The sequence below is a fragment of the Canis lupus genome, chromosome 38 (assembly GCF_003254725.2).
Source record: "Canis lupus dingo isolate Sandy chromosome 38, ASM325472v2, whole genome shotgun sequence".
NCBI classification, from domain to species: Eukaryota; Metazoa; Chordata; class Mammalia; order Carnivora; family Canidae; genus Canis; species Canis lupus.
The window spans coordinates 6,017,903-6,142,998 of NC_064280.1; the positions used below are offsets into that span (position 1 = coordinate 6,017,903).

The 125,096-nt window shown below is 36.9% G+C and overlaps 1 long non-coding RNA gene across 2 annotated transcripts; it reads right to left on the reverse strand.

Annotated features, from left to right (window-relative positions):
• Positions 1-33,922: 33,922 nt before the first annotated feature.
• On the reverse strand, positions 33,923-120,601 carry LOC112642909 (uncharacterized). 2 transcript variants are annotated; one of them, XR_007409219.1, is made up of 6 exons: positions 120,529-120,601; positions 100,759-100,801; positions 99,153-99,249; positions 75,384-75,560; positions 73,872-73,998; positions 33,923-34,228 (listed from the first exon to the last, which is right to left on the reverse strand). It is a non-coding gene; the product is annotated as an uncharacterized LOC112642909 (long non-coding RNA). The 2 variants fall into 2 exon arrangements; XR_007409218.1 differs by having other exon boundaries at positions 120,469-120,560.
• Between the last annotated feature and the right edge of the window lie 4,495 nt (positions 120,602-125,096).

Genomic DNA, 125,096 nt, shown 5'->3' on the forward strand with positions numbered 1-125,096 from the left:
ATCATGCTTTTAACTCGAAATGCAAAGAAATAAAGATTATAGCCCAGTTTTTGACGCGTTCTTAATGTTTTCAGTACTTCTGATGGAAAAAAAAAAAATTGAAAGCCACTTCTCATTTATTCCCTTTTCTCAAAGAGCAAAAAAGAAAAGGAAAAATTTAATTTTGAGCATCTTCCTCTCTCCTCCCCCCTAACACTTAAGTCCCACTTTCACGGTTTCTTCGCAGAGGTAGCAATTCTGGGCTTTCAGCAAAGATTTTTATATATAGATCTGTAACTTCTTTAAAGCTGGTAATGAGAAACAAATATGAAAAGAAATGTCTCTTGGGCTCAAACTCCCTATCCGCTCGCATCAGCAGCCCCTGGGTACAGAACATTCCTCTCTCCTCGTGATGCCCCAAGCCAGATGAAGAGCCTTGCCATCAGCCCCTGGGGCACAGCTCTCCCTGGGCAGTGGCAGTAGGAGAGCGCCAAACGTTTGAGGCAACCGCCTGTGTCACCCAAGCTAAACTCCACCTCTGGAAAATACACGAAAACATTCCCTTAGAGAAATATTAGATCTGCTTCACCACTCCTTCTGGCATATCTGATCCTACTTTGCCCTCCTCTTTCCCTAAATGCCATGCTCAAAAACCTCTTCTCTCAGCAGGAAAGCATGCAAGTCACATGCTATCATGATCACTTTGTGTTTCCCTGCAGAGGGAAGGGAGGAAACTCTTGCATGTGAAAAACTCATCTGTTCCTAATGGAATGGAGTAACTTTCAAAGATCACAGGAAGCATGCAGTTAGAGGTAATGGGGCCCCCAGCAAAACCATGCAAGAGCATGAGCCTGTGCCAGAGCTTTGCTTTGGGCTGGTCCACTTCCATATTTTCAAGGTTATGCAGAGGGCACACCCGTGCTCTCTGCTGCTGAGCCTGGCCCCTGGTGTTCTAGAAGCCAGCTATCTCCAAGACCTCCCTTATCCACAAACAACATCATTTCCAATAGTTTGGAGTGTTTTTCTTTCTTTCCTTAAAAACCCAATGATTAAAAAGGTATTTAGTCTGAAGTAAAGCACTGATGAGACCAACAGAAATGTAATTCGTCTATTGAAATATTTGCCTCCAGTCACCAACATCTCTGGCCAACCTTCTGAAATGTGGTCTTCTAAAAGGGGCCATATTGTGGTACTTTTCCTCAACAGCTCCGTTAGGAAAAGAAAATGATATTTTTACAGTCTCAGTGATGAAAACCGAGGTGAAAAACTTCAGAACATTTTGGCAGTTTTTCACATTTACTTCACAGCAGAGAAATAAATCCACACTAGATCTCTATCAGCAAGAAAGAAGTATTATTTGAAAAATTATGTGTTAGTACTGGGAACATGAAATTTCTATTTTCGAACTAATAATGTTTATTAGGCATGTTTCCCACTGCTCTGTATTATTAATTTATACTTCATTATTTCTTGGGTTACTATGCTTATTGTTTTCCTTTATGGATTTTTAAAGAGCTGATTATATAGTTTTTCAGTTAATTAGGTCACTTTGTAATTCTAGAATATAAAAAGCATTTTGAAAACAATAAAAGAAAACATTTCCTATGTATGATGACAATCACGTAAGTCATATAATAATCTGCTATGTTGGAAAGAATGCAAAGCCTTATCAGTAACTTCTCGTATTTGGACAGGTTGCTAAATATAGAAATAAATGTGTAACATCCATCTATTCATGTGCTGAGAGGAGAAATTAGGATTTCAATTATTCCAATAAGACCATATCATTTAGCTAAAATTTTACTAAACACATTCTGGGATATCTGCTTAAACCATGGTCCCTACTCCAGAATCTGCCCCCCACTGATAGGCTTCACCCAAAGTGGAAACTTGGATATTCAAGTATCACAGGACCCCTGTTCTTGTGGCCACAACAGAGTGAACCAGGTCTGGAACTCTGGCACAAGGAGGTCACAGCCACAAGCTGAACTGAGGCCATTCTCACAAAAATTCAAATAAAGTTAAGACACACAGAGGGGGGATACTTACAGCAGAGACATGCATACTGAAGAATCAAATAGTATTCTGGGTCATGTGGCTTCTGATGAGTAAGCACAGAAAGCCAACAAACAAGGAAATAAGGAAGAATAGTACTGGTATCAATAGAAAAGCAGACACTGGAAAAATCTAACCTTTGAAAAAAGGAGCAAGATTGGAAGAACAGCTTCCCAATTCCAAGGATGTGAGGTATAAATTAAATCTACAAGTGTCATTTATGCCTGCATTCCCATGTCCCACATCACCGTGTGTTCTGGAACATAGATATTCTTGAATTTCTTGGTTTATCCTTTTTTAAAAAAAAAATCTCCCTTCATTAAAGCTAGAAAGAGCAAATTTGTCTTGCATAAAAATGAACAATCCCTGGTTTAAAAAGCACAGAAACACACAAATCCCTGCATATTAGGAAAAAACTTCTGCCTTAATAAAGCTATTTTTTTTAAATCCATGGCATATAAAGAAAAATTCAAGTTACATCCAAATTGGTACTTGTAAGCTACAACACTGCCATAAACATAGTAAAGAATTTGAGTCAATTTTTTTTTTGCCTTCTTTTATTGCTTGTAAGAGTTACACATTGATTTATAGAACAATGCAAGGATGGATGCAATAGTATGAATATAAACCAGCCTCATTTTCATAAAGTATTTATACCCGATGTATAGCATTTAATGATTTCTGTAATGTAAATATTCCCGCTGTGTCCAATTTCAAACTACCAGTAAACATCATTAGCTCTCATAAGCCTGTGGAAGCCACTAGATTGATTCAAGTAAAGAATACTGCAAGTCTAAGTAACTAAGCAAAATATTATCAGTTGATTCAATATGCCTTCTTAGAGAATTTGAATAATTAGCCGATGGTCATAGTAAGTGGCAGAGCTGGATTCCCATCCTAGTTGCCTGATTTATATAACTGAATATGAATACCAAATATACCCAACTAATTAGTAAGTCTTCATGGCAATATCTACATGGAAGCCCCACACCCCAAACTTGCAAACCAGGACGAAATGAAATAAACAAAGCACATGTACTATCCAATTGTCCATAGATCTTTATTTTTGTAGGGTCCTAGATCAAAGTCCAAAAACACTTAAGTCTACTGGTTTCAGGGAAATCAAGAAACTAAATCTAAATATATGGTAACTTATCAATTGCTAGCTAATTTAAAATTTTAATTCATACCCATAGCCCTACTACTCCCATCCATTTCAGTAATCTCATTTCCTTCTATACATCTATCACAAAGAATTATTTGGCATTCCTGAATATATCATGCTCCTTTTAAAAAAAACATACTCTTTTGGAAACGATTCCCACACTACTTCTGACTAAATTTTACTCATTTTTTTTAATTTAACCAAATGTCAACTCGTCCATGAATCTTACTCGAACTCCTCAGACTGAGTCATTCAATATACTACTCAGTTTAAACAGCCCCTTCACAGGTCTATTATGGCTATTAACAACATAGGGCATAGTCATTTCATATTTACCCATGTGACTTACCATTGAAATTTTAAATTTCAGTGTCTAACATGTGCCTGACAGAATGGATATTACACAGTTGTTGAAGGAATGAATCTTTTAATTAAATAATATTTGATGCTCTTTCTCCAAGCAAAAAAAGTATTTTTCAAGCATAAATGCAGAGTTGGGAGAGATCATTGTAAATAAAAAAATAAAAAAAAAAAGTTGCTTTCCTATTCCAACTAAGTAAATTTATAAAACAAGCTGGAAGAACATTTAGTACAAGAATTATATTTTCAGAATCGATTGCGCTCACCACAGAGCTTGCATTTACATAGTCACCACCAACAGAGCTTTTCTAATGGGGAGAAAAAGTTGTCTGGTGGTCTTAACATTAAGATTAAATGCACTTGATGCCTTAAAATGACACTCAACCAAAGACATCACCATTTAGTAGCAGCTATTTCACAATTATACCAACTATTCTTCCTAATGATATCTTATAAAGGGTTATGTGTGGGCTCCTGGGTGGCTCAGTCAGTTAAGCGTCTGCCTCCAGCTCAAATCATGACCTCAGGGTCTTGGGATTGAGTCCTGCATCAGCTCCCTGCTCAGCAGAGAACCTACCTCTCCCTCTTCTCCTGCTTGTGCTTGAACTCTCTGTCAAATAAAATCTTTAAAAAGGGGGCACCTGGGTGGCTCAGTCATTTAAGCATCTGCCTTTGGATCCGGTCATTATCCCAGAGCAGAGAGCTCCACATCCTCGGACTCTGCTCAGTGGGGAGTCTGCTTCTCTCTCTCCCTCTACCTCTCTCCCTACTTGTGCTCTCTCTCTCCAAATAAATACATAAAATCCTTTTTAAAAATCTTAAAAAAAATAAAAATAAAAAAAACAAAAGCCTATTATGTGTTTATATGTGTATGTACAAGAGGTGTGTTGGGGAAAGGGAGAAGTAAACAAAATGACAAAAAAACTTAACAGGAAATTATTGTATTACCATGTTTTACAGACAGGAAAAAGAAGTGAACTTCAGAGAAACTAAACACTTGCTTAAGCAAGACCCCCTGAAGCTAGACCCTCTCTCAACCTCGTAGTCAACATCTTTACATACAGTAGGACCTGAGTGCCTCCTGGTTACTCCTCTTTCACTGTTACCCTTAAGACAAGCCCAAGTCCTACAAAATGCAGTTATGAGAAAGGAGTAGAAGATGTGATGACAGACATACTGCCATCCTGAAAGGAACTGCTTATTTTATTCTAGTTACTCAAATTCATTCCTGACCTTGAGAAAGTCAATTTACCATGGGTATCAAATGACCTAACTTAAAACAAGAATTGTTATTCAAACACCTTTAGTAAAGGGTTTGATTAAAATAAAGGAGCACAATGTGTCAGAAGTTGTTTTGTCTTTTCAGGCCAAAATGGTTGCCAGGAACTAGAAGTCCTTATTAGACTTTTTAATTAGCGTATAATCTCATCAACTGAATATGTAATCAGGGATCAGTGACTGTCAGATACAAATACATTTTTTATTGCATGCATATAACCAAATGTATGTATCAAAACAAACTGAACTCATTTCTAACGTCCTTAATTTATTGAATGTGGAGCTCTACTAGTTCCTATTTCCGTGATCTGAGCAAAAAACAGCCATGTCTCAGAAGTGAGAAACGTGTTCTGTGAAAAAGCAGATATGAAATGTTTTCATTTTTATAAATGACTTGCCAGTACAGTTCTCTATTATATATTAAATGGCTCCTCTGATTTGAAGAACTTCCAAGCTGAACCTACAAGCCTGCAGTATTGCCCAATATAAACAGTCATTTGACAGGATGAAAAAAGTCATTCCATCTTCTCTTTAATCTTTATGCTTCCTTCTCTGCCCCCTTTCCATTTACAACACAGAATGGACTTCAGACTACCAGTCTTAGCTCTTCTACAATACAGCACTTCTTCTAAGAAAATTCTGTGCATTATAAACTGAAAGGAAATGAAAATGTGCACCAACAGCTGATTACGCGCCTATCGATATATTTAAATCAGCTTAATTTTTCTCACAAAACTCAGAAATATTGAAAATGCCCTCAAGTGAGTTGCTAACCTGAATCCCATAAGGGAGGCAGGAGAAACGCCTTCCTATCAATCCTTCCAAATTTGTAAGGCAAAGCCACCCCCCACTTCAAGCTAATAAAAACAGTGCAAGTATGTGGGAAGCAAGGCTAGAAAACTCAGTCAAGCAAATTTGATTTTTAAAGCTGCAGAAAATCTGAAGAATTCAGTGGCCTAATAAAATATCTGCCATCAGGACTGATGTGTTTATGTTCTTAAAAATGTGTTTTGTGAGGACACAGATAGTTTCTGTACTTGAGTATCTATGCTTTCACCTAGTTTTGTTAAGCAATTTTTTTTTTTTTTATTCCCAAACACTGCTTGGATCAATAGCAGCTCAATATCACTCATGATTAGTACTGAAGTGTTCCTTCACCTTTCTGGACTCTAAAGCATATATAGATATAGGTATAAGTAGAGATAGAGATAGAGATAGAAAGAATATATATATATATATATATATATATATATATATTATATATATTCTTATATATATAAGGTTGACTGTAACCCTATTTATACATAAAGGGATTCAAACAAAATTTTACACTGCAAGATCAGTCTGTCCAATTGCAGCCGTACTGTCACTGCTCACATTCCTCCCTCCTTCACTGTTTCTCTACTGAGATTCTATGTTCCAGAATTTGTCCATTTCTCCCTCCTGTTAGCTCATCTTAATGTGGCATCTTAAAGTGTTTCAACAATCCATCTCACATTTCATCTATGTCAAAATAAAAACATTTCTATATATTTGATTTTTTTTCCTTTTACCTTAAAAGAACTTTTCCTTCTTCATGGAATTAAATCTAGTCTGAGCCTTGTCCTTTGCATCTTTTTCAGAATCTCGCTTCATCAAGTTACTCCTCTCAATCTCTGTATTTCTAACCTCACATTTCCTTTTTCTTCTTAACTAGATCTATGCCCAATTCCCAAGCCCTCAAATCCTCTCCATCTCAAATTTATTTAAAGTCACTGATCTCCCTCCGAGTTCTTTTCTCACATCCATTCGCATTTTATTACAAAAGTAGTAACCACTTTGACTTAAACATTGCAAAATTACAAGTTAAAAAAGAAAATTAGATTATCTTACCACTCAGTAATAACTAAGATTATTTAAAGGTATTAACAAACATGTATTTTTAGTAAAAATTGATCATATACTATAAATATTTCACTGACAAATATTCATGACAAATGACATTCCATGCCAATTAAAGGAAACCTATCACCATTAAAAATGCTTGTTTTGGGATCCCTGGGTGGTGCAGCGGTTTAGCGCCTGCCTTTGGCCCAGAGCGCGATCCTGGAGACCTGGGATCGAATCCCACGTCGGGCTCCCATTGCATGGAGCCTGCTTCTCCCTCTGCCTATGTCTCTGCCTCTCTCTCTCTCCCTCTGTGTGACTATCATAAATAAATAAAAATTAAAAAAAAAAAAGCTTGTTTTATTTGACGGTAGAAGTATTTACCCAAGTCACTGGTATTGGTTACTTAAGCTAGGTATCCAGTTGTCCTCTGCTGTAAACAATGCTACAATGAAGATTTTTCTCCCTGTTTCTTTGCACAATTTGCGATTATAACCTTAAAACTTTGAGGAAAAATCCCATGAAACATTTTAATTTTTTTTGAAACATTTTAAAAGCACTGCCAAATACACATGGGTGAATTCTATTTGTCTATCAACTTGGATCTTCAATGTAATAGCAATTTGGTTACCACCACTCTAATGAAGTTACTCTGTGACATTAATTATCAAAAACAGTTTTCATCCTAGCTATTATTCTAGATGTCCACACATGATCTGATCATTCCTTTCCTCTTCAAATGCTCTTCCCCTAATAATTTTTGTGGCAATACTATCTCAACTTTGCCTGTCATTTTTGTTTCTTCCTTCTTCCACGTAAATTTAAGTCTCTACTTTTCTCCTCACATTTTATCACTTTATCCTCCCTAAATTGAGAGTGTTGCCCAATCAGTTATAGCTGTCACTATTTTTCCCAAGATCTGTAAGATCAATATAGCCTCTCCAAGAATTTCCTGCTTCCTCACAGATGTATTTACCCTTATATCCCATGGAGAACAAGAAATTAAGAGGTTTAATTTTCTCCTCTTTCTGGTTTTTTATTATTGCTAAGATCTCAATTTCATAAGTTAGAAACTTGAGCTTGAGTTTAAAATTTCCCCACCTCTCTTCCAAAAAAACAATCACCAAGCATTACTGGCTGTGCCTCTGGGACTCCCCCTTCTCTGTACTCACCCCATCCCTTAATTTTCCCCAACCTGGTGAAAGAGCATGACTGTCGCCCAAAAAGATTATGAGAAATCTGAGACCTCAAGATCCTCTGAGTTCTCAGCTCCCAGATCAGGAAAAGAGGAAGGATGCTAACAAGGCTATGTGAACCCCCAGGGAGCAATTATGTTCTAGTTTGGTTTCCATTTTGATTTTGATTTGTGTCTTTCTGTTGACATTTTTAAAAAATCTTTTTTAAAGGTGAGACATCCCCCTGTCTGAGGAGAGAATGGCATTGGCAACCTCACTACTGAAGGCAGCTGGCATTAGGAAATGCTGTGACAGCAGTGGTAGGAATGGTTGTGCTGGCACAGGTTGGCAATTGTGTTGGCAAAGCAGCAGCATCTATGTGCAGGAGGCTGTGGAGATACTGGCAGAGGCCTTGGCAAAGGCAGAGGTGGTGGTGGAGGGCAGTATAATGAAACTCTATGCAATAACAAGGTCTGTAGTGGACCACATAGTCCCACAACACTGGAATCATAGATTCTTACGTGTAACAGTTCACCCATTTTGAGAGCTCCCCAAGACTCTCTGAGCAGCCAAGAGAGCACACAAGAACAGCAAACAAGATGACAAAAGCCAAATTGAGTTTCAGAACATTAGCACTGGCACAGGATTTCCACAGCATATTGTGAAATTTCTTCAAAAGGAGAAGTCAATTAAGATGTTTAAATGAAAAGCAGCATTTAACATGAGCTTGACATGTCATGCTCTCGCTAAAGGGCAGACACTGGATTTGACTGTTTGAATCTATAAGGCAGGTTTGTGATGGGCCAATGCATATTCCTCCTCCCACTCGACTGACTGGAGGTAAAAATATTCAATAGGCTCCAGTTTTCTGAAAATAGCTTATTCTTTACAAATCCTTCAATAAATATTCAGGAGATGGAGTTCATTGACAATCCCCCCTAGATGTGGAGCTAATTAGCTGCTGATACCTAAGCTTAGCATTTAGCTCTCCAGTACCAAAAAGGATTCTTTTAAAGGTGTTTATTTTGAATGTAAAAGATAAACTGGAAAGAAGTATGGATTAAGACCTCAAAATTGTCCTCTCAAAGGGTTCCCTTCTTTTTTATCAAAATACAAAGGAGATAAATAGGAAAATCAAACTATTTGAGGGGTGATGGAAGGAGTCTTTGAGGAATCAAGTGTTTCTTGCTGTTTTTTTAATGCTGTCAGCATTTTAAGCTGCTAATTTTCCCCCCATAGATTTTAAATAAGCTCATCAAAAACCTAGGAGTCTGAAAACTTTAATAAGTTAAAGATTACTTTTCTGAAAGAAGGATTTCATCCTCTTCACTCAGCTTTATTTCCCTATTGTGTATTATTTCAACACAAAATATGGTCTCTTTGGGCACTAGACTATGGCTTAAGGTTTGCATTGCTGTTGCACTTAATCCCCAAATAAACTTTAGAAATTTTGGTAGAACATCCAGATTGTATTGCAGTGGGGGGGGGGGGGGGAACAGCCATTCATGTAAGGCACAATTTGTTTCATAATCATCCTACATTTAAAATAAGATGATTGTGTTCATCAACTGTCACAGGGCCTGTTTCACTCCTCTCTGTCAGGGAACAACTGAGATCTAGAACAGTCAGGCTCCCTCTTATTTGTACACGTGACTTCCTTTTATTGCAGAATTAAATTTGGGATGCAATTAGTCTGTTTCCATCTTAGACTACTCATTTGAGCAGAGTTTTTACTAAAAGCCCTGCACTGAACACCACACAGATTAAAAATCCTCTGGAAGTTTAATTGAGGAGGTCTGTGCTTAAGGTAACAGAGGTACCAGGACCTCTCCAGCAGGCTCGAAGTCAGTAAGAGCGTCTATATGGCCAAAGCCTAGCCTGGGAATTTTCTTTATATAAGGAAACCCATTAGTTCCCACTCTTGTGATGCTATACATTCCATGATACACAATGAGTATTTTGTACAAGAACTTTGGTTAACAACTCTAATCAATGCAACTAGATAAAGGCTCAGGAAAAAACAAATCAGAGCTCTTTGGTCTACAGAAAATAACCAGTTAAATTATTTTCCTTCCCTCCACCAATCACTTAGTGTCATATAACAATAGCCTTGGCAAGCTCATCAGTCCCCATAGAAACAAACAGAAATTCACATACACACACACACACCCTCAAACACTCCTTTGTCATCCCAACTCGAAGTGTGTATTTGTCTTACCTCAAGGGAGTAAGGCTTTAATAGGGCAGTTGCTTCAATGTGCATTCAGCTGCAGAATAGCACTGGAAACCCACACATCTTCAGGAAGCAACCAGAATCTTCTCCCACCAGCGAGGACTTTCTAGAAGTCCATGAAAACAGATTTTTAAGAACTTTACTTTGGCCAAATATCTTTTGCTTCCTCTCTTTATATAATTGAGAACCAGGTATCTTACCAGCAAATTTATGTACTCCCATTAAATGTAAAAGAAAACGAAGTATATCTCCTACTATCATTAAAGTCCATCCTCTGTAATTCTTTTGTTTAATTTATAGGAGTTTTTGGTCCTGTGTGATTTACTGCAACACAGATCTATCAAAATAAATTTTAGAATTTTCACAGTGCACTTGGTAGGAGGTAAAGATTTTTATTCTCCTACCTCGAACTGGCATCAAGAATTAATGGTGCACAATTTGTTGGATGATTTACATTCTCACTAGTTTTTAGTGTTCGTTTAATAAAGGTGCTGCAGCTGTGTCTGTTCTCTTAAATACAACCCTGTCTTCCTGAATGCTGTAGGGGATGTCACACCTGGAGATAAAGTCACTCACACACACACACACACACACACACACACACACACACACCAGGGGCAAAAAAGGACAGAAGACAAAATGCAGAAGGAAAAGACCTAGGACTGAACAAAAGACAAAACACAGAACGGATGTTAGAATGATGACAACCTCAGGGAAATTCATGGCTTTTATTATGATCATAATTCACAGATTTTTAAATAATTTAAATTACTCTCTTCTCCCTGTTTGGCCTCATTCCATTGGAGCCCTACATTACCAGAGACTCCAAATCACACTTCCTTAGATTTGGATGTTGGTACAACTATATAAAAAAAAAAAAAAAGATGAATGATAAAACATAAAATTGTTATGTTTCTTTACATACATCCAAATGGTTGTTTACTTCTTTAAATTGGTCATCTGGGGGGAGATACTAGGTTTATTTCAACAATGCAATCCATACACAAAATTCTTGAAAATTGCCCTTTGGCACTACCTTCAAAATATACAGCATATTCTATTTAATATCCTCAGTGGGAGCAAATTTTCATCTTTTGAAGTTATCCTGTGAATAAATTTGAAGATCCTGTTGGATGATATTGGGAGTCTTCTTTAAGATTCACTTTAGATATATGTAAGAAATTACATATTTAGCTATTTTTGGAGCACATACGATGTGGAAGGCTGGATATACAAAAATTAATAATAGAAAGTCCTTGTGTCAGAACAGCAGGTTGTGTGCAGGGAGAGAAAGACATACAAGTTGATCATTTCAATATTATGCATGCAGTGCTGCGTGCTCCTGGAACACACAGGCTACTTAGCTCAGTGTGAAGTCCAGAGCCTCCAGGTGAAGGTTTCATAGGGATGGAGATACTGCAACAGACTAAAGAAATGAATAGAAATTAGATAAAAAAGGGACAGGAAGGACATTCTCAGTAGAAAACACTATATGATTAAAGGCAGCTTGATAGAGGGTGAAAACCACTTTAAGAGCACTACAGCATGAAATGCAAAGGTTGGTGAAGACAGGACAAACAGAAAAGACCAGAGAAATAAGCAGAGATGAGTCGTGATGAGTGTGTGCTTTTTAATATGCCCTCTCAGAAGGTGTTCTAAGGGTAAGCCAGGGAATGAGAAGGGCAGAACTGTATTTTGAAGAGCTTACTCTGAAATGACCATTTCCTGGCATCTGGGTTCTGGAAAGAATAACATTGAGAACAATGATAGGGAGAACAAATAGCAGTGAATAAATTAAAAAGTACTTGAGATGTGAAATTACCAAGACATAGTCACTTATTTGGTGGTGAAGAGGAAAGAGAAGAACTTTTAGGTTTATGTAGTAGCAACTAACTGAGAGCCAAGCACACCTGGTAGGTAATTGGCAGAATAAGAAGAGAGTTCAGGGAGGCAGACTGAAGCACTCCAAGCAAAAAGAAACTACTCCATCGCTACCATCAACACCATCACCACCATCCAGAAAGAGGTATAAGCCACCCAGGAAAAACAGAGCCACCATTTAGCAGAGTACCTACTTAGAAAGAAAGAACACTATTGTGTTCCTATTTAGTTTTAGCCATCATAGTGGAGAACTAAGAAATATCTGGTATTAAACAGCCATATTCTGAACTAGAGCAGAAGCTGAAACAGAATGAGGATAAAAGAGAATATGGACCAGCAGAAGCTGATACAGAATGAGGATAAAAGAGAATATGGACCAGAATAACGTGATCTCCCTGAGACATATTTGCCAAAAGTAACACCAATTCTCTAGTGAATAAATATTAAAAATGCCAGAAACATGTTAGACATCATTTTAGGTTTGCCGATTTCACGTGTGCATGTGTGTGGGTGTGTGCCATTCAGTGAAGTATGAAGTATATGATAACATTCTCAAGTCATGTTTTGTTGTCTTTACACAGTTACCAAGTAAGTGATTTTCATACTAGTATATTTAGATATATGAACGCAATGAAACAGAATTACATGATTCTGGTGGTAAAAAAAAAAAAAAAAAAAAAAAATAGGCAGACTAGATAAGTCTCCTCACTGTTAAGAGTATCTGCCTACATTGTAATACAGTCCAGAACACTGGGTCAGCAAGCATCACATCTACTCAAGAGGCCTACAGTTTGCAACAGTATTTCTGTCAAATGTCTGAAGAATAAGGATGAGTACAGAAACAGCAATTTAGCTGTTATAACATCTCAATTACAAGCAGTTATTCCTGTTCATTATTGGTTGTTGTTAGCTTTTATTGATTTTGGTTTAGCCATTATTTAATCATTAACAGGACTTTTGCACAAAAACTCATCCAAAGAACTTTATTTTAAAATCTTAGCTCCTAAGTATTGAAAAACCAAAATAGCTTCTCTCTAAATTTTTTTAAAACCTACATGTTTTGAAATTACTTCCTATTTTCTTACATGCTATGATAGATTATTATACCACTTCAGACATTACCTCAGTGTGGATTTTATCATTTGATTATAAGCAAAATGCTCTCAAGAAATTAAGGAGGGAAAAGTGCAATAGTGACACATTTTAGATTGAGAAATGTTTAATGTGAAGGTTTTTCTAGAAGTCCATGTCAATTTATCTATTATTCATTTAAGGAAATTGCATATAAAAAAAGAGAGAACCTGGCAAGAAGAAAATGCGCATGTGTGCACACACACTAGAAGCTTAGAACCAAATTTTCGGTTTAACAGAGAAAACAAAATATTATCAAGAAACAAGGAGGCTACGAGGGGCAAAAGCAGCATAATTCAGTACACTGCCCTGAAAAATTTCTTTACCAAAAGACTCTCTAAAACATCTGTCACAGGAAGGAGGAGGGCACATAACAAACTTTATACATCGGGTCAGAGGTGGAATAAGGAATGAAGAGAAAGGACACAGTAAATGTGTGGATAAATCTACATGACAAAATTGTCTGAGAAACACAATAGTAGCAATGCTTAATGAGTGGGGTTAAAAGTAAAACAAAATAGAAATAAAATGGACCAAAGCAGTATGTATATATGTATGTATGTGTATATTTATTTATTTATTTACCTATTTAATTACTTTCATTCAGAGATCTGAATGAAAGTGTCATATAGGCCTTTCATTTGGAGATAAACATAAACATACAGATTTAAGTTTGACTTTAATAATTAAGAGCAGTGATTTCTAAGGTAAATATTTTGAGAACAGGAAAAGAGCAAATAAATACTACTGACTGGGGAGAAATGGAATGAGGAAAAATAATCAAAACATGGTAAAAAAATAAAAAGGAAAGAAAACATTGGAAAGTGAAGGACAAATAGAATAAGCTGCTAGAATGGAAAAAGACTAGAAATGTAAACCAAGTAAGCTGATGTAGCTGAGTAAATACCAAATACACTTAAAATAAACATTACTAGATGCCAAAGATGCATGTATAATGATAATTGCTCAAATAATCAGAAAGCTACAATTCCAAATATATGCATACCTAATAACATAGCATGAGATATAGAAAGCAAAGTTGACAGAATCAGAACAAAAAAATAGATAAATTACCCTATATAATGGGAGATTTAAACACATGCCACTCAACAATGATAAATCAAAGATAGGAAAAACACATGACCAACTTAATTTATAAGCTTGATGAAATTTTAAACCATACGTGTATATATACATGTACATAAGACTATGTATGTATTTTGGAGTTGGAAGCCTTTGGGAAATAAATTTAGATGAAGTCATGAGGGTGGGGCCATTCCTAGAAGGGACCTCAGAGAACTTGCTTGTTCTCTCTCTGCCAGGTGAAAATAGAGTGAGAAAGCAGCCCTCTGCAAATAGGAGGGCAGCCCTCACCAGAAACCAACCATGCTAAACACCTTTATCTCAGACTTCCAGCCTCCAGAACTGTGACAAAATTTCTGTTAAGTCACCAGTCTATAATACTTTTTTATGGCAGCCCAACTTGACTAAGACAGATATTTAGAAAACAATGTAAAGCAGAATGACAAAATTCTACATATCAAAATGTTTGGGATGCAAATAAGGCAGTATTCAAGGAAATTAAAAATCTTAACTGTTTATATCCTATAAAAGGCCGATTTAATGAGCTAATCACTCAAATCAAGAATAAGGTTCATAGAATCTTTTAGAAAAAAAGTACAAATAAACAATATCAGAAATAAAAGGGGGACATTAGAAAGATTAGAAAGATGCTAAAAGATTACAGAAAAAATGATACTATAAATATTTGCCAAAAATTTGGAAATACAGGAAAAAAAAGGTATATTCCTAGAAACAATAACTTACTATCAGGAGACAAGAGGGGAAGAGAGATATCTGTGTATTTGTTTCCCCCACCACCATCACCCTCTCTCCTCCTTGCCAGGTACTGGTCACTGTGGCCACCCTTCTCTCCTATGACCACAGCTGCTGTCTGGTGGTCATCTCCTATAACTTTTACCAAGGGATTTTAGAATCCCACCTAGAGATACTAGCTAAAATATTACATTCAAATAGCTTATCTTGAAAGAAAAGTATGGAAATTATCAGGTAGAAAAACGAAAGCTGAGAATAGAAAGATAGATGTTCCAAAGTTCTACAGTGGGTTGAACCAAAAAATAGACCTTATGGACTGGGAAGCCGGGACTTTTTTTTAAGATTTTATTTATTCATTTGAGAGAGAGAAGGGGAAAGGGCAGAGGCAGAGGGAGAAGCAGACTCCCCACTGAGCAGAGAACTCTTTTTTTTTTTAAGATTTTATTTATTTATTCATGAGAGACACAGGGGGAGGGAGGGAGGGAGGGAGAGAGAAGGAGGCAGAGACACAGGCAGAGGGAGAAGCAGGCTCCCCATGGGGAGCCTGACACAGGACTCAATCCCAGAACCCCGGGATCATGATCTGAGCCAAAGGCAGATGCTCAATCACTGAGCCACCCAGGTGCCCCTCGTTTTATGTTTTTATCAAACTCTCTCCAAGTGTTTATAAAGAAAAATCTCAACTATTTGGCTTCCATCATCTTAAAAATGTCATCTGGCATGAACTAAGACAACATTTAGGAATCACTTAAAACACTGCACAACAAACACTGCTGTTCTTCTCGATCCTCACTTCCCATCAAAGGGATTCACTTAATAGAGGCTAATTAGAAACCATGTAATTTATCAAGTCTTCTAAAGTCATTCAACACTGATGCTGAGTCCTCCATCACTAACAAAACAATGAAAATGATTATTAACATGTATTGTTTGTTACTATAGATCCACCATTTAGGGATTAAACAGATATCAGTTTGAATTTTGATAAGACAATACACATAGCCAACACTCAAATCATAAGGTAAAAGGAGGCTCTAAAACCCACCAAAGGAATGGAATGGTACCAGAGGGGATACATCAAGATTTATACATCAAAGCATTTGCTGTCATTTTTTAATCAGAAAATTATAATTGAGAACCTCTGAAAATTGGTGAAAAATGTCCGTGGCTGGTACCTAAGAAGAAAAATAACCTGGACACTATGAAAAGGTATAAAAAGCATGAAATTTCTAAAAAGGAAAAAATGATGAATAGAGTCTCTTCAGAGGCTGAGTGAAGGGAGTATAAAGGAAAAAACATGAAAAGTTTCATACACTATAAAATGTGGAGAGCACTTTGTCAGTGCTATAGGGATGGAAGTATGCAACACATGAGTATCAGGTCATCTTCCTGGACCTGGAGGATAACCTTTTATAAAATTTCCACTACAGTGTTTCTACATATATGAAATCAGGGAAAGATTTTTTTTTTTTTTAGGGAAAGAATATGTCTAATGCTATTACTTATTCAAATTCTCACATAAAAAGTCAAGTTTCAAATTTAATAACTCAACTCCTTTCTTCCATGTCTAATTAAGATAAGATCTTGGAGGGTCCATGAGCTTTACTAGATGAAAATTCCAAAAGAGATTTACAAGTTCTTATGCTACAGTGATGCTAATTTAGGGCAAGAGGAAAAATGGAACAAAAAGAAAATGGAAGAATTCTAAAAAATCCATCCTAGGAAGCAGAAAGTTTACCAAACAGTAGCTAATAAAGTATAAAAGGGAGAATTCATTTTAACATTTTGGTGAAAGTCTGTCAAAGAGCAAAAAAACATGCCCTTGAAGAGTATATGGATAAGCTGCACCTTCACTTCCATTTTACACAGAGTACACAGAAGTGCAAAAGGGGTAAATGGCTAGTAAAACCACGTGACTCTTAATGTTAAGAGAACAAACTGAGGGTTGATGGAGGGAGGTGGGTGGAGGATGGGCTAGCTGGGTCATGGTATTAAAGAGGGCACTTGTGAAGTGATAAATTATTGAATTATTCTCCAAAAACCAATATTGCACTGTATGTTAGCTAACAAAATTTAAATTAAAAAAAGAAAAAAAACACATGGCAATTAATTGTCACAATTGGTCAAACTTTTCAAATGTCCCAATTTCAACCTACCAAGTTACTTGTAAAATGATACCAGGCAGTTAGAGGATAGACAGGTAATAGAGACATTAGATGAAAATAGGAGTCAACAAGGGATAACTCAAGATACAGAAAAGCAAGAATCACTCAAGAACAGAGAATTATAGAACAGCAAAGTTGAAAATAGTCTGTGTGCAACAGAGAAACTAGGAACAACCCCAGGGAGTAGGTTCTGCTAAGACTGGCCTAGAAGACTAAAAAGGCTTTTTTTTTTTTTTTTTTTTTTTACAGTTGGTAATAGGAGAAAGAGAAAGGAATTGCACTCCAGGTAGAGAGAACAATGAGAGAAGACACAGTAGTAGATAACCAGAATGTTCAGAACACAGAAAGGAGGACAGACTGATACAACAGAAAAGCATCACATGGAAAAGGCTGAAATCAAATGATGGCAGCCTTCCATGCCATACTGGGGTGGATGCATTGAATTAAAGCCATGGGAAACTTTAAGAACATTAACTTGGCAGCTGTACACAAGGCAGACTGGACTGGGAAGAGAAGGAAATATGGAGAGACTGATCTTCTAGTCATACAGGAATAACAATGAAGTGAGAAAGGCCAAGTACCAGTTTTCAACTAAGCTTGGTTAGGAATTGAGTAAAATGGTAATGCATAAAGTAAATGCATTAGTAAAATGCATTTAAAAATTCAAAAAGAAGATTCAGTATTTCAATAATCCTTTTAGAAAAGAATGAAAGCACACCTGTTGTTGCAATACCCCAAGACTACCTACTAATTATAAAACCTTGGAAGCTAGAAGGAGAATTGCAGTCGTAAGCTGACTCTAATGCATGCTCTACGGTATAACGACATGACTCCAAATACACACTCGAACCTCACACCTAGGTTTGGTATTATATCTTTTACCCACAAATACTGATTTTTCAGACAACCAGAGAATTTTACTCCATTATACTTCACTTAAAATTCATAGCTATACCCTTGAGAAATCAGTAAATCAGAAAGTATTAGGTACTAACCATGGTCTGATGCATCCTAGGTTGAACTGTTTCTAATATACAAAGACCCCACACAGGAAGAAAATATATATTGCAAACTGTAGCTTTCAGCGCACTGAATTGGTAACTATCAGAAAAAGACAATAAGAAGCAAAGATCTCTACATCCAACAAAGATGCAATCATTGGATACCTGTGACACTGGCATAGGACTTAGGACTCAACATATTAAACTACTCTTGAGGTAGATATGGGATGTCAAAGGTCCAGCTTTTTTTTAAGATTTTATTTACTTATTACTGAAAGACACAGAGAGAGAGAGGGAGAAGCAGGATCCCCGCAGGGAGCCCAATGCCGGACTCAATCCCTGGACCAGGAATCACGCCCTGAGCCAAAGGTGGACGCTCCACCGCTGAGCCATTCAGGCATCCCAAAGGTCCAACTTTTTAACTAAAAGGTTCATAAATGAGGTTTCTGACCAGGACAAACTTATACAATGTATATGGGAGTGTTCGTATTATCTAGGACCTTATATTATGCTACTGTGCTGACTTGTAGTCTTACTGGCTAGTAACAAAAAGGCCAAAAAAGTGCCAGAAATTATTTTAAGAACATAACACAGGAAAGAAATAAGTATACACACACAAGAATTAGACCCTTTAAAAAAATGATTATGAAAAAGCAATGTCACTCAAGTAGCAATTTAAGACAAAAATACACAGAAAATTAAAAGTCAAAGTCAAAGCTATATCAGGTGGAGCAATAAAGAGTATGTCAATATCTATATCAGAAAGAGTCAAATCCAAGGCAAAGATAGCATATGTCATAAAGAGGGTTGTTTTATATTAATAAAAATGAAATCTTTAGAAATGATATATCCTGAGTGGCTATTTATCAGATACCACAATAGTAAAATACTTTAAAAAATGCTTTTAAAAAGCTGACAAAGAACAATAATAGAAGACATACCATCTTCAAGCAAAGACCAAGTGGTCAGAAAAAATCAGGATACAGAGAATTAGCAAACTACAACTAATAAGGATGATTTAACAGACACTAAACTTTAAGATTTTGAACCTACAAATGCTGAATGCACTTCTTTTTAAGGGTCTATAAACATTTTCAAAATACTATTTATGAGTGTGATAAAAATACTAGCCTAAGAGATAAACCAATAAAATAAAGAGCCAAATAAGATCCCAGTAAATAACAAATTATCACAGGACATTTTGGTATGAAACTAGCATAGTAAATTAATAAATTCACAATTATTTAATCATGTGAAATGAAAAAGCAATCTTCATTTAAGACTATATATAACAAAAACAGTTGAGTAATGATTAAAAAAATAAAACACTAGTAATAAAAATTGGCAACTATTTACATCACAGTGGATAAGTGTCTTCTTCTATATAAGATTACCAAGAGGGAGCACCTGAGTGATACAGTCAGTTAAGATGACTCTTGGTTTTGGCTTGGGGCATGATCTCAGGGTTGTGGGATTGAGCCCCACATTGTGCTTCATGCTCTGCACAGAATCTGCTTGAGATTCTCTGCCTTTGCTCCCCACCACCACACACTCAGTCTCTCTCTAAATAAAATCTTGGGGAGGTGAGTAGGGGGATGGGGTAATTTGATGATGGGCATTAAGGAGGGCATATGAGCACTGGGTGTTATATGCAACTGATAAATTACTGAACATTACATCTGCAGCTGAGTATATACTATATGTCAGCTAATTGAATTTAAATTTAAAAAAAAAAATCTTAAAAAAAAGAACTACCAAGGAAGAATCTTTAAAAACAAGACTGACATGTTTGCCTACATAAGATTACAAAGCTTCACTTTCAAAAAAAAAAAATAATTATAAAATTGAAAGGTAAAACACAAACATAAAATAATGTTAATATACTTAGTATGTAAAGGACTATAATAAATCAATAAGCTGCCAACTATCCCAACATAAAATGGACAGTTCACAAAAAAAAAAAAAAATGGAAAGGTCAAACCTTACTAATATTTATAGAAAGTTCAGAAGATGGCCAAGTAGGAGGACCCTAACTTCATTCTGTCCCACATGTCTAACACTCATGTCAGTATAAATAGCCAAGAAAACTACTGGAAGACTGGCAGAAAAAATTCCGCAATTAAATGTAGAGAGAGCACAAGAAGAAGGTGAGAAGGGCAGAGACATGGTGAGGAGTTAAACAGGTCTATCTATCCACAGGAATGCTAGGAGGGGAAAGAAACAGACTCATACCAGTGAGCCCACACAGAAAAGATGAATTCCCATAACACTTGGCTTTGAAAACTTTAAAAATTAACAGGTTTAGCTCTGGGAGAGCCAGGAGGGTGAGAGGAAACTGAGTCCAGACCCTTAACGAAAGTAACAGCTCATTAAGATACATGATTGACATGGCAGTCTGAAAAACGACCTGGGCCACAGAGGGAAGGAGTAGTTTACTCATCTCGGAATCCATCTGGAGAGATAAAAATCAATATAAGACTCCTCCAAGAACAAAAGAGCTCGCAAGTGCCATCTCTCTCCCCTATCTGACCACATAAACACAAGGTCACCTGTTCAGACCAGCACAGGGCTGACACTCACTATCTGACTTGCTTACACCAAGCCACATCCTCCTAGGCTTCCGTGCATCTGCCCTTTCTACCGGCACTTTCTTCAGTCCTAGCACTGAAGATTCCTCCCCCATAAGACCAAACAAACCTTTCCAACACTGTGTCTCTAAACAAATACACTTTGCAGGGCCTCAGTCCTGGTGGTGGCAGGCCCCCTGTTATTGAAGACCTGCCCACACTTTGTTAAAACTGCATGCCTGGGATGGCTCAGTGCCATGGCCTCTCGGACATGCAAACTTTGTGAGCAACACATGCCCCACCCCCTCCAATACACTCCTGGCCAGAGACCATTCAAAACCAGCACCCACAGGGGCTAGCACAACTCCAAAGTGACTCCTGCCCTGGTGAGAGGGGAAGATAAACACACACCATTCAGACTGCAGCCCCAGCAGGAGGCTGGAGGCAGACAGATGATCTAATTGCAGGCTCATCTCACCAACAAAGTTTTTCAGGGAACAACACGGAAAAAATGCCTTGCAGTTTAGTGCTGCTGAATCTTTGGCAAATACCTGTTCTGACTAAACCTAAGCCCAAGGTGGCCTTATACTGGTCCACTAATGCCACAGGGACAAAATACTGCCTGTAACTGGCAAAAAGAGTCACTGCAGATGACTGGATTGAGGAAAGAGTGGCCAAAACACAACAGCAGGGCTCAGAGAACATCCCTGAAGTGCCAAGTTCTGATGAACAGGAGATACAGCACTGTAAGGCACTATAGGACCTCTTCTGCATAAAGTTATTACTTTCACAAGGAGAGACATAACTGTTTTTCCTAACACAGAGAAATAAACATGAGGAGTTAAATAAAATGAGGAGACAGAGGAACATGTCCCAAATTAAAGAACAGGACAAAACCACAGCAAGAGATGTAGGCAAAATTGAAGTACGTAAAATGCTTGATACAGAATTTAAAGTAATGATCATAAAGATAGTCATCGGACTTGAGAAAAAAGTGGAGGACATCAGTGAGACCCTGAAGATAGAGATAAAAAGGATCCAATCAGAGATAAAGAACACAGTAAATGAAACAAAATACACTAGATAAAATAAATAGGTGAGAAAAAAACAGAGAAAGAAATTAGCAATCTGGAGACAGAGTAATTGAAAGTAATTAAGCTGAGAAGGGGAGAGGAAAAGAAATTATGAAAAGTGAGAATAGACCAGGGCAACTCAGTTACTCCATCAAACATAGTAACATTCACATTATAGGGAACCCAGAAGAAGAGAGAGAAAAAAGGGGAAATTTTATTTGAATAAGTAGCTGGAAACTTTTCTAATCCAGGTGAAGAAACAGCCAGATCCAGAAGGCACAGAGAGCCCCCAAACAAAATCAACCAAAGGAGGTCCACACCAAGACACATGGAAATTAAAATGGCAAAAAGTAGTTACAAAGGCGATTTTAAAATCAGCAAGGGAAAAGACAGTTATATGCAAGAGGAAAACCATATGATGATCATTTGATTTTTCAGCAGAAATTCTTCAAGCCAGAGGGAGTGGAATGATACAGTCTAAGTGCTAAAAAGGAAAAATCTACAGACAAGAACACTCTCCAGGCAAGGTTACCATTAAGAATAGAAAGGAAGATAGAGCTTCTCAAATAAAAGTTAAAGAACTTTATGACCACTAAAGTAGCCCTATAAGAAATGTTAAAGGGGACTTTGAATGGAAGGGAAAGACTACGAAATCAGATTAAGAAAAGTAGGAAAGGGACGCCTGGGTGGCTCAGCAGTTTAGTGCCTGCCTTCGGCAGAGGGTGTGATCCTGGAGTCCTGGGATTGAGTCCCATGTCGGGCTCCCTGAATGGAGCCTGCTTCTCCCTCTGCCTGTGTCTCTGACTCTCTCTCTCTCTCTCTCTCTGCCTTTCATGAATAAATAAATACAATCTTAAAAAAATAAAAAAAAAGAAAAGTAGGAAATACAAAAGCAGTAAAAATAAATATATTTGTAAAAACCAGGCAAGAGACTCCCCCCAAAATAAAAAGATTTAGTATGACACCATATACCTAAAACACGGGGAGAGAGGAGTAAAGAATAGGCTTAAACGTAAGCAACCATCAACCTAATATAGACTGCTATATGCCGAAGATGTTATATACAAACCTAATAGTAACCACAAACCAAAACCAGTAACAGATATGCAAAAAATAGAAAGGAACCCAAGTATATCACTAATGAAAGCCAGCAAACCATAAAAGAGGAAGAGAAGATCAAAGAACTACAAAAACCTTGATAAAGAAAAAAACTTCAGGCATCACAATTCCAGACTTCAAGTTAGATTATGAAGCTTTAATAATAAAAACAGTATGCTACTGGCACAAGAGACATATAGATCAGTAGAACAGAAAGCCAGAAACAAACCCATAATTACATGATCAAGTAATCTCCGACCAAAGAAAAGACTATGTGATGGAAAAAAGATAATCTCTTCCACAAATGGTATTGGGAAAACTGGACAGCAACATGCAAAAGAATAAAAGTAGACTATAGTCTTTGTACAAAATATACAAAATAAACTTATGAATGAAAAAACCTAGATGTGAGACCTAAAACCATAAAATCCTAGAAGACAGCAAAGGCAGCGATTTCTCTGACCATGATCATAGCGATATCCTTCTGGATAGGACTCTTGAGACACAGAAAATAAAAGCAAAAATAAACTACTGGGACTACATAAAAATAAACAGCTTCTGCACAGCAAAGGAAACAATCAACAAAACTAAAAGGCAACCCACTAAATGGAAAATATTAGCAAATGACATATGTGGTAAAGGGTTAGTATCTAAAATATATAAAGAACTTCTACAACTCAATACCAAAACCCCCCCCAAATAATCCAATTAAAAAATGTGCCAAAGTCATGAACAAAATATTTCTCCAAAGGCGACACTCATATGGCCAATGGACATATGTAATGATGCTCATCTCATCAACGGGAAAATGAAAACTAAAACCACAATGAGATATCATCTGACACTTGTCAGAATGACTAAAATAAAAAATTCAGGAGACAAGTAGTGGTGAGAATGTGGAGAAAAATGAACCCTTGGACACTCTTGGTGGGAATGCAAACTGGTACAGCCTCTGTGGAAGACAGTATAAAGGTTCCTCAAAAAGAAAAATAGAACTACCCTAAAATCCAGTAATTGCACTAGTGGGTATTTATCCAAGGAATACAAAATCACTAATTTGAGGAGATACATGCACTCCTGTGTTTACTACAGCATTATTTAAAATAGCCAAACTAAAACCAGCCCAAGTGTCCATGGACAGATGAAGACATAAAGAAGTAGTATTCAGGGACACCTGGGTGGCTCGTTTGTTTAAATGTCCAACTCTTGGTTTCCGCTCAGGTCATGATCTCAGGGTCATGAGATCAAGCCCCATATCAGCTCCAAATTAAGTGGGGAGTCTGCTTTGAGATTCTCTTCCTCTCTCTCTCTGCTCCTCCTCCACCCTTGCTCATATACACTGTAGACAAATCCTTAAAACATTTTTTAAAGTGGTATGTGTATACACACAATGGGATATTATTCAGCCATAAAATGGAATGAAATCTTGCCATTTGCAACAACAGAGAAAGATCTAGAGGGTATAATGCTCAGCGAAATAATCCAGTGAGAAAAAGACAAATACCAGAAGATTTCACCATATGTGATCTTTAAGGAACAAAGGAAGAAATCCAAAACAGTCTCTTAAATAGAAAACTGGTGGTCACAGAAGTGAGGTAGTTGGGGGGATGGGTGAAATAGGTGAAGGGAATTCAGAGCACACTGATGATCATGAGCACTGAATAATGTATAGAATTCTTGAATCACTATACTGTACACTTAAAACTAATATAACCATTATACCAGAAATAAAGTCAATATTTGTTAAAAGATAGGAAAAAAGTTTATTACAGAGAATGTTTAATAATATGGAAAATACTTATGAAGTGTTTAATACCAGGTGAAACCATACATATACTATAAAAACAATTTATAAAAAAATATATGCATAAACATTTCAAAAAACCAGATAGGTATACATAAATACATTAACAGCGAGTATATCTGGATAAAAAGGTTTTACAATTGCAGGGTATCTTCTTTTGTTTGGTAATATATTCAACAATGAAGATTAATCTGGTAGTTAATCTTCTCAAGAGAAAAGGATTTTATGAAAGTTATTTTAAAAATACCCTAATTGTTTAGTAAGGCTAAGAGAAAATAATCTTAAAATCTTCAAAAGCTAGTTCTATTGAGCCTTGTTCAGATAAAAATTATACTTTTAACCTTAAAAAGAAAACCCTTTATTAAATGACATTTAATGTGAAACAAATTTAAAAATGAGTGACATTTTACTAGTATAAGTGCTTTTTAGGTTCTATCTTAAAATATTATAACAATGAAAATAATGGTAAATTTACTGTTTTGATCACATATTACTTTCCCATTGCTGCTATAACAATTACTATAAACCTAGTGGCTGGTTTGTTATATTATAATTCTGAAGATCAGCAGTCCAAAATGGATCTTGGCTAAAATGAAGGTCTCAGCAGAACCACAAATCTTTCTGGAGGCTCCATATTCTTGCCTTTTCCAGCTTCTAGAGGCTGCCTGCATTCCATTGCTTGTGGCCTGTTTCCATTTTCAAAATCAGCAATAACTCTCTTCTTACTTTCTCACATCCCACTAAGACTGACTCTTCCACTTCCCTAGTTCACATTTAAGGAAACTTCTGATTATATGGGAACCATCTGGGTAATCCAGCAACATTTTCCTATTTTAAGGTCAACTGATTAGCATGCAAGCTTAATTCCATCTGCCACTTAAATTTCTTTTTGCCAGGTTAAGGTAACATTCTCAGGTTCCAGGATTTAGGAGGTAGATGTTGTTAGGGGACCATTATTCTATCTACCACAGATAACTACAAATATTTGCAGTTAATGGTTATTTGTTTCACTAATCCAACAAATATGTATGGAAGGAAACCTTGGTTAGGGATGGAACCTATTCTATGTACCAGGGATAACTAACAAAGCTAACAAAATAGAAATACTTCTTCATGGAGCTATTACAGACCTCATTCTCCATTTATTTCAAATGTCTGCTTCGTACACATGATACAGAGATAAATCCTGATTCTTAAACATTAGTTACAAACGACCTCAAAATTTAGTCACTCACTCAAAAAGTATTGAATACCACGAAATATGCTAGGCAGTGGAAATTGAAAAACAAACCGGAAAGACATGGTGTCTATTCATATGCAGTAATTTAAAATGTAAACAGTCATGAATGAGATGATGAAAGATTTGTTTTATTTCTACCAGAATTTCTATAAAATACTAATCAAGAAATGCATTACACTGGAAAAACACTAGCAAATGGCACAAGGTAGTTTTAAGGAACATATTTTTTGAGGATGTATGCTGAATTTAAATAAAAACTTATTTATATATAAATACATATGTGTACATGTACATGCAAATATCTACACATGTGTATGCACATATTGCTTAATAAAAGCCAAATTGAACCTGGGAAAGGGCTCTGGTAAAACTTTGCTATCACACAAATACACTTTGAAATCCAGTATTTCGGTTAGTTTGTGGATAGGCTTATTCTAATCTTAAAAGATTTTTTTTACATAATGTTGTTACTAGTTTTCATGCTTCTCTCCTTCATTTTTTCTAAATGTGTGATCTTCACTATAGTTGGCTTCAGATAGCCTTCTTCTGGGATGGGAACGGCGAGTTCTACAAGAGTGAGACTATGTATTGAACTTTTATAAATAGGATTTTGAAGCAAATCTTGAAAAAGATTTGTTAGATTCCTTTAGCTCCCTCATCAGAATATCATTAACAAGGCAGGAGGAATTTAGATCATAGAGTTCTATCTGCGCAGAATATATCCCTACTTACTATTAAGAATGACTCAATAGATTGGTGTTGAAAAGGAAGGTGACCAGTTCATCCCAATCCACCTGAGGCTTTCCAGGTTTTAATACTGAAAATCCTGTGTCCAGGGAAACCCCTCAGTCCTGAGCAAAATCAGGATAGTCAGTCACTCTAAGTCTCTCCCTGAGAGTTATGAGGCAGAGAGCAAAGAAACAGAAGGGAGGAAGGTAAAGTAAGTAGCCACAGCTCCCAATAATCAAAGGAGGATAACAAGGCCGGCAGAGCTGTCACTTCCTAATCTTGAGTAAGACACATCATAGCAAATGTGCCATGGGGGAGGGAGAGGTGCTGTGTACTCATGCAGCTAGAATCACCAAGGAACTTCTATGTACGGGATTCTGAATTGAAGAGTAGCCAAGCAAAAGGGCCCCGTGCACAGTCTGGGTTGGATAGAAAAAGGAAGGCCAGTGGCTTCAGGACATATCAGACATTCAGAGACCTGCACCTAACAGAAACTAATCCGAAAGAGACCATATAATAGCAACATCAGTCTCAGACTTTGGTTACAAGTGCCTGCAAGGAAAAGAACCCAAGTTGGTAAGAGGTTTTGCCCTGGATACCAGAGGAGAGGAAAGACTTTCTAGCCAGGGGCTCCAATGCTTCTGGCTCATCGTGATATTGCACAGCCATGTCCCTTCCCTCATATCTCTGCTGAAACAGAATAAGCATTCTTATCCGAGGAAGACTGGGAATTACCCAAAAGGAATTCTTACCGGACTACACTAACATTTAAATCAGATTGTTTATAGATAAAAGAAAGAACTACGCTTTTTTGTGTATCTGAGTTATAGCATGAGCTTCATGTGTGGTTCTGCTAAACTTATACAGCTATATGAGGCTAAACAGCTGATACTGTAAGACTCCCCCGTCCAAAGATGCCAGCCACCCAATGTGAACAACTATGTATGGTTTCACTCTATTTCCTAGCAGTAGCAAAGTTCTCTGGTATTTTTAATCAGTCATCAAACACTGAAGTGCCTTATGGGTAGTTACCTAACGCTGTACTTCATTCCTGCTTTATATATCAGAGAAAAAAGTTAACAGCTCTTGTCCTTGATTAGGTTTGTTTTGTTTTACTAAAATAGGGTTCATATCCAATTTCCTACTCCCCCTGGATTCATGTAAGCAAGGCTTTTTTTTTTTTTTTTCCCCTCACAGCTCTGTAACTAAAAGAAAAAACATCTTGCTGATTTACATTACCCACTCAGAGGCTTCAGCATTCCAGCTGCCCAAGAGACCTTTAATAGCTCAGACCCACCCCCTCCTTTGAAACAACCATGAATCCCTTTAAATCTAGAGGATTATGTTTTTGAAAGAATGAAATAGAAAAAAAAAAATCCTTTAAAAAAAATCCTCCTAAGACATCATAAATCCAACAGCCAGTACTTTTGCTTGACTTACTAGAGTCAAGCTAGTTTATACTACTCAAGATATGTTTACTTATTTTTATAAAACATATTCTCCTAAAAACACAGGCGTTTAGTTTCTTCTGATAAAATTGCAAACTAATTTTTTAAAAACCTTTCAAAAATACACTGACTTCAGAGCCAGAACCATTCCCCTAATACCACCATGCTTTTGCACCCTGTCATCCCTCCTGCCCAGCTTGAATAAATTGACAATTGTAGGCAGTCAGATCACTTTTGTCACAAGAAAGAAAAATGATTACTTTCATAAGAGAAAGGAAAAAAATAAAAAGAAATCCATAACCAGTCATTCCATCAGGAGAAATCAAACTTTTCCTCACACTCACTAAAAAGTCAATGCTGACACAATCAGGAGGCTGAGAAAAAAATCAAGGAGCAATGGAGAAGGAGGGATACCTGCCAAGCATACCGACAAAAGTAAAGAACTTGAAGGTCTGACATTGAAAATGGATTGTCACCACGAGAGGAAACTTGCTGATCACAGTATCAAGGCCAGAATAAGACTGTTAAACATGTTTGCATGTTGGGATTTGGGGGAATGAAATATGGCTAATGACTTTAGTGGCTGATCAGAATTACAAAAGCTATGGCTAAACTGTTTCCATAAGGTTATGAAAAAGAGTCATCTCTTTAAGGTCTTTGCTTTCTTATTGAACAGGCCGTTTGTATTATAACCAACAGGAAATTGGAATGTAAGCTGAAGTTATTCAATGAGTCATTTCCACAGTGAGCAGGAAAAAACATTCTTAAAAAATGAAGAATTTGTAGGTACATATGAAGTATACTAAGATGCATTGGAAAAAATGGCTACTTCGTTTGTAATACATATAGATGGGAAATATAACAAATTCACTTTAAAAAATCAGTTTCTCTTAAGACAAAATATTTTTTTTAAAATACTGTGCTAAGCCCTTTTGTAAAAATGAACATCCTACATTGAAGAAAGTAGCATATATTTCACCTCTGTAAATTATTACCATCAAATATAGGCTGTCTTGCTGTAGGATATATAATTACCCAAGCAGGTAGATGAAGAAAGTGGCCAAATCTTATCTGCTTCGAGATAGGGTAATACTTAAAGCCTTCCAGAAATACTATTTTCTGTTCTACTCTTAATAGCCTCCAAAAAGCTTAGGAAGTAGTTGTTTTCCCCAGTTCTGTATATATATATATATATATATATATATATATAAAATGTTATTTAGGGACTCTGAAACACCAAATAGAAAGTATGTGGATTGGCAAGGATAAGGCTATCCATACTCTGAAACACTGAATTTTATATATATTTATTTTATATATATATTTTTTACATATACACACACACACACACACATCTGCTATACTTCCAATTTTTCACTTAGAGAAGTTTATATATATTCGGGGTTTAAACTTTCAAGTAAATTTTCTAAGGCTCTTTGATCCTATGTCCTTCATTTATTCCTTCATTTGTTTATTTTAGGTAAGTAGCCTCTTAGGGATTGACTTAGAAAAGCAGTGTTGGACATCTCTTTGCAGCTTGAATTAACACACAGAGATCTGGGTTTTGCTACTTAAACCTGGAATCTCCTACCTACAGTCTCATGGGTCTAGTCTGAGGCACCGCAGCTGGGATGGGATTGACTGTGGCTGACCTGCAGCTGTAGAAGAGAAGGAGCAGGGATTTAACACAGTACTGTAGGTAATGGCAAATGGCAAACACCAAGTGCCAAGGGCAGAGAGCCAAAAACAGGTCCTGAAACAAAGGCCCTTGAACACAGATTAGCCACAAGGAGCCAGTTGGTAACGGTGGGGTTTGGGTCCATGAACCAGAAGCAGAGCCAGGGAAGGTTTCCTATGGCATCAGTTCAAACAGGGAAGATCCTGGAAAAGAAAAGCTGGCCTTGCCCTCCAGCAGGATGAGCTGCTAAGGGAGCTAGGCTGTTCACATTAAGTATAAGCTGGGCTTCCTTTTGGTGGCAAGCTATCACCGGTTCCAATCAGCTCAGCTTGCTTAAAGGTAAGGCCTCTTCAGCCCTTTTCTCTCCATGACAGAGTAGAGTTTATTACCTTCCTGAATTCACAGCACCCTGTCACCATGGATCCAAAACAACACCTTTGATTCCCATTTCCCACTCTCTTGCTCCGTACGAAGCATTCCAATATGTTCAGACCTGTACTTTTGTGTTCCAGAAATTTCATTATTTTCATGATATGTAAATAGATTTTAATTTACACAAATGCAGTTTTGCTTTGTATTTCCTTCTGTTTTTACCTTTCAGTAGAAATGCATTTTAACTCTATCCATATAGCTACCTGTTCATTTACTCTGTGGTACAGAGCTTCTACAGGAGTCTCCATATAGTCTATAGACCATATTTTGGCCACCTGCTCCCCCTATAAGTGACTGCCTCCAGTTCTCACCAGTCTCAGGCATGTCCCACATGGATTTTTGAAAGAATGTCTGGAATATTTACCCAGAAGCAAAAAGACTAGGTTGTAGGCTACTTAGTGAGACAGAATATTTAATATGACAAGGTAAGACCTGGTTGCCACCTCAATCTGTACTCCCGCCGATACTGTGTGACTGTTTCATTATGTCTGCATCCCTGAAAAACTTGGCATGGTCTACCTTTCTAATGGTTGGCAGTGAAAAGGACTGCCAACTATGGCCTGTGGGCAACCCACTTGTTTTTGTAAAGTTTTATTGGAGTATAGCCATTCCTGTTCATTTATGTATTCTCTGTAGTTGCTTTCATGCTTAAATGACAGAGCTAAGTAACTTCAACAAGCTACAAAGATCTGCCAAACCTAAATTATTACCTGATCCTTTAAGAAAAAGTTTGATGAGCCCAAGAAGTGATATTTCATTATTGCCCAAATATTCATTTCTCTGGTTACTTGAAATTAAGCATTCTTACATGTCCACTAGCCCTTTGGTTTTCTTCTTCTGTCACTTATCTATTTGTACCCTTTTAGATTTTCTTCTCTTATGGACATGCAAGAGTTAGTTATGTTCCAGGTAGTAACTCCTTATTAATATCAGGCTTTGCAAATACTTTCTTATTTCTATCACTTGCCTATTAATTGTGTACATGGTAACTTTCAAAGAGAAAAAAAAAATTTTTTAGATTTTATTTATTTATTCATGAAAGACAGAGAGAGAGAGAGAGAGAGGCAGAGACACAGGCAGAGGGAGAAGCAGGCTCCATGCAGGGAGCCCAACGTGAGACTCGATCCCGGGTCTCCAGGATCAGGTCCTAGGCTGAAGGCAGCGCTAAACCACTGAGCCACCCAGGCTGCCCTCAAAGAGAAAATCTTAATTCGGGTATCAAATTAATTACCGTGTTCCTTATGGTTGGTGACTTTGAGGTTTAAGAAGTCCTTCATTGCATGGTATTAATCTTTATCAAGTGTTTTGTTTTGACCGAGATAATATTTCTCCTTTGGTCTATTAATGCAGTGGATCGCATCAATCAATTTCCTGGATTTATGAACTCCTATAACTCTCTATTATCTGAATTAATATGGTTTGTATTTGTCTTCTATTACACATATATATGCTCCCACCCTGTTCATATGCAGAGAAAAACATGCATTCTATATTGTAGGGATCCAGTAATACCTGTTAAAATCACAAAATTAGATAAAAGATTGCCATGGCCAGAATCAAAGGGAATGCAGTGTATTCTCTTAGACCAACTCTATAAATCCATTTTTAGTATGTGGAATACCAACTCTGTACAAAACTCAGATGCACAGAGAAAGATAGCTAAACACCACTTAGTGGTGTTAGAGAATACTGAGCTCTAGTAAGCCAAAACTTTAAATTTGAATAACCAAATAAAATTTTCCTTTTGATGTATTCTTAGCATTTCAAAATCCCTACTTTTATTATGTTTCCCTCACTAATTTTATCATTCTATTTAACCAACAGGAAAAATTATTCCATTTAAATGCTTTTGTCCAAAAGAACCCTTGACCAGTCATATTCCTACATCCAGATTTCCAAATATTTTTACCTTAATTTTTATATCACTCAGTTGCTTTGTCCTTTTGAAGAATGTGAGAGATTTTCATTACCTTTCTTGTGTCTTTATACCCTATTATAATAACTCAAAAAGTTAATACCCTATTATAATAACTGAATAAAAAATATGAACAACTTTCCCTCATTTTTAGTCTAGTAAACCAGGCTGAATGCCTACTGAGTGATGGCAATGGAGATAGATAGAAATACCAAGAAAATCCAGTTTACTAGCTCCACACCAGTGTCTGCACTCCTTAGGTTTAAATGTATTCCATCAAAATCCTGTAATAATTTGCCAGTGTTACAGACTTCCTTTTACTTCAGTGCCAGAGTTTTATGAAAGTTTCAAATTGACAACATTCCAACAAAATGAAAGAACCCAATGTTTTAATAAGAAACTTTGGGGATCCCTGGGTGGCACAGCGGTTTAGCGCCTGCCTTTGGCCCAGGGCGCGATCCTGGAGACCCGGGATCGAATCCCACGTCGGGCTCCCGGTGCATGGAGCCTGCTTCTCCCTCTGCCTGTGTCTCTGCCTCTCTCTCTCTCTCTCTGTGACTATCATAAATAAATTAAAAAAATTTTAAAAAAAATTAAAAAAAAGAAACTTTGATACAAGTTTCAAGATTGAGAGACTAAGCCATGGTATTAAGAATTGTAGAAAACCTTAACTAAGAAACTTCAAATATTCACTTTCTAGAGCAATATTTATTTAGTCAGAAGTCATCTATTTTTAATTAGCTATGTGTGTTTTAAACTTTGGTGTCTAAGAGGAAAGAGGTAATGAGATGGAATATGCCATTATTCATTCTCTAGTAGAGATCATATCTAAGAAATAAGCACTTGGGGTTCACTGGAGCCCATAGGAGCCCCTAAGATTCTGCTTCTCTTTATTTCTTATCTAGAAATTGACCCAGTAGCTTGTGCTGCTTCAAATCAGACTCATGGAATTTCTGGTTTCCACTAAGTCTCCTATTGTTAGGTAAAATACCCCTGGAGTTCTCCTATGTGTCATGCTGGGTGTGGCAAGAATGCAAAGCCCTGATCCATCTTTTTCAGTCCCATTTTCAGAGTTGTATCCACTATGAATAACCTTAACAAATGAAATTACCTCCCACCCCTGGCCAAAGCAGGTTTTGCTTACTGCTTGCTTTATAGAGGCAGTGGATTCCCCAACCTCAGTGCTCCTCAGTCACAAGGAAACCCACCATATGCTTAGCACACATCTCATCTGTACTGTGTCCCTTCCACAGGACCTGGGGTTAAGTAACCCACTACAAATATGCTGCTGATCCTGCTGCTTGCTGTATCACAAGCAATAAAGCCCTCTGACCAGTAGCTTTCTATTTTCTGCCAGCATCTATGAAACAGTAACAGACTAACTTCTAGGTAGGGGAAAAATCATCAGACCCAGTATCAATGATAACTCAATTTTAAGCTTCTGGTCAATTAAAATCTATGAAGAACCCAAAAATCAGGAATCAAAAGCAGTATGGAAAATCCTTGGATTTCTAGATCTGCTTTCATTCTTTTTTTTTTTTTTTTTTTTAAGATTTTATTTGAGAGAAAGAAAGAGTGTGCATGCAAGGGAGCATGAGTGGGGGGTGTGCAGAGGAAGGTGGAGATAATTTTTTAAATGTAAAAGTTAGATTCCTAAAGGGCCTCTCAGTTTTAAACTGCCTTTCATTCCTTTTTCTTCCCACTTCCCCAACGAAGAAGTACAACTTTAACAACCCTTTTAAGAGCAAAATAAGGTCTAAATAAGAACCCTGAAGAACTTCTTTCTCTGAATTTATTTGAATCACGAGGGTATATACAATAGTTTCCGAGTTCAAAATTCTACACTCAAGAAATCACGTAAGCCAGAAACATGATTCTTGGGGCAATAGTACAAGCTTAGAAGGTGGAAATGTCATGAAAAAAATCAATAAGAGACTGTTTATAAAAAGACAGGCTTTAAGATAGGACAGAAAAACAAGAGAAAGGACACTTATTGAAGGCAAATAAGAAGCTGATCCAACCTTAGCAGGTGTCCACAAAGCCAAACATTACATAAATGAAGTCTTGTAGAAAATAATGTGTCAAGGAAGAATAGGTCTTCCAGAATAGAAGCTTTAGCCTAGAAGGGTATAAAGATAATAGAGAAGCATTAGAATTCTTGAAATGTTTATCGTATGAATGGTTACTGTTTTATTAGTTTAAATAGTAAAGAGATATTGAGCTTCTACCATAGGGCGGAACCTGCTCTGGGATCAAAGGTTAGCTAACGATGACCTGATAGCCAATTCCAGCCTACCCCCTACCTGTGTAAATAGTTTTATTGGAATACAGCCACACGTAAATTCTTAAGCATTCACTTATCTGCTCTCATACTATAACATCAGAGCTAAGTAAGTTGTAGCAGAGACCATGTGACCCATTGAGACTGAAGTATTATCTGGCCCTTTACCAAAAAAAAAGTTTCCTGTGCTCCTGATGACATACCATATGAGCAAAACAAGCCACCATCGCCACAGAACTCTCACTCTAGTGGGGAGCAGACAATAAACAAGTATAGAAGTAAGAATGTAACACATTTTCAGGTACTGAGGTGTTATGAAAAAAAATGAAAGCAGGACAGGGCAAAGAGCTTCTCCTTAACATAGAGCTATAGAGCTTCTCCTTAACATAAGGCATCTGCTATGTTGTACTCATATTATAAGGTAATGTGTGTTAAAATTTCAATTCTAAAAGGATAAATTTCAAAAATAAACTAATGCACTTTCTATTTATGGTTTGTAACTTACCTTCGCTAAACTAATTTTTTTTTTTTTAAGATTTTACTTATTCATTAGAGACCCAGAGAGAGAGGCAGAGATATAGGCAGAAAAAGAAGCAAGGCTCCCTGCTGGGAGCCTGATGTGGAGACTGGATTCCAGGATGTCAGGATCACTACATGAAACAAAGGTAGACGCTCAACCACTGAGTCACCTAGGCCTTCCTAAACTCTTATACTGCGTATCAGGGGTGCCTGGGTAGCTCAATTGGTGAAGGGTCTACGTTCAGCTCAGGTCTTGATCTCAGGGTCCTGTAATTGAGCCCCCCCCCCCCCCCCCTGCCCCGCCACTGCCAAGCATGCTTTCTGCTCAGTGGGGAGCCTGATGCTCCCCCTGCTTGTGCTCACTCTTGCATTCTCTCACAACTAAATAAAATACTTTTAAATTTTTAAAAAATACTGTGCATCAGAAGAAAAAAATAAAACTTTGTAGTCCAATTTTCTACCCTACATGGTTTGACTCCATTTAGCAATAAAACTACCCCCAGGAGAACACTTTCATGTCCTTTTTTACATAAATGGCTGACTCATGACAGGTAAGAACTTAAGAGGTCCTTAAAAAAAAAAATAGAAAAACTAAATCTGTCATAGAATTTTAGAAGTGAAAAAGCTTAAAGATACATGTATGGCAAAGGGTTTATGAGAAATTTCTCTATCTTCTTTTCAATTTTGCTATGAACCTAAAAATGCTCTGAAAAATTTAAATCCTAAAAATCAAAACAAAAAGAGGAGGGGACTAAATGATCATTTTGTTTGAAGAACAAAATGAAGCTAAGCCAACGTAGCTCACCAAACTGAGCAGTGGCAGAGGCAGTTATTAGGTAGCAAGGGCTTTCACCCCCAGGCTTTACTTCGACACCACCATGCAAGAGGCACAGCAGAAAAGCTGCATCCCCAGCCTGTCCCACCATACACTAGGCACTAGGACACCTGTTTTGCCACAAACTGTAATTATTTAGGTTATATATATATTTTTTTTAATTGTGGGTTCACATACCAGTTTCCAGATTTACATTGGGTTTCTTATGCCTCTCCCAAACCTAGAACCTTGGAATGGTAACACTGAAGAGAGTATAAGGTTAATAATGAGGACAACTGCCAGGTTTCAAATTCTGCCAAGTTCGTTACTCTCCCTCAAATACATCTGAAACCAAATCATGGACATGGATAAAATCTTGCCCCATGGAGCTCTACTAATGGTGCTCTGTGTAAAGCAGTGTATAGAAAAAACACAACAACCCTCTTTTTTAAAGGAGATTAATTCTAGTACCTACCCTCCTAGGGATGTTGTCAGATTTAAATTAGTTTATACAGGCGCACCTGGGTGGCTCAGTGGTTGAATGTTTGCCTTTGGCTCAGGCCGTGATCCCAGGGTCCTGGGATCGAGTCCCTCAACAGGCTCCCCACAGGGAGCCTGCTTCTCCCTCTGCCTATGACTCTGTGTCTTTTATGAATGAAAAAAAAATATATTGACAAAAGAAAATAAAAATAACTTAGTTTATACATATGAAGTCCTAAGCAGAGCCTGGCATATAGAAATGTTAGAAAGTAAGGTCAATTACTTAAAATCCTACTTTTGAAATAGTATGAGTAGGAAAACACCTGAGACCTCTAAGTCCCAAAAAGGCCTAAATATTCTACAAACTGCCACTATGCCACTTATTTCACCACACCTCTAGCTTTCTAATTGTAGCTCCTGACAGAGTATAGGAACTCAATACGTGCTTCTGTTAGACTCCTCCAAGCCAACATTTAGGTTGCTACAACTCCTGTTAATTATAAATGAGGTCCAAACTATTCAGAGGAAAATTTGGTAATTAATACACAAATACTTTATTTAAATGTCCATTTTATGTGCTATGCTCCTGATCGTCATTTTCAGGGTAAATGTGGTTGGGGTATGGCAAAGGCTATTTAAATAGTAAATATAACCATGCTGAATACAGCTAAGTAATTGAATAAAATCTTTCACCATCACAGTACAATCCCACATGAAAAAGTAAATTTTTAAATCTACAATGAAAACGTTGATTACCAAAATGGCAGCTTTGAAAAGATCAAGTCAAATGTGTAAAAGCCAAAGACAGCTAAGGAGTCGAGTAATTGTGTCTCAGAAAATACAACATATATTTGAAGCTGTACTTTTTTTTTTTATAGCTAAGTCGCTTTTTCCTTACCAGGTGCTCATAAAATCAACAGACTTCAAACTCAGCCACTGATGGGCTCTATTTATCCACTGACCTCTGGACCTGGTTGTCTTCAATAAAGTCAGAGGAGCTCATCTAAATGAAGTCTTTAATGCCACAAAGTTCTTTTGTGAAAAAGAAATTCTATATTATAATATCTTATCTGGAGATACCATGCTTGCTGGTCCAACTCCTACGTGATCCTAGGTAATGGGCAAAGGAGCTATCACTCAAAGTTCGTGCCTACCACAAGTACATACACGTTCCACTCTATGCTCTCAGAACCGCTTCAAGCTTTAGATCCCTGACTTTTCACACTGGCTATTTTGCAGGAAAACATTAGCAACATTTGTTATCAATAGCAATTCCAAGCCCTGTGTGTGGGAAAAACTCTTCAATAATGCATAGCTTCCTAATGATTTTACCAACAAGACAGACATTGATGAATTTCTATTCAGGCCTGGAACAGCACAGTCCACAAGTCAGTATTGAACACTGCACTGGAAAATGGCCGGATTCATTAAGACTCCAGGAAAGTCTCTCATTAGGTGAAGAATGATGTCTTTGGCATCAATTTTCAAGGCAGGTTGGAAATATCACTTCCAAAAGCAAACCTTTCAACCAAAATGGTAAATGGTAACTAGTTTGCTTTATTATTGATTCCACTCAAAATTAACTATCTAATGCACTGAATTCATGGTCACGGAAACTTCCAATTGCCATTTCAACAGTGAACAGTAGCTATAGAATAGCATAACCACTTACAGAAACATGATAGTCCAATGTTATAATGTGACACCAATTGTGAATTGCATCAGCACCAAAGGCTATTACGAAATGGATCAATACTTTCATTATTAAACGTTAAAAAGGAAAAGTACTACCTTCATGCATATCAGTTTCCACTTCAAAGACCCTTTAAAAACAAAGCTGAAAATTTTTCAAGGATTCTGATATTTTTCAGAGCGAGTTACTAATCTTATACTTTTTCTTTACAGGGTCGCTCACAAGGGAAAGGTCGTGATATAACTAACCACTAAACCTGCTTTCTTTTTAACAGATCTAGTAATGATGAAAATTGTGAGAGTTACATTCTTGGCCTCCACATAATAATCATTCTGAGTCCATTTGCTTTTCTGAAAGTGTTAATATTGTTTCTGGAGGAAAAAAAAAATTCCCTGTGTTTTTAGATATTGTATATCCATGTATCCACACATCTGAATAAAAATAATTGCACCATAAAAATCTATTATTGCATACGATTTATTTATGTACCACTTAAGGAGGACTGTTGGGCTAAACATGCATTTTATTCACATTATTCATTCTGTCTGGAACTGGGGAGCTTAGCAAGCATCTCTTTCCTTCCTTCCAACTCTCTCCCTGTCCTAAGGGATGGTGAAAGATGGAAGAGCACAATAGAATATAACAGGAATACAAATGTATATGTTTTTCAGCCCAAAGGAAGGGCTGCCAACCAAATAGATTATAAATAATTTCTCCTGTTCCATATTCCATGGAGTTCAATTTGAACTTGCTAAGAGTGAACCTGAGCAGCTGCCTTTCCTGAGACTCTAATATATTTTGTAATTTGGGTCAAAATACCTTCAGGCACAGATTAAATCCAAGAGTGAGGGTATATATCAGTAAAGTTTGTTTTTAATCTTCCTTACTCCTCACACTTTGCCTTATTGCAGATAAGAAATGCAAAGTGTGTCTCGTGGCACCTGTGAAAGACCTTGAGGAAGCCACAGCCACGTCAAGCTTCTGTATACCAATAAAATGTTAAATGGAGTGAGGGGAAATGAATGGAAGAGAGGAAATGAGAATAGGGAGTGTAAGGGAGAAAACACAAAAGCCTACTCAAAATAAGGTACCCAAATGAGAAAGACTATAGCTTAAATCTGTTTTCATAATTAACACAGCTGTGCTATAATTTGATTTTTATTCTAATGATGCCATTTAGCTATGCCTTGAATATTAAAAATGAGCAAAGTATAAGCTTACTGATCACTTATAAATCATTTCTATTCGGGGTTTATTTCCTGACTCATTTTTGAAAATAGGTTTTCATTAACTAATGTATAGTTCTAAGGATGGAAAAGACTATAAAAGGTGACATGGAGAGAGAAATGAAATCATTTTATACCCTAATCCAGTAGCACTCAACATATTAATATTCCCTGCAGTATGGGATGCCTGGGTGGCTCAGTGGTTTAGTGCCTGCCTTCAGCCCAGGGCCTGATCCTGGAGACCTGGGATCGAGTCCCACATCAGGCTCCTGTCTCTGCCTCTTTCTCTCTCTCTCTCTCTCTCTGTCTCTCTCTCTCTCTCTGTGTGTGTGTGTCTCTCATGAATGAATAAATAAAATCTTAAAAAAAAAAAATTCCCTGCAGTGTTTGTAAAAATGTATGATATGAGGGCTCTATCCAAAATCAAAAACTTAGTGATTGGGCTCAGGCAGTTTTTGTTGTTGTTGTTGTTGTTGTTGTTGTTTTTGTTTTTAAATTCTTCAGGTGACTAAAATATTTAGCCAGGGCTGAGATATACTCCTGTCAACCAGTTTTATCATACCAATGTCTTTCTTGGATAAGATCATGAAGTCAAAGAGCTTCCATACAAAATCTTTTAAATGCATTTACATGTTTTTTCTAGAAATAGGATGCCTAAGGCACTAAAGTTCAGCACTGGAATAAACTTTAGTACATTCGAACCTTGACTCAGATATTGATCTGATTTGCAGCAATTGCAATAATGATCTGTTTCATAAACATCTGAGAAATATTGACTTCAGATTCAGAGAATTTAAAACTAAGTATTTTAAAGTATTTGAAACAAGTCTGAACGTTGAACTTTTAATCTGCCACGTGTCACTATTATTTGTAGAAAAACTGAGAAGCAGATAATAAAGCAAGGATTACATGAAGTACTGTAGTTCTGCATAAAGCAACCTCCAAAGCAAACTTCTATTCCTTTACTATTAAGGAGTCGCTGGTGATGTAGCTGATCTTTGCCTGACTTCTGCCCCACCTCTAAAAATAGACTTTGAAAAAGTGTGTCAAATATAAGACAGGCACTCATACAAGTGAGTTCAAGTTTACATTTGGAGGACAGCATTTTGCTTATCTTGGCATCACAGTGCCTGACCTGAGAGGTAGCAAGGAAAGAGAAGTAAGCAGCCCGGGAGCCATGGTCTATCTAGCCTTAGATCACCTGCTTACGAACTGTGGAACCCTGGGAATCTTGAAAAATGTTCCCACCTGTTAACTTATCTAGTTCCTGTCTCAGTTGTTGTGAAAGTTAAGTGAGCTTACAATACATGTGAAGTGCCTAGAACAGTTCCTGGGATGTGCTAAGTATGAACTCATTATTACTGCCTGGCCAGTCCTATCTAAGGACTTGAATGAATAAACGGATGGATGGATGGATGGATGGATGGATGGATGGATGCATGCATGCATGGATGGATGGATGCATGGATGCATGGATGGATGAAAGAATGATGTTTCTTCGGGAAAGCCTTTCAGTCTTACAGGTTCTCCTATCCAAAACCTTTAACCTACAGGGTCAGATTCACTCATCCCTGATGGGCACTAAAGACAACTTACAAATGGAAAGATAATTCTTGATAGTTGAGTCACAGCAAGAAACCAGGGACACGAGACAGAAAAGTGCCAAAGAGAAATTGCCTGTATTTCTCTGTTTTGCATAAGCCAACCCTGCAGGTGCCTGGACTGATGCCCAGACATTCCCAAAGAACTGCTCAAGTAGCATAATTTTCAGTACCTAAGAAATATAGAGCCCAGGGGCCTTGAGAAACCAGAAAAGTACTTTAACAGAATTGTAATAGTCATATTCCCAACTTCAGTCCATCCATGCCTCTTAAATACTTGAACAGGCTACAGGATCATAGAAGTATACTAAGCTATTGAAAAATATGCCCCCAAAAATCATCCCCTATGCTCTACTCACTGTCCAACAAATAACTACAAAAGCCAATCCACTTAACCTCATTTACCTAGGTTTATGGCCAGGAGAATCATAAGGGGGGGGGGGGGGATTTTCAAATTATCATTGGACATCCAGAGTACTTGTGTTTTAAAGATGAATTTTTACAAAAGTGATGACATTGCTCTCAAAGATCCTCAATACTGGAGTCCATCATAGGGATTATTATTTAATTCTAACCTAAACATAGCAGGAGTTCCATGGGGCTCAACAGCCACTCTGCTTCAAGGAATAGCCAAAAGTATATGAAAAAAAAAAATAGATTCCGATACTTACTGACACACCTCAAAGTACTTCGGAGAGATTCCAATTTTAAACTGACAGTTACACTTGCAAAATTCTCTTTTCCTCTCCTTTTTATTTTTGTCATATTCTAAGACTATTCTCTGTCTTCACAACTTTCTGGCCCTAGAGGGTTCCGGTTCCCTGCTCCCACATCATAGGTGTCAATGGACCCAGCCTCCTCTGCTCTTTGTACTTTCCTAGCTCATTGATCATCATCCCAGTTCTTCAGAATGGAAGAGACCCTAGAGACTGAGCAGCGAGCAGTAGTCCTTCCCTATAAGTGATATGGAAAGGGAAGAAAAAGATTCTTTCAAGATTTAGATAAGTGGCTGCTAACAGCGCAATCATACATTGCCCCCCACCCCCACCATCACCAAATACTGATGCAGTTTAAAAGGTTCAAAGATTTCACTTCCAATTGATCAAACTTTGATTTATATTCTTCTAAACTATTTAACACTGTCATCAGGTATGTGAGTTTTGTTTTCTTCTTTGGTTTAGCATTTTAAAATTTTCTCCTATAACAACAGTTTGTAAGTCTTCAAATGGGACCTCAAACAGTTTTAAGCTTCAGATATTGGGACATTTATATAAATCACGTTCGCTTATCTTCCTGGAACTAGTCCATATTTTAACCTATTTTTTTTTATTTCATCAACAGCCCCCTGTCATCAAAATAATTTATTCAAACCTACACTTAATTTTTCAAGTAATCCCTCATTTTTCTCTCAACATTTTGGAAATGAAGAGCATGGGGAAGTGTGAATCTCGTACTTCTCTCCTCCTCCCCCAGGGTTTATTTTAGGTGTTTTTCTACATTGCATCTTCAAGAATAGATGGTCTATTTGTGCTCATTAGCTAACTTCTGATTGCTTAGCAATTCCCTTAGGCTGAGTAAAGATTAGCCTTTTTTCTCCTGCAAATTCAGTTCTGTGCTTGCCTATCTGCCATCTTTGTAGTATTATGAAAGAAGAGAGGAGAGATGACAGGAAAAGAGGTGGTTCCAAAAATAAAACCAAGTAATCACGGAGACAAGCTCTTTTCCTTCAGACATGTCCTGGAATACAAAAGCTCCAGGTGGCATTCCTAAAATTCTCAACATGCTTCTGACCTTACAAAAGCCCAGGAGGGGCTCGAGTTTATAAACTGATCCAGGAGACTCTTCAGCACGAAGTACAGCAACCCGAACAGGATATAATCTTTGAATCCTAAATGATCTGGGTTTTGTTTTCCTAAGTTAAGGTTTGTTTCCACGTGGGGCCCAATTTTTCCTCTTATCTAAAACAGTTCCACTTTTACATCAAAGCCATGCTTCCAGGCAAGTTATCACAGCTGCTGGTCTGTCTGTTCCACATGCTGTATGCCTGTTTTTGGTCTCAATACAAAAAGATAATATTCTATGGAGAGGGAAAAATTAACTGCTTTGATAGAGTTTTTCTTCCCTCCCCGCCCCCCTTCCAGGCACCATTCTCATTTTCCTTCTTTCCCAGCACTATCTATATTCCTGTGGGACATTTTGGCTTAAAAGAAATAATTTCAATAAATACCTGGTATTACCACCATAAAATACAGTGAAACACTGAATAAATATTCCATTATTCTATCTGGATAAAAGCCAGGACTGAGGTATTCTGACATAGGAAACTAGGTAATATTTCTTCCCCAAAGGGACTGTGTGTTTTGCTCTGGTTTTGTCTCACTGCTTTGCATGGAGTGGAAGTGAGGCACCTTGGAGGGGTGAGATTTTAAGCATGCTCCACCAGTAGGTGTCAGGTATATTTGAAGTATTGTGGCAAGGGTTGGGAGCTGTAAAAGCTGCTCCATGGGAAAGAGGATCTTGAGGAATAAGGATGCTGGAATCACAAACCAAACATGGCAAATGGCCAGAGGCAGAGGGGAATGGAACTGCCAGGCACGGAGTGGTGGCTGGAACTGAACTCATCCTGACTCAGCCATACTCACAGGAGGCGTGCAGTCCAGGAAAGAAAAGATTTGAAACAGAAAGAGTTACCCCACCAAAAACAAACACTCCAGGTATGCAAGCCACCCTGCCGAGGGACCTCACAGCACAGAGGAAATCAATGTTTAACTTACTTCAAAAGAAGCGTTGACTATTCCTAGCACCAAGAGCTTGGAGAGCAAAACTGACTGGGGTCAAACAGCAGGGAATTTTTTTTTTTTTTTTTTTTTTTTTAAGTAAAAGGAAAGGAGGGGTTATAGAAAACTCTGAGAAATAGGTGGGGTCAGGTAAGACACAGGATGACTGACAGACTAATTCACGAGATTCATTTAAGGCCTCCCACATCTAAAGAACTCTCAGAAACACGAACATATCTTCTACTGCACAAGGCTGCCACACCACAGGAAGCCAAGTGGATTCGAAACTCTCAGCTGGATGCATAATAAACAGATGTCAAGTTTTCTTCTTTGGGCAAGGGGTAAATGTGTGTTCTGCATAGGGGAAGAAGTGTGCATATAGCTATATACTCGGGGGCCAGAGAAGAGGACTGTAGTAGGGACAGAGTACCCACCAAAGATCCAGGCTCCTATTTCAGCAATCACAACTAGTCAAGGACTCCATTTGCATCCCTGCTGGGATGGGCCTTGTAACTGAGCTCTAGGCAACAGGATACGGGCAAGGGTAATGCACAGAGCTTCTGTACCTGGCCAGGAAAAAACTTCTAGTGTAGTCCTCTCCCCTCTGCCACCTGAAACTCATGAATTAAAGCTGGCAACAATTCCATCAGCCTGTGTCCCTGAATTCTCCATAAAAGAATTGCCACCTTCTTTCCACCACCACACAAGGGAATTTATTTGAGCAAGAAATAAATTTCACCTACATTAAGACCCTGAGCTTTTAAGGTTCATCTATTACAGCAGCTAATATGAATATAACAAAACATTCCATAAAAGATTTTTAAAGTTCCCCATTTAATCAAAAAGTGAAATGGGGGATACAATCTATTCTATTTGAATAAATTGATCACATTAAATTATAAATGATTCTAATTATAATAGAAACCTAAACCTGTGTAAATTTCAAATATATAAACTAAGTAGAAATTCTCTATCCAGCATTACAACAGGCTAAATCTCCTCTAACTAAAAACCTTTCATATGATAGTTAAGTATCTTTTTAAATTCATCTGAGCTGGTAAAAAAAAAAAAAAAAAAAAAAAAGGAAAAATCTTCGGAGGCCAAAACTGAGAAGAATAAAGCCAAAGAGGAAGCCAAGTACAGAAACCAATGGCTCTCCAAAAAGCATCTACGAGTTGCTTGATTTTAACTTACTAAACATAAAATTGGAGGAAAAAAAAAAACCTGAAGGCTTCCCAAAAATAAGATCACAATTCTCCAAAAGGCTAATAATCCCTACCCTAAAAAGGAATTAATAGAAGAGTGACCTATACAAATAAAAGCCCCCACAAAGGATGACAGTAAAGAAAATCACCTGACCAGGCATAGGCCATGGGTGGAGAGAAAGTTTTACCAGAAAATTCCTAATAAGGCTAACTTCCTAACAGACATAGGAGCAGAATTTGCATCACTTTTATGGTCTGAAAAACCTCAAGTAAAAAATTAGGTTAAACTAGTCCAAATTGTGTCCCTAGGTACTTGGAAGAGGCAAACATAAATCCTCTCCGGGGAAATTACATCAACCCCAGGTTTCAAACAATTCCCATAGATAAAAGACTCAGTCACCATAATCTCACAATCAAAACAAAGTCACAACAGGAAATAATCCTGTGTGAGTGAGACACCTCCAACAAACAACTAATCAGATGCCCAAAAAACTGCAGGTGTTTAAATTATCAGACAGACTATAAAATATGAACAACCAGTTTTTTTTAGTTAAAAAAAAAAAAAAAAAACCACCACTGGAGCACCTGGTGTTTCAGTCGTCTAACCATCCCATCTTGATTTCGGCTCAGGTCACCATCTCAGGGGCTTAAGATCAAGCCCCCTCTGGCTAGGCGGTGGGAGTGCAGCCTGCTTAAGATCTCTCTCCTGTCCCTCCCCTCTCTAAGATAAACCTTTAAAAAAAATTAATAATGTGGGATCCCTGGGTGGCTCAGCAGTTTGGCGCCTACCTTCGGCTCAGGGTATCATCCTGGAGTCCTGGGATTGAGTCCCACATCAGGCTCCCTGCATGGAGCCTGCTTCTCCCTCTGCCTGTGCTTCTGCCTCTCTGTGTCTCTCATGAATAAATAAATAAAATCTTTTTTAAAAATGTAAAAAAAAATTTAATAATGTAAAAATTTAGTTAAGAAATATGATAAAGAAATAGAACTATCAAAAACATGGTTCAGCAGATCAGTAAAGCTGTAAACAAATGAAAAATGTGATATTATCAGAAATTCAATAGATGGGTTAAAATAACTTATTTGACACAGAAGAAAGTCAATGAACTGGAAAAGCTGAAGACTAAATGCAGAACATAACAGCCAGAGACAAAAAGATGAGAAATAGAGTTTAAGAAGCTAGGAAACAGCAAGTTCAGAAGAATACAGATCTGTTCAGATTTTCAGAAAAAGACTCTAAAAAGAAATGGAGCATAACTGAAGAAATACTGATAGGGAAGTAGTGAAAAATGCCCATCCTCATACGTAGGTATCCTCAAAAATCTCAAGCCAGATGAACAAAAAAATCCACACCTAGATTTGCTATGGTGAACTAAAAAGTCTTAAAAACAACTAGAAAAAAAAAGAAAAAGAAAAAGAATAATGGGATTGAAAGCAGACTCCTCAAAAACTAAAATGGAAACTCAAAAATAGCTCCACAAAATCTTCAAGGTACTGACAAAATGTAATTCTTAACCTCCAAATGGTTTTTGACTCGGGTGATATGACCATTCAATAGAGAAAGGATGGTTTCTTCAACAAAAGGTCCTGGGAAAACTGGATCTTTACATGAAAAAGAAAGGATTCAGATAGACCCTTACCTTGCAGTATAGACACAAAGTCAAAATAGACCAAATACCTGAATGTAAGACTTCAAACTCTAAACCTCTTCAAACAAACAGACAGGGAAAAGGCTTCAGGACTTTGGATTTGGCAAGAATTTCCTGGATGTGATACTAAAAGCACAGGCAACCAAAAAAAAAAAAAAAAAAAAAAAGAGGAGGGACTACATCTGGGCATCACATGACAAAAATTTAAAAACCAATCAAGGACTTGAATAGACATTTCTCCAAAGAGGATATACAAACAGCCAACAAGTACATGGCAAGATACTTGACATCACTAATCATTAGGGAAATGTAAATCCAAATCACAAGGAGATACCACCTCACTCTCATTAAGATGACTACTATAAAAAAAAAAAAAAATGTTGGCAAGGATGGAGAGTAATTGGAACCCTTGTGCACTGCTGGCAAGAATATAAAGTAGGGCAACTACCATGAAAAACAATATGGCAGGCTTGCAAAAAATTAAAAGTAGAATTACCCTATGATGTAGCAATTCCACTTTTGGGTATATATCCAAAAACACTGAAAGCAGGATCTCAAAGAGATATATTCATAATAGCCAGGAGGTGGAAGCAACCCAAGTGTCCACCAATAGATGAACAAAAATATTGTATGTATATACAAGGGGATATTATTCCTTAAAAATGAAAAATTCTGACAAATGCTACAACATGGATAAACCTTGAAGCTGACAGCCACAAAAAGACCAGTACTGTCTGATTCCACTTATGTAGGTACCTGGGGTAGTCACATTCAGGGAAGCAGAAAAAATGGTGGCTGCCAGAGGTGAGGTAGAGGAAAGGGGTATTGATATTTAATAGATATAGTTTTCACTGAAAAAATTCTGAAGACTGCTTGGTACCACAATTAGGTAAGCAAAGTTTACCTACTTATTTTTAAGTGTGTCTCACAATAAAAATTTCTAATAATATTAAATACATACATGTACCCCTAATTCTTACTGTGGAATTAAACACCCAACTATCATTCAAAATGGACGTCAAAAAAATCAGACATTACTCAAATATTCTTTATCAATTGTTTCAGTTTTTATACTTAATATTCTACGCAAAATCTACATAAAAGGTAAAAATACTTTTATTTTTTTAAGTTTTTTTTTTTTTCATTGTGTCACCAACTGGCAGTTAGCAGGCTCTATCCATACCATGACATCTCTCCGTAGGGCAGGGGTCTTTATTATGTTGTTTCTCTATTCCTCTACCCTAATGGAATATCTATCAATAAGTGTGCACTCCTTCGTTTTCTACAGAACCAACTACTCCCAAGTGCTAAAAACCTCATCCAAACATTCATGTTGCCTTCTTAGACTTGAAATATTTCAATAATTTTAACCCCTTTTCTAACAGCGAATATGTATATGTTTAATTCCAGCATAGTCAACCTACAATGTTGTATTAGCTCCAGGGGTACAACACTCCTATTCAACAATTCCATAGATTACTCAGTGTTCATCAAGATAAGTATACCTTTTTTTTTTTTTTCTTAAGAAAGGGAGGGTGGGGGAGGAGAAGGAAAGAGAGAGAATCTCAAGCAGGCACCATGCCTAGCAGGGAGCAGAAACAGGGCTCAATCTCACAACTCTTGAGATCATGATCTGACCCAAAATCAAGTCAGACACTTAACCAACTGAGCCACCCAGGTATCCCAAAGGAAGTGTACTCTTAATGCCTTCACCTGTTTCACCCATTTCCTCCCCTTCTCCCCAACTCTGCTCTGCCCCCCACTTCCCATATGGTAACCCTCTGTTCTCTATAATTTAGTTTTTCTTAGTCTTTTCCTTTGTTGATTTATGTTCCACGTATGAGTGAAATCATATGGTATGGGTCTTTCTCCAACTGGATTATTTCACTTAGTATTCTATTCTCTAGAACCATCCAGGCTGTTGGCAAACAGCAAAATTTCATTCTTTATGGCCATATAAAACTCTACTATGTGTGTGTATATATATACATCTTTATCCATCTTTCAATAGACACTTGAGCTGCTACCATAATTTAGTTATTGTAAATAATGCTGCTGTAAATATAAGGGCGCAATGACCCCTCAAATTAGTGACTCCATATTCTTTGGATAAATACTCATTAGTGTAGTAACTGGGTCAACTTTTAAGGAATCTCCATATTGTCTTCCACAGCAGCTGCACCAGTGTGCATTCTCACCAACAGTGCAAGACGGATCTTTTTCCTCCATATCATTGCCAATACTTGTTTCTTCTATTTCTGATTTAAGCCATTCTGACAAGTATAAGGTGATATCTCATTGTGCTTTTGATTTGCATTTCCCCAATGAATGGTGTTGAGCATCATTTGTCTATTGGCCATATGAATGTCCTCTTTGGAGAAATGTCTGTGTCTTCTGTTCATTTTTTAAATGGATTATTTGGGGATTTTTTGGTATTGAGTTATAGAAGTTCTTTATATATTTTGGATACTAACCCTTTATCAGTATGTCATTTGCGAATATTTTCTCCCATTCTGTAGGTTGTATCTTAGTTTTGTTGACTGTTTCCTTTACTGTGCAGAAGCTTTTTATTTTAATGCAGTCCTGATATTTTTACTTTTGGTTCCCTTGTCTCAGGAGACATATCTAGAAGGTTGTTGCTACGACCAATGTTGGAGAAAAATTACTGCCTGTACTCTCTTCCAAGATCTTTATGATTTCAGGTCTCCCATTTAGGTCTTCAACCCATTTTGATTTTATTTTTGTGTATGGTTTAAGAAAGTGGTCCAGTTTTCCCAACATCATCTGTTGAAGAGACTTTTTCCCATTGCATATTCTTGTTTCTTTTTGCCGAAGATTAATTGACCATATAATTATGGATTTCTGGGCTTTCTATTCTATTGATTTGTGTCTGTTTCTGTGCCAGTATCATAGTGTTTCCACTACTATAGCTTTGTAATATAAATTGAAGTCTGAAATTGTGAGTTTTGTCTTTCTCAAAATTGCTTTGGTTATTGGCGCCTTTTGTGGTTCCATATAAATTTTAGGATTGCTTGTTCTAGTTCTATGAAAAACACTATTGGGATTTTGATAGGGATTATATTAAATGTGGTGGACTGCTCTGGGTACTATAGACACTTAAACAGTATTTGTTGTAACCCATGAGTATGGAACATCTTTCCATTTCTTTTTGTCGTCTTCAAGTGTTTTAGTTTTCAGAATTCAGGTCTTTCACATCTTTAGTTAAGTTTATTCCTAGGTATTTTATTATTTTTGGTGCGATTGTAAATAGGATTGTGTATTTCTCTTTCTGCTTTATTACTCTACAGAAATGCAACGGATTCCTGCGCATTGATTTTGTATTCTGTAGCCTTACTGAATTCATTTGTCAGTTCTAGTAGTTTGATAGACTCTTTAAGGTTTCCTACATTTAACATGGCATCTGCAAATAGTCAAAGTTTTTTCTTACCAATCTAGATGCTTTTTATTCCTTTCTTTTGTCTGATTGTTGTGGCTAGGACTTCCAGCACTACGTTGAATAAAAGTGTTAAGTGTAGACATCCTCATTTTGCTCCTGACAGAAGAGTGCTGTTTTTCCCACATTGAATATGTTAGCTGTGGGTTTTTCAAATAAGGCCTTCATTGCATTGAGGTATGTTCCCTCTGAATCTACTCTGTTGAGAGTTTTTATCCTGAATGGATGTTACTGTCAAATGCTTTTTCTGCATCGGTTGAAATGATCATAAGGTTATCTATCCTCTTATTGATGTGACATATCACATTGACTGATTTGTGAATATCTAACCATCCTGGAAATAAATCCTTCAACTGCGGTGGATGACTTTTTTAATGTATTCCTGGGTTTGGTTTGCTAGTATTTTGTTAAGGATTTTTGCATCTATTTTCAGAGATAATATTGGCCTTTTGTGGGGTTTTTTAGGGTTTTTGGGGGGGGGTGAAATCAGGGTAATGCTGGCCTCAAAGAATGAATTTGGAAATTTTCCTTCTATTTTTGGGGATAGTTTGAGAAGAACAGGTATTAACTCTTCTTTCAATGTCTGGTAGAATTTACATGTAAAGCCATGTGGCCCCATACTTTTGTTTGTTGGGAGTTTGGTGATTACTAGGATTGAAATGGAATCAGTAATCAGTCTGCTCAAATCTTCTATTTCTTCCTGCTTCAGTTTTGATAGGTTATATGTTTCTAGGAATTAACCATTTCTTCTAGTTTGTTCAGTTTGAAGCATATAATTTTTCATAATATTATTATCCTTTGTATTTCTGTGGTATCTATTACTTCTCTTTCATTTGTGATATTGAGTGTTTTTTTGTTTGTTTGTTTGTTTGTTTTATGAATCTGGCTAGTGGTTTATCAATTTTGTTGATCTTTTCAAAGAACCAGCTCCTGCTTTCTTTGATCTGTTCTACTGGATATCATAGTTTCTGTATCATTTATTTCTGCCATGATCTTTATTATTCCCTTCCTTCTGTTGGTTTGGGGTTTTGTTTGCTCTTTTCTAGCTCCTTTAAGTATAAGGTTAAGGTTGAAATTTTTCTTGCTTCTTGATGTAGGGCCATATTATCATAAACTTCCCTCTCAGAATCACTTTTGCTGCATCCTGAAAATTTGGACCATTTTATTTTCATGTTTCTCCATGTAATTTTTTATCTCTTTGATTTCTTGGTTGACCCATTAATTGTTTAGCAGCATGTTATTTAACTTCCATTTGTGCTCTTTTCAGATTTTTTTCTTATAGTTTCACAGCATCATTATCAGAAAAGATGCATATTATTAATTTGATCTTTATATATTTGTTGAGACTTATTTTGTGGCCTAATATGTGATCTACTCTGGAGAATGACCCATGTGCACTTGGCAAGCATGTGTATTATGCTGTTTTAGGGTATAATGTTCTGAATATTTCTGTTAAATCCATCAGTCCAGTGTGTCCCTCAAAGCCACTGTTTCCTTTTCTGTTTGGATTATCTATCCATTGATGTAAGTGGGGTGTTAAAGTCCCCTACTATTATTTTATTACTATCAATTAGTTCCTTTATATTTGTTATAAACTGTTTTCTGTATATAGTAAACATCCTTATCCTTTGAGATACTAATATTTGTGACAAATCATTTAGCATGTGTCTTAGAGCTGACAAAATGTTTTCATGTGCATGGTCCTCTTTGTCATCCCAGGGATCATTTTGACTATGGAATATTTAAGGCATCTATTTCCCAAATATTAGCAAAACAATCAAGATGTCTCCTTTTGTAATCCACCAACACAATCTCATACAGGCAGTAACTGTGGTGCCTCTTTACAGAGAGGGCCAAACTCAAGTTGCCAGCTTCCCACTGGTGACTGGGGCAATAAGCCAGAATACAGAGAAATGAAGTGGGATCAGGTGCTCTTCAGCAAGTGCCTAGCTCTGCCCAGAATCAGTCTGGAAGCCTCCTCCAGACAACGCAAAGAAGCCAAGCTGAACATATGCTCACAGAAGGGGAGTCAGGAAACAACTAGGACGTCAACATCCACATCTTGGCATAAGCTACTAACCCTTAAACAACACTTCCAACTTATCCCCATAGGGAAGAGGAAAGAAAGGCCACACTTCAGTGAATTTAGTGACATATCCCAAAATATACCTTTCCCAAATTCACAACCCCTGAGTGGAGTCCACGTAGGACATTTAAAAGTTGGCACAATCTCAAAGCATTGCTTGTCTTGTGTTAATGTGTTTATTTGGTTTCAAAGGATTGTCTTGCTCACCCACAGGCAGTCAAAAGAACACACAGTACTGTCAGCCAGATTGGATGTAACCATTATCGTAACCTTTACTATATCTGCTGACATTCTGTTTTTGTTCCCAGTCCAGATGTCATGTATAATGGAGTATATTCTCTCATTATGTGCATTAGTGTCCAGGAATGCCAACATAATTCAATGAACTGCTTGATATTTGAAGAACATTTTTGTAAACTATTCAAATTTTCCAGCAGCCACCTACAAACCAGGCATTTACTGCCTACTTAATCTCTCCTGAACTTTCCCTAGATATAATGCTCAATTATGCAAAGAAGAACATGGATTTCTATTAATCAAGTTAGTTGAAACATACCATAAAGTAGTAGGAGGTTTTCACTACTCTTCTGGACAATAGATTTGCTGGTAAAAATTCTAACCCCCCCACTATTTATTTCAAGATCCAAGAAGATTATGCAGGAGTAGCCTCAAACCATGCATACATAGCCTTGGAATCAAAAGCTAGAGCCACCAGTTTTCTGACCTCATTAATGAACCCCTGCTTGTATTTCTCCATACATGTTGGGGTGGAGAAATATCAATATGTTACAGAAGGAAATACTCATCTCCCACTGTCTTTATAACTTATTCCAAACGAGCTTCTGTCATCACATTGTTTGAAACTCACTCTTTTTAAGGTAACTAATGCGCTATTTTCCTTTTGCTAATTCTAGTGGTCAATGTTCCTCTTATTAGATGTCCTGAAGCATTTGACATAACTAGTTGATTCTGTTATCCCTGAATTCTCTAGTATCTGCCACTAAATATTCTCACATTTCCTCCTACTCAGTTGGTTTCCATTTCCCAGTTTCCTTTGCTAACTCCTCCCCTGCCAAATGTGTTCAATTATCTATTCACTTCTCGGCCCTCTTGCTTTTCTCTTACTAGTCTCCCTAGAAAATCTTATGCCATCTCATAGCTTCAAATAGCGTCCATATTTTGATCATCTCCAGGTCCAAATATTTAATCTTTCCCCTAAACTCCAGACTCAAATATGCAACTACTCCCCATCTCTACTTGAATGTGTAACAACACATCTCACAATTAAGGTATCTAAAAAAATTCTTGATTTTCCACCCTCAAGTCACTCTTTCCCATCTCAGTAAATGACGCCCTGTGGCTCAGGTTAAAACCACCATTAAGTCCTCCAATTGCTCTTTTATTCCTCACATTCCCAAACCCATCCACCAGGGCAAATTAGTTCCACCAAAACCCCAGAGTCTGACCAATTCTTATATCTCCACTGCTACCATTTTAATTCAAGACACAATTTCTCACTTAAACTCATGGCCTCCTGATGAGTTTGGTTTTCATGCTTGCATTCCAAAGGCTCACCCTCCACACAATACCCAAATGATTCTTATAAAGCAAAAATGGGGTTTACTATTCCCCCTAATTATAATACGGCTTCCCATGCAAGTATAGTCAAATTTGAATGTATTACTTACAAGGCCCTATATAATCAAAACCTAACTCACTAACTTCAATCTGTACCATTCCCCTGTTACTACCCATCTCTCTACAGTCAATCACTTTTTTGCCTTCAAATACACCATGGTCCTCCCCACTTCTGGCCTTTGAACTTTTTCTCCCCCTGCTTTTATCAATCTTTCCCATTTCTCTCATCATTCCAATCTCCATTCAAGCATCATTTCACTTCCCAGAGAAACCTTCCAGCACCAGCCTAAAATAACCATTACTTTCAATCCCAACTTTTTTTTTTCTCTTAGTTTTCAAACCTTTAAAGTATGCTGTTCATTCCTTTATTTACATATTTCCTATCTTCCTTATAGAATGGAGCTATCATTAGAACCTTGCATTTTTCCATTAAATGCACTACCAGCCTATATAATAGTATCTAAGACATAGTATGCACTCGAATGAATGAAAAAAATCTGAAGACATGTTTAAGAACCTATGTTCAATTTTTTTCATAAGTATAATATTAAATGATAATCTATTCTGCAATCCTAAAAGGTAGAATTATGTTAGAATTTAGGGAAAATCCAGAAGATGCATTTGTTTCATATGAAGAAATGTATTAGGACACCCAGTAGTGAGGTGTCATTTTTCAGACATTACCAGCCACACCTTCAGTAGCCAGCCTTTGCTCATTTGGGATGCCATTAATAGGATTTAATTGACCACAGACACTAGACATGTATGTCATTTACGTCCTTTTTAATGTGTTCACTCCTCCTTTGCCTGCCCAGAACCATCTTATTCAGCAGTATGGTTTGTGGATATCTTATTTGAAGAAATCATGAATGTCAACATTTTCACTAAAAACATTTCTAGCTTTCAAGTCATCCAGTGTGCTGTGCACAGCTGAACTGGATGGAGGTCATTTTTGTCCTTAGAGAACATGAAGGTACAACTCTAAACCATAAAACATGCAGCACAGTAGACAAGCCCAGGATCTAGAGTCAGATCATCTAGTTTTTACCATTTTAGTTTGGACAAGTTACCGAACTCCTTTAGGCCTGTTTTCTTCTCAAAATGGAGGATAGGAATACTAACACAGCTCATAGGGTTAGAGGCAGGATTAAGGAGAGAATATATCTCGGAGAGAATTCGTTCTAAAAAACATAAGTTGGGGGCCTCTGTGAAGAGAACGACATACTTAGGCAGCTAGAGCTAGATAGAGCTGTTCAGCACCCACCACCCATTCCTGCCTTCTACAGTATTCCTATACAGCAGGGGCCAAAAAAGTAAAGGCTACATTCCCCAGACAGTTCTGTAGCCAGGGTTCTGGATGCAATTTCAATTCCACCAATGTCATGTGCTCACATCCTCCAGCTACTGCTTCTGCAAGGTCACAGAGTCACCCAAACTCAACATTCTGTGGGCAAAGGTAGCCTCAGGAGTGATGGCATGGTAGCAGCCTCCTGGTCTCTGAATTGCAGCTATGACAGTATGTCTTGAACCACTGTGCCAGTCCTGACTCCCATTCAAACCCTTTCCCCACTTCATGAGCCCCTAATCTTCCGTATTAAATGCCTGTCTGAAACACCTAGTGTGGCTCCTGGATCCAGTACTGAAAGTTGATTTACATTCTATAATCACAACAGTAATATGCATAGAATATGACTATGGACCAGGCATTATTCTACATCTTCATATAAATTGACTTATTTAATCCTCTCACAAACCTGGGAGGTAGTTCCCATTACTGTATTCTGGTTTTGCAAGTAAAAAGTACTGACAAATAGAGCTTGCTCTCAGATAAATAGCTACTAAGTGGCAGAGGCAGGATTCAAACTGAGGCAGTCTGGTTCTAGCAGCCCACACTTAACCATTCCTCACAAATACAACAGATGAATTATCACCTGCCTTAACAAAAGCCCAAGTTTCCAGTGAACTAGTATTAGTGACCAAAAAGTAAAATCACAGAGGTAACCCTGGAAAAAAGCCTGGATACTACTTAGTCCAATCCCTTCATTTTACATGTGGGGAAACTGAGCCTCTGAGCAATTAAACATAACTAGTCTCACACAACTGATAATATTGAGGGATGGAATAGAATACAAGTTTAACACCAGCTGCAGGATCTCCTGATGGTAACTTTTTCCTGATTTATAACATTTACATTTATCCAAAATATTTGATAACTGCTGGTATGCATACACATGGAATCAGCAAGATTCTAGGAAACTTCTATTAAACTTTTTTTTAATTAATGCAAGAGGGACTGACTACAGAACAAAAATGTAAGATTCTAATTTTGAAACTCTATGTTTACCACTGAACTTCTGTATTTTAAACTGCATGAAGAAAATCTAACCTACAGCTATTATAAGCAGCACATAACTTTCATAATTAGATCATTTCCACTTCAATTTTCTGCCATTCCATATGGCAAAAATTGTGAAAAATCTATAAGGGTTAATGAAGTGCTGTATTTTTAAAGAAACACAGTACATGGTCTATTCAACAAATGTGGTATGCCTTTTTTTACTTCTGATAATTACCAAGATATGAAAAACTTGAATACTCATGGCCCATGGGTAAAAGTGCTACTGGGCATTCACGTCCCCAAATTTCTCTGGTTTCAATGATAATTGGAATCTAAAAACAGATTAACATTTTCATCTTAATAACCTTAGAACAAAAAAAGGGGGGGAAATTAGATCAAGCCCATAGATTTTTCCATGTTATAATCAAAGATTATCATTGTTGCATTACAGAAATGACCTTGAAGTGATCTGGATTTTGAAAACTCTTAGAAGTAAAACTAGGAACTGACTTTTAGAGGTTTTATTTGTGTTGTGCATTTTTTTTAATTTATTTGCACAACTTTAATCTCTTGGATTGGAATTCCAAATCCCTGATAATTAAAAAGAGAATCTGCAATGAGATAACATTTTCTCTCTGCCAGATTGCCCAAGTAGCAACCCGGCTGGGCAACAGCAATCATGGAAAATGATGCATACAAGTCCCAGAACAGTAATAAAAATGCCAGCATGTGTTTATTTCTCAGCAGTAAATAAAACCCCAATTATTCACACTGTCTAAAGTGCATCTCCCTAAGGAAACCTTTTCTCCCCTAGCAGCTTCAGCACAAGTTCACACAGCAAGGCTGCAGGTAAAAGTGGGAGGGGCAGCTTTCCCAAAACGCTCTGGAAGAGGCTGGCTCCTCAAGCCCCATCCTGTGTATAAAAGAGATAACCAGGCAATTTAAACAATTCCACACATCAGGCTGTTTGGTTTATTGTAAAGTCAATTAACTAGATTTTTACAAAAGTATTTAAGAAAAAAAAAATCACTGATTTCCAGCATAGATAGGAAGCTATGACATTAGAGAAACTCTGGCAATAGCTTCCAACTTTTTCACTAAGTATATTTTTTGTTAACTTCTTATCTCATGTTGTAAAACATTTCATTATAAATCTGTTAAGTGAACATTCATTTATTTATGTTTTAACAAATAGCAAGTTTAATCACCAGAGCCCTGATTAACAGAGATTAACAACAAAATCCCAGACAAAAGCAAAACAAAACAGTGTTTTACTGAGATGTGCAGGATTGATCAAGAGAAATGCTTGATTTCAATATCCATCAGCCTGATGGAAAAGACTTTGAGGAACCCCCGGGTATGCCTTAGAATTCCCTAAATATCTGAAAAACCTAGAATGTTGGGATTGTTTTTTTTTAAAGCAACAATTATGGAAGAAAACACTCAACTCTTCCTCAGAAACTTTATCAAAACAAAACAACCCTCAACCTGAAGAATCACATGGCCTTTGTCTTTTATTGCCATTCCCTTAATAGTAAGATGTGCTCTTGGGATGCCCACAGCCATATTTTTGAGTTATAAAAATTCAGCACAGCATAGTTGAGAAGAATCTTTCACCTCTTACTGGATAAATAGTAGATAATGCCACCACTTAGCATTCTAAAGTTGCTTTCTGACCTTTTTTTTTTCAATATTTAAGAGATTTATTAAAGCATCTTATCACAAAGATGGAAACACATACAAATTAGAAACATGCAACCATCATCTTCCACAGTCAAGTTAAAATGTTATATATTTTTCCTGTTTTCACAGCTGAAAAGTTCAGATCTTCTACCTAACTCACTCACCCTGAATATTTAATTCATTCTTCCTGAAAGTATCCAGGTAGCAAATAGCCAAAATGTAAACTATTATATAAAGAAAGTACAAAGTTAAAAAAGAAAATGTGTAGAGAATACCCCGTCCCCCCCTTAAAGGCAAACAATGGCACTTTGCTCTTGCTTAACCTAGATTGTCTCCAGAAACTATTAAAATGTAATAGACTTAATGCCCCCCCCCAAAAAAAAACCCAAACCTGACTTTGAATAGATGTCCAAAAAGTTTGTTAGTGTTTAAAAATAAATGCTAAACAAAGGAAAATGTATTTTATATCAAACAAGTCTGAAGAGCCTGTATCGCAGCATTCTGTAAAATAAACAAGATAAAAAGCTCGTATAGGGTTTATTGACAAAGACAATATGTTTGGCTCGATGGCAGTCTTTCCTTCATAATGGTAATACCAGCCATTAGGAAAAGCTGTGACCTAACGGTGAGTTCACATCAACCTTTCAATGGATCCAACTGCTCCTTCCAGAATCTCATTCTGCACTGTTAGACTCTCATGCACAAACCCACTTGTTATATTTAGTAACCTGTTCTGTGTATTGTTTACTCACTGAAGATGCAGGGAGCAACCCCTCTGATGCTATAAAACAAGTAGCAATTTCTAAGAAATTAGTCATCAGCAATAGTTAATGACTTGTTCAATGGTTGCATCCAAAGGCAAAGGCCAATGAGCTCCATTTACCTCAAACAGGCTACTCATTAACTATATTAACAACCATTTTTGCCAATGAAAACTATAATTAACAGCGTGTTGGCAAATAAACTGCCAGCAAACATAGTTAAGTAATTGCAGAGAGTTAAAATGTTTGGTTTTGCTCTTCAAAATTTAGAGTAAACGATCATTAAATTCAAATCGACTACACACTAAAATATATCTTCATTTGGGCTTTTTTCTACTATTGGTCTATTTCATTCTTTTTCTTGGTTAAACTACTTTCAGCCCTGGACCTACCTTTGCTGTATCCACCTACTCATAGCTTTTAGCCCCAACATCTAAAGCTTTTACCATCACCTCCCACAAGGAGGCTCTTTCACATTAGTCACCCCTTTTTAAACCAAATGCAATTGCCAGCTCTGTTTCATGAATTATTTCTTATGCTGGCATAGGGTACCCTTCTCAAACACTGACCTTTAATTTATGTAACACTATATATTCTTCTAATCATCCTATTATTTCTCTGAATCTTCGCTGATAACTCTCCCTCACCCCCACAGATTTACTAAAGCCAGCTCCTAAAACTCAATCCTAGGTCCAATGTCCTTTTACTGTATCTCTGGGGATCATGGCTACACTACTCTTTGAACTACTTGATTTTCTTTAATTCCCATCCCCCTTCTCTGGACCTTAAAATAGATGTTGTTCATATACCTCTGCCCTTCAACTATGAAATCCTGAAGGACAGGAGTTTTGTCAGCCTAAAAAGTAGGAACTTAAATATTTACTCAACTGACTCAGAATCACATAAGCTCTGGTAATCAGAAGGCATCTTCGAACACAAGGATGTCTCTCATTAGCTAATCTTACACGTACCTGCCCAAAATGACCCATGCTTACCTCAAGCCTTTCTCCTAGTTCTTAACTTCAGTTATCAAGGAATGGGAGATTAATGGATGATGTTACCAAGGTAAGAAGCTAATAATGGAATCAGATGGCATTAACAAGGGACAAGTCTATGTGCTACTCTGAATCAGAGGGCAAAGCTCTTGAGCCCAGAACTTAAATTTTTCAGTCCACTCTTTTTGTGGAAGTGAGAGATATGAAAATAGCATTGGAAATGTCTGGATAGTATTTAAAAAGAAATTTTTGAATAAAGACTGTGATACATGCCATAAAAAGTGATCAAGTTTTAAATACACTTTATTTTAGGTTAACATGACACACACCAGTAATACTTGACCTTCCTTCCCTCTTGACAACAGCGAATTTTTCAGATAAGACCCCTTCCCCCTCTTTGCCCTTGTAGTGCTTCCACTCTCGTGGGGAATTTATATTCACTTTCTCATTAAACTAATGGAGGAGGAGACCACTTTTTAGGACAAATGCTTGCTATACTAAATAAACCCAAGGTTAAGGGAGAATTCTGACCTGAGTGCAAATGTTCATGCTCACACAGTACGGACTGAAAACTTCTAGAGAAAAATTGGGTGCCTTGGCCCTTTCTGAAGGCCAAGTCTCATTTTGAGGCAAATACTGAATCTTAACCAAGCTTCCCAGGCAAAAACCTAGGGACTGCAATCAGACCTACTGAACCCTCTAGGCATTCAGAATAGACACGCTGAAACTTCAGGAAGCCTCAAACCTGAGGCTGGGGGAGGGGTGGAAAATATCACATGTACCCAAGAAAAAGATAAGGCAGGATATGATAATGCTAAAGGGGCACAATGTGCTCTCCAATTCTAAAACTAAAATGCTTCCATATGCTGTTGCATATTTGGAACCTTTTTAAGATGAAAAGAATTCTTGCCTACATTACTGTTATTTTACATTTACATCACACAATAGCCATAATATAGCAACAACTCTCATATATTGAATATTTTACCAAGAATCCAACACTGTGCTAACCCTTCATATGCTTTTTTTATGTAATCCTAGCAACAAGCTTCTGAGAAAACTATTCATTAATGAGTCATTCAACAAATCTATTGATCATCCTAGGTCTATATGATAGAGATCTAGGCCATGGACATAATGCAATAGAGCCTCTCCCTCCAGTGCTGCAGGGTTTACAAAGTGAATTAATATATTGTACCTTTTATCTTCACAATACAGTGAAGTAGATAAGACGGGCATTTTAGTTCATTTTACTAATGAAAAAAATGGACAAAGATTAAATGACATTCAAACTCTGGCTTTTTGAGTACAAGTATTCTCATTTCATTTTTACAACCATATAAGGTAGGTAGGTACTCTCTCCCCTTAACAGATCAAGGAAAAGCTAAGAAACATTAATACCATGTCTAATGTCACACAGGCGGAAGAGAACTGGAACTGCAACATTTATCCATTTCCCTCCAAAAGCCCATGCTTTTAATTACTGCCACTGCTACTGAGTTACAACTAATCCTTGTCTGAAACCTGTGTGTTCAATACTGAATGCTGAAAGTATGTGTGGGTAAACAAGCAAAATCTATCTTAATTCCTAACAATAAGACAAACATAAATTGCCATTTCCTAGTAGTAAGAAAATCAACAGTTAAGAAAGCCCAATACTCAAGGTATCTAAAGAGTTACAAATCTACTGGTAAGAGTCAAGCATATTTTAAAGGATTCTAATAAAATTAGCAATGTTAAGTGTTGAAATTTGTATCAGAAAAAAACGGTTCTGATGTAGTATTTCTAGTACAGCTATATATGACATTTTTCTTGGGATTCTATAAAAATATATTTGCTACCAAACTTTGGACTGTGTAAGTCATTCTAGATTTTCCTAAATTCTCATGGACAGTTCATTCTGTTGTTATCCTTACAGAAAGGCAGGATTTTGATGATCTCCAAGTTCTGGGTAGTAAGCATGAGATTTTTGGTCAAAATCTAATAAAAAAGGAGAGAAAATCAAATTCTTCAAATTGAATTACTGGTTTATCACTCATGTCCACCTTAAATCTGTCTTTATACCCTCTTTCATGTTAATTTTAGTTTTAGCAATTCAGTCAAATTTGGTCAAACAGAAGCAACAACATGTGGTATGATAGTAAGTAAGCATTTTGAAATCTTCTAGAAAACAAATAAGATGATAAAGAAAGGAGTATTCAATTGTTTCAGTTTAAATTCCCCTTTTAAATAATGCATTAATACTCATGTTCCTACAAGTGATGTTAATTGACATCCACTTAGGTCTTCCATTTTGGGAAGAACTGCATTGACTTTGCCATTACAGATTTATTCTAATGTTCAAAGTTAATGTCCTAACTGCTTCTGGTTTTTCAGCATTAAAATGGGCAAAGACAATATAATTATGTGCAATTTGAAATTCTCCAGAACCTTTTTAAAAACTAAGAGAATGGGTATATGCACACTAGCTATTAGCATATAAGTCAAAGATTTTTTTCTCTATTATTCTTGGACACAAGCATTTTGTAAATGACAGGATGGTTTCATTTCAGCAGCAGAAAAACTAGGAAATTTAAGATTGCAAAGATGGCCTTTTTTTAAATAAAGAAAGGGGTAAAAAAGTAACAAGGCACAAAAATTTTAAGGGCAAATGACACTACTGATATTTATTAAGTTTTTATTAAACATCACAACCTTGCACTTGTGTCATTTCTGAGTAGCTTTACAAACCTTATTTCCTTTGGGTCTTACCACCACCCACAAAACAAGATCAAACAGAAAGTAAACTCATGCTTACAACAGTTATTTTTGCTTCCATTCCCTTAAAAAAAAAGAAGAAGAAAAAGAAAAGAAATCATTACTTTGCACCCTTTTCAAGGTCTCCCATTCCTGAGAAATTTTTTCTCTGCTGAACTACTTGGCAAGTTCCTATTCATCCTTAAAGGGTCCTTAACAAGCTACTTTCTCTGAAGCATTCCTTGACTTCTCTTCCACCCACAGAGTAAATCACCACGTTCTTAGTGCCACCTTTACTCCTTGAGCACGGTGCTTATCACACGATATCACAATTGGTTGTCCACGTATAGGTCTTGTCCAGCCTGCAGTCTAACAGGGAGTTCCTTGAGGGCAAGAACTAATTCTAACTTCCTTAGCACTTAGCAAGTGCTAAATAAAAATCTATTAGTAGATGCAAATATACTAGATAGTATGAAGATAGAAGAGATGAAAAAGACATTTTCTACCATCAAGAAATTATCCATCTAGAACAAAAACAAATCTCAATCTGCAATCTCAGGTGAGCAATGACTCACTTATTCTACACTGAGCCCCCTTCATTTAACCTCAGTTCACTGGGGAAAATGCTATAGTCATGGGAAAACACAGGTACATCTAAGTCCAAGTCTTTGTTGAGGGGCATCAGAGATTTGTCTTTGACAGTCATCTGGTTCATGCTAGCATCTTCTGGAATGTTCCTATTCTGGTCTTGTCTTTGGTCTTGATCTCCCAGATCCCTCCAGGTCTGGGGATTCTTACTGCTTTTTTCCAGACACATCTCAGTCAAGGGTGATCCTTCTTCTGCCCCCCAATTCATGCTGGGCAATATGGAACTTGGTTCTTTATAACCTCCCTGAGCTCTCCTGGGGGCACAGAAGCTGAAGTCCCTATTGCTCTGGGAACTCCAGAACCTCTCTAGGTTTCCATCATTTCCTCTCATTACATTATAGAGTCTAACCTCATTTTTCAAAGACCCACTTAGGGGTTAAGGTCTCCTCACTTCATGTCTTATTCTCTTCACCATACCCCAGGTAGGAAAATATTTACTTCATCTCAGCACCCTGAAGCCCTTCCTCACAATCATTTGCTTTTTCTCTGCTATACATCCCCCACCCCCTCACTGAGTCCAGATTTGAGGCTATGGAGGCTTTTCTCTGTTTTCAAAAGTAGAGGTTTTCCTCTGAAGCCATCCAGAGCTTATAATTAAGCTGTGCTAATGGAAGAGGAGCCATGGGATAACTAGATATAACCATGGGGAAAATAATATCCTGCCACGCCTCTTGTGCAAAAGAAAAGATGTGCACAGCTAAGTACTTCCCTCGTAGCAGCCTACTTGGACGATCTAAGGTCCTGGCACCCAAAGGTCTTGAGTCAATGCTCTGACTGGGAGAATACAATACTTATTTACTCTCTGTGTCAATTCAGTTCTCTCCACTCAAAATCTTCACTGTTAGAAAGTTTTCCACTTCCTATACGAATCTGCCTCCACTGATGGTGCCAAATAGCACAGGGAATCTCATTTAGAGGCTTCCTTATCACTCTTTCAAAAGTGACCTCCAAATTGGACTTGACTAGGCCATTGAACACGGGTATGTGGTCAATACATCACCAAGTCGTTGCTGCATCCAATAGACATCATTTGATTGGGCTCTTTGAACTGTTAGCACTTCCTTCTCTCATCCTTATTACTTGCAGTTTTCAACCAGGTATCTAAATAATTCTTAAGCCCCACTAATATTTTTTAGGAGATTAAAAATACCAAATATACACTAAATCTGAGTGCAAAGTTATGTTACCTTTATCAAAAGTGAAAAGTTTCTGACGCAACAGAAAAACAAAATTTAAACTATTTTGGGAACAAACATGAATTTGAACTGCTTCCCCCATACTTTCAAACTGATGTTACTTTTGTGATGAGTAGCATGTGGCACCTAGGCCAGCAGTCACAAGTAAACTATACAGCAAGTCTCTGCTTTCATTAGTATGATACAGTTATCTAGTTTATGTCATCTTCATAAGCTGTGCCATCAGACCACCTTCTGGGGAAAAGTGACATGCAACAAAAAATGGTTTTGATTTTCCAAAAAAGTAACTGCAATGAGAAGTAGTTCTAAGGTGGATCATTCCATAGTTATATTGCATATTAAATAATGGCACCATACATTTCCAATTTACATTTTACTAGAAGTAAAATGGTTTCTATTTTAGTCTAATCTTCACTGACAAAAAAAATCACTTATTTTCAGTCTTTATCAATAGAATATCCTCAGTTAAAGCTTTTCAATTTTACTGAATCATTGATATTTTAAGTATCTAGGTTTGCTATCATCATGTGATTACCATAAAAGATGTTATTAAGTCTTTTCTAAGGAATAAACTCATAAGAAACTATGAAAATTATTGTGTTTAAGGAAAGTTTTTTAGTGAGCTCTAAAAAAAGAATCGTTGATATTCTGAAATATACACTTAAAAGATTAGAAATGTTAGCTATATACACATTTAACATATTCTATTACTATTTCTTTCACGGTATCCATACATCCTTCCCTTAATCACACTCAAGTGCTCGAAGCAAATTTTAAAATAGCCCAAAATATATATCACTTCCTCCAGGGAACTAGATTTCTTCTAGGTAATACACTAAACATTTATTCCTTATTTTATTCTGAGACCTCTGATGTTTTGAGACACCTTACCTATTTATCAGGAATGCTCAGATGCTGCTTGATACAAAATAAATACTCAGTAAATATTTGTTACATGGAAGAAAGGAAAGAAATGCATTTCAAAGTAGAAAAAGGAGTAGGTAGCCAGTAAGTCAGTAACTTTAAAATGTCCCAAATGTAATTGCACTTTTAATTTTTACCACCAATGAGGCCCAGGAATTTACAGTTTTAATAAGCACAGTAGGTGATTCTTAAACAAACTAGGGTTTGAGAACCACTAGCTTAGGAAAAGATCTTTTACATTCCTCCAGGGACTAAGTGTGCTGTACTCTCCAGAAGAAAGCAGTTTTCTTTAACCTGCTTCAAGCTAAACATATTCCAAGGGAGGGAAAAATTACTTTAGGGAAATGTTTTAGGCAAATTAATTTATAGAAAACTAAATACCCTAGGAGATAACATACAGAAATGAAGCCCAAAAGTACACTTTTATAAAAATAAAACCTCTGTTAGGCTCCAGATTCTAAAAGTCCATCTTTCCCACGTGACCTTATACTAAGGATGTCTATACATCCCAGTCATCCACAATAGCCACAATTTACACCTGCTGTCCTCCATGTGGGAAGCTGTTTATTTTGGATTTTTAAGTGAAATACTAGTAGTAGTTGCATTAAAACAAATTTTCTTAAAAGGGTCTGGTCAATTCTTTATACATGCAGCTCCTGCCATGATCTCACCTGATAGTCTGGGAGATGCACATAGGATGAACAGTGTTCACACTAACATAGTTTTATAAAAATCTGCAAGATAAATACAGGTAACCCATCTTTCTTATCGGCTCTTTTTAAATGCATCATAGCTAACTTTTCCATTTCAAGGACTGTGTGCAGGGTCCTTGCTAATACTAACAAGCAAAATGAGCAACCGGGAGAGACTAGGAACAGCCATTTTCCCCTGGTCATAGTGGCAGGAGAGAAAAGTATTTGATGCTGCTGCTCCTGCCAGTCAACTGTACTATTCAGGTTAGATATAGCTCATACCACAGTCCAAATTTTTTTTTGCAAGAAATCAGGCAGCTATCAATTGATGAGATCACTGGAAAGATACTACAGGCCAGAAATGCATAACAACCTTGTGAGAAATAGAGGCCAAGCAATCTTATTACAGAGTATTAAAAAATGTGATCTGAAGAGAAATTAAGAAAATGATCCCATTTACAATAGCACCAAAAATAAGATGCCTGGGAACAAACCTAAACAAAGAGGTAAAAGCCCACACTCAGAAAACTATAAAACACTGATGAATGAAATTGAAGACATTCCATGCTCATGGATTAGAAGAATACTGTGAAAATGTCTACACTACCCAAAGCAATCTATGCATTTAATGCAATCTTTATCAAAATACAGAACTGAAACAATCCTAAAATTTACATGTAACAGAAAAAGATGCTACTAGCCAAAGCAATCTTGAAAAAGAAAAGCAAAGCTGGAGGTATCACAATTCCAGACTTCAAGTTAAATTACAAAGCTATAGTAAAGCAGTGTGGTATTGGCACAAAACCTACAATTATATAGTCCATTAATCTTCAACAAACAAAGAATATGCAATAGGAAAAAGTCTCGGTGAATGATGTTGGGAAAACTGGACAGCTACATGGAAAAAAATGAAAATGAGCCACTTTCTTACCCCATGCACAAAAATAGATTCAAAAATAGATTTAAGACCTAAATAGGAGATCTTGAAGCCATAAAAATCCTAGAAGAGAGCATAGGCAGTAATTTCTGACACTGTTCACCGCAACATTCTTCTAGATATGCCTTCTGAGGCAAAGGGGGGAAAAAGGCAAACATAAACTTTTAAGACTCCATCAAAATGAAAAGTTTCTGCACAGGAAAGGAAACAATCCACAAAACTAAAAGGCTACCTATGGAATAGGAGAAGATATTTGCAAATGACATAGCCAATAAAGGGTTAGCATTCAAAATATAATCAAGAACTTACACAACTCAACACCCAAAACCCAAAAAAGCCAATTAAAAAATGGGCAGAAGACACACACATTTCTCCAAAGACATACAGATGACCAACAGACAATGAAAAGATGCTCAATGTCCTCAAGGAAATAGAAATCAACACTACAATGAGATATCATCTCACACCTATCAGGATGGCTAGTCAAATCACAAGAAACAAGTGTTGTCACGGATGTGGAGAAATAGGAAACCTCATGTACTGTTGGTGGGAATGCAAACTGGTACAGCCACTATGGAAAACAGTATGGAGGCCCCTCAAAAAGTTAAAAACTATCCAACAATTCAGCAATCGCACTACTATTCACCAAAAAAAATACAAAAACACCAATTCAAAGGGATACATGTGCATCACTATATTTATACATGCACCTCATTATTTACAATAGCCAAAATTATGAAAGTACCAAGTATCCATCAGTTGATGAATGAAGAAGTGTGTACACACACACACACACACACACACACAGAGGAATATTATTCAGCCATAATAAGCAATGAAATTTTGCCACTTGCCACATGGATGGATCTAGATCTAAGTGAAGTAAGTCAGAGAAAGACAAATATCATTGATTTTACTCACATGTGGAATTTAAGAAACAAACAAGCAAAGAAAAGAAACCAAGAAACAGATTCTCAACTATGGTTACTAGAAGGGAGGTAGATGAGAGTGAAATAGGGGATTAAGGAGTGCACTTGTGATGAGCACCGGGTGATGTATGGAATTATTGAATCACACTACTGTACACCTGAAACTAATGGAATATCAAATGTTGACTACACTGGAATTAAAATGAAATAGAATTTAAAAATGCAACCTGAATATGCTCTTGCTGTGTGGTCTTATTTACTGTGTAGTATAAATTCCAGAACTTTTTTGGTTTCATAACTTTTCTTCAATTAATCTTTTCAGCATTTTTAAAGATACATGGTTAATGAAAATTTAGTTAAATTCCATTGTCAAGGCTAATTATCAAGTATAAATTACATAAAATATCAGCATTTACCATCCCCCACAAGAGCTATTGTGTTAAACCAACCTTGGGGAAAAAAAATCAGAAGACAAAACTATAGAAGAACCAATGTCAACTTCAAAAGTTCTAACTATTTCAGTAAAGCTATACCAGGAGGTAATGACTTAACACATTTAGCTACACAAGAGGAGTTTATATATCACTCTGAGAAGCAGGACATTTTTATTTTACTTAAATTCAATTAATAACATCTAATGTATCATTAGTTTCAGAGGTCGAGTTCGGTGATTCATACAACACCCAGTGCTCATTACAGCACATACCTTCCTTAATGCCCATCACCCTGTTATCCCATCCCCTCAGATGAAATGTTATTCTTCTAAGATATTTTTGCTTATTTTCAATTCCAAGTTTTCTTGTGCAAAAAGAAAATTGAAGCAATAGCTATTATTGCTTTTGTTCCATTAGGATAACAACAATTCAATGATGCCAGTCTTACACCAGTATCATCAGATGGGTTTTAAAAATCAGTTAACAAGGAAGGAAAAGACTAAGATTTTTAAGATGGTGAAACTCTCCTGCATCAAACAGCAATAGTGGAAGCATATCATTATACATGTGTCAAAGCCCACAGAACCATACAATCCATAAAGTGAACTTTAATGTAAACTATGAACTACAGTTCATGACAATTATCAATACTGGTACATCAATTTTAACAGATGAATGACATAATATATATTAAAAATCAGTTAACTCTAATCATGGTTCAAAGTCTTCAACCATTTCAAGGAATGTAAGAAAGGCTTTTGGAGATTTCATAAAATAAGAACATTTGAAATTCTGAATGCTATTGAAATTCATTTAAAAAGTTAATGAACACATGTAAAAGTATGTGTTTGTCATACTAATATGAACACAAATTTTAGTAGATATAGCATTATAGTAAAAAACATTCTTACCAAATTGAGAAACTTATGAGTAGGAATGTACTTGAAATAGGCTGCATGACTATATCGTTTATAACTGCGTGTAATAAGGTGAAATAGTCTACCAATCAAGGTAAAAATCTGTACATGTGAAAATGTACAAGTATTTTACTGCATTTAAAGTTCCGTTAGGGCCGGGAAAACTAGGAGCCATAGGCAAAAACTATCTTTCCATCTAATTTTGTAAATAAAATTTTACTGGAACACAGTGTAGTTGATAGAATTGTATCCCTCAAAAAGATATGTTCTAGTCTTAATCCCAAGTACTTATGAATGTGGCCTTCCTTGGAAAGGAGACCTTTATAGTAATCAAGATGAGCTTATAATGAACAAGGAGGAGCGCTAATAACTGGTATGTTTATAAGAAGGAAATTTGCACATAGTCCCAGAGATGCAGAGATGGACACACAGGGAGAAAACCATATGACAGAGACAGAGATTGGGTACTTATGCCGCCATAAATCAAGGAATGCCAAATATTGCCAACCACCACCCACCAGAAGCTAGGAGACACATATGGAACATATTCTCCCCTCAAAATCTATAGAAGGAACCAACTTTGCCAACATCTTGACTGGATTCGTAGCCTCCAAAATGTGAGGGAGTAAATTTGTTGTTTTAAGCCAACCAATGGGTAGTACTTTGTTACAGGAGTCCCAGGAAACCAGTATGTGCAACCACACCCTTTGGGTTACTGTTGTCTATGGCCGCTCTCCTGCTACAGTGACAAAGGTGAGTAGTTACACCAGAGATCATCTGGCCCACTTGGTCTTAAATACTCATCTGTCTCTTTACATAAAAAGTTGACTGACTCCTAAGGTAGACAGAGACAGATGTTTTTAATAATTCCTGTGTTAAATACAAAAATATATTCAGGGCAGCACATGCTTCCTCTTTTGTTGGCCATCAACTACGTTTTAGTAGTAATTATAACATTTGACATACAAATTAGTTTAAAGAACCAATTTGTTTAAGTTATATGTCCAACAGTGACTTTCTTTTTTTCTAATCAGCCCTCTAAATGTCATTTACATTTTCTTTACATCACCTGGAAATATTTAATCGAAGTACTAGTAAATGGAGCATCAAGATATTTTGGCTTTTTAAGTTTTCAGTTAATTGTAATTATTGAAAACAAATCTTACATTAAGAATTTAATTGGCCCAATGCAACTGAGGTAGGACTGAAAAAATGATGAGAACTGAATAGGGGACAGGACTTAATTTAGGAATTTATGAATTGTGCTTTATATTATTTTACACTGTGGGAGGAATCTTTCAATGGAAATCCCAATTTTAATTTTAAATTTCTGATTTCTGAACCTACAGAAAAATTAGACTCAAAATTCTGCAACAATCTATGAAGCCTATTATCCTTAATATGCAACTCAATTTTATAAGAAAACTAAGAATAAAGCAGTTTGGGGAGGAAATTTTTTTAGAAGTCACACCACTGATCTATTAGATACAGATTCATTTAAGATACCAAGATTATCCTCCTTATATTAGTTTTAATATTTAGATTATGAACATGAAGTCTTTTTTGTTTTAATGTACATAGATTTAGAATTTTAAGGACCTTATTCTTGATAAATTTTTGGATAGAGCTATAGTATAGTCCTACCAACTTAATTTTTCATCAAAAAATTAAGATGTTCCTCTCACGGGATTTTTGTTATTTTAGGGCCTCATCTCACTCTCAAAATATCTCAGTTTGGTTATTAATTATGTAGTCACCCTCTGTACAGTGGGTGTCTCTTTCTTCACCTGTAAAATGAAGTTAAATTATATGGCTCCTCAGCTTCCTTCCAGGTCTTCCAATTTCTTTGATGCTAAACCAACCCTCTTCACTTGACAGATGAAAAAAAACTAAAGCCCAGAGTAGGGGATAGAGAGGATTTTCCTTAAGCCAAAGAATATGGAGAAGAGACTAAAGCCTAAGCACCTGGACTTTCAAGACTTGGACCATTTTTGCCACACCAGATTGTATGCACAAAACCTCTAAGGAGCTTTCCATCTAAGGCCACCTATAATTACAAACCAGACTTGATTCTAGGAATTTTGAGTATTTCCACCTGATTATTTTAAGTCTCAGCATTATCATAGAAAGTCATTTTTCGTGTTTCAGCTATTCTGAAGATTTTAAAGAATTAAACAAACGTTCATCACACCAAGCTTCAAAACCTATCATGCGTTACTTCTTGACTTGGATGCTCCATATTTTAAGGGAAATGTTTGAACAATGTATTCAGCTAAATCATCTGACAGAGAGGTCAACACTTCCTGTCTAGGATACTAAACACATAATTAGAGACACATTTATCTCAACAAGCCTAGCCTTAGTGGATCCTACAGATGAACTAATTTAAATCATTTCTAACATGAAAAATTATCAGGCTTATGTCTTCTTTCTGCTCGATCTAACCTTGCATTTCAAGAAATGAACAATGAGTGAGTTTAATCAAAGAACACTTATTAAACTCTAGGTGAAGCCTTTTTCAGGGAAAATTAATATTTAAATAGAAACACACTGTCATTCTGGAAGAATTATTTTAAGTCTGCCACGCTGGTACAATAAAATTAGTCCAGCTGAGTAAACTTGAATTCTAAAAAAATATATATATACAGGAATTCACAAAGAACTAAGAGAAACGGCATAATAAAATTTAAAGAGAAAGTATCCACATCTCTATTTAGAAGCTACATTTTTTGCACTTACTCCTATGTTACCCCTATATGCTGGTTATCTTTTGTTGTAAAATGAACTGTTACAGAAATTAGTGACTTCGTCTTTTAATTAGAGCTGATTGTCCTGTGGGTCAAGAATTCAAGCAGAGCTCAGATCAGGTATTCTGTTCCATGTGACACCTACAGAGGTTACTCAACAGCATTCAGCTAGGTGATGGGCTGATCAAAGAGTGCAAGATGGCCTCACTCCCATGTCTGGCACCTTGACACAGCCTGGCTCAGTTTGGACTGTTCACCTGAACACCTCTGTGTTCTCTCCAGTACTGAAGGTCTCAGAGTCCTCAACTTAGGACTTATGCTGTGGCTCAGGGTTTCTAGAGACAGTGTTCCAAGAAGCCCAAGTAAAACTTGCAAGTTTTTTTTTTATGATTTAGCCTCAGAAGTCCCAGTGCATCACTTGTGCCATATTCTGGTCAAACAAGTCACTAAGGCCAGCCCAGATCCATGGGGGAGAGGAATTGGGAGTCTTGAGATTAGTAAAAACAAATAATTTGTATGCATCTTTAATTTCCTCTACCTACCTTATTCCCTAAAGGAGTTTTGATAATTTACACACACAAAAAAAATTAAGTGATAAATATATTTAAAGACTTTTTTAAAAAACTAGGTACTTAGACAATATATTCTGGCCCCTGCCTATCTTTCTGACTTTTCTGGTTTAGGTCATAGATTAGGACCTCCCATATAACAATGCATACAAGTGGTGACAGCAAGCATTCTAGTCTCATTCTTCATTTCAGAGAAAATGTATTTGACACTGTACCTCCAGCTATCATTCCTGCTACAGGATTTTCTTATTCAAACATGATTAACAGATAGTATCATATTCTTAATTCCCTTCACCTATTTCACTCATCTACCCAACCACTTCCTCTCTGGCAAACACCAGTTTGTTCTCTATATTTAAAAAGGGAATTTGTTTCTCAAATTCCATGCATGAGTGAAATTATATGGTATTTGTCTCTGACTTATTTCATTTAATGTTACACCCTCTAGCTCTCCCCATGTTGCAAATAGCAAGATGTTGTTCTTTACTGCTGAGTAATATTCCATTATTGATGTGCCACATCTTCTTTACTTACTCATCTATTAATGGACACTTGGGTTGCTTTCTGCTCTTGGCTATTGTAAATAGGCTGCAATAAATATTGGGATGCACATATATTTTAATGTTTTTGTCCTTTTTGGATAAATACCTTGTAGTGAAATTACTGGATGATATGGTAATTCTAATTTGAGGAACCTCCATTTTAATTTCTACAGTGGCTGTACCAGCTTGCCTTCTCATCAACAATGTACAAGAATTTTTTCTCCATATCTGGTATTTCTTGTGGTTTTGATTTTAGCCATCCTGACAGGTGGGAGGTGATCACAGGGTGATTTCTATTTGCATCTCCCTGATTATTAGAGATATTGAGCATCTTCTCATGCATTTGATCCACTGTAGAATTTTTGTAGGTAGTCATCAGATTAAGGAAGTTTACTTCTATTCCTGGTTTGTTAAACTTTTTACTCTGGATGAATACTGAAGTATGACAAATTCTTTTCCTATTTCTATTGGGATTATAGGATTTTTGTCATTTATTCTTTGAACACGATGCTTTACACTGACTCTGTTTCTAATACCAAGTGAATACTGAATTCCTAAAATAAATCCAACTTGGTCATGATCTCTTTTCGTGTCCTCTTAAAAAAGTATTTTGATTCAAGTTCTAAATTTAAGTTAGGTATTTTGCATCTGTGTTCATGAAGGCCTGCAGTTTTCTATTTTATGACCTCTATGTCAGATTTTAGTTAGAGATTATTTGGCTCTGGGGAGTGGGGGAAATGAAGGAACGACAGTTGGGTTTATTACTCTTCCTTTTCCCATTCCTTCTTTTCCCTTCCCTTCCAGTTGTGAACAATCCAGTGCTAAAGCCATCAGGTGGAGAACAAGGAAAATATTCAAGGCAGTTGGGGGAAAAAAAAAAAAAAAAGATGCCAGAGTCCTAGCAAAGTGAAAAGGGCATCCACACAGTGAGATATCCAGCACAAGGGGTCAGACTAAGCAAAGTGAGGCGGTGATCTGAGGAGGATAGTTTATTAAATTTCAACCTTTCTTTTCTATTGGACAGGCACTTAAGACTATAAATACTATAAAGACTATAAAGACTCTTTTAGTGGCATCCCACACACACACAGGAAGGTATATACCTATTTTCTTCCTGACTTTAGTTCTAAGTATAGTCTAGTTTCCATTACAATTTCTTCAATTTATGAATTGTTTAGAAAGGTGTTTTTTTTTTAGTTTCCATATATGTGGGAACTTGATTAATTATGACATAAACTAAGCTGCTATAACATAACCTAAAAATAAGCTTTAAAAAAAAAATGAAGCATACTTCTTTCAGAGGCAGGTGAGCAAGCCAGATTGAACGGAATGTGATGTTCAACGAGTCTGTCCATTTTGTTGCTCTCCTAGGATGCTGCTCTCCTTAGCAGAGCAAAGTCTTCTCACCAACACTCCATCTACATTCCATCCCATGGACAAGACAAAGAAAAAAAAAAAAATTAAAAGCCATTTTCTTTCTAAAACAAGTCGCCAGGAAGTTACACCAAGTGCCTCCACCTGAAAAAAATCTCCAGACCTAGTTGCAAAGCAGGTAGAACTACCATGTTTCTAGCTAAATACTGAGTTCTACTCCTAAAGTAAGAAGAGGGAATGGATACTGGGAAATAATTAGCATTCTCTACCATGGGAGTTTTTAGTTACCTTTATGTTAGCCATTTTTAATTAATTGAACTGTGGTAAGAGTGTGGTCTCTATAAGCTCAATCATTTGAAATATAGTGATGGCACAAGGCCTCCTAAAGGGTCATTTTACATAAGTGTTTCCTACATGCTTGACAAGTACACATATTCGATTGTTTTGTGCAGTGTTCCTCCATATGTCTACTAGGATCAATACTGCTAATTGCATCGTTCAAGTCTCTTATATCCTGATGTCTTGTCTGCTTAACAATTACAGAAACAGTTGTATTGAGTCTCCCATCGTCCTCAAAGTCATTTGCTTTGTGCTTGTCAGTTTTTGCTTTTCATATTTTTAAAGCTATTACTATATACATTGTTTGATCTATGAATGTTAATCATTCATCAATATGGAATATGATCCACTATCTCTAACAATATTTGTTTGAAAGACTGTTATATTTGAATAACTACACCAGCTTTTTTTTTTTTTAAGTTACTTTCTCCATTCCTTTCACTTCAAACCCTTTTGGTACACCAATGTTTTAGTTTCATCCACAAGAGCTCTACTGGGGTTATTTTTAGTCTAATTTTTGTCCTTTACATTAGGAATTATACATATGGCTATTACTAATGTATGGATTCATTTCTAACACTCTGCTTTTTATTTGCTCTGCCTTTCTGTTCTATTTTCTTCATTTCCTATTATCATTTGAGTTCTGCCCTTCATTTCATTTTTCTATTAATTTTTATTGTTTCTGTTCTCTCAGACCTGCCCTAAAATAATTCGGTAAACACAGGTAAGTTTTACAAATTTAGAATTAGTATTTTTATTCCTTCTGCTACGTGGTCTGCCAACCTTTAAATGTTTTAACTGTTAGCTCTGGTCTACCACTTTATCCAATAGCTTATTTCTGTCCATATTCTATCTTGTTTTTAAAACTCACAAAAATCAGACACTTTTCTTTAACAGCATTTGTTTCTATTTACCATTCACAGATTTCTTTCCTAGCCATTCCTTTTTGCCTTCCTGGTGCTTGCTTCTGTAATAATTATTATGTTGCTTTCTAAGCTACAGGTTTTATATATGTGAAAAACTGGTATAGACACCCAATTTTATTTCTTTAAAATAGTTTGCCCTTGTTCCTGAAAGGTGGTTTACTTACTGGCATATCTTCTTTTTCTCTTCTATTAGGTCTTTGAAGGTATTTTTGTACTCTGGAACAGCAATGCAAATCAAAACCAAGTCTGCAATCTATCGTCCCTTAATCCTCCCTTTGCCTGCTCTGAAGTTTTTCTACTGTTCTCCTTTGTTCCTCTTGGATTTCTATTAATAAAACTTTCTAAAAAAAAAAAAAGAGATTAAGAGAAGTTAGTTTATTTCCCATTGCTTTGTCTCTCTCTGCTGTTAATTCTGTTTGTGGTCATTCTTTCTTCAACTGTGTCTGAACAGTTTAAACTATCCAATAAAATTTCACTTCCATTACTGAAGTTCCTCTATAAACTCTATATGGCTATTTTACCATCTCATTGGTTATTTTTTGATAGTTTATTTTTCTTTGATCTTAAATATATCTTTTTTGTTTCTTTAAACATTAGACATTCACAGTTTTTATTGTACATATACAAATTGTTTTACCTGCAAACTTTGATATTGCATAGTTTCCTGTTTGGGCTAATTTTGTGATACTTTCTATCTCCTTTTGTCTCTTAATTGATAAGCTCATCTTATTTGCAAAATTATCACTGAATATTCTTGAGGTTTGGGTTTAAAGTGCATTCTTCAAGAAACGTCTTTGTTTTTCCCCATGCATTTTAAGGTATAACCAACCTGGGTTTTTTTTTTTGGGGGGGGGGGTTGTTTTGTTTTGTTTGAAAGATTTGAGAGAGAGAGAGCACGTGCACAAGAGTGAGGGCAAATGAGCAGGGGGAGGGGCAGAGGGAGAAACAGACTCCATGCTAAGCAGGGAGCCCAGTGTGGGGCTTGATTCCTAGATCCTGGGATCAAGATCTGAGCAAAAGGCAGACACTTAACCAACTGAGCCACCCAGGTGCCCCAACAGGCCTGTTTCAAGACCATTTTTCATGAATAATCCCACATGTCTGCAGAGTTCAGACTTTCTGAAATAAGAACACTGGTGAACTTTATCAAAAGAGAACAGAGTATCAAACATGTCTTGGAAGCTTCAGACACTGTATTGCTCCAGAAAGATCTAGAGATTTATCTTCTAAATGCTTATATTTCACAATAAGGGTCTCCCTTTCCCTCTACCCCCTCCTCTTTCCCCACCTCAGAAAAGAAGGGATAATGTGCCAGCCATCCTATAGAGCTTCAAGTCTCCAGATTTTGAGGTTCCTCTCCAGTATCACAGGGCAATACCACAATACTATCATGTTGCCCTGTGAAGACTGTAGCTTAGAAAATCAGTGCTAAGATGCTTTGTTAATAATCTGTTTTCTGATCCAGAGTCCTTATGTTTCCTTTCAGAGTATCTATATATAAAATTCTAGTCTTACATATAATTCATAAATGATCAAGAATCAGCAGATACCCTTGGTGCAATCATCTTTCACAGCTTCCTCCCCTCTCTGGTTTTTGCTTTCTCACCATACATGGCCTTTAAGAATTTGCCTTACGTTTCTTCTAGTGTTGCATGTGGGTATGTGTGTGTATAAATAGAAGCTTTGTTCCTTATTTTGCCTTTTATCATTCGATCATGTCATTATTTAATGCTTTTAACCATAAATTTGACATTTATTATTTGCATTATCAATTCTGACATCTTTTGGTTTGAAAATGCCCAGCATTCTTTCCCTACTTACTGTTAAACTAAACTACCAATTTTCTTGGGGAAGGGGGATGTGAACAGCACAGACTTGAGCTATGTTTTACAACTGAAACTCATGGGAAAATTTGATCCATTCACATGTACTGTCATATGAAAGATACTTATTTTATGGTTCTGCTTTTAGGCTTAATTTAATAGTTCATCTTTTTCCTCCTTTTTTTTTCTGGTTTGATCAAACTGTTCATCATTCTAGCCTCTCCCCTTTCTATGGAAATTCTGACTTCATTTTGGTGACTACTGACTGTCCACATGCATCATATACATCTAACTCCATAATTTCCATAATTACTTGAGAAAAGACACCATCTCCTTCCCCATGATGCAATGTATCCTACACTGTAACCACACCAGGTCTACTCTTGCTCTCCTTCCTTCCCTACTTTAAATGATTCCTTTCTTTCCTTCACTTTCTCTTCTCTCAAGTACTTTGCAATTCTTTTATTTCCTGCCCTCACTGCCACACACTAGATTTTAGAGGTGGTTTATATGTATTGAAAATTTCCCTTAGAGTGTCTAATCCAGTAATATTTTTAAGCATTCTCCTCATCCATTTATGTTTACAAACAAAACTACACACACATGTACACACATAAGTAGATACATAAGCACTGCTCACTATTCTTTCATCTTTCTTCAGTTTGAGGCCTATGGATACATTTATTGTTTGATCAAACTCTTCATTATTTTCCTCAGACACAATATATAGGTGATAAATTAATGATAGCCATTAATGCTTTTTCATAAATATTCAGATTCTCTTCCTCCCAGACACATCATAGAATTACACTTCCCTGCTCCCGTTGAAGTAGGTCATGTGGAACATGACACACTTTAGTCAAGGAAATGTAATAGGGAGTGATAGGAAAGGAATGATCCCATAAAAAAACATTACTACAGTAATCATGAATATATTCATTAAAACAGATCAGAGTCCGTTTGCAGACCGTCATGTTAACCTATGCAGAATGTATAGCAAGAATATGAAATAAGCTTTTGTGTTAACTCAGATTTGGAGACTGGTAGCACAGCATAGATAAGACTGTCCTGACTGATACATACACTCTGACATCTTTCAAAGGCTTCCTTTTTCCTTAACATGTGCCTGATTCCTTGGCTGAATAAATTTGTTGATACAGTTCTTTACTCTGTCATTTGTAAACGTTGTTCTGTGTTTTTCTGACTTTTGATGTTATAAGAAGTATAGCTCAGTCTGGTTCTTTGTAAGATAGCTATTCTGTCTGGGGGAGTTTTATTCTCATTTTAATTAATGCCTGTTTTATTTCTATCTTCTGGTATTCCTGATCCAGGTTACAACTTCTGTAGCTGTTTTTCACTTCTTTTATCTTTTCCCTTATGGTCCTCATCATTTCATTTTTGCTGTGCTTTAATGTGTTTCTTGAAATTTTCCCAGGTCATTCAAGCTATAACAATAGTCTACTAATAATGCTGATGGAAAAATCATGGCTTTAGATCCAAATAGTGTTTGTCCCCACTGTATTTGAATCTTAAGTGCTTAATTCAAATTTTAATCATGTCCTTCAGGAAGTGGTAACATTGGCCATCTGACTGTTCAGCTTATTTCTCTGGCTTCTGAGCCTCCCTTAGATGACTTTTTTAAAGATTTATTTTTTTTATTCGAGAGAGTGAGTGAACATGCACACGTGTGCCTGAACATGTGCAAACCCAAGAGGGGGAGGGGCAGAGGGAGAGGGAGGGACAATCTCAAGTAGACTCTCTGCTGAACATGGAACCCAACATGGGGCTCAATCTCACAACCCTGAGATCATGACCTGAGCTGAAATCAAGTCAGATGCTTAATTGACTAAGCCACTCAGGAGCCCTAGATGACTATCTTCAATGGCTCATTGACACCTTTTTTTTTTTTTTGAAGTATATTAAAAAGCAGAAAGCCTGCTGGCAGAAGGTAAAAGACTCTACTCCCTTGGACTTGAGGCATAAAACTATGCTGTTTTCCACTCAAGAGTCTTTCATGTTCTCTGTGGTCTCCTACACTCAGGTCTCAGAGGCAGGAAAGATAGCCCATTCCTTAATCTTCCCTCACCTCTTAAAGGTCAGAAAAACCATGAAATTCCAAGTTCTCCATATGCAATGCTTTATAACTCCAAGAATAAGCTTAGTCCACTGGAAAGGAAATTCTGCACAAGTATTCCAAGAATCCAAGTTGTAACTAAACCCAGTTAACCCAGAGGTCACAGCAGCCATCAGGATCAAAATATGTATGAAGTTTACAGTTGGAAGATACAAGGATCAGAACCAATTGATCATCCTTTTCCCAGTGTATTTGATTTCTTCTTTCTCATTCAAGTCTCTGATCGGAAGTCAATGCCTTCAAAGAGGTACTCTCTAAACTATTCAGTCTACAGCAGCTACCCCCACTTTTCAACTGCTATATGATCAGCCCTAATTTAACTGCTTCAGAATACTTAATACTCAAATTATCTCACTGACCTGTGATTGTGTGTTTACTAGAATGTATATACTATAAAAGGTGCATTTGTCTGTTCAATGCCTGAAACCCTATAATGCTCTAAAAATATTTACTAAGAAGGGGAATCTGGGTAATTCAGTCAGTAAGCGTCACTCTTGATTTTGACTCAGGTCATGATTTCAGGCCTGTGAGATTGAGCCCTGCATTAGGCTCTGCACTCTGAGGGAATCTGCTTGAGACGCTCTCCTTCTCCCTCTCCCCCTGCTTGCTCACTCTCTAAAATAAGTAAGTTTTTTAAAAAAAATATTTATGGAGAAGACTGAGTTTTCCTCTTTCATACTTTCCACCCACCTGGCCCTAAAAACCTAGATTAGTAAAATGCTATTAACTAGAAGCTTACATAGTAATTAAGCTTTCCCTTAGAGTATAAGCTTAGATATTTCAAGAATTCTCATGTAACACCTCTTTTTCAAATGACCAATTTAGATTTAATCATGTATATTTAGCCAGAGTCCTTGTTATGCTTTCTTCTCTTCCTCATTTCCTCTATCTTGAAAAGCTCTTCTAAGTTGTCATTTGACTAAATTACAACTCCATGTATTTTCTTTAGATAGGATTCATGATCCATCTAAATCTTCATGTGTCAAAAAGTTCCCTCATTTACACTTTTAGAGGAATGCTAGCTAGCTTAGGTGTATAAAGTTTCTTGAATTCCAGGCCTCTCAACAGTCTGTAGGTGTTTTTTCCTCATCATTGATAAAGCAAAGCCCAATGCTAGAATTATCATATTTTCTCTGTAAGTAATAGTTTTTTCTTTAGAAGACTGTAACTGTTTCTCTTTAGCCTTGGAATTCAGAAATGTCACTTATAATTGACTCATTATAGATATGAAAGCACTGCTATGAGAAGTAAATATACTAGCTTTATGGGGTTAGCATCTAAGGGCATCAAACAAGTGCCCTGTGGAAGAGAGATGCTGGGTAAGCCAGGAAGCTAAGTAAGGAGAGTTTGCTGAAGGTGGTCCCATTCTAACAGTGATTCTGATTCACTGAGGTGAGAGGGGGAATCAGCACTATCTCCTGAAAGTTCTTAGTCTCTGAAATTCACCAAGTAGTAGTACAGCTCAGAAGGAACAGTTTACCTATATTGCTGAATTAGCCACAGCAGCTCCAAAGATACTTGGTTAGGGTGCAAAACTAGTTCAAGGATAAAAAACATTTAAACTGTAGTAAGAAGGGAATACAAAAAAAATCCAGTAAAAACAATATCTAAAGCCATTTCCTAGCTACTGCTTTCAGTTTAATTACCTTAAATCATAAAGAACATGACAAATGAAACATTTTTCCTAACCAGCAATAAAAACTATGAGAGTATTGTGTTGAGCATTATAAACACATACTAGAAATACAGCTACTTGAAAAATAAATATAAAAAGACAAAGTAGATAAATAAAAAAATAGAAAAATATAGAAAACTAATTTCTTCCAGTTAATAATGGTCCTCTCGGTGAGTTTAAATCAACTTATGCCTTTGAGAACCGAAATTTTTATATAAATGATTGCTTGTACTCAACATAGAACAAGATTAAAAGTAAGTAATTAGAGTGTTTTAAAGAGCTATATGCTACAGCAACAATTTTTATCAAAATGCTTCAATATATAGTAAGGTCAGAACATAGTCATTTTCCTGAGCATCATGATGAAACAAACTATAACCTCAAATCTCATTGACATATACACATTTTAATTACAGCATATTTTCTCATTACCTTGATTCCCAGAGAAATTCCCTAAGAGTTCACCAAAATCATCTAAGTATGCTCATTTCCATTGTCTCCATGTTCCCAGTATAGGTCACTAAACTCTCTGCAATCTAACACTTTTGGCTTTTGCCACTTGTATTAAAAAAGGAGAACATTCCAACTCTATGCAAGTATTAATAGGTTTCATCCTCCATTTCTCAAGCATTTTAGTGGCCTGTTTTGACATTCTTATAATAAATGCACTTTTTAAAAAATGTATTAGCTGTGACTCAACCACAGTGACTTTATTAAAACCATTACCAAACCAATATTATTATGAGGGAAAAGAAAAAAAAAATGTTTGAAATCAAACTCTCAGCAGTGTTATGCCTGGCTTTAAGGTATGCTAAAAGTGAAAAGAAACCAAGTTCTCCTTATTAACGGGGAGGATCCAAGGTGGGATTAGAAAAACAACTAGCTGATTTATTTGCTACTCCCATCCCTGCCTCACATCTCCTTCAAAGATTTCCAAGTTCTTTTGCCCCTGACAGATTTAGACACAGACAAGTCCCAAATAAATTAGCAGAGAACCCACACAATAAAAGAGCTGAGAGGTACAACAGCAGGTGCAATTCATGCCCCTATTCCAGACTCTTTTGCATTTAGAAGATAAAAGCAAACTACTAGAAGCTTTTAAGAACTACCTGCCAGGTAACCATGATACACATGTATAAACAGGGTCAATCTCAATAATCATTTACTCAAGTGCAATGTGGCTGCCAAATTCTTCCCTCCCAGGAAATACTTTGTGAGTACCAGATAATGAATTGTTTAGAAAAATAGTCTCTAACGAGCCTACGATATAAGTCATTAGTTTTTAGGTTCTCCTCTTCCTAGATAAGAGACTCACTGAGAAATTTTGACGTTAAAAATTCCATGCTCCAGAAGGCCAGGGAGGAAGATCTCAAATGATGAACCCTGGTTATCTTACCATAAAGGAGGACCTGAGGTGGGGGATGGGGAAGGCTTCTGTAAAGTAATATAAAAGGCTTCTTAGATTTCTGTTTCCAACATTAGGACAAACTATATACCCTGAAAAACCCACCTAACTGAAATAGCTAAAAGGCTGAATAAAATATTTAAAACACGTTTTGTAAAAAGCATTGCTGAGCTGGCAAAAAAGGGTGAAAATCTTCGGGTGCCAAAAATAAAATATAACTGAGAGATGAATATCAAAGCTACTTTCCACAACAAAGGCTCTGCTAAGCTCTGGACCCTACAGCTTCCTGCTGATAGCTACATAGGGCACCACAAGGAAAATTTCAAGCTCATCCAAAGTGGCTAACTTCACAGAACTGTCTGGACAAATTAAATCCCAAAGGTCACTCATCCCTCATCCTAAGGTCACAAAAATTAATGAAAGTGGGTATAAACTGTTCTCTATTGCTGGCTATAACAAGTTACCATAAATCTAGTTGCTTACAAGACTGAATCTATAAATATTACCTTATATGGCAGAGGCGATTTTGCAGATAGAAATATATTAAGTTGATTAAGATGGAAAGATTCTCCTAGATTATGAAGGTGGACCCAATGTAAATATGAAGGTGGGTCCAATGTAAATACACGCTGTCTATAAGAGGGACACAAATTTAATATTTTGTAAGTATGGCAGTCTCAAAATGTAAAGTTCAGGGGGTTTCTGAGGGTTCAAAAGAGAAGAACAGATTTCCTTGCCTTTTCCAACTTCTGGAGACCTACTGTAATTCCTGGCTCATTATTTCTTCATATCACCCCAACCTTCCGTTTTCATCATCTTATCTTCTGTCTTCTAGCTCTGACTCCTCCTGTGTCCCTCTTATAGATAGCCTGTATTTACATCGGGCCCACCTTCATATTTACATTGGGTCCACCTTCATAATCTAGGAGAATCTTTCCATCAGTCAACTTAATATATTTCTATCTGCAAAGTCACCTCTGCCATACAAGGTAATATTTATAAATCTCAGGGATGAAGACATGGACATTTTGAGGGATGGGTTATTCAGTCTACTACAAAGTACCTGAGATAAATTTGCAATTTCATTGAATAAAAATCTCCTCTGTGGTTTACTGGTGTTCACATCAGTCTGCAGCTTAATTTCACTATTTGTGTAGCCCAAAACATCAGTTCAGTTGGTCCTAAGTATATAGTGGCTACAGTGGACTAGCAGTTTCAAATGCATATCCTCTCTGGAGTCCTGAACTCACTCCCTGGCTCAGACCATTACTCTAGGAAGCATCTGAAAAAATAAGCAGCTCACAGACAAAAGTCACAATATCAGAAATCAAGTACCAGAAATCAAAGTCTACAGAAACAACTTTCAGCAGTCAGTTGAGGAAAAAAAAAAAAAAAAAAAAAAAAAAAAAAACCCCTCAGATTATTTAATCATATTGAATGTTAAATGCATTAAAATTTAGAATTTTAGAACTATGGGAAAGGAATAAGACCATAAAGCATATCCAAGCAAATTTTTAAAGAGCCAAAATAGAACTCTAGAAATAAATATAATTTAGGGGCACCTGGGTGGCTCAGTCAATTAAGCATCTAAATATTTTGGCTCAGGTCATAATCTCAGCATGATGGGATCAACCCCTGAGTGATCTCTCCATTTTAGAACTCAATGTATAGATTATTTTAGCAAATTAAACAAGAAAAATAATAAACCATAAAAATAATATAAAAATAAATATAATAAACTATAAAAAAATCTGAAGAGATTACACAGAAAAATAACTCAAAGAAAATACAAAGGGGTTAAGAGACAGAATGAATAAGCTAATAAGTTCATTTAAATGGAGTTTAAGAAAGAGTAAATAGATTTGAAAAGAGTTAACATATAAACAGGTTGCCTAAGGGTTTTCTACAACTCAATATGAATGCTCTAGTTAAAAAAAAAAAAATGAATGCTCTAGTTAATAATAAATGCCAAGACAATTAAAAGGAAATCTTTAGATATACAACAGTAAAACTGAAGAGCACTAGAAAATAAAGGGTCTTAAAAGTGGGGAAAAAAAATGATCTTCCAAGTAGTGGCTGTTAGAGTGATAGCAGACTTCTTCAAAGTAAGTGATAAAGCAGTAAAATTATATCTTAATGTGCTAAGAAAGTACTAACCTGGAATTCTATGACCAATGAAATTAAACTTCAGTAAGAACCAAAATAAACATTCCAGTAAAAACAGTTTATCACCATTAGACTCTTACAGAAGAGTAAGAAATCAAAACCACATAAGATGGTATTAAATCATAATTAACCACAATAAATATAAGTGGATTTGGCTCTCTACTTGAAGGACAAAGATTGTTATTGCATTAAAAATGAAATCCAGCTACAGATGATATTGAAACTATTTAACAATTGGTATAATACAGGAACTAACCAGTCCAAACAGATTTGCCAACAAATCAGAGCTTTGGTCCTAATGATTATGCCCATATGGGATCATACTGACCAAATATCAGCCCTGAGTTCAGCCATACACTTTTTTTCATAAGTCACCTCTAAAACATACAGACACATAAATGTTGAAGATTTAAGAATGAAGATATACTAAGTACCAAAAGGAAGTTGATAAGGGATGTTAACAGGATAGATTAAGACAAAAAAAAAAAAGAAAGAAAAGCATTGCCAGAGCTAGATAATCACTATATAATCACACCGAAATTAAGAATGTGTTGGCACTGCTGCTTTTTCATTTCTTGTTCTTCACTGCAGCAACTTATCTTGTGCAGGCTTCACAGCTATTCGTAGTTGAGCCACACACATGCTGAGGTTTGGGAAGAATTCACTGAGGTATCCACAGGTTTTTCATTTATTATCCTTTTTAATTACTTTGGTTTATGAGCAGAGTTTGGGAAAAGTTTTAAAACTAAATTGTCATATTCATGTTACACTCACTTTGAAATTGCTTCCTACTTCACTGTCACATCTTTCCCAAGGGTTGGTAAGAGGCAAATAAAATGCTACAAGTGTCCATCTTTCCAGGGCAGCATGCCAATCTACATGAGCTCTACCTCTGATTAAAATGTGGTCCCTGTGCTAATGGAGGTATACTGCCCAAAAGCCATTGGTCCTACTGAACTCCGTATCTTTACTCTCCACAGTTCAAGTGCTTGCCAAATAAAGAACAAAGAAGACACATTATACTCTGCTTTTCATGAGATAGTTAAGAATGAATTGAAATCTGAGAACTGAAAGGGAAAGAACAATTTACTCTGCTTACAGTTTCAATAAAGAGGAAAAATGCTTTGTGTGGATGCCAGCAATTATCCTGTATATTTTATTGTAATGCAAGCAGCCAGGCCCGGGTAGTTAACGCAATAAAGGCAAATGAATAAATCCCTGTCCTGTTATTATCTTTCAGATCCTGTGGATCTGTAAAAGTTGCATGAGAGAAAAGAAATGTTACTCAAATACCTTGAGGAAATGTTAATGCTGAAGAAGTGTTGGGAAGCTTATGCAACCACTTAATTCCTCCTCCTGTCAACCACACATTATCCAGTTAACAGAAAGCTCAATGTGTTTTTCATGTGGGAGATTAACTTTTAGAATTGTTATGCTGATTACAAATAACAATCTTAAAAGTTTTTTTGTCAAACAACTATTCGTTCATTTCATGAGGATGGGCATTAGAAAAAAAATAATAAAAGGTAAAAATTAACCTATAGTGACAGAACATAGATCAGTGGTTGTCTGGGAATGAGGGCAGGCCAGAGAGGGGCAGAGGGAAAAATTATAGAGGGGCACAAGGTGACAAATATGTTCACTTTCTTGGTTGTGGTGATGGTTTTGCAGATGTATCTAGATCAAACTTTTCAAATTGTACACTTTAGATGTGTGTAATTTATTATATGCCAATTATATCTCAAAGCTATTTTTTAAATGATAGAAATATATCACTTTATAATCCTTAATATCAGATAATCACCATCAATGGAAGGCTGTCAGCACCTGAAATTACTCAATTTAGTGATTAGCATTACTAACAGTAGGACAACCAAGACATCGTGGCCTCTTTGTGAAACACCTTGAAATACCCTTGGCCAAAAAAATGACCTTGACTAAATATAATCAAGTTTCCAGTCTAGAGCTAACTTCCACATGTAAGAAATGGAGCAAAAAGTCAAATGAAGCAAGGAACCAGAGAGACAAATCCTGACTGTGGAACATTCTCCAAGACAACTGACCAATCTTCTGTGTAAACCAATGGCATGAAAAGGGATCTAAAAGGAGTAAAGGGTCTATTTTAGATTAACAAAAAGATTTATGGGATTTAACCAAATGCAACCTATGAAATTTATGTCCCTCATCCTTGGGACCCTATAATAATAATTGGATTATAGACTGGGTATTCAATATTACCAAGGAGTTGTTGCTAGCTCTGTAAGGTATACTACAATGTCATCATGGTGTATAATGCAATGTCCTTAGGTTCATTTTTAAAGACCTAGAAGTGAATAACACATCTGGGATCTTCCTTAATATACTTCAAATATTTTTTAAAAGACAAAAAAAAAGTTAGATAAAAATCTCATTAAAAAATCTAGCTAGTGGGGGATCCTCGGGTGGCTCAGCGGTTTGGTGCCTGCCTTTGGCCTGGGGTGTGATCCTGGAGACTGGGGATCGAGTCCCACATCAGGCTCCCTGCATGGAGCCTGCTTCTCCCTCTGCCTGTGTCTCTGCCTCTCTCTCTCTCTCTCTCTCTCTCTCTCTCTCTGTCTCTCATGAATAAATGGGTAAAATCTTAAAAAAAAAAAAAATCTAGCTGATGGGTAAGTGTTGCTCTTTAAACTAATGTGACTTTTGTGCCTATCTGAAATGTTCCAAAAAATTTAACGAAATTTCTTCATGAAATTAAACAGAGTTCAACTATTATAAAATTATCTGAATTCATACTAAATATAAGTATATATAGGCCCTAATTTATTTTATTAAATTTTTGACTGACCTAAAGGCATAGAATACTTTGTTAGCATACCCAACTAATTTGCTGGAGAATATTTACAGTGTGATCACAGGGATCAATGTCGACTATTAAGCTCAAGTATCATTGCACATAATGAGTAACAAAGTATTCAACAAATGGATTCTCAATATATACCAACAATATCTCCCCCATATTTTTTAAACTCTTACTGCATTTTAATTCCAGTACAATTCCACTGTACTAGGCATTTTACATATATGATTTCTAATCTATCCATAGTTTTAAAAAGTTGCTATTATTATCACCATTTTATAGAAAACAGATGCGTTATGTAACCTAACACCATAGTTCCCAAGTCTTCCAGAACACTAAGACCAGAATCTTTCCACTATCCAGAGTAAGAATCCTGCTAAACTTTATTTCCTACAATTTTACATATACTGATCCAATGGGTTCTAATATAATTCTTGCCAAAGAAATAAACAAAGATGACCAATATGCAGAAAGTTGCAAAAAGTTCACTGCATTTCGATAGATTTTTAAATATGTCCAAAGGGATAATGTGATATCTTGTGAGGCATCCCTGTGTCCAGTCCTGCCTGGATTCCAAATTCGGCTCTGCCACTTACAATCTAAGTGGCCCTTGGCAACTTAACTAGTCTGTTTTGATGACAGAAATGTGAATAGTAACACCAAATGGTCGTTTAAACAATGGTAAATGATGAAATATGAAAAGTTCCTAACTTCAGTGCCTGAGACATTGCTGCATTGTAAATGTGAGTGCATTCTTTTACTCACCTTTTATGATTTATGCATAAGGGAACAATTCCAGTAATAACTATTTTTTTTGAATGTTAACCCTGATTGCCATTAGCAAAGGAATCATCTACTGCCCAATATGTTGCTTTTTTTTGGCCCAAGGCATGGCTACCCAGAATCTTTCCATATAAAATTCTTGGTTTTAACTTAAACATGATATATAAGTCAGGGTTGTACTGCTATTCTCAGGAGTGGCTGGCGATGGGCAGCAGCATTTACCTTCAACACAATGTCACTTAAAAAGATGCTTTAGGGGAAATTGCTCCATCTTCAGTGTTTGGATCCTGTCTTGTACCCTGCCCCATTACCAAACACTTTAGCTAAGTCAGAAACTCAGCAGCACACTGACTATATTCACAAAGAGCCAAGATAGTGAACCTTGACAGGCAAAAAGAAATAAAAATCTGACAATAATTCAGAAGAGGAATTTATTAAAGGCTTTTTATTATGCTATAGTCTGGGTAGCAATGAGTTCTGGTATCTAAAATTCTAACTTAATACATACCCTTACCAAGACCTCTAGACAGTTTTTGAGTTAATATTCAGATCAATATTCATCCATGGGAAAAAACACCCTGAGGAGAAAGACACACTACTTATCAGATCCAGAAAGAAAATTAAAATATATCTTTATAGAAAAGCACGTTCCTGAACATTATTTACCAGTAACCCACTATGATGCCCAATCTGGCCAAAGAATTAAGTTACTTTAAAATACATGTAGAGCATCTATCTAATCTTTGAAGAATTACTCATGTTCAAAGAAAGCAAATTTTCTTTTAATTAGATGACATTTTATTGTCAACCTCTACACAGCATGAAAAGGATCAAATCACAGGAAACTTACAAAAATCAAGGCATTGGAAACCTAAAATGTCACTTTCTTTACTTTTGCAATTCCCAGTTCTTAGGGTCATATTTGGAATGGTGGACAGAAGGAGGCAAAATGCAATTTAAAGACTTCCATTCATTCTCAAAGGCTTCTCCATTTCCATAGCCCTAGTGTGCTGGCCACCCAAGGTTTAGCTCAGGAGAATTAAGACCTGCTATGTGTAGCAAGTAAGTCCTACAAGCTCTTTAAGGGGTGCTCGAGAGACCTGAATATATATTACATAGCTCTAAAAGCTGCCAGTATTTATATCTGAAATCATCACTCACCTGGGATTGAGATAGTCAAGAAAACAGGAAAACTTTCTTAATTACAGATAATGGGCAAGATAAAAGTTTACATGTTTACATAAACTGATACTCCCAGTGAACTAGAGTCTTTCAGATTTTTGTGGACTTGGAAAATAATCACATGAACCCTTATTATATACAGTAGAGAGCTATAGATGGACAAGATGAAAAAAGTGGAGAAATTACACTATGAAATGTATTATAGCTTGCAAAAATTTATAACCTATTAGATGGAGTAAACTCTTTAAAATTGTAATCCTTTATTCAAGTCAATAGTTGTCAATTTCCATATATATATGTTACAATAGGTAGTTATTAAAGATTCTGATTCTAGGACACTAGCCTCAGAGTCTCTGATTTAGCAGGCCTTGGAAAGGACACTGGGAATCTGAATTTTTCATAAGCACTCCAAGTAATTGTAACACACATGGGCTGAGACCTGTACTTTGAGAAACACTTCAGTAAAGGAGGAAACAAACCCCATGAACTTGACACTCAGTAAACCTGCAGTAGAGATAAAACCCCAAATTTAAAATACATGTATATATTGAACGACAGCCATAAACAATGGTGATCAGGTAAAGCAATATGTCTGAGGAAGTGAAATGGAAAGCAGAGGCAGAACTCAAGCCAGCTTTACAGTCTACCTCTTGAAGCTAAGGGATATAATTGAGGTGCAAAATCTAAATCTAAGGAGGGTTTTTGTTGTTGGTTTGGTTTGGTTTTTTTGCAAAGAAGAGAAAGGAATATGAATAACCACCAGCAGCTTCATTGGACTGGATATGGCTGTCAGCAAATAAAGCCCCTTAGATTGACTAAATCTGCAAAAAGCAGTGGCTGCCAGAGGGAAAAGGAAAATTTTGAAAAGGGAAAGTTCACTAACTGCCTATTTACTTCAATTAGGAAAAGTTAAAAGAAATTCACAATAAATGCTAGATACAAAATTTCATCTTGACTCTTCCAATTAATCATCCTGCAACACCTGGCCTAGGAAATAACCTCTTTCAAAGATAAATAAAGCAAAACAAGATCTATTGACAGGGAAAGGGATAAAAGGGAGAAAGAAAAGAAGAAAAGAAAGAAAGGAAAGGAAAGGAAAGGAAAGGAAAGGAAAGGAAAGGAAAGGAAAGGAAAGGAAAGGAAAGGAAAGGAAAGGAAAGGAAAGGAAAGGAAAAGAAAAGAAAAGAAAAGAAAAGAAAAGAAAAGAAAAGAAAAGAAAAAAAGAAAAGAAAAGAAAAGAAAAGAAAAGAAAAGAAAAGAAAAGAAAAGAAAAGAAAAGAAAAGAAAAGAAAAAAAGAGGGTAAAACGCTCACTGGAAACTTTTCACCATGAAGCAAATAAAAGTTGTTACTAAACCTTGTAACATGAATTCCTAAAACTTGGAAAAGTAACAGTATGAAACAAGAACACAATGCAGAGATGAAAGAGCTCAGGATAGAGATGGAGAAAAAGTAGGAAGATAGGAAACCTAACTAGCAGAAATAGAAGATGTTGGGGGAGAGAGGGAGAGCATGAGTAATAAAACTATGGCTGAAAAACAAAATTAAAAGAATCAGAATGGATATAGTTAAAGATACAGAAGAATATAAAGCAGAAGTGAGAGTAAAATAAAATGCAAGTTAAGTTTTTTTAAAAAATTAAAAATAAAATGCCAGTTATTGAGGGATAGCCTGTGTATAACTTGCTACCCAAAGCGGGGGAAACAAGCAATAGAGCAGGAAACTTACAGCCATAATTTGAGGTGGGGAGGGGGGTACTCGAAGTAAAACACACACACACACACACACACACACACACACACAGTTATGCTGAAAGGGTACTTCATGTTCCAAAGAAAACTAACCCCAAATAGCAAATACCAGAAATAGTCATGTGTGTTTACTTCAAAGCCAAGACTCATCTGGATAGTCAAGCAAAAACTTACCAAGTAACCTATAAGGATAATAAGGTAGGCTGGCCTCAGTCTTTTCCACAGAAATATTCAAATTTAGAAGACAGTGTCTTCTGAGGAAGTGACATGGAAAGCAGAGGCAGAGCTCAAGCCAGTCATCACAGTCTACCTCTTGAAGCTAAGGGATATAATTGAGGACAAATCATACATACATACTCCAAAAGAGTAAGACAAATCATACATACTCCTAAAACATGTAAGTATGAATCAAGAACTTCAAAGCTAGCCATATAAAGGTGTTGTGATTTCTTTTGCCTATTTTAAATAAGATTTCTACTTTTTAAGTAACTTTTAATCGATACTTTTCTGTTCTTCTTAAAAGATCCCTAAAATTGTATAAGCTTCACAAAACCTGAATCTAACACCAAGACAGCCTAGAAGAAGAAATCTTAAATGTAATCATGTCAACTACGACTGCCAGCATGATAGATTCTTCCTCTTACAAATCTCTTGATCATGCTTTTCATTGGCAGAACCAAAACAGAACCCTGCTTACAAGGAAACTTGAGCAAGAGTTTCCCTCAAATACAGGGGCTAGCATAGAAAGGACAAAAAATGGTAAGGAAATGCTTAAGGAGAACCAATTACCTCAGCTACTCAGGAAAAAAAAAAAAAAAAAAAAAAAACACTTGAAGTCTAAAAGGGTTTTCTTCCTCTGTCTCTTAAAAATCCACCAGAGCTATCAATTGATGAATATCTTCAATATCTTTCAAATTAGGTGCTACTTAATCATCCAACTCATAAATGCACATTTAAGACTCATTACAAGTATCAGCAATAATAAAAGCATCACTGATGTTTTAACCATTCTTAAAAACTAGGGGCTTATAACCATTACGGTGAACAAGTGGAAGGGGCCATCATATAGCAACTAGTGTATCCTTGCCCACAACTACTCATGTCTCCCCAACACTGAATGAAATCTCAGGTAAAACTCAAAAGTATTCCCATTACTCCTGAGCAACAAAAACATCTGATCCTAGGGACACTCTCAGGTCAATACTTACATTTCCCTGCCTCATGAATTAATCAAAACTACACACTTCATTTAAAGATAAGCCTCTTCCCAAACCTGCCTGGCTCTGTCCACTTTGAGCTGGAAGCCCACAATGGCAAAGGCAGGGGCAAGGTAGTGCCTCCATTTCCAAGGCTTGGGCTTCTTCACAATTCAAAACCAACTGTGGTTTACTGTAAGGTTAGCATGGAGGGAGGAGGAGATGGAAAACTGAGGGGCACATGATAGTTCTTTTCTGGTACCACGATGATCTGGAAATAGCTTCTGGGCTCAAATGGTATTTAAAGTTGACATTCTCTCGTGGAGCACACTGAGTGTGCTTTTTAGAGACCTTCTCCTAAGAACTCTCTCATGTGCTTTCCTATTAAAGTAATGCCCCCTCTGACCACAGGTTATGATGTTACCTTGCCCCACCAGCATCCTTTTAAAAATGAAGCTAGGCCAACATCTTCACCATGCAAGAGTGGCATTGTATGGTCTGAATACTTCCAGTTAAAGTGAGTCCTTCATAGTCCAAAACAGAAGACTCAGACTTTTGAGACAGGTTTTCTAAAGGCTGTATTTTTAAGATTCCAAACACCAAGACTTTCAGTTGGTGAGAATGAGGCAGAAAAGATGCTTGAGAAGAATGCCCATTGAACCCTTGTTCATTGTTCGGGGACTGTAAACTGGTGCAGCCACCGTGCAAAACATGGAGTTTCCTCAAAAACTTCAAAATAGAAATACCATACAATCCATAATTCTACTTCTGTATATTTATCTGAAGAAACAAAAGACACTAACTTGCAAAGATACACGCACCCCTGTGTTTACTGCAGCAATATTTGCAATAGTCAAGATATGGAAACAGCCTAAGTGTCCATCAATAGATGAATGGACAGAAATGTGGTATATACACACAATGGGATATTACTCAGCCATAAAGAAGAATGAAATCCTGCCATTCACAACATGGATGGACTCAAAGGACATTGTGCTAGGTGAAATCACTAAAAGACAAATACCAAATAATTTCACTTATACATGTAATCTAAAAATAAAATAAAGACAATACCGCAAACAAACTGGTGGTTGCCACAGGGGCGGGGTATAAGGGAGATAAGGGAAATAGCTAAAGGAGCTTAGGAGAACAAACTCCCATATATAAAACAAGGATGAAAAGTGCAGCATAGGGAACATTGTCAATACTATAACAACTCTGGCAACTTTTACCCTTAACATGGTGAGCATTTTGTAATTATCAAATCACTATGTTGTATATCTGAAACTATTATTATAGGTCAACTATACTTCAATTAAAAGCTTAACAAAGGGGATGATGTCCACACGTCACCAGTAGCAGGACAACGTGGGATATTTGGTGAAGAACCTGGGGAGATGGAAGGGGTCTCCTAGTCTAAGCAGCATGCAGTTGGGAGGTCCACAGGACCTCCACAGTTGGTCAGAAACTTCACAAATGCCCTCAACGGCAAGCTATCCACAAAAGCAGTGCTAAGTAACAGTTACACAAGATGGTTTCTATCTTCCAAATTCCCCCTCCCTACACCTACTCCACATATCTCCTCTCACCACCACCCCACCACGCACAGCATGACAACTAGAAGTGAGGGGGGCTAACACATGTTCCTAACCAGACAATACCCACCCCCCTACCCCTGCTTCAACTGCAGATTCACAAGTTGCAGAAATGAAACAGATCACATTGGCTCCCCACCCCAGATCTCCCAGTCAGTGAGGGCAACAGAGTCAGGGAGATCTGAATCAGTTAACAGTAATACTAATAATCCCAAGCACACACAGAACAGTGCCTGGCATACACATGCTAAGTGCCTTACAGGTCTTAATTTCATCCTCACAAGAACTACTATGAGGTAGACACTAGTGTCCTTAAGCAAAGAACAGGAAATTTAGGCTAAAGACTTAGTTTATACACAGCTGCAGGCAAAAAAAAAAAAAGAAGAAGAAGAAGAAAACAAAGAAAAAAAAAGCTCTGATTCAGGAGTCCGTGTTCTTAAGCACTATTCTCTACTAAAGAGAAAGTCAAGCTCTAAACAGGCAGAACTAGACTTATTACCTAAAAACAACTGGGAAGCAGACCTGCCCAAGATGGCCTCATGAGACAAGAGGGAGACTGAATAGAAACAGAGTCTGTGGATAAAAACAAAACTATTTCATACTGAATAGAGACTCCTGAAATAAAGTCACAGCTCAGCCTACACAGAAAATTATCAAAATGGGCTTTACCAGTCCTTACCTGGATCTTGTCATCCCAAGAATCATTGGGCCTCAGGTCACTTCTTGCTGACACTTTTATCCTAGCTAGGTCTCCCAAATCCTACTACTTAGATACCACCTGTCAGTCACCTTTCTCTGGAGCCCCATTCTCTCCACTGTGTCTAATCAAGACCTCTACTCCGCTAAAACTGCTCTAACCCTATCACCTTAAGCTCTTAACCTTATTACTTCAAATCTCCAATTTCCTTTTTCTTTCCTTTCAACCTTAAGAACTCCAAGTTTACTATCCATCACTCTCTACTACAAAACAACATAGAACCAGAAATTAATACAGATTTGGAGGTCAGAAGAAAAGACTTGACCTAGAGTCTATCTCTGGAACTCAGCAGGACTCATGAGCAATAAATAAGAGCCCCTCCCCACAAAAGAGCCCACTTAAGACCCAAGACCTCAGGCAGACACTGCAATTCTCTTAATTTTTATGGTTGTACCAAAAGCAAACTTCCCCCTGAATAGTAGGTGTGACTTGGAGCACGTCTCTAATACATAAAAGACCAGGCTCTTCAGACCTCAAGTTGTAATTTAAACAAAGAATATTAAAAAAAAAAATTTAATCTCCCCAAATTCAGACATGCACAAACACACAATGTTTATTTTTAGTTGTAATATGTACACATTCTGGGAAATTTTTATAGGAATTACAGCTCATTTACTACTATTTGAAACAGAAAAGCTGGTCATGTCTTCCTTAAAAGAGAACTTATTTGAGATACTATAGATATTGGCTTTTGCTTCAAAAACCATTCTTCTGAGATGCTCAGTACCCATAGTCCCCTCGAATAACTTTCGTTACAGCTCAGGACTGTACATGGTTCCTAACTCAGGACATGCTTGGGGAGTTTGAAGTTGCATGATCACATCAGGAAATCTTTTCTGTAAGGACATGTACTGACCTCATGGCATATTTTCATTAATGCAACACTAAAAAGGTCTTCCTGCAGTGCTAACTCAGCTCTGTCCATTAGAAAGCAGGTCACTTGGCTGCCCCACTGAGCTCCTCCACAGTCAAGGAGAAGCCAGAAATGACTCAGCATTCAGCATGAACTAAAATGGTCCAGAAACCTCTTTTCCAAGGAGAATGCAAGCAGCTATGCCTAGACTTTTTAAACAGTTCCTACAGATAAGCGCATTCTAACATTATGAAACTATCAACTAGATCCAAGAACTTAAATTTTTTTATCCATCAGGCACATGGTATTTCACTTTCCAAACACTAAGTTATATAAGCTTCGTCATAAATAAGGCAGACATTAAAATAAATCAGCAATATTATCTTAATTGTACCACACAGAGTAAATATTGAGCATTGCGTCCCACATCTAACAAATGGTGTTGCCGATTTAGCAGAAAACTTTAGCTTTCCAATTTTGCTATGTAACTCTGGTTTTTTAGGCTCTAAGTAGAAAAAAAAAAAAAAAGTAGGCCCTACTATGCCTATAAGGAGTCTGCACAGCAGGTCTGAACTGCTGAAACTCTAAGAAAAAATCAAATACAGTGAATACATTGCATATCTCTATGTGGTTTTCTAAGCCATGCAATGCATCATTCCCTCTATAAGCGATCCAATCCACTGCTCTGATCTGGTAATATTCTTGCCATTAGGACACAACTTAGCAAATGACATGCAAGGTATGCAAAGAATCCAAATATCCAGCAGTTACAAGCAGATTTTAAGTCACTTTCACAAACTTTGATTCAAATCCTATAACATCCCTGAAGACTGCTATTTTCTGAAAATGACAATTTATGCCAGTCGAGAAGAATTATTTCATTAGCAGACATTAAGAAAAAATGTGTGAGCTAAAATTCTTGTTTATGATATTTATTGTTATTTTACTGGCATGCAGTAAATATGTACTATACATGAAGGAAGATTAACTTATTTGATAATGACTACAATTCCACTAACATTACAAAGTAAGCAATGGAGTGATTTACCATCAAAAGTTGTTGGTTTAGGGGATCCCTGGGTGGCTCAGCGGATTAGTGCCTGCCTTCGGCCCAGGGCGTGATCCTGGAGTGCCAGGATCAAGTCTCACGTGGGGCTCCCTGCATGAAGCCTGCTTCTCCCTCTGCTTTTGTCTCTGCCTCTCTGTCTCCCATGAATAAATAAAAAATCTTAAAAAAAAAAAAAAAGTTGTTGGTTTAGAAAAAAATGAGCATAGCTTTGCATGCATGTCTGCATCCATGGCAAAAATGTTTAGACAGCATCTCTCCCTAGAAGATGTCCCATCCAAAGACTGAAACCAAGCTGCTCCAGCTCCTAGCAGCTCTTAGAAGTCAACTGTGAAAACAGGAATCTAGAGGCTCCCAATTCTTCACCACCCTATAAAAACACAGGGGCTTCCAAGTAAGCTTGCATGCTTGAATAAAGCTTCCAAAGCCAAAACGGGTTCCTAAACACTTGGGGTGGTGTAGTCGAATGCTTGGTTAGCTTTGCTGCTTCCGCCTCATTCACTTGGTCTTCGCTGGCCCCAACTCCAATTTACTACCACAGGCTACATCAAGGTAATTACAGGTAAATCAAATACCTGACCCTAAAAACCTCTGTCCCCTACCTCCCTTACCAGGATAAGGTATTAGAACCATTTTGCTACTTAACCAGGATGGCTTGAGTCACATTTCTAAGCCAGAACTGTCATTTGAGAAAATTCAAAGATAAATTGATAGTACAATCAGACCTAAAACATTTAGTCCCCAAACCTATGTTAAATGCTCAAAGAATGAGGATATTTTAAAGTCATTCTATTTTCCTTTGTATTACTGAAAAATATGTTCACTTGTTCACACCTATTGTCAAATAAGATGGTTGCCCCTTATTTTTGACATTAAGACCTCTCCCAAAAAATGTTCCCTTTCAAGCAAGTTTAGATCATTTCAATATCCTTTCAAAGGATCAACATGTTTATGTTCATTTCAGTATTATATGTGTGTGTGTGTGTGTGTTTATGTGTGTGTATAATAATACTAGGGTACTTAAATAATACTAGAGTGCCTATGCTAAGCTTGAAAATACATTCTTTGTTCACAATAGTTTATAGTGAGGTTGGTGAGAAAAGATTTAAGACATGTAACTAGAAACTATAAGCTTATTAGAATTAGAACTGAATTACAGCATGTGATGAGTTTTGAACAAAACTGCCACTTCTGAGTAGGAAGCACAAAACCCATCAATTCACAATTACTCCATATATAAATATTTGAAAAAATTCAAATAGTCTTGAATTTATCTAAAATTCCACACAACTCACATGAGTTCAAGATTTAAGATTATATCTGTCTCCTGTAGGACATCAAGATAAAAATTCACAGAATAAGAGTTTAATTTCCACCTTATACCTTTAAGGAAAGGGCTATAAAATGGAGAAACTGCACGGGACAGAAACCGTATAGCTTAAACACCAGATTATTTTAAAAGAAAATGTGTTTACTCTTTATTTAGAAATGCAGGAGTGGGTCAGTCTAGCATCCACACGCCAGGAGCCTTGGTACCTCTCATCTCGCCACTGCATTCACCATCCTTAAGGAGACCTTTCCGACAAGGGGAGAATAAGAGGAACGACAACTTCAAGCTCACAGATTACCAGTTCAGCAAGCCCAGGGGAAAGAGGGCACCTTTTCCTGATACCACCAGGGATTCAGGGAGAACTTGGATTTAGACAAGGCAGGAGTTGTAGGCAGACCTGTCCCACCCAGGCCAGATGGACCGATGGCAAACAAAGTGTAATCTTACAAAGACAAATCAGGCCATGCTACCAAGAAACAGGAAAAGAAAAACCCAACCAGCTAATCTCCCCTCCATGGAGCCCTTCAAGAATATGGACTATTCACACATCACTGAGGGCCTCCTGAAGCTGGAAATCCCTGACCACCTCATCTTGACTCTTCCACTGGTTCCTGAGGGCCAAGGCCTAGTTCCATCTGGCAACAGGGATTTCCACCCTCAAGAGTGGTGGAACTCTGGGCCTGACACCTGCCCCTGGCAGCACTGGGCTGCCCCCGAGCAGCAGCCGCACATCAGATTCTCCCAAGCCTGGGCTCCAACAAGGCAGCTGCGAGTGGGTGGCAGGATGGGGGTGCTCCAGGCCTCAGCTGACTTCCTCCAGTACCTGGTAAGCATCCCATCACACACATTGCATTTCTGGGCCTTCATGGGCACGCTGGCTCAGATCGCACCTCTCCTGGAGCCTCTTCTGGCCCGAGGTGGGGCCACTTCCCCCCAGAGCAACTAACACGTGGCAGTGACCCCATGCCCCTCACTGTCCTCACCATGTGCTCAACTAAGAAGCCCTGCCTCCCCTCTGCCCCAGGCCAACCTCTCTTCCTGCGCCCTGGGGAGGGGTCTGGATGCCCACTGCCCACCTCCCAGGGGCCTGGAAGGCCTCCTCAGCCCCTGTGGGGCATCAGTGATAGCAGAAGGCCCCAGCACTCTGGGAAACCATGCTGATGCTGCCCAAGGGGCTAAAGGTGTCAATAAAATGCTGGGGACAGGGTGAGCAGGGGTGGCCTAGGAATTCCTACAATACCTGGATATCAAATAAATAACATGAAAAGTCCTAAAGGATTAAAACCAACCTCCTGCATCTATCAAAACAACAGAAGCTTCATTCAGCCACTGAGCAGCAGGATATGGAGAAGCCTGCTTTTACAGAAAAACACAAACCTTACCTTCTAGTATCCCACATAATGCAAGGATTTAAAGGTTCTCACATTGGGGAATTCACATCTGAAAGGCCCAGCCACAAGAATTCTGGTAAGAAATTATCTGTTAAAAAAAAGAAAAGAAAAGAAGAAGAAAAGAAAAGAAAAGAAGAAGAAAAAAAAGAAAAGAAAAGAAAAGAAAAGAAAAGAAAAGAAAAGAAAAGAAAAGAAAAGAAGAAAAAGAAAAAAATTATCTGTAGATTTCAGTTGACTGCTCATCACAAATTACAACTGCCCAAAGGCATTTCTTCTGTTGCCTTTAGCTGTTAAGTTATATTATTTAACTTGTATAGTTACTTACTTTTGTATATATTTTAAGACCAGCACTATGTTTGACCTACCATTTTCCCCTCATGGAATACTGTCTAGTATGATATCATTTAGATATTATTTAATACTTTTTATCTGCCTTGGCATTTAAGATTCTAAGAAAAATATCTGGTTCTCTTTTTTCAGTTTTTCTTCATTAGGGCCCAGGAAGAAAAGAAACTGCATGAGGAAAGGATCGAGGTGTGTAAGTGGTGACGTATCTGCATTTTTGAGAATTTGTTATTTAGATTTTCTCCAGAAAAATAAAATGATTTCTTTCCCTTCAATTTGTACATTTGTTGCTTGAAAGTTTGTGGGCTGCTTACAACATAAATACAAAAACTGAGTTTTTAAGAGAAATAATGCATTCTTACTTCTTGGTAAGTCACTTTACAGCATTGGGACCAAAATGCAAATTGTAGTCATTTGCTGTAAGTGGTTTCCATTAAGATAACAGAACTATAAAACATTCTCTCTCATTTTTTGGTCAAATCTTTTTATAATATATACCTAGCACCATTAAGATACAGTGTTATTATTTAGCCCGTTATTTGTACTCCTAAGTGTTTTGCAGATGCTTCATTACGCTTTTCTAAAACTCATTATTACCATCTTCTCATTTAAATCAATTAAGGTATTTCTCTATTTAGGAGACTAAGTTTAGATCAACGAGGGTATGTCTAATTATTCTAATTCAACTATGATCATGGAGGCTGTGTTGAATGATAATATAATATACAAATTCTTTATCAAAAAACCTTATTATCAGTCAAAATGTTTGTGAATCTATAGTTTTAATATAGATTGGACTTTTCATACTAGTCTAAACATAAGACCACATTCCTACCTGGTCTTGTTGATGAGCAACATTAACATCAATTCAAGTGACCACATTACCTTTTTGCTCCTATGCCACCTTGAAACCTTACTATTAGAGAATTAGTTCTTCAATTCAAGACCTTGGAAAATGGGAGGAGGTGGAGGAGGAAAACACTCCATGAACAGTTGAGAGGAAAAAACTCAAAGGGGAGTTGAGACCACACCAAGTACTTCATAACTTCCCTTAAGTCAACCCTCACTGCACCTTCATTTTTATCCATGAAAAGCAAGCAAAATAGCCAGCGCTCAAGAACCAAAGGTTGTGGTGTAACAAACATCACTGTAGCACCAACCAGCCCTAATTCCCAGTCCTCAGCCCAGGATGGAAGAGGGAGTAGTAGCTAGCTTGGGGCTTGAGGGTAAGAAGTGGTTTTATTGTACCTACATTTGGATGATTTGGAGACTCATGATAAAGCAGTAGACTTTCCCTGTGGGGTTGGGGGGAAAATAACACGTAAAAAATGGAATTACCACCATGCTAAACTTTATTTCACATTTTAACTTTATTTTAATTAAAATATTACATGGAGTAAAAAAATATATATATTACATGGAGTAATAACTTAGGTAAGTAGACACAGATATAATCTTTAAAAACAATACCTTTTCAAGTATGTCCTAGGAAACTAAGCTTCTATTTCCTTCCCCTTACCAAATAGCACCACTTATTACAGTCCTGTGCATTGTTCTGCACCAGAAAGTTGAGCAGCTGACAAGTTCAATTAGAAATCTTATTTTCCCTTGATTAGGTTAATCTCTAATCAATGGCTTTACATAGGGTATTTAAATAAATTTGATTAGAACTCTAAGGGTCATAATCTGTGAATCACATTCTTAGGTTGTTTCCAAAATTTTTAAGTGCAAGTGAGTTAAACACTGAAGTGTACCTTTTAAACATCACCAGAAAAAGCCCCCCATGAACTGGACACCATAAAAAACCACAATATTTTGTATAAAAATGAAACAGTACAATCTCCTGATTTGTCCTTCAGTGTTAAAGTAACATAGATTACAGAGGATCATTCTGATGGGTAGGAGAAAAAGGAATCCACTCATTTATTCAAAAAGTTATCTGAAGCATACAGAAGAGCCATATGGCCCTTCTAAGGAAATCCTAAATCTAAAGAGAGCAGCCCATTCATTTAGGTGGCTTTCAACACATTTAAAAGTTGATGTATGAAAACTCCCTAAGGTGGCTTTTAGTTTTTAAACCAAGCAGTTTGCCTTTATGAGCTGCCACCAGAATACTAATGATAAAATCTGAAATTTACTACGCTCTAAGAACCCTACTAATGTACATGTTGTATAAGTCGTTACAACAGAAACCATGTGATCTGCAAAGCCTTAAATATTTACTATATGGCTTACTCTGCTGGAAAAAAGTTTGCCAGCTCCTGACCCACACTAGAGCTAACAATTCTTTTAAGCTCTTCCCTGCTTCGTTGGTTTGGTTAAACGTTGACTTATCCTATTATTATTGAATAGTAAAAAATCTCAATATTTAAATTCTGCAGCTTAAATCTACTTATTAAGAATCCTGTCAGCTGTCATAAATTTACACATTGCTAAGAAAAATATATTTATACACAGCTCCTTCTCTTCTATATTGTAAATCTGCTTTCTAGATACTCTTAAGATGCACATCTAACTTTTATAAGGAAGGTATATGACCATCTTGGAGCTATACCGTCTGTCTCCATTACCTAACAGAGCAAGTAATTAGGCAATCAGACACTTTAAAGTCTATTTTTTATCTATGTAGCTAGTAAATAAAACTCTAAATTTTAGTCCTTAATCTCACTTAAAGGAGATAAACCACATTTGTTCCGTGAGAAGGTGGTAGTTTCTGGGCCAACAAGCCCTTCGAAGAGTCCAGCACTAAAACATAGAAATCTTTTAAGGTAGGAGATTGGAAAGGAAAATGTGCAATAACTGTTTATAATCTATTTATCCTCTTCATCTGAGCAATTGAAAAACTCCTACAGCTGCCTTCTATTTAGTTTTTTTTCCTTTTCCTTGTTTTTCTCTTGTCTCCTGGAGGAAAAAAAAAAAAAAAAAGAACAGAACCAGATTATCAGGCAGAAAAGAAAAAGCAGTAGAGAATAATTATTTCAGTTCATTCTCTGCTCACACCCTGCACCACCACCAACCTGCGTCATGCGCACTGTGGCCTGGCCCTGCCCTAAAAGCTAACACGGTCATGTATTTTACTGTAAGATAAGCACAAACTCAACATAAAATATCACAAACAGCAGCAAAATGTCCTGAAGACTTTAGTCACGAGCATTATATAGTCTCACTAAGCAATACAAAACCTAAAGACTAACGTATAGCAGCAATTAGGGCCAAACCAAAAGGAAATCATACTGTTTTCAAACAGGAATGTTAATAAATATGGAAATCCTGACTTCTAGCTGAAGGGCGTTGTCAGTATTCAAATTACAGTTTGGGTCAAGGCAAGAAGAAACAAGGTAAAAAGGAGGATAGCACATAGATTAAGAGGATACTGGAAGAGCTATTGAAAATGTGGCATGATCTTCAGGAGGAATGACCTTTACCTCTGGCAATAAAGAAGTCTTTGGGGACTTTAGCTAAGATTCTTTCCACAGAGCAAAGGGAGTAGAAGGTGGATATCCACACCCCTGGGAAATCTAAGTAGAAGCAGACTCTTCAGATCCAAAGGACAAAGATAAATAAAAGAACAAAGCTTTGAAGCGTAAAAACCCGAGGCTCCTTCATGTCCATATTTCATACTATCCTATCCCCCCGCAATACAGTAGCCCTAATTAAAAGCAGTAATTAAAAGAGGAACAGAGAGGGAAGGTGGACAGAAGAAAGAAAAATAAAAGTGGGAGGGTGGGGAGGCAGCCAGGGGCAGGTGAAGAATATGAACAAGGAGGAACTGGATACTCCGAGTAGAAGACAGGAAGCAGGCGGCAAAATAAATCTAGTAGAAAAGATAGTATATAGAGAGAGAGAACCCGCAGTTGGGAGGCAGGAGAAGGACAAGAATCAGAACAAAGGGAGGGATCTGAAGGTATTAAGACCTGAGAACCATCTATGAAGAATTAATCCCCAAAAGAAAGCCAGGAGGAGGAAGTAGATGCAAAAAATAAGAGAGACTAACCCCAAAGCAGGTCAGGTTTGTTTACCAACTAGTATTATAAAATACTAGTCTAAGACACCCAGAGAAACTTAAAACCACAGCGAAACTTATTTTAAATTATATTTCATTCAAGAAGGGATACTAACTTTAAGATTTTAGGCTCTGGAGGAGAGGAGAGGATTAGGGTAAGGCTAAGATTTGCAGCACAGACTGTGTAAATTCCAGAGAGTCAGGAAAAGAAACTTCTTTCAACTTAACTGTCTATTCAAGGACGGTTACAGGAAAAAGAATCATCAAATGTCGAGAATGGTGTTCTTTTCATAAGCTCTAGGGTAGAAAGCATATTTACTAGTCCGTCCACCTGCAGCAAGAGAAGGAGAATGAAAAATTGCACTGTCTATGTTACTGTGTGCCCAGCACAAAGTAAGGGCTCATTAAATATTTATTGATAGAATGAACTCATCTTTTTTATTATTGCTGTAAAATAAATATCATGGGTTAAAGGATATTCAAAATCCCAATTCAGAGTTATAAGAGGCAACTAAATCTTTTTGAAGCTTAAGAAGGTATGATCTAAGATATTGCTTTAAAAGGACTATGACTTGTTGAACCACATGTAGGACAAGATTCTAAGAGCTTTATATCTCATTTAATCTTCCCAGCATACCTGCAAGAGGGCAATTATGCTCTCCAGTCAACAACTTAAGAAACTAAAGCTCCAAGAATTTTAGTGTATCACCCACTAACCATTGAGGGCCTCTGAGTAATGGATCTTGTCTACCAGAAAATAAATTCCACAAGGCCAGGGGTTTTGGCCTATTTTGGTCTCGGCTGTTTCCTCCTAGATAAATGTCTGACACAAAGAAGAAACTAGACAAGTATTTATTGAATGAATAAGTAAATGAATGTCTATGTATGATCAAACAACTGAATATGGCTGGGGGAAAAAAAATACACAACCTTGCCAACGGATCTCATTTTAAATTCATGACGGTTAACCTCCGAAGTGGGCTCCTAGCCTTGACATAGCAATCCGAGTTCTTTCAGTCCCTCATATATATATATATATATATATAGTACTTAAAACCATGAGTCAGGATGAGATCACTTCAAATAAGCATAAGGAAAAGAAAGGATCTAATGTTTACAAGCCAGAGAGATCAGGGGAAAAAAACAAAAATAACTCTAAGAGAAGCTAGTGAGGCAGGGCAAGACTTAAGAGAACATGATGTCCCAGAAGCAAAAACAACACAGTATTTCAAAAAGGGGTTAATTAGTTGGTTTCTCCAAGAAACAGATGTACATGCGGAAGGTTTAGTGGGGAGTGCTCTCCGTGTTGGTACCTGTAAGGAGCTGGGAAACAGGATAGTGCAGAGGGCTTAACTAACCTTACAGGCGGGTCAGAGGCTGGGAGAGTGATTCTGTTATCTCCCCACCCCCCTTGAAGCAACATGCCTGCATCCACCTGTCATTGGATTCAGCTGGTCTCAACTCTATACCTGGTACTCCTCCTCCTTCTCTGTTATGTAGATTCACCTTATCCTGGGAGTTAATCCCAAATTCCCCTCTAGTCACCAGACTAATAATTTTTTTTAAGATTTTATTTATTTATTTATTTATTTATTTGACAGCACAAGCAGGGGGAGAAGCAGAGAGAGAAGCAACTTCCCCCATCCCCATCCACTCACATGTTCATACCCTAGAGCTTGTCAATTCGAAAAACAAACGGGACCCCTTCTGCATCGATCAGAAGCAGAACCACTGAAAATCTGATAAGTAAAACAGAATTGGGAGCTTGTTACTCGCCTTCTATAAGGCTATTATCTTCATGTCCAGTGTTGGAACTTGAACTCCACGGGGCAGGCAGTTAAAAGGGAAGCTGAATATAAAATGGGGAAAAACCAAATTAAAACCCACAAGGACAGATTGGAGCCTTGTCAGGCTTTCACCACATCCAACCTCAAATTGGGCATTCTGCTGGAGACAAACACCCTTCATGAGGGAGTGAAACACATACCTGATTCAGGGGTTGGAGTTGCTGAAGGAGGAAGCCAGAGGTGCTGTGTTGGCAGTTTCTGGATGCAGCCCCACAGCAATGAGATAAACCAACACCAGGCAACAATGTACATGAGCTACAAAAGCACCCACCCCATTCTTAAGCATAAAAACAAAACGGCTGCTGGTTCGTTTCCACCTTCCCTAAATACAAATGCACCAGAAGGCAACCTAGGTAAGGTGGTTCAGTTGGAACAAATAGGATCGTTGCAAGACTACCATCCCCCACCCTCTACAGTTAATTTCAATTCTAGCATGCCCTGACAACCAGCTGCTATCTTTCCAGCTCATTCCCTCTTTGACTCTTCTCACAGTTCTTTGCTCCCTCTCCTAAGGGTCCAGCAGTTCATCGATCCTCAAGGAAGCTCACAGTCAGCTTCCCCTATGCCAATTTATTATTGGAATCACTCCCTTGCATACACTCATATCTCACTTTCCTCTCTCTCTTTTCATGATGCTCACCTGCTAAAATACCCACACACACCTCCACCATTCAGTCCAATTCTCTACTTACTCATTGCCCGCACCTGCACAGCTGGACTATTACTGCAAAACACATGTAACCATTCTGATAGACCTCACTTTAAACTGTTTTGAGTGCATTCACCTCAAATGAATTCCTAGTAGTCTCCAGTGGCCCTACTATAGTTCCCTACAACACAGAGATATACCATCTCATGCCTTCTCCATTTCATACTTCTCAAACTTTAAACACATCCTCCCCCTTTCACACTCAGCTTATTACCTTGCTCTTCCTTGTATATGTTACCTGCTGCTTCATAATAAAACATACAAAAACCATGATCCAACTCAGTATTCTATGACTTGGTAATTTGGACTGAGCTTGCCTGTTCTAAGCTGGGTTCACTCACTGGTGTGAGCCTCAACTGAGGCAGCTGGGATGTCAAGGGCAGCTGGTGCTCCCTCTCCACATGGATTTTCATTCTGCATCTTAGTTCCTAGAACAAGAATGGAAGCTTCAAGATTTCCCAAGGCCTAGGGTTAGAACTGGAACATCACCTCTGCTGCATTCTTTAGGACAGAGCAAATCACAGGTCCAATTGAAAGTGTTGTGGAAGCAGACTTGACCTGTTGGTGACAGGGCAATTTGTGGCTATGGTTAGAAGCCACCACACTGTTTTATTACTTGTAAAAAGGCCAATGGATCACAAATAAGATCAGAAAGTAAAAGAAACACCACATCCATATTTTTTTTACTTAACTTATCAATATTCTCATATAAATACAAATTATCAAAATGTATTGAATACTTGTGCTATTGGTTTTTTACTTTAAATATTGATTGAATTATACATTAAATGTTCTCTGACAGGGATCAAGTCAAATATAAATGGAACGCAGCCATGTTCACCCACTTATGAAATCTATGGCTGTGTTCACACTACAACAGAGGAGTTGAATAGTTGCAACAGAGATAGTATGACCCATAAAGCCTAAAATATTTATCTGGCCTTTTACAAAATAAGTTTGCCAATTCCTGCTCGATGGCATCATTTTTCCATCTCTGAGGTAAGCCTATTGATTGTAGAATTCTAGCAGACATCATGTCCATTATTCAAATCCCAGTGGTTTATGCGAAAGAACTACCTCAACAGTGCCACACTTTATAGACTCAACCGTTGTGTTCCAAGAAATTTCTGTGGTAGGCTTTTCAGATGCTCCCACATAAAATGAAATATTTATTCTGTATAACAATACAAAGATCTCAAAGAACACTTAGTACAGCCACCTCTTCAAATACCACTAAACCTAAGTAATGCATAAGACCATCTATCTTTTAGTTTATCAAACCATTAATCAAATATAAAAGACTAACACTTAGATACGGTTCTTTAGCATTACTGTACTTTAGAATCATCTGGGGAAGTTACTAACAGGCTGATTCTCAAGCCCCATCTCTCAGAGACTATAATCCATTAAGTTTGACAGCCTGGGAACCTGCATTTTGAACAAGCACTACACTGATTTTGACACTGGTGGTCTAGACACTTCACTGTGAGAAGCTCTCAACTAAATAGGGTGAGGAACCAAAAATAAATGAGGCTTAATTACCCATTGTTTTTACTGCTTTATTTTCTATAAAAAAAAAAAATCTATATCCCATAGGTTACCAGGTAATTAATTAGTAACAGATCACTTCCTTAGAAGTTTTACCAGAGTTCAATAGAACTTATTGTTAGGTACTTCGGATACTATTCCAAAGTTACTTTGCTCAACCTCTTATATGGTCTTCCTGATAATATCGATTATATTTTACCAGCATTTTTAAATCATCAAAAATGAAAACCATAATATAAAATAAATAGTCAAAACCATTGGACCTTTTTGAGCATTTTGGAAGGCACCTCTATTACCCCTGTCTCTCCTTAGAACCCTACTCCAAAACGAGTTGCTGAGGTTTTTCTTAGAAACAAAACAAAACCATGTAATGGAAAGAGAATTGAAATTAAAAGACCTAGATGTGACTCATCTGTGTATGCAGTCTCAAAACAAATTTCTTACTTGTAACAGGAGGGGATCGTGCTAACTACTTTTTGCTATACCTCACATACTTGACAATGTGTGATTTTCTACTCTTTATATTTACATCAGGACTTTATAGATCAATTTAAAGTGTTCACATCGATCCTTATTTGGGGCATACAAGTGGATTAAGAAAGTTCTCCCATTGCCACAGATACTGTACTATCTTTAGTAGTATCTAAATAAAAAAAATAAGAAACTTCAAATTGACACCCGTTGGAAGAAATAGCATTCTTTCTTTCCTTTTAAATTCATGAATACATGGAAAGTTACATTTCATTACAATTTCAATTTTACATGACTGTATCACTGGAATGTTGCTAGTGAAATGTAATGATGGTTTAGGCCATCGGTTCACCTATGAATAACTGAGATGTCTTAGCTGGATGAATTCTCATTCCATGTTGACTGTTTTGCTACTACCATAAATAATGTTCAGGCAGAGCTATGTGAGGGAAAATGAAGAATTTTTTGCAGTCCTTTTGATAGCATAGATATGGAAATGCCCAAAATTGTTCTCCTTTTTTATTATTTTGCATTTATATAGCACCTTCAATGTAACTTAAAACCCGTAAAAATTGGAGGCAATGAATTGATGCCTGAGAGAACCTTAATGGAACAGGATCCAGAATGGAGCATAGAAGAAAAACAATGCTCCTGTGATTATGACTTTATAAACAAATCCAATTGCTTTTTGTAGTGTTTTTTTCCTCTATTTGTATACCATATGCACATATGCAACAATAAGCCAAGTAGTTTCTAGCAAAGGCATCAGATAGCCTACATGTCAAAGAGACAAAGGCTCTTGAAAATGACAACGAATATCATTCACTTAGAGGCCACAGCTCTCCGAGCAGTGTGTCCCTGAGCAAATAGAATAACAGCAACAGAAGTAGCAGCTTCTGTTTATATACTGTCTTTTAGGTAGTAGGCACTACCCTAAGTATTTTACACACATTTCATCTAATTTTCACGAAACACAAAATCTGATGAGGAAAGTATCATATCCCAGTTTTAATGATGAGAAAATTGTGTTGGAAGTTAAAACTTTAGGTCGCAGTTATGTTGCCAGAAAGATGCAGAGCCTAGGAGCAAACCTATGTTTGACCACAGGTAAGCAATGACTTTGCTCCTCCAAAGGATTCACTCTTCATCTTTCCCACTCTCCAACCCAATATCATACCCTCTCCAGAGGCTCAGTGCCTTATTCCTGAACTATTTCTATTAAGAGCCCATCAAACTCCTTAGCACATAGTAGGTTCTTAACAAATGGTTGTTCTTTTCCTTTTCACTTCACTATGAATAATTACTCTTCTGTCTGGCTTGGCTCTCTGCTATCTAAAGTGGAAGCCACATGGCTTATAAACATACACCCAGTAAAAAATAATGAAAACCAATATTAATGTGTGTATCTTGATATGTTTACATTTTAACTTGGGACACCTGAAAACACAGTACTCACTCTAAAGGATCCATTTCAGGCTCTGTGATAGGCTAGTGGTAGAGATGTTTGAGGGTAAGAAGATTAGAGTGACCAACCGTCCCAGTCTGCCCAGATTGAGGAGCCTCCCAGGACATGGGACTTTCAGTGCCAAAATTAGACTATCCCAGGCAAACCAGGGTCATCCTACCATAAATCCTTTAAAATAACTCCGGTGATACTCCTTTAGGGTTAATCCACTAGTGTAGAAAAACTATACATTGCTTTCTTTACCCAAACACATGTACATAAACATTAGCTGAGGAGAAACTTTGAAAAGAATGGATGATGATGGTAAGTATGTTAAGCAAAAACAAAAATATATGATCCCAAAACATGATTTTAATATCACTAATCAAATTTCATCTTGAAATACTAATGGGGACCATAAGATCATGGGAATTCTCTGTATAATTCCCATGTATATCTGTATATACCATTATATGGTAGTTTGCATTTTTTTCCTCCCCTTGCTTGGGTTTATTTCTATGTAACTTATTCAAATATTGAAAATTTGTTTAATAGATAAACCTACTCAAAACCGAGGTTACTAGCATCACATGTTCCACATGCATACTTACTATCTCATGACATAAGAAGGAGCTCATGAGACGAGGGCGGTTATTTATTTACTTTGACCAAAATGTTCAGTGATTTGTATTTCAAGATACACTGTAATATTGAAGCATTGTTTATAATTTCAGATATTAGAAACTGGTCAAGATTTTCTCCAAAGATAGTTACCCTTGAGATTTATAATATCTCTGTCCTATGTCTTCTAAAAATTCTGGTGTCATACATTATATATCAATGAAATGGTAAATACAAAGAATTTTTTAGATTAAGGCAATAGGCAGTAACGGTGTAATTTTTGTCTGAACTTTCTTGAAATACTTTCTCAGGAAAACACAATACCTGATGGCATTTAGAGCATAGTTTTTTATAGACTCAAGCTGCTAAGAATAACAAAACACAAGCAATATACTGAGGAGATTTAATGTCCAATTTAAATAATAAAATATCTAGTCCCATTCTAAAGCCTTTGTTATAAAAAGCATCACTACAGTTTCCATAAACACTTTTCGAGTCCATGAAACTCTCTTTCCCGAGTCTGATGCTAGTTGGGGAAATACCAAGAAAGAGGAAAAAGGAGGAGAAATAAATAATTTAGTATTTATTAATGTGTTTTTTTACACTAAATGATATTGCACCATTGTTCTCAGCTCATCCTGGATCTGAGCAAAATGAAATGTGAATGGAAGGTGAGGGGAAGGTAAGTAGGGTGAAAAGGGAAGGGAAGAATGAAAAATTTTCCATCACTTCCAGTCATTCAGATGGTGGTACCACCTCTTCCCCACCTCTACCCTCCCATAAAATACTTCAAATATAAATACTGTAAAGGCAGTACTATGTTATCAATACTAACTATAAAGAATGGGTCAAGGAATTAAAGCATAAATTATGAAGTTTCTTATCGCTAATACTTCTCTGTATCATTTTATGAGAAACTAAGTTTCTGTAGCAAACTAAATTTTCATTACTATATACTAAACCTTATTATTTATTAGATTCCCAGTGAGTAATTAGGGTTTTTAATTAAACAGTAAACCATTGAAAATTAAATGTAAGTAATTAAGTCTAAAATTAATGGAGTGGGAGCAAAGGGCAAATGATATCAAGAACTTCTTTTATTTCTGTCAAAGGCACTTCTTTCCTACTTTTGGTCAGTTAGAGATTGAAGCAATACAGAAGAAGGCAAATGAAGTGTGAATTGGAGAATTAGCAATAGCTGACACCTACATACCATTTGCCATGCACTCTGATAAATAACTTTTCATTTATTAATTCAAGTTACTATCTACCTCATTAAAGACTCACCCCATAAGGAAGACAGTATCATTAGCCCCATTTTACAGATAAGAATATTAAGGCAATGAAAGCTTGAGTAACTTAACCGAGGTGATTCGTCTAACAAACAGAACTGAATTTTCAGCACAGATGTCCTAGTTTCAGATTCCGTGTTCTTAATTAACCACACTCGATACACACTCTAAGAAAATGGCTATTCACAGGTATAATACTAAATTAAGATAATTTAAAGGTAACAGATAAATGAGCCATCTAAAGCTACGTGGAACAACATAGATGAATCTCACAGACACAATACTGAGTAAAAGAAACCAAACTAAAGAGTACATAGGTATTATTCCATTCATATTAAACAACAAAAAGCAAGCAAAGCAAATGCTGCGTTGCTAGAAGGTAGGATGGTAGTGTCACCCTTGGGAGTGAGGGGTAGTAACAGGAAGGGTATATGAGGAGGGCTTCTGGTGCTGTTAAGTCTGTTTTTTGTACTGGATGTTTACACCCATTACATGGTAGGATAATTTGTGAAAATGCATCCAGCTAGGTCCTTATGATATGTGCCTTTTTCTATGTGTAATTAAAAAAATTTTTTTTTAATTTTTATTTATTTATGATAGTTACAGAGAGAGAGAAAGGCAGAGACACAGGCAGAAGGAGAAGCAGGCTCCATGCATCGGGAGCCCGATGTGGGATTCGATCCCGGGTCTCCAGGATCGTGCCCTGGGCCAAAGGCAGGCGCCAAACCGCTGCGCCACCCAGGGATCCCCCTCTATGTGTAATTATATTCAATAAAAGGTTTGAAAGAAGGAGAATGGGAACTTTTAAAGTCAGCTTAACTAAAGCCATGAAAAGCCCTCTCCTTGCTTCTATTAACTCTCTGGCTGTCCCATTCAAACAAAGGGAATCCTGAAGTATCATATCCCCATTATACCCTGACACTTTTCTTTCTCTTTTTTCTCTTTAATTCTCTCTTACAAAAAAAACTAAAAGGAGGAAAAGCTATTTGTAGTTTCCTCCACTAAATAATAATTTGAATGTCCTGCTTCAATTTATTTGGGGAAAAGGGTTACAAATAAGAATGACAGAATTTCTGACCCATCAATAATTTAAAATGTTGTCAGGGACTAAACAGCTTTTCTCCAAACATCAAGACTGATGGGAAATTTGCCTCAGCATCATGACAAGACTCTACCCTCGCTAATGCTGTTCCATCCAGTACCAGAAAGGGAAAAGAGGGAGGTGGTGTTGGAGATAGGGCTTTTGTCAGAATTAGGAAGAAAAAGAGAAACCCAGAATCCACATTCTAAAAGGTAAAAAAAAAAAAAAAAAGTAAAAACTATGATATCTGATTTTCATGGCTTGAAAACCCTCAGAACATTGGTTTCAAACGGGATATATATTTCTCCAAACTGCCATATAAGCCTTTTGAGCCTGAGACACCTAATAATGAGAAAAATAAGGAAGAAAACACACCATCTTCTCAGAAATTGTTTCTAATGGAAACCTAGTTTTGACAACCCCACCACCTGCTTTATATCATTAAACTGAAGGAGACTATGAATAGGAAGGGGGTGGAGGAGAGACATTGCTAATAAAATATTTAAGAACATCAGGAAGAGCCATGTCAGGCTTTTAGTTTACCCAGAAAAAGCATCTTCCTAAAGTATCAGTCAACCAAGATTTACTGTATTAATAAAATCACCTTCAGATTATAAAGGTAGAAAAAATGCACAAAATGCAGACAGATAACCTATTTTTAAAGTCTGGAATAAAAGGACAAAATGCCCTAGAAGAAAGGCAATGTCAAGTATCTTGCTCTTAGTGGCTGCAGTATTTACTTTGACCTCCTCATTAGCAGGTGATTGGTACTGAATACCAAATTTTTGAAAATCATCTAGGAGCTGTGTTCTAATGGAGCAGGAATATCCACATAATGTTAAAGATTTAGTATCTCTTGAAACAAACAAACAAACAAAGAAGCAGGGATGGCTACATAGTTCAATTCAAAACTACTACCTCCTCCACAATTATTTTTGCTATAGATGAACGATTGATTGCATACGATGGAATTTACCATCTTTCAAATGTGCATTTTCCTGTTGAACACGGAAATAATGATGGTCCCAGAGAGCCATGCAGATTGCCCAATCTATCAGCATTTTTCTCTATGTTTGACTTTCATTCCTCTGCATTTGATTGCTTCTGAAATAATGGTAGCAGAATTGAAAATACTTTCTATTCCCCAGGTGATTTTCATTTGTGATAGATAAGCAAATGCAATTTTCCCTATTACAGTAACCAGGGAAAGACACCCCCAGACATTAGCAAGCTCAATAAATACAGGGGTGGGGAACCCCCTGGGTACACTAGCCCACTCAAATGAGAGGGAAATAGGGACTGCGAGCAGCTAAACAAGCAAAGTCGGTGTTCATCCGCACATTCTTGGTGACTGGACATTCCATCTAAGCATTCAGATTATATGACTTTCTCATTCTGGGGCCTATTTTCTGCACAGGAAAAATGAGACTAAGCAGAAATCCTGTGCTATGACTTTGTACTAATTTAAAATGCTATGAAAAGCTTGAATTATCTATCATTGCAGTACCTGAGTTGTTTTCTCTGACTTTATCTTCCTTACAATGAAACTTCCCTCTACCCTGTCCTTCCCCTCACCCACACACCAAACCAGTCAGTTTTGAACAATGGGAAATTGTTTTCTTTATGGCATTTACTATTTATCACTCACTGCGGAGGGGTCTGCGGAGGAAGATTCTTAAGGGTTTTGCAAGAAAATGTGAGCTGTCAGCCTCACTGATCTGCATAAAATTCCTCCTCAGTCTCAACTATTTTGCTTTTGTTTCGGGTTATTTTAAATGGGGAAGTAACATAAAGAGAAAATGTTTTAAAAGCCCAACCTTAGGCTTCTTTCACTCCATATTTTGTTACTTTTTTTTTTTGGCAAGAAAAACTTAATTATGTAAAGTAGTGACAGCTCACCCAGATCTTTCACTGATCCACAGCACAGATAAGCAATTTTGAGGAAGTTAAATATTCAGTGAAGATACTGCTAATCACTACCCCAGGAACAGCCCAACAGAAAGATTATTCTTTGCATTGTGGATGTGCTTGTCATTTGCAGAGCTTTGCAAATACTCCAAAAAAGAGAGGCTTGGGGGAAAAATAACTCTCAAAGGTGAAAATGCAAAATTTACAGTCTTTCGTAAATTATTTCATGATAGGTGTTATAATGTTCATAGAAATTAAGGGACAGTCTATTCTTAAAATTTCAGAAGGAAATGGACAATCTTGCATGAGACAAAATCTCTCCAAATCAAACCATTTTGCTAAAAAATACCTGAGTATATGCACCATTCTTTAGAAATAATCATTAATACATTCTAAGCAGACTTCCAACTAAAGCTAGAAAAGTTTTTCCCAATTTTTGATCCAACATTTGGCAAACATAGTCTCAGGGTGATACCTACATGCACAATACCTTACTTCATCACATAATACCTGGACCATAAATTATTATTAGAAAAACTTCCTAACCTTGAAATTCAATCTGTTCTGTTTGGGTAATTTTGTAGTTTTTAGAAGATGCATCCACACCTAAACTTAAAATAAAATTTAAAAGCCCAATGAAAGTATAATGGAAAGCATAATAATGCAAATAATATATGAATGAATAAATAAGAAGACACTGAAAATTTAAGCAATACCACTATAAATGTCATCATTTTCTATGTCCTTTGGTATGTCTAAGAACAATTAATCATATATTTGCAGCATTCACGTTAGGCCTTTCCTACACACATGTCTGATACCGTTAATCTCATGAAATTTCATAGGTTGAGCCTTTACCACATTTTCAGGGGCTAAGGTTTCAGTGATGAATTCCAGCTCAGAGATCCTGCTTCCATGTGTTCGTTGCTTTCGTGCCTTGCTCATATACCCTAGGCATCCTCTTGTCTCTGCTCCAAACTGAGCCAGACACAGAACTCACTTTCTCTTCACTGATTTTCACCAACAAAACCACAATTTTACCGAAAGTTCAGGAAGACAGAGAAGCTTTATGTCCAGAAACACAAACAACTGACAAATGAACAGTAGCTATCACTGCCTAAAAGATGCTTTGGTAAACTGCTGCCCTTTTTAACTTAGTTCCCTCTCTCCTCTGTGGGTGTTGGCTTCTTCCAAGCTCCCAGGTATTTCTCTTTCAGAGCAGTTTTACTTTCCTTTTTCTTCTTTCAGACCTTGGACCGCCACCCCCAAGTAAACTGTCAAGATATTTTCCTTTCAAAAGATGGTTCTTATCCAAAGGGGAAAGGAGATATCCACTTTTAAGATAATTGTGTCACCCCATATTCATCTCAATTGATTTCAACTGCCTTGTTTTACACAGGACCGGTATTAGCATATTCCCATTTTACCAACAGGAAAATAAGGTTCAGAGAGATGAAGTTACTTGCAAGGGTCACGCAGCTGAACAGAGGCAATGCCAGAACTCGGAGCCCTCACTTCCTTACAAGTCAGGTTTCCTGCTCCTCCATTGATTACCCTTCTCTCCATCAATTACCCTTCTCTCCTCTCTCTCAAGTAAAGATTAGAAATCCTCAAGAAATATAGTCCATATGTTATGTGTTAAGAACACACACCAGCTGAGTGGTCTCCAAAGCATTGTCCCTGAATCAACAGCATCAGCATCTCCTGGGAATTTATTAGAAATGCACATTTTTGGGCCCATTCCAGACCAACTGAACCAGAAACTCTGAGACATCAACCAGTCTTGGGTTTAATACTTCTTTCAGGTGCTTCTGATGCCTTCTAAAGGCAAAGCTTAAAAAAAAAAAAAAAAAAAAAAAATAAAAAAAAAAAAAAAAAAAAAAAAAAAAAAAAAAATAAAGGCAAAGCTTGAAACAAAAAAAAGCTTGAAACAAAGCTACCAGTTGGTCAAGAATACCCAATTTGTATAAAGTAACTTGAGGCTTGACATTCATCCATTACAGATGCTAGCATTAACCTGATTTATGTATGAAAGTGTTATTTGAAGTGGGCATAATTTCTAGGATTCTAAGAGAGAAATTAAGATGTGTAGAAGGTAAAGCTAACCACAGTAGCCCTATCTGCCTAAAGAGATAACTCAGTGAAAATTTTCTTAAGTTCTAAAATACACACAAAGTTGTCATATGGGTTCTGACTTGCTATCAGCAGGGAGGGGGGCGGACTGTGAGAGAGGGCAAGTAGCAAGAAGAGGTATTTATGTGCCATAAAAAGGAAGGCTAGAGATCATAATAACAATAGCCATATGCCGTTTCTCATTTGGATCACATAAATTCTATATATTCCTATCCCCCTAGGATTGAAATGAATTTGTGAGAATAAAACTCATTTAAAGTAAAAAAAATTAGTATTGGGAGCATTATGAACACTAAAAAGTTATCAGATCAACTATCATTTTGCAGGGATTTCATTAACTGCACAGTATTCTTAGTGGCCGAACCAAGTCAAAAACCAAACTCGCCAACTTCAAGTCAGGGATTCTTTTCTACCAACTAACATTTTTTAACTTATTTTTAAACTTCAAGGCACTTTCCTATAAATATCATTTCCCTCTCTTATATTTTACACCCAGAACTTACTACAGAGGTTAAGCACACTGAACTTGGCTCTACTGTCAATATTTTTTAAATTCTGACAGCTTTATTGACTAGATTTCTACAATAATAGGGGATGCATTTGTCCATGAGAAGCTACAGGTAGAGAAAATAATCCCCAAACTCTCTTTTTTCATGAAAGAGTGTGCAAAACCTAGACAGGACTGAGAAATGGAAAGGCTCCTGGGCCTAATGGAATGCTTACTGAGATCTATTGATTCTGATGCAGCACATTGATTGGCCATCTAACTCCACACTCTATAATGTCTAGCCAAAAGAAAAAGTATGGAAACAGATAAAAGATGTCAGCAATGTCGCCAGCTGTGATCACAAGTTTCCAAAAGGGATTGTGACAGTTAGTGAAGCATCTCTCTAATGTTAGTTCCCAGGAATACACTGTCAAGTATTCATCTCAGTAGGATCCAGAACGGCATCTCATATATATCTGCTTTAGAGTCATATGCACTTTTAATATCTAGGTCTGCCTGGGTTTTTTTTACACATTCCCTTACTTATTATTATATATTGCCAACTGAAGAGAAGTTAAAGAAATAGGAAGTCCTTTACTATGTTAAGATTCCATTTCATCAATCATCTAGGTTTCCATTGCTCTCAGGGTCTGAGTAGATAAAATTAAACAGATCATCCATTAGAAAAGCAGCATGGCACTCAGACCTGAGACAGATTGCCTGGGTTCAAATTTTCATGTTAGACTTGTCGTTGGGAAGATTATACAATTTATTTGTGTCTCTGTTTCCTCAAATACAGGATGAGGATAATTAATAGCACCTAATTCCTAGGATTAATTGACTTTGCATTTTTAAAGTGATTAGAACTGGCACCTAATAAGGGATATGAGAAGATGTGTTTAAAAACAAAACAAAACAAGCAAACCAAGATAACTAACACCTAGGCAGCTAGGTCAACCTAGAGGCACATCAGACTTCATTACTATTTCAATGCTTCTGGGCAGACAGTATCACAGAGTAAAGTGACTCATTCTGCCACTAGGTAAAAAGGCAAGAATAGGCCATTTGGTTTGTCAAAACTGGTGTTAGAATATTATGAGAAAAGCCTTATATCCTACTAACCCCCTCAAGTAAACTTGTGAAAACCAAAAAATAATTCCTTTTTCGTATGTCTAAAAACAGAAAATGCAAGAACAATCCATCTCCTTTATTAGCAGAGATATTTAACCTCAGGTTAGCTAGTCTATGCCACTCAGCAGGCTCCCCAACCACCAATTATTGTGTATTCAGGGAGTGCAAACCAATTAACCTGAGCAAACATGAATTAAAAGGTAATTCTCCTAAAGGTGAAAAACCACACAATGTTCTCCAAAATGATTACTCCCTATATGAATTGTAATCTTCATTGATTCTCTCACTCCCTTCTCCTTTAGTCAGGGTGGCCAATCAAACGTTGACCAAATACTATTTTTATATAATGCTAAATGTTCCTGACGGATGTGAGAAAGAAACAGAGCTAAATATGGCTATATTAAAATAGCAGTCAAAATGATGTACCACAGGAAGGCAATAAATAAAAAAAACATGATGAGAAATGAAAAAGAGATGAACTAAAACAAAACCACTTACCCAACTAGAAAGGGAAAAAAATAGCTACAATCAGCAACAGCTATGTAATTTGTGGGGCCTATTGCAAATAAAACAGGCAGAGGTCCTTGTTTAAAGCTTATTACAAATTTCAAGATGGCAACAGCAGAGCAGTAAACCAAGCATGAGATGAGGTCTTCTCAGTGTGGGGTCCATGTAACTGCACAGGTCTCATGCCCGTGAAGCCTGCCATGGTTATGAAAGAGTGAGCTTGTAAGTCAAATGAGAATAAAGGCAAGCACATAAATTCACATGACAGTCTAGGAATATTTAAGGGAATGGGGAGGGAAATATTGGAAGACCTGATAAAAGGTGTTAGATTAAGGAAATAGCAGGGAAGAGAGAACAGGAAATAAAGATGAAAGAGTGAACAGATAAGAAGGACCAACGTAAGAAGACAAATCTGAATCAACGTCACCTGCCAAAGGCACAACAGCAATATGGACCAAAAGAAGCAAGTTCATATTTTGGTCTCCATACCAAGCAACCAACAAGTTGGTATTCACTCCAAGGAAAGGATAATTCCAGTTACCCAAGGAGCCTAATTAGAAGCTAGGGGAGGAGGGATTGTGAAAGGGCAATGACTAAGTGCTATGGAAAAATTCTCTCGAAGTCCTTTGAGCAAGAAAACATCTAAACTTGAGTCAGTCTATATTTTAGAATAATGAGGACATCTGACTAGCAAACCATACTATCATAGTTAGCTTTGAAAATAATGAAGAGGCAGGGCACTTAGACAACACTGTTCATTATGAAACCTTGCTTTACATTACACAAAACCAGGAGTTAGATAGCTAGTATATAAATGATATTTAAAATGGATTGCCTGGGGCAGCCTGGGTGGGTGGCTCAGTGGTTTAATGCCACCTTCAGCCCAGGGTGTGGTCCTGGACACCTGGGATGAAGTCCCACGTCAGGCTCCCTGCATGGAATGGAGTCTGCTGCTCCCTCTGCCTATATATGTGCCTCTCTCTCTCTCTCTCTCTCTTTCACTCTCTCTCTGTGTCTCTCTCATGAATAAATAAATTTTAAAAATAAATAAATATAAAATAAAATAGATTGCCAGTCACTACACACAACCAACCAGAACAAAGAATAAATTTGCAAAGCAGAGCTAGTTCATATTTCCATTGTGAACAATAATCAAAATAAGCAACTGCTGGTTGAAATACATGCTTTGATGTTTTAAAAAATTCCAGTGTAAACATGTGTATCAAATGAGTTGAACCATTCAAGTCTATTACCTTGAAAAAAATCATCCTTGCAGCCCAATAAAGCATCTATCGCTCAAAAAATGTTTAGATTCATCGTTACTCGTGAAATTATTTTTAACCTCCAAGAGTTTGGAATTGTTCTTTTTTAATCAAAATCAGGAGAGAAAAAAAATCAGGAGAGAAGGTTGCCAGTTCTGAAGGTAAGATGAAAAAAGAGTTCACAGAATATTTACATGACTATAGAGTGAGTAGATACATTGTCTTACTCTACATGCTCATAATATATAAATCTATGGCATGAGAGAAATTTAAAACTGTAAACCTTAAAGACTAAATAATCCAGCCTACAGTTTCCTATTAAATGGATGAAGAAACTGAGGCCCCAGTAGATTTGCCTGAGGTTCCACGTTTGGCTCATGGAGAGGCATGACTAGAACTTAACTCACATTTTTTCTTATGAGTGGTCTTTCCACTGAGAACCACTGCCAAAACTGTATGACCTTCTAGAAAGTCATTGAGAACCACAGGTATCATCTACAAACATGCTGAATTGTTACCATTTCTGAAAGATAAGTCAGTCAGTCCTGGTTGTCATGGCAATAACTCTTCATACTCACAGCCTAGTGATTGCATATGTAAAATGCAGCCGACCCAGACAGGAATAAGCCTTATTAAAACAACATTCTAAAATTGGCACGGCTTACCTGGTTTGCCCATTCTGAGTTCCAGAATCTTGACTGCAATTGTCATATAAGTTCAATTCAGTCCAGATATCTATATTTAACAGTACCGGAAGATATTCTTTGACCTGGGAATCTAGGGGGAAGAAAAGCAAAAAGTGGTTGAGAATAACTGAACCCAACATTATGAAATTGAAACTTAAAACGTTTTTGTATATGTGTTAGCATAATTATATAAAAACTATAAATAATGAGATTCTAATATTAAATTCCCTCACAAGAATTAATGAAGCCCCTAGCCTCTTACCTCTCTTTACTTCTTTCTCTTATTTTCCTTTTCTTTTTTTTTTCTTGACCCCATGCTGTCCTTTCCCCATCCAAGCATGTGTTGGGCCAATTTCTTATATGAGAGAGCTAATACAGGATACATGTCTACAATCATTCAGAATTCAGACAAAATAACAGAGTTATATCCCACTGTTTCTAGGTAGATATTTTGCCCTCTGCAATAGAATCTTTAAAAATGTCTATAACCAGCTACTAGAAATGTGCTTTCTATTCTAACTTGAAAATTTCATTCTCAGAGTTTTAGCCCAACTTCTCTTGGTGGGAAGAGAAATTTCCAAATTGAGCCCAATCTAAAAACTGATACCCCATGGGAAAGAAGGAGTGTTGTGAGACTAAGATTTTATCATCAAGCATTTCATGATACACACAAGTACAAATAATACTGCAAACATTTTGAGCCATACACAAGTCTTCCATGTCACAGCATGGTTTTTACATAAATTTTCTTTGTAGGTATGTCAGAGTCTAACAGTCGGGCCAATGACACATTTGTGTTTTTCATCACAGTAGGTCTCAGAAGAGAATAGATAATCACTACCGAAAACCCACATTTCCCAAGACATTCAGTGTCCACAATATTGATAGTTATGTTACATGTCCCAACTAACCCCTTCCTCTCCCTTTCTCACCCACTCACTGTGCCTTCTGAAACTCCAGATCTATGAAAAACTCACTCACACTCTTCTCTGAATGCCCCTTTTCCCCTGTGTTAATCTGAAATTGTTCTCTGCAGCTGTCTCAGGGACAGGAAAGAAGCCTAAACACCTGAAAGGTGTCCTTTTTGATCCATACTGCTGTTTCTAAACCATTTATTACTCCAAAAGCTTTGAAAACTCACAATTCCTTTGAAGCTATGCCACCCACCTTCTTGTTTCTCTCCTCTATGATCCTACTTATAAGGACCTCTCATTTATTGAAGTTTTTTTTTAAGATTGTATTTATTTATTCATGAGAGACAGAGAGGCAGAGACACAGGCAGAGGGAGAGGCAGGCTCCATGCAGAGGGTCTGATGCGGGACTCGATCCCAGGTCTCCAGGACCACACCCTGGGCTGAAGGCGGCACTAAACCGCTGAGCCACCCAGGCTGCCCTACTGAAGGTATTTTTACTTGACTACCTACTTTCCTTCCATCATATACCATTCATCATTCCTTGGAATTTCAGCAGCCATGTGGATAACTCATCAAAAATCTGGTTTACTTACGCTTTAATTTCACTTTCATATGCTTCTCTTCCATCTTTGCCATCCACTCCTACTATTACAACAGAGACCTTGCATTTGCTAGTAAACTAAATGCATCACCATCAAAGTCTCCATTTGAGACATCACACTCAGATCCTTCTCTTCTCTCACTCTCTCTAGAGCATCCACTTCATTAATTCTTCTACATCACTGTGATCTCCATCCATTGTCTCATTATTTTTAACCTCTTTTCTGTCTTCACTTTTCCTCTCATTCAGGCTAGAATTCCAGGGTCCATGACTATATTCATGCTCTTGGAAACTCCCTCAACTTCCTCATGATAGCTTCATTATATTTAACAGAAACAATTCTTTTTTGCTCTCCTCCTTTTGTCTGCCTGCCATATGGCAGCTACATATTACTAGCAAATATCACACATTGGCTTATTGGTTTCATCTCAACTTCGTGATAACAAATCTAAAATGACTGGTCACCAGGACCCAGAAACTTTACATCCCTTCCCAATTAACTTCATTTTCCCACTTTCTAAAATGACCTAACTTTCTAAGCAAACTTCTTCTCTAACCCTCTCAGATAAGGATCTTTCCTCAAAGTCATTGAAAAAAAAAACAGAAACTACTAGATCAGGATTCCATCACAGTGCCACCATCAACTCTACAAATGCTTCCTCTATTTTTGGTTTCAAAAGTGTCTTTATGCCTATCAAAAACAGTTTGTTTCCATATGTGCTTTTGCTCCAACCCTCTCACCTTCTCAAGGATTTTTGCACCTCAGTTCATGCACTGTTATCCATCTACTACTTCTGCTAGATCATCCCCATGCAAATATTTTTCTCACATCTTAAAAAAACAAAAACTCCCCTGACCACATTCCCCCATCCAGCAAACACTTTCATTTTCTCCTTCTTTCCACAGCAAAACTCCTTGAATGAGTCATCTGTATCTGCTTCCTTATTTTTAATTCAATCTTCAAACTTTCCAATCCATTAAGTCACCAAAAACTTTTATTGCCAAGCCCTTGCTCAGTTTTTCTGTTTCTTATTACTATTATTTCTTCAGCACCATCATTTGATGGTCACATTTAGTCCCACACTTTTAAATACTATCTAGGGTAATAACTTCCAACTCTATACTTAGATCTAAATCCAGACCTCACCATTGCCTACTTGAAAACTCCTTGAATGCATAATAGGCATCTCACAAGACAAAAACAGAGCTCTTCCCCCAACTCTCCCATTTCAGGAGACAGAACCACAATTACTGAGACATTCAAGCCAGAATCAATTCACTTTTTCTTTCTCCGTTCCCTCTAATCTGTCATCAGGTCTTATTGATTCCAGCTCCAAAATAGATCTCAAGTCAGTTCACTGCTCTCCATTTTTATGACCACCGTATTCCAGAACACCACCATCTCTCCCTGGGACTACTTCCCAAGTCACTGAGTTGCTTTTCTTCTCATATCACTTCCAACAACACCAATTACCCATGCTCCATAAAATAGTCAGAAATTCAAAACATAAGTTAGATTATATTACCCCTTACTTAAAACCCTTCAATGGCATCCCATTTCTCTCTAAATAAAGCCAAATTCTAACCATGGGTTTGTCCCCCTCTTCAACTTCCCTCCATATAATTTTCACCTTTAGTCATCATAGCCCAAGTACACGGTCTTCCTATTGCTTGAACACACCAAACCTTTTCTTACTTCTAAGCCATTGTATTTGCTGGTCTTTCTATTTGAAATGCTTCCTATCCCTCCTGTCTCCCCCCATCATTTCACTTGACTGGTGCATTCTTATCCTTAAAGTTTGGCACAAATGTCACCTCCTCAGAGAAGTCATCATTGACCTCTGTCTAGAAAGGCCTCCCACAGCTACTGTCTCTCTCATCACTCTGTTTTACTTAAATCCTTATTATGGTCCATAATTATCTTGTTTATATGTTTACTTACTTCATCATTGTCTTGTTTTTCTCAGTTTAGGTCACTAAGGTCAGAGACTCTGTCTTAATCACTGATGAATCTTCTACACCTAGTACATTGGCACATTGTAGGAACTGACTAAAGATCTGCTGAATAAATGAAGGAATTTGCATCTGAAACTTTTCATTTGAAAAATATACATTGAGAATATTGAGGGATTATTGAGGATATTTCCTAGAATTTTCATATTATTAGTTTTTTTTTTTTTTTTTTGAAGATCATTTATTTACTTGTTTGAGAAAGAGCACAAGCAGGAGGAGAGTTTGAGGGAGAGGAAGAAGCAGACTTCCTGCTGAGCACAGAGCTCAACATAGGGCTCTATCCCAGGACCCTGAGATCATGACCTCAGCTGAAAGCAAATGCTTAACCTATTGAGCCACTCAGGTGCCCCTGTGTTTTTAATCATACATTATCCCTGATTTTAAAGTTTGGGGTTTAAAGATATTGTGTTGTTAATGACACCTTTATTTAGCTTGTTATCTGCTTGGAATGTTTGGGTGTTTTTACTACCTAGTTTTAGATAGGTATACAATAGCCCGGTTGTAGTACACAAACATAAGATTAATAACTAACATTTGCTGAGAGTTTTCTGAGTACTGCCAGGTACTGCTCTAATCTCATTATGTATATTACACTGAAGACACAATTATTATACCTATTTTACATAAGAGGAAGTCCTATGCACATTCTAATTTGAAGCAGTCTCATTAGGGGAATATTTTCTAATTCTCTTCATTAGAACTCAATAGTAATAATTATGAGGAATTACTAAAAAAACAGTACTAGTATCTTTTTTCCAAATCATGCAAGTCGAAAGGCTTTCTAGAATCTTGACTTAAAAAGATTTCTGTGCTTGACATTATGAAACACATAATGTCTTTAAACCAACAAAACCAAATGCTTAAATGTTTACTTATGTGCATTTTATGTCTTTCTAGAATGAAAAAAAAAAAAAGGCAGTCTTTGATCAATG